Source organism: Cyprinus carpio, chromosome B16, assembly GCF_018340385.1.
Source record: "Cyprinus carpio isolate SPL01 chromosome B16, ASM1834038v1, whole genome shotgun sequence".
Classification (NCBI taxonomy): domain Eukaryota; kingdom Metazoa; phylum Chordata; class Actinopteri; order Cypriniformes; family Cyprinidae; genus Cyprinus; species Cyprinus carpio.
The window spans coordinates 24,986,292-25,129,904 of NC_056612.1; the positions used below are offsets into that span (position 1 = coordinate 24,986,292).

The 143,613-nt window shown below is 34.6% G+C and overlaps 13 protein-coding genes, 4 long non-coding RNA genes and 1 pseudogene across 23 annotated transcripts; 8 read left to right on the top strand and 10 right to left on the bottom strand.

The window, feature by feature from the left end:
* Nucleotides 1-9,499: 9,499 nt before the first annotated feature.
* Nucleotides 9,500-10,651, top strand: LOC109074284 (protein rapunzel-like). The gene has a single exon (XM_042741696.1). The coding sequence runs from the start codon at nt 9,500-9,502 to the stop codon at nt 10,178-10,180; it is 681 nt and encodes a 226-aa protein (XP_042597630.1). The 3' UTR covers nt 10,181-10,651.
* Nucleotides 10,652-12,284: 1,633 nt separating this feature from the next.
* LOC109104758 (protein rapunzel-like) lies at nt 12,285-15,461 on the top strand. 3 transcript variants are annotated; one of them, XM_042741689.1, is made up of 2 exons: nt 12,285-12,429; nt 13,541-15,459. In XM_042741689.1, the coding sequence occupies exon 2, from the start codon at nt 13,543-13,545 to the stop codon at nt 14,722-14,724; it is 1,182 nt and encodes a 393-aa protein (XP_042597623.1). In that variant the 5' UTR covers nt 12,285-12,429; nt 13,541-13,542; the 3' UTR covers nt 14,725-15,459. The 3 variants fall into 3 exon arrangements, with proteins under 3 accessions (XP_042597623.1, XP_042597625.1, XP_042597624.1); XM_042741691.1 differs by having other exon boundaries at nt 12,322-12,398; nt 13,541-15,461; XM_042741690.1 differs by having other exon boundaries at nt 12,415-12,552; nt 13,541-15,461.
* LOC122140040 lies at nt 14,204-30,089 on the bottom strand. The gene is made up of 3 exons (XR_006156765.1): nt 29,593-30,089; nt 14,479-14,678; nt 14,204-14,334 (listed from the first exon to the last, which is right to left on the bottom strand). It is a non-coding gene; the product is annotated as an uncharacterized LOC122140040 (long non-coding RNA).
* LOC109104757 (protein rapunzel-like) lies at nt 24,970-33,932 on the top strand. Of its 5 annotated transcripts, none has more exons than XM_042741688.1 (3): nt 25,030-25,116; nt 31,113-31,173; nt 32,226-33,932. In XM_042741688.1, exon 3 carries the CDS (start codon nt 32,255-32,257, stop codon nt 33,428-33,430), a length of 1,176 nt encoding a protein of 391 aa, XP_042597622.1. In that variant the 5' UTR covers nt 25,030-25,116; nt 31,113-31,173; nt 32,226-32,254; the 3' UTR covers nt 33,431-33,932. The 5 variants fall into 5 exon arrangements, with proteins under 5 accessions (XP_018973577.1, XP_042597622.1, XP_042597621.1 ...); XM_042741687.1 differs by lacking the exons at nt 31,113-31,173; nt 32,226-33,932 and adding exons at nt 25,616-25,722; nt 26,718-28,460 and having other exon boundaries at nt 25,041-25,116; XM_019118033.2 differs by lacking the exon at nt 25,030-25,116 and adding an exon at nt 28,966-29,117.
* A 6,486-nt stretch (nt 33,933-40,418) lies between these two features.
* Nucleotides 40,419-45,240, bottom strand: tmem176l.1 (transmembrane protein 176l.1). The gene is made up of 7 exons (XM_042741701.1): nt 45,083-45,240; nt 44,354-44,571; nt 44,100-44,207; nt 42,697-42,753; nt 42,407-42,607; nt 41,929-42,048; nt 40,419-41,818 (listed from the first exon to the last, which is right to left on the bottom strand). Exons 2-7 carry the CDS (start codon nt 44,525-44,527, stop codon nt 41,753-41,755), a joined length of 726 nt encoding a protein of 241 aa, XP_042597635.1. The 5' UTR covers nt 44,528-44,571; nt 45,083-45,240; the 3' UTR covers nt 40,419-41,752.
* Nucleotides 45,241-46,705: 1,465 nt separating this feature from the next.
* On the bottom strand, nt 46,706-48,099 carry LOC109105455 (annotated as a pseudogene).
* LOC122140042 lies at nt 47,776-51,420 on the top strand. The gene is made up of 3 exons (XR_006156766.1): nt 47,776-47,818; nt 48,988-49,063; nt 51,249-51,420. It is a non-coding gene; the product is annotated as an uncharacterized LOC122140042 (long non-coding RNA).
* On the bottom strand, nt 49,598-54,344 carry LOC122140041. The gene is made up of 11 exons (XM_042741698.1): nt 54,067-54,344; nt 53,574-53,748; nt 53,256-53,345; nt 52,905-52,991; nt 52,721-52,816; nt 52,302-52,343; nt 52,120-52,200; nt 51,910-51,966; nt 51,633-51,830; nt 51,414-51,533; nt 49,598-51,303 (listed from the first exon to the last, which is right to left on the bottom strand). Exons 2-11 carry the CDS (start codon nt 53,745-53,747, stop codon nt 51,241-51,243), a joined length of 1,008 nt encoding a protein of 335 aa, XP_042597632.1. The 5' UTR covers nt 53,748; nt 54,067-54,344; the 3' UTR covers nt 49,598-51,240.
* Nucleotides 54,345-55,515: 1,171 nt separating this feature from the next.
* On the bottom strand, nt 55,516-58,100 carry LOC122139930. The gene is made up of 4 exons (XM_042740290.1): nt 57,927-58,100; nt 56,845-56,901; nt 56,562-56,747; nt 55,516-56,466 (listed from the first exon to the last, which is right to left on the bottom strand). Exons 1-4 carry the CDS (start codon nt 58,098-58,100, stop codon nt 56,044-56,046), a joined length of 840 nt encoding a protein of 279 aa, XP_042596224.1. The 3' UTR covers nt 55,516-56,043.
* Nucleotides 58,101-64,171: 6,071 nt separating this feature from the next.
* Nucleotides 64,172-69,188, bottom strand: LOC109105453 (transmembrane protein 176A-like). The gene is made up of 7 exons (XM_042741699.1): nt 67,398-69,188; nt 66,885-67,115; nt 66,374-66,490; nt 66,193-66,249; nt 65,842-66,069; nt 65,456-65,575; nt 64,172-65,345 (listed from the first exon to the last, which is right to left on the bottom strand). Exons 2-7 carry the CDS (start codon nt 67,056-67,058, stop codon nt 65,280-65,282), a joined length of 762 nt encoding a protein of 253 aa, XP_042597633.1. The 5' UTR covers nt 67,059-67,115; nt 67,398-69,188; the 3' UTR covers nt 64,172-65,279.
* A 3,934-nt stretch (nt 69,189-73,122) lies between these two features.
* Nucleotides 73,123-77,145, bottom strand: LOC109105079 (transmembrane protein 176A-like). The gene is made up of 8 exons (XM_042741700.1): nt 77,127-77,145; nt 76,902-77,026; nt 76,330-76,557; nt 74,820-74,936; nt 74,638-74,694; nt 73,968-74,189; nt 73,585-73,704; nt 73,123-73,474 (listed from the first exon to the last, which is right to left on the bottom strand). The coding sequence occupies exons 3-8, from the start codon at nt 76,501-76,503 to the stop codon at nt 73,412-73,414; spliced, it is 753 nt and encodes a 250-aa protein (XP_042597634.1). The 5' UTR covers nt 76,504-76,557; nt 76,902-77,026; nt 77,127-77,145; the 3' UTR covers nt 73,123-73,411.
* A 1,374-nt stretch (nt 77,146-78,519) lies between these two features.
* Nucleotides 78,520-86,866, top strand: LOC109105076 (ubiquilin-4-like). The gene is made up of 11 exons (XM_042741697.1): nt 78,520-78,698; nt 79,248-79,399; nt 79,525-79,685; nt 80,370-80,632; nt 80,822-80,980; nt 81,158-81,383; nt 83,479-83,618; nt 83,698-83,781; nt 83,877-83,992; nt 84,838-85,042; nt 85,925-86,866. The coding sequence occupies exons 1-11, from the start codon at nt 78,552-78,554 to the stop codon at nt 86,075-86,077; spliced, it is 1,806 nt and encodes a 601-aa protein (XP_042597631.1). The 5' UTR covers nt 78,520-78,551; the 3' UTR covers nt 86,078-86,866.
* A 1,619-nt stretch (nt 86,867-88,485) lies between these two features.
* LOC109105074 (ragulator complex protein LAMTOR2) lies at nt 88,486-90,227 on the top strand. The gene is made up of 4 exons (XM_019118427.2): nt 88,486-88,673; nt 89,282-89,444; nt 89,712-89,801; nt 89,888-90,227. Exons 1-4 carry the CDS (start codon nt 88,606-88,608, stop codon nt 89,942-89,944), a joined length of 378 nt encoding a protein of 125 aa, XP_018973972.1. The 5' UTR covers nt 88,486-88,605; the 3' UTR covers nt 89,945-90,227.
* Nucleotides 90,228-90,725: 498 nt separating this feature from the next.
* LOC109105072 (ras-related protein Rab-25-like) lies at nt 90,726-96,421 on the top strand. The gene is made up of 6 exons (XM_042741702.1): nt 90,726-90,856; nt 90,986-91,148; nt 93,056-93,251; nt 94,011-94,204; nt 95,137-95,217; nt 95,376-96,421. Exons 2-6 carry the CDS (start codon nt 91,112-91,114, stop codon nt 95,501-95,503), a joined length of 636 nt encoding a protein of 211 aa, XP_042597636.1. The 5' UTR covers nt 90,726-90,856; nt 90,986-91,111; the 3' UTR covers nt 95,504-96,421.
* Nucleotides 96,422-97,345: 924 nt separating this feature from the next.
* Nucleotides 97,346-107,101, top strand: rab11al (RAB11a, member RAS oncogene family, like). The gene is made up of 5 exons (XM_042741703.1): nt 97,346-97,754; nt 99,940-100,135; nt 101,435-101,628; nt 103,579-103,659; nt 104,933-107,101. Exons 1-5 carry the CDS (start codon nt 97,715-97,717, stop codon nt 105,073-105,075), a joined length of 654 nt encoding a protein of 217 aa, XP_042597637.1. The 5' UTR covers nt 97,346-97,714; the 3' UTR covers nt 105,076-107,101.
* Nucleotides 107,102-113,446: 6,345 nt separating this feature from the next.
* On the bottom strand, nt 113,447-119,272 carry LOC109105386 (RNA-binding protein MEX3B-like). Its single transcript, XM_019118703.2, has 2 exons — nt 118,802-119,272; nt 113,447-116,024 (listed from the first exon to the last, which is right to left on the bottom strand). Exons 1-2 carry the CDS (start codon nt 119,205-119,207, stop codon nt 114,919-114,921), a joined length of 1,512 nt encoding a protein of 503 aa, XP_018974248.2. The 5' UTR covers nt 119,208-119,272; the 3' UTR covers nt 113,447-114,918.
* Nucleotides 119,273-136,019: 16,747 nt separating this feature from the next.
* LOC109045090 lies at nt 136,020-137,412 on the bottom strand. Its single transcript, XR_002010341.2, has 4 exons — nt 137,294-137,412; nt 136,858-136,956; nt 136,694-136,757; nt 136,020-136,505 (listed from the first exon to the last, which is right to left on the bottom strand). It is a non-coding gene; the product is annotated as an uncharacterized LOC109045090 (long non-coding RNA).
* A 1,634-nt stretch (nt 137,413-139,046) lies between these two features.
* Nucleotides 139,047-141,206, bottom strand: LOC109045091. Its single transcript, XR_002010342.2, has 4 exons — nt 141,170-141,206; nt 140,741-140,827; nt 139,662-139,737; nt 139,047-139,553 (listed from the first exon to the last, which is right to left on the bottom strand). It is a non-coding gene; the product is annotated as an uncharacterized LOC109045091 (long non-coding RNA).
* Nucleotides 141,207-143,613: the final 2,407 nt, after the last annotated feature.

Sequence of the window (143,613 nt, forward strand, 5' to 3'; positions counted from 1 at the left end):
AAAACACCATTCTGAAAAAAATATAAATTAAGGGGTTTTTTTCTTGTTCTGAAGCAAAAACAACCATCTTTCATGCATTATTTATTTATTTGTTTGTTTATGAAGGCGGACAGCATCTTGAATATTTAAAGTTTTTAAAGCAGCTGTTATGCTCCATTTTCAGATTCTGAGTGGAAATGCATGCATGGCTCAGCATGTATTCATTAGCGGTTGAGGCTTCTGTCTTGGTTGGAGCTATATTGATCCATGTAGCTTCCATCTCTGAAAAACGGCTGAACCTTAAACCTGTCTGTTACTAGACCAAAAAAAAACAAAAAAAAAAAACATCTATTATTCCAGTTTGACACAGTGACTTGTTTAGCTGGACTACTTTAAAACTTTTAAATAAAGGCAAATGAAACCACAACCATCTCCAGGAAAGGGCATCAGTCAGTATCAATATTTAATATATAAATGAGTGATTTTATGAATCTCAGCATCACAGTAGTGCCGAGACGGTCGATCAGTCCCATGATACCTCACTCTGGCTGCATCTGCCAATCACAGCCTGAGCTAATGACATTACCTTTTCGTCAGAGTGGACCATCGACCGGCTTCCTGGCCTTAAGTGGACTGATCTGATAAAAAGCATTAAAACATTTGTACTGTGACACACACCAGCTCTCCCTCAGCCTCTGCACTGGATTCATCCTTCTGATGTGTCTGACTGCGCTTATAAAACCTCTGCAAAAAGATCTTACAGTCTTCACAAAATGAGTATATATGATGCTGCAAATAAACTAAACCCCATCTCACATTCAATATTCCTAAAAGCATTTTAGCATAACATCTCAATCTTGATGATCTGAAATAAAATAACATAACATTACTCAAAACTGCAGGCAAACAGAACTGTAAACAAAGCTTTAACCATTATTAATTATCAGCAACACTAATCAGCCAATATCTTGCCAAGGACACCATAATTAAATATTCATAAGATCATGGCCACGCCCCTCAAACACAATGCACAGAAAGGACTTATTTTTTTCTTGTTGAAATTGTGTACATCAGGGTTATTAAAGTTATCTAAAACTATAGAAAAAAATATTAACAGAAATCTAAAAAAAATTTATATTTTATTTAAATGATATTCAATTTTATCGCAGCTAGTTAAAGCTAGCTAGTTTTTTTCTCATTTAACTTGATACACTAATATAACTATAGATAGGTTTAAAACACTAATAAAAATGACAGACTTCATTTACTAAAATGTTAACTTATATTAAAATGAAAACAAAAAATATACAAATAAAAACATTTAAAATATTAATAAAATTGTAATAGTATTTCAATAACACTGATGTATATACATCATTAAAACGGTTTTATCTAATAAATAACTGTTATTTGTTAAGTTAGTAAATTCAAGTTCATTTATTTAAATTAAATTAAAATGAATTATAATTAATTAATTTATGCAGAATTTATTTAAGGCCATATTCTTTTTCATTTTTTCCCCCATTTTCAGTAATGAAAGCAGCAACATGTCAAAAAAAAAAGGCTACATGTATTTTGAGATTATGTACACTATCACACTTCGCTGCGGGAGGAACGAGAGAGAAACGTGGAGTACAAGCAAAGACTTTAATCCAGGAATCACAGGGATGATCCACAATGGGAACACAGAACATCCAACAAGTAGACCCGACAGAGACAAACTGAACAGACTAGGACTTTTATACAGGGGACAACTGGAGAAACAGGTGTAAGGGATGACTAATTAAATCTGGGGGAGGGAAAACACAACACAGTGAGTCCAGGGGCGTGACATACACAAAGCAATTTTTATTATTCTAATTATTAAATAATTATTAAATTTTTTATGATCTCAGGCAAAGTTTAGGTTTAAGTCATATTCGTTGGGGACACATGAAAACTTCATTTCAATAAAGGGAAGTTGATTTAAAGAAAATAAAGTGTCAGTTTCAGTCTTTGGGAGCAGGAGGTAAATGACACTCTAATTATGCTCATGGGTTTATTTCTGTCCGCTCGTTCACCAAACCATTAGCGTATTACGGTTCTAATCAGTATATTGATCTTGTTTTGGCTCCATCTGCACTCGCTCTCATTTCACACAATGTGTGCGAGCCTCGCAGTGTAATGCTGTTCTCTGAGTTTCTCTCCCTTCTGACCTTTCTGAAGGTCAACAGCATGTGTTTGTGCATAAATGTCACCAGCAGTAATATTATGATGACAGCAGTTATGATAGAATCAGCTTTTTCTTTTCTTTTCTTTTTTTCTTTTTTGCTTGTCACACAAAATTCCAAAAAGATTCCATTGTGTGTTTTGCTCGGACAATGTTTCAGATAACTCTCTTAAGCTAAATGTTTTTTCTTACATGCAGACTAAGATCAGATATTATTGACTGTATTGACTGATGATGTCAACAGTTTTCTAAATTTTGACAACTGACTAATTTGTATATTCAAATTAACATCATGATTGTGCTCAAAATATAAGAACAAATATCTATCTATATATTTTAGTAAATTCAAAAACATAATTAAAATTATGCAGAATTTATATAAAGCCAAATTATTTTTTAAATGAAATATGAATGCATTCTTAAAAATGTCATATATATTCTTTATTTGTGTGTGTGTGTGTGTGTGTGTGTGTGTGTGTGTGTGTGTGTGTGTGTGTGTGTGTGTGTGTTTGTTTATTTCTACACTCTCAGAAATAAAGGTCCAAACGATGTCACTGGGGCAGTACCTTTTAGGTACTAATATGTACACTTTCAGTACAAAGGTGTACCATTTGAAAAGGTACCACCCCAGTGACGACTTTTGTACCTTATTTTCTGACTTATTCTGTATAACTGTGTATATAGTATTTGTATATTATTATAGCCTTTTATTAATACTTTTAATTAGCTTTTCATATTTTTAGTTTTCATTTTGATTTGTTTCATTTTTTTGTAATTTTGTAATGCATGTTTGTAATTTTTCTTTTTCTTTAATATTTATATTTAGGTTTAATTTATTTTATTTCAGTTTTTTAGTTTTTAGTTTTTTTTTTTCATAATTTTGTTTATTTATTTTTATTTCCAGTTAGTAATTTTAGTGCTTACGTTTTTTTTTTTTTTTCCGTTTGTTTTTTTTTTTTTTACTTGCTAAGGCAAGATTTCTAATTTTCATTTATTTAAAGTTATTCATCTGATATTTATTTTTATTTCCACTTTATTTCAATTAACAACATTTTTTTAAATAGTTTTAGTTAACGATAACAACCCTGGGCTACAACCAAAGTGGCATGACAAACTGGATAATACATGCTCAATCAAACATAAAGCACAAGCAGCCTCACAGCACAAAGACTGGAGAGCGCCGGTGTTCACTGTTAATCGGAGTCTTGTGGTCTAGGGTTTGGGGATTGAGGTTTCATCTGTAGTTTTTAAGAGCATCACAAAAACACGCTTAGGTGAAATGGACTACAATCCATATAGAGCCTCCAACAAGCCACTGAACATTTGCCTGCTTCCTGTGATCTAGACGTCTATCGATCTCTTGAGTCTAAAGAATGGACTTAATGTGCGAAGCAGCAGGTTGCCTGTAGACTGTTATTAGACAGATCAGGACTGGAAACAATAGTACTATAGCACAAAATCAGCTGACAAACATTTGCGAGTGCTACATATACTTAAGTAAATCAGTATTAGTATTATTACTTTTATTACTAAAGTCAAATTACAAAACATGGCTGCAGGTTGGTCATGTGATCTCAGCCTGAAGGACATTGCAGTGAACTTTATATTTAATATCTGTTCTGGGAAATACAAAACCAACAAGGAATTTGACTTAAGTAATTCAATTCACCTCCTCCTCCAAAAATCTGCCATGTCAATCAAGTGCTTCTACAAATAAAACCCAATCTGCCATGTTATTTGTGAAACAAATTCTTTGTTAACTGAAAGTGTTAAAAGGACAAACCAGGACAACCTGATTTTCACTGACCCCACTGGTCCTCATCACACATATCTGAAAGCATGCTGATCAATGAAAGTATATTTATTTACTATGAACACCACAGCATTAATTATGAGCTGAAGTGACATCTTGTGGCTACAGGCATACATAAACCATGGTGATACACCAGATCATACTAAACTACACTCACAGTTTCTGATCATAGTAATCAAACAAAAGTCATATCCCTCAGCCACTAGTTTATAAAATGAAGGTATTAGTGAAGGGAAATAATAAAACATAAACAAATGTATCACACATACATCATTGATATTATTTTATGCCAGGACCTTTTCTATTAATTTTACAGACATTTTTATTAACGCAACGCAATGTAGTGTAAAAATCAAAATACAGGTAAAACAAAAAAATCAATACAGAAAATTCCTTCATATTAATACAGTACATTATATTTTTAAGGATTTTTTTTAGGGAGTAGTTTTATTTTTTATTTTTTTTATATACATTTCTTGATATTACTTTAATTTTAGTCGCAGTTTTAGTAATATTGTTTTGTGTTTTTATCATTATGTACATTTTTGGTTTTAAAACAATTTATTTTCTATGATAGTATTTATATAGTAATATTTTATATAGTACGTTTTATATATTACTTTTAGTTCATTTAGCTTTAGTTATTTTCAACTTAAATGAAATGAAAATGATAAGTTCTACATTGGCAACCAGCTAAAATAAAATAATTTTAATCTCTTACTTTTTCAGTCCTTGTCTGTGTCTTTACGGTCATCTGATTGCAGGGTCTCCACTTTGGAACAGCCATTTACACTTGATCTGATTCATTTTACGAGTAATCTTATTCAGTATGAAGAGAATCATTTTCTAACAATAGCAGCAGAGAATCAAGAGTCCTACTTGACAGACTGCTCTTATACAATGTTGTCTATCGAAATAATAGGAAAAGGAAGACATCTCTCAATACTCTGACTATGTCATAGTGTCTGTGTCTCAGTCTGTGTCATAGTGCTGCCAACCACTTCCTCATCATGTCTGTGATTTGGTGCACAAGTAAGAGAACAGGAACTATAAGTTTTAGGAACTGGCTATATGCATTTTGCATTAATCCATCTTTAGAGGAACATACATTACCATCAATGCCACTGTAACATTTAAAGCAAGTCTACATCCGTTCACAGTGTGAATGATCACATGACAACTGGAGTCCTGCAGCATCCCGGACAGCACCTACACTTAGGTGGATGGATGGATGGATGGATGGATGGATGGATGGATGGATAGACTGATGTCTGTATAGATAGACAGAATACGCAGACAGACAGACAGACAGACAGACAGACAGACAGACAGACAGACAGATAGATAGATAGATAGATAGATAGATAGATAGATAGATAGATAGATAGATAGATAGATAGATAGATAGATAGATAGATAGATAGATAGATAGATAGATAGATTCCATTGAACAGTATATCCATATTCAGGACATTTCATTAATAAACAAATTGATTGCATCAAGAAAATTTGAAGGTCAATGAATGAGCAAATGTGTTTCAATTACCAGGACCCTGTAAGATAATGGTATAGTCCATCTGTACACCCCTCCACACTGAGCTCAGTTGAAACTGTCCATCCTGCAGTGGCTGCTGGGAAGACGCAAACCGAGGGAGGTTGCAAACTGAAGAGGTAAGAATAGAAATATTCTTCACAGGCAACTAGATAGTGTTAGTCAGGCATATGCCAATGGGCAGATTTTTTTAGGCATTGTTTGTTAGAATTTGAGAATGGTTTTAAGAGGATATGATTCTCAACATAAACAAGGAAATATGAAGCAGCAGCTAGGGGGAGCTATAACAGACAGACAGCATCTGACTGAAGTCATCTACTCTAGATGGGATGAAGACCCTTTCAAATACTCACATTGCTTGAGAAAACACAGGGAGATGTTGTATCGATGTGCTTTTGGCTTGATAAAGTTGTAAATGTTTTGTCTTGATCCCAGAGCTGCAAACAAACATCCAGCACTCTGTAAAATGAGAAGGCTTTGAATAAGAAAAATTGACACGAAATACAGGAAGGATATATATATATATATAGACTTCAGTCCTAAATCTCACAATAAAGTGTCCTAAATTCCTAAATCTAGCATTTAAAGTGATGTAAGATCTTTTTGATATTCAAGTTAAGGTCTGAAGCTGGTCATTTTTGTAAAAAGTTTTCAGTATTTAACATCTACAGGTCCTTCTCAAAAAATTAGCATATTGTGAAAAAGTTCATTATTTTCCATAATGTAATGAAAAAAAATTAAACTTTCATATATTTTAGATTCATTGCACACCAACTGAAATATTTCAGGTCTTTTATTGTTTTAATACTGATGATTTTGGCATACAGCTCATGAAAACCCAAAATTCCTATCTCAAAAAAAATTAGCATATCATGAAAAGGTTCTCTAAACGAGCTATTAACCTAATCATCTGAATCAACTAATTAACTCTAAACACCTGCAAAAGATTCCTGAGGCTTTTAAAAACTCCCAGCCTGGTTCATTACTCAAAACCGCAATCATGGGTAAGACTGCCGACCTGACTGCTGTCCAGAAGGCCATCATTGACACCCTCAAGCGAGAGGGGGTAAGACACCGAAAGAAATTTCTGAACGAATAAGCTGTTCCCAGAGTGCTGTATCAAGGCACCTCAGTGGGAAGTCTGTGGGAAGGGAAAAAGTGTGGCAAAAAACGCTGCACAACGAGAAGAGGTGACCGGACCCTGAGGAAGATTGTGGAGAAGGACCGATTCCAGACCTTGGGGGACCTGCGGAAGCAGTGAACTGAGTCTGGAGTAGAAACATCCAGAGCCACCGTGCACAGGCGTGTGCTTTTGAACCAGAAACAGCGGCAGAAGCGCCTGACCTGGGCTACAGAGAAGCAGCACTGGACTGTTGCTCAGTGGTCCAAAGTACTTTTTTTTCGGATGAAAGCAAATTTTTGCATGTCATTCGGAAATCAAGGTGCCAGAGTCTGGAGGAAGACTGGGGAGAAGGAAATGCCAAAATGCCTGAAGTCCAGTGTCAAGTACCCACAGTCAGTGATGGTCTGGGGTGCCATGTCAGCTGCTGGTGTTGGTCCACTGTGTTTTATCAAGGGCAGGGTCAATGCAGCTAGCTATCAGGAGATTTTGGAGCACTTCATGCTTCCATCTGCTGAAAAGCTTTATGGAGATGAAGATTTCGTTTTTCAGCACGACCTGGCACCTGCTCACAGTGCCAAAACCACTGGTAAATGGTTTACTGACCATGGTATTACTGTGCTCAATTGGCCTGCCAACTCTCCTGACCTGAACCCCATAGAGAATCTGTGGGATATTGTGAAGAGAAAGTTGAGAGACGCAAGACCCAACACTCTGGATGAGCTTAAGGCCGCTATCGAAGCATCCTGGGCCTCCATAACACCTCAGCAGTGCCACAGGCTGATTGCCTCCATGCCACGCCGCATTGAAGCAGTCATTTCTGCAAAAGGATTCCCGACCAAGTATTGAGTGCATAACTGAACATAATTATTTGAAGGTTGACTTTTTTTTGTATTAAAAACACTTTTCTTTTATTGGTCGGATGAAATATGCTAATTTTTTGAGATAGGAATTTTGGGTTTTCAAGAGCTGTATGCCAAAATCATCAGTATTAAAACAATAAAAGACCTGAAATATTTCAGTTGGTGTGCAATGAATCTAAAATATATGAAAGTTTAATTTTTATCATTACATTATGGAAAATAATGAACTTTTTCACAATATGCTAATTTTTTGAGAAGGACCTGTATATGTTTTGAAGATATAAGCATGATTATAACTCATGTGCATTTATACAACACAACAATTAAATACAAAAAAAAAAAAGAGAAAAGAAAGCACAGTTCAAAATTAAACCATTTAAATTTTGATTTTTTTGTTGTTGTTTTTAATGATTGAGGTCAGAATTGTTCAGTTATGATCATGGATAATACAATTCATGATCTATAAAAGAAGAAAAAGAATATTTCAATTCAATTACAATTCAATTAAAATAATAAATAAATAAAACAAAAGATTTGCCATTATTTTCTTACCTTTGTGTCATTCAAATATGCATTATTGTTTCTGCAGCTGGTATTTATTTTTCTGTGGAACACAAAGACCAAGAATTTAAGAATTCTTCAGATCTTTTCACATCCATTCTCAAAAAAAAAAAAAAAAAAAAAAGGTCAAAGTAGTCCACAAGAAGTCCAAAAGTTATACACGTGTGTTCCGGACAAGCTGCCCGTCTTTGCATAAGTGGCGGTAAATTTTCAGTGACTCATTCTGCAAGTTACCTAGACACGTCAGTAGGTGGCGATAAGTGACAAGTGAATCATTTAGTCAACCGATTCATTCAGAACGCGGATTAATTCAAATAGGAAACAAATGACCGTCCTCAACAGTGAATGATTCACTTAAATGATTCATTTAAAAATGCTAATTTAGGAACGAAACGTGTGAATTTGAGCAAATCACTGAAGCATTCCGCCAAAAGATTTATTCAAAAACTAAGATTCACCCTCAAACTAAACATGCGACTGTCTTTATGAGTGAGTCATAGAATCTGAATCCGATTTGTTCAAAACGCTGATTCATTTACGAAGTAAACAACTGAATGATTAATTTAATCGATTTGTTCAAAAATACTTACTTAGCAATGTAACAGGTGTCTGTCTTTATTCAGCTGATTCGTTCAGTCAGGAATGAACCAAACGTGAATTTTTTCAAATCACTGAATCATTCCGCCAAACAATTAGTTAAAAAACGATTATTTGTTCTTAAAGGTGCTGTATGTAAGATTTTGACTCTACTAAAGCATAAAAATACCATAATATGTTTGCAGATATTTAAGAAACACGCCAAGTTAACATACTTGTTTATCTGAAAAACAATGCTAAAGTCAGTTATTCTCCTTTGAAAATATGCGTTCCGGCCCGGAATGTCAGTGTTTGTTTTGGTTTGTGAAACCCGCTCACTGCCAGTTTACCCAATTGTATTTCGGCACCCCAAGTTGCCAGTTGGTGGAAAACCCAGCACATTTCATTTCATTCACCTGTTTATGTCATCAATCTGGCAACCTGCGTGTGTGTCAAGTCTGAGGAGGGGGTGCCGGGTGAAAAAACCCTCTCCAATATTTTGAATTTGGGCTGCAATACCTAGTTCAACCACTCGGTGTCAATCCTACATACAGCACCTTTAACAAGCGACTCTCTTTCTGAGTGAGTCATAGAATCATACATTCAATCGAATTGTTCAAAAACACTTGGCAAGTCAGAATGAAACACCACCTACTGTTTGCTGCACAGAGATGCCAACAGCCTAAAAAAACTTTTACAATTAATGAATAAATAAATATAAATAAATAAATTACCGCATTTTGGGTGATTATTATTTTGTGCCTTTATATCTTCACTTTCTTCTTCAGGTAAATATCAACTGGGAAGGGATCTTCATCCGGACGCAATGGCTGAAAATGAGATCTTAGAAGACCAAGACAAGCTGAAGAGGGGTCTAGTGAAGGTTCTGGAATGCGTGGCCACCATCTCGTCTGCAGCAGCGGTGGTCAATCCCATCTTCGGCATGGCTGGTTCTCTCATCCGTGTGGTTCTACATCATGTGGATGACAAAGACATTCAGAAACTCAAACGTGAATTTGGCAGCGTGAATCGAGCCCTGGACGAAATCTCACAGCAGAACCAGAATGTACTGCTTCAGATCAGGAAGGAGACTGTGGACGGCCTGTACTGTCGTGTAGAAGAAAACATTCGTAATCAGTTCTCCAAATTCATGGACACTGTGGAGGTATCGGCAGCACATGAACAGCGCAAGAAAGAATTTGAAATGAGCTTTGTGATCAATCAGTGTGACCAGAACCTCCACACGCTGTACGGCGGTGTGATGGGTGAATCGAAGCTCTTCTGTCAGCCCATCCTAGAGGTCTACATGAAACATTCACAGGGTGACCAGCGTGTCATGGAAAACCTCTGCACTCGACTCACATACTTGTTCTGCGCCGGTCTCATTGCTCTGATGAGTTACGCTGCCATCGTCGGGGATGATGAGGAAGCTCTGCGCATCGAGTGGGAAGAGAAAATGAAAGATGTGGCCAAAAAGATGTCAGAAGTGTTAAACAGTTATAAGTGATTCTACCTCATGTGACCTTTTCCACAATATATCTTTCTATTGTTCTCTATCTATTTTACCTGTCATTGCCCTAGCAACTGCTGTCCATAGTTGTCTATCTATTCATCTAGTTGTACCATGCACCCACACTGAACAACCTGTTAACCCATACTGTTGTTCTGCAAATACTTGCAATTTTGAAACAAAAGTTATATAGAACTGTAATATACTGATGTTATTTTTTGAAAATGATGTACTTGTCTTTTTGTACAGTGCACTCAAACTGAATATACCCAACATTAAAATAATAATTTATCTTTATTCAAAATAATATTGCAAATAATAATAATATTGCAAATTCTAATGCCATGTAGCCTTGAAATGCTTTTCTCATGAATCTCTATCTCTCTACAATGTCATTGGTATATTTATATTTGGCACTGTATAATGTACTCTGCAGTATTATGAATAAACAAATATATGAGGAATACATATACTGTACTCTTGATTTCATTTTAAGACATGCAGTTTAAGTCAGCCACAGTGAGCAATAGTGTCTAATAGTGTCATCATAGTGTTTTGTCCAATATGTTTATACGGATTGACAGTTTACAGGCAAAATGTTTAACAGGTGATATCAATTAAGTAAATACACTTTATTACTAAACATAATGAAATGCAATACATCTTTTTGTCTTAAAAATATTGTATTTAAATACATAGATGCACAGTATATTACTTTCACTCAAGTAGTATTTGGAATTGAGGAAAAATATGACACTTCCCATAATTTACTGGAGTACAGTAGCTATATTTTGTCACTATTTTTTAATTATTAAATGTATTTATATAATTTAAATTGTAAATCCTGAACCATAACTGGCCAGAGAGAGAATACAGCTGGATACACATGACAAAGAAATAATAGATAGGAATAAATAAATAAATAAATAAAAATTCTTAAAAAAATGTGCCAAGGTGTGGAAACGCAAGTAATGCATTACATTCAACGTCACTGTTCTTCTTCCAAGTACCAGAGACCAGGGAAAGTTGACGTAAAGGCTTTATATAATGACATAAATCATAATATAAGGTAAAAAAAATCAATTGTACACATGCTTTTCTCTAGCAGTGGTTATCTGTTTTCAAACTCTAAGCTCTAAAATTAGGACATTTTATAATCAAAATTAAAATTACAATATCATCATAATGTTTTAATGGATAAACAAGCTGCCAAACATAAAGGCCACGCTGAAATACACTCAGTAATGAAGCTAGGCTGTTCTCAAGGTCAGTTTTCAGGTCGGGGCAAGTTGTCACATTGATAGTCTCTTTATCTCTTGCTCTTGCTTGCCTATATAAATAATTTCTTGCATGTTGCTGCTTTATACAGTATAATTTTATACAACCACTTTTGTTTGACAAAACAATTTCATGAATTGAGTGAAATATGCTTTAAATGATTATTATATAGCCTATTGTTTGTAATTGTAATTCATTATAGAGAGAGAGACAGAGAACAAAATCAAATCAGCATTAAAAAAAAAACAGCAGGATCATATTGTGACAATTTACCCCATAAACTCTGCCAGATGCGCGATGTTTTCCCTGGACAATTATGGTTGAAAAATCAACATTTTTATAAAGTATTTCTATAAAAACATTATTTTTCATAACAGCCGTATATCCTTAAACAAATAGCCCTTAAGCTATCCATTACCACACTTACGCACAATCTATTAGACACAGGAGTATCGTGTTATCTGTCACATATAATAAATGTAATACTGTAGAATAGTATACTATAATATTATACTATATAGTATACAATCTGTGATATAAATTTTCTGTGAAATATACCTTTTGGATATTGAGATGCGAAAACACCAAATCCGCGCACGTTCATATTAATCCAGTGGCGCGTGAGATGTTGCGCACGACGCAAAATAAACTGCAATTAAACAGTCTCGTGTAAAAACTGATCTTTGAGCCGCACACCACACATCCATCTGTTAAGAAACTAAAAAAATATACCGCAGTCAAATATGAAACATTGATCCGACAGTTACCAACAGCTTTCCAAAACCAGCCCAAACCTATCAGTGCGCGCAACTCTCTCTCTCTCTATCACACACACACGCACACGCACGGGCACATCTTTTCCACACTGAGCATACGATCACGACATTTTGCCTTTGAGTCGAACCTGAAACTGTGGGAATAATTTGGAAACTTGGAGGTCATTCCAGCAGCTCTTCATCCTGAGAGGCGTGAGAAAGCTGTTTTACATGTATTTTTGCTAGGAATGATGATGATGTGATGTCAAGGATGCGCATAATTAGGACACATTCATGTGAGGCAGACTGCATTAGAGCTTTAGACAGACTAGCAAGGTGTGTCCTGAACTCTGAACTTACATATAGCCTAAATGATTCATTATGTGTTTTATTGAACATTACATTAAAATCATGTATTTTTATTTCAGCTCCACAGTTATTTATCCTTATTGTGCGTGGTTGATCTTTAAAAGCCACATTAACCATTTAAGGGTGATGTTAGATTCAAACCTTAAACCTTTTCTCATAATTATTTATGACTGTCTATAGTATATATCCTTGAGATTTTAATTTACGATAAAACCTACAATATACCTACAATAGATAGATAGATAGATAGATAGATATGCATTAAAAGGGTTCATTGGGCCTTTTTAAATGTCTTTTGATACTGCAGTCACATCATTTAATTTAAAGAAAAACTGAACAAAATAATTTGTCTGCACGCTTGACTTTTTTTTTCACACTTTTTGAAAAACTCAGTTAAATCACATGACCGTTTGCATTTATGTGAACACAAACCAAAATAAATCAAATCATTTAATGTACCTGATTCAGTGAATTATGAATACAAATTTACAAATGTAGCCTAAATGATTTATCGTTTATTTTATTGAACAACATTATTTTATTTTTGAACAGTTATTTTTAATAATTAATGCAGTAAAGGGTCCAGTTGCCTATTTTAAATGTCTCGGTTCAATCATTTAAGTTAAAGAAGAAAGCTGAACAAAAACCTGACTAACAACCTCATTAAAAAAACGTGACTTTTTGCATTTATGTGAGCACAAAACAACAAGAATCTAATTATTTATATTTGTAATGTACCTAATTCAGTGCATTTTGAAATCATAAAAGAACAAAATTTACATACACAATGCAGATCAGTTATGAAAACTAGTGGGTTGTACTAAGAAATTAAGAGAAAATATATTGTATCACATGCTTATCACTGTTGTGTTTTCTTAAAATATGTTTTATATCAAATATATATATCAAATTACTGTGGCTTTTCTTTGTGTGTGTTGTGGTTTTGCTTTTAAAGAAATGTCCAGTCCACTAGAGCGGGTTGTAGCCCAGAAGAAGGAGGCCATTGAAGCCGTAATGGAGATGTTTGAGAGAGGAGCAGAGGTGCTGGCCAGCGCTGTTGGGGAGCTGTGTCCTCTTTTTGAAGCTTCTGCACCAGTTTTGAGGCTGGTCTTGGACAATGTGGAAAGCAAGGAGATCACATATGTCAAAGATCAGTTTCTAGTTGTGAGGAGCAAATTAGATGTCCTCTCATGTCAGCTACAGGACATTGACTCTGAGATCAGAAGGAGACGTTTGGATTCCCAGTTCTTCTCTGTGGAGGAAAATTTGCGGAACCAGTTTAGAAAATACATAGATATTCTGGAGGCTAAACCTGAGTATAAGGAAGTCAAAAAACGCTTGTTCTTAGAGCATTTTTTCATAACAGGAGGAGAGAAAAACCTCTGTGTGCTTTACGATGCTTTGATGGGGAACAGCACATTTGGGGAACCGATCCTGGATGTTGTGGAACAATACGAGGCCAGAAACAGAAGGGTCCTGGAAGACTTCTGCGTCAGACTGAAGGAGCTGCTCTGCTTGGGAATCATCGCTCTGCTGGGATATTGTTTCCTTACTCAGGGTGAGGAATCAGAGCAGGAGAAGATTCTGGTGTGGAGCACCAAGATCCAAGAAATTGAGACAAAAATGAAGGAAACGATAGAAAGATGTGTGGATTCGTTTCCAGAGCAAGCTGAACTGGACATCAAGAGGCTTGTGAAGGAGAAAGGAAACGGGAACCTTCAGGAAACGACCAAGGAACTGCTGGACTTCCTGGTGAAGAAGTACGACTGGGTGAGCTGGTCCATCAGAGTCATTAGTAACTTGGGCAAAATTAGCAACTTGAGAGCCGGACAAAACTTTCAGTGTGTGGCCAGACAGAATTATTTTGAAGTATCTCAAGGAAATGACACCAACCTGGTGGTCTCGTTCAGCAGCAACCCTCAGCCTGTGCCCAACGAGAGCGTAAAGCAGATGATGGAAGGCCCTGCGAGGAAGGGAGATGCCAAAGCTGTTGTGGAGCTGCTGGAGAAGCAGTTAGCTGGGTTTCTGGTTCACGCTGTCAGTCGTCACAAGGACAGCTTTGCTCTGTCGAGTTTTCCTGAAGAACGTCACTACTGGGAGAAACATAAGAACGTGAATCTCTGTGTGCATTCAGAGTAGATTTAGACATAAACATATAATTACGATTATTATATTGCTAACATTTTGCAACTGCAGCATTTTTACGTTATTCATGATCTATATGCCTTGAAAAACTCATTGTTCACTCAAAGTCATTGTTAAATGTTCATTGTAAGGTTGCTATCACCTGTCCATCTGTACATTCTAAATTATTGTGATGTTTTTTATCAGCTATTCAGACTCTCATTCTGACGGCACCCATTCACTACATTGGCAAATAAGTGTTGTAATGCTTGATTTCTCAAAATATGTTCAGATGAAGAAACAAACTCATCAACATACTGGATGGCCTGCGGGTGAGCACATTTTCAGCAAATTTTCATCTTTGGGTGAACTATTCCTTTAAACATATTAAGCACCGTGTAAATTCAACTGCCATATTTTAAAACAAAATATGTTGACTATTTGTGCTTTATTACTGTGCATGTTTGCATCAAAATGTTATAATATAACAATGTCTTTCTGAAAACATTCGGTAGGCAGCAAATGTGTTAAATGTTATGTGATGTTATGCAAACAAATGCTTTGTAGTAATAAAAACTGAAGCAATGCGACTGGACAGTATGGTGTTTCCCCATATAGCCTGCATGATAATAACGTGAGCTGAGAGTATCTGTTCCTCATCAGCCATAAAAAAGCCCATGGCAAGACGTCTCAGGAAATGAATGCATGTCTTGCACAGCAGAGAGCGAATGATGTACTAAAATACACCCTTTAAAAATTCATGTTGGTTCAGTTTGAACTTACACACTGCCCAGAAACTACAAGGTTCAATTGTTTACTGATTTAGCTTTTTTCCAAGATTATATGCAATAATAAATCTAATCGTATTTTCCTGTTTTGTATGAGATGTTTCACATTAACATGACTTACAAGTGATTGTTGCTATTAACTCTCTGAAGTGGACACATATAGCACTCAAAGCCACATCTAATTAAATTACTGCTTTTGTACATAAGTCAGCAGTTTCTGGCCAGGGGCTGCAGAAATAGAGGGTGAGTAACCTTTCGCTGTTAATATACAGACGACGAGCTCCAGAGTGCTGTGATCAGCTCTCCAGATCCACTCATTAAGATCCCTGAAGTGCGGAAAGAGGGAACAATCCATCATTTAACACTCACGAAGGCCTTAAGTTAGAATGTGATTCTATTTTATGCTGCTGCTACAAAAATTATGTCTTTTAAAGCAGATCAGATGTTAGTGTCTTTACATAAAGACTGATGATTTGTTGTCTGGGACAAAAATAAAATACAAATAAATAATAATAATGATAATTCATTGTGAAAATAGACTTCCAGAAGTATTTTTCACATTCATTTTTGCCATACAGAAAATAAATTGGTTAAAAAGTGCTCAATAAAGTGTCCAAGATCATGATCCAAACAAAGCAGCTGTGAGATGAATGAAAACATTACAAACATTAGAAAACATTTTTTTAAGACACAGTACAAGTTAAATTGTAATTGGAAATTGTTAAATTTATTAAGAACTTTTCATCCCATATAGCACTAAAAATAATGTGAATCAAAAATAATGACACAATGTAAAACTACTGATTTACAAGTGTTTAGTATTAATATAGAATTATATTTTTGTTGATATTTTGAATTGAACTTAATTTAATTCAGTTTAGTTGTTTTTGCCATTATTTTTTATTTTTATTTTTATTTTATTTTTATTTAGTTTTATATAAGGTTTTATTTTTTAGTTTTAGTTTTAGTTATTTTAGTATTAAAATAAGTTTAAGATTTTATTATATTTTATTTTATTTCAAGTAATGGGATTTTCAATGATGAAAACCCTGATTTATTGCAAAATATTCAATATACACAAAAACAAAAGTAGGCCCTACTTAAAGTAGACCTACTTATAGCCTACTTAAAGTTTTGGAACTAGGCGCGTTTACTTCACTTGGATTGGCCTATTATTTTGCAGATTTGAAACCTAAATGTGCGAAGCTTCCGGTGTCATTTGGATCCAGTTATTTTACATATTTAAAACAGTCCATTATGCTGCTTGATACTGTATTTTATTATCATGTTATTTCAATTCATCAACATAAACCACATTGGTTTGTAGTGCAAATAGTTTTATCGTTTACTGCACTTGGCTATTCTTCAAGTTATTTAATGAATCTGAAGTCTCTCTTATTAAAAGAAAACAGCTCACTTTGCTATTTTTACTTACGTAGCAAAAATAAGGTTGATGGAAACCTGTAGGCTATTCATTAGTGGTTGGTGCTTCTGTTCTGGTTGGAGTTATATTGATCCATGTGGCCTCCATCTCTGATCAAGTTTTTCTTTTTTTTTTTTTTTTTTTTTTTAGTTACACCCGTCTGTTACTAAATCAAAACAAACGTATTTTATTTTGGTATGAAATAGTGACAAAACAGTACTTTTTACACTAAATAAAAATAAATATTGTTTGTTGTTATGCACATGCTGCTGGCAGATGGCGCTAAAACACATTGGAACTAATGAATGGATGTCAATGACAACTAAATAGTGAACCACAGAAAAAAAGCTTTTTCAAAATGTTGCTATATAGTTTTTTAAAAAGTTAAATCTATACTTTAACTGGTATTTTACTACAAACTGATCTGACTTTGTTGTTATATATTGAAAATAAAGGCCCTACCTACTCCAGGAAAGTCAATATCAATATTTAATAAACCAATAAGTGATTTTATGAAGGGCAACATCATAGTACTGCCAGGGGTGGTGAATCAATCCCATGATACCTCACTCTGGCTGCATCTGCCAATCACAGCCTGAGCTAATGACATTACCTTTTCATCAGAGTGGACCATCCGCCGGCCTCCTGCCTTTAAGTGGCCTGATCTGATAAAAAGCATTCAAACATTTGTACTGTGACACACACCAGCTCACCCTCAGCCTCTGCACTGGATTCATCCTTCTGATGTGTCTGACTGCGCTTATAAAACCTCTGAATATGTAGTTTTCTTCACAGAATGGTAATGCTAACTGAGGAATTGCATGCATTCTTTCTCCTAAGAACCTGTATATAAATGCTCAGTAATTTCAAGCTCAGTGTTGTACAGCACATCATTCACTGTCTGTCTCTGAGGACACGTCAGCACTCTGGAATCTCTCTCTGTCTCAGTGTTTTCTGTCTGGTGGTGAGATAAGCTCAACTCCCCCGCTCTGTTGACTCTAAACAGTGCTAGTGTCTCCTCAGCACTGCAGTATATCAGACTGCCGATAAACCTCCCTCCCTTCTGCCTGATTCATTCCCACAACACTTTCAACTTTGACAGGAAGCAACTGCTTGCCTTCCATGGCAGGGTGTCACTTTCATGCCAGTAATATTATATATATATATATATATATATATATATATATATATATATATATATATATATATATATATAACACAATGTTTGAGAAAAATTTAACAATTTATTTGAATGAACTGCACTGAAGATATAATCCATTTTTGATCACTTGTTTTTATTGATACTCAGACTTCCACTATTACTGGTAATTTAAAACCAGGTCTGCAGATTGATGCCATCTAGTGGGTCTCTACAGAAAAACACCCAACGACAGCATTACAAAATCAGTCTTCAAAGTTCAGTTAATTTATATGATATAATTAATTATATATTATTATAATATAATTATATGTTATTATAATATTATATATATTCTTTTTTTTCTAAACCAGCTTTCACCCGTTTCAGAGATTGAATAGAACTTTATTTATGCAAATAAATAATTAATTTTATTAATTATTTTACTATTTATTGAATAATAAATAACATTAATATCTATATTCAGAACTTTTTTTTAAGAATGTGATTTGCTGTTACATAAAAGTAAAGGCAGCGGCTATTTACACTAAGTGCAAACAGCACTAGATGCTATTTATTTACACTGAGTGAAAATAGCATATTTTCTTAGCCATAGATGCCAAACACACCAAGATCAAATTTACACTAAGTGAAAATAGCATATTTTCTTAGCGCTAGATGCTATTTACACTAAGTGCAAGCAGTGCTAGATGCTATTTACACTAAGTGCAAGCAGCGCTAGATGCTATTTACACAGTGAAAATAGCATATTTTCTTAGCGATAGATGCTATTTACACTAAGTGCAAACAGCGCTAGATGCTATTTACACTAAGTGCAAGCAGCGCTAGATGCTATTTACACTAAGTGCAAGCAGCGCTAGATGCTATTTACACAGTGAAAATAGCATATTTTCTTAGCGATAGATGCTATTTACACTAAGTGCAAACAGTGCTAGATGCTATTTACACTAAATGCAAACAGCACTAGATGCTATTTACACTAAGTGAAAACAGCGCTAGATGCTATTTACACTAAGTGCAAGCAGCGCTAGATGCTATTTACACAGTGAAAATAGCATATTTTCTTAGCGATATATGCTATTTACACTGAGTGAAAACAACGCTAGATGCTATTTACACTGGGTGAAAACAGCGCTAGATGCTATTTACACTGAGTGAAAACAATACTAGATGCTATTTACACTGAGTGAAAACAATGCTAGATGTTATTTACACTGAGTGCAAACAGCGCTAGATGCTATTTACACTAAGTGCAAGCAGCGCTAGATGCTATTTACACTGAGTGAAAATAGCATATTTTCTTAGTGCTAGATGCTATTTACAATAAATGAAAATAACATATTTTCTTAGTGCTAGATGCTATTTACAATAAGTGCAAACAGTTCGGTTCACTTATTTTTTTCGTGGCCACGAGATCATTTTGTTGAGGTAACGACATCCTTATGTCATGGCCTCTAGATGTTATGATGAGGGAACAACATCCATTCCTTCTTATGTTTCGAGAATTACATATTTTCCTTGTGGTCACAAGTTTTGCATAAACAAACCTGCACGACCATAACAACCAGGGATTATCAGAGATGGATTCATTAATATTTTAATTTGAATTAAGAAATTATTATATTATTTATTATAAAATTATTACATTTTTAAATTATTATATTAACCATAGGCCTTGACTACCGGACTGTTTTACATGTGAAGTTTATCATGAATAAATGTTACATAAAGTCCATAATATAAAATAGGCCATTTTTATCCATACTGTCTTGTAAGTCCATTAACTGATCATATTTTTTCCCGTAATATTTGTATGTTATTATTATTAGTCTATTATTATTGGTTATATTTTTATATTCATTTTTTTCCCTTCATTTCGATCTCTTTACTTAACATTCTGTATACTTTTGTAAATAATAGCCTACTGTAAATGCTCAACATGCCAATAAAGCTTTGATTATGCTGACTGGAATTTTTGCTGGAATGCAGTTTATTTACCTCAGTATTTAACATATATTTCATTTTATTTTGGCTAATTAAAAGACCATAATTATAAATACTACAGCGTTTCATTGAGGAATTAATCATTTACTTAGTTTCATTTGTAAATGAAAACAACATGCTTATTTATCATCACACATGTTCATAAATACAATCATAAAGTCAAAGCTTTATTGCCATAATTGTCAGGCGTTTATTTGCAAAATATATGCTAGCAAATACTAGCATAATTATACAAAACGTTAACTAGGTAAAGTGATACACAAATTGAAAGGGGAAATAAGCATATATAACAATAAATATAAAAATATAGCTCTAATAAGTAAATGCAATAATAATAATAATAATATACAAATATTGAATTTAATGTTAAATGTTAATAAAAATGTTTTGTCCATTTTTGATAATCCTGGGTTGGTCACACAGGATTGTTTACACGTTAAACTCGTGGCCACGAGAAATGGATGTCGTTCCCTCAACATAGCATCTCAAGGTCACGACATAAGGATGTCATTACCTCGACAAAATTATTTTGAGGCCATGACATAATATCACGTTCCCACAAATTATTATGTCTTGGCCACGACAAAACTAAATGAACTGAATATGTCACCTCCCGGTCACCGCATCATACATCTGAAAATTCATCCACAAAAGAAGGCTGGTGTGTTAAAGTAAAACGGTGTGTTGATCTTGCTTTGGTAAACATGAGACAGATGAATGTTTTCTCATGGATTTTCCAACTGTACCACATTTCACAGTACATACAGATGTCTCATACAAAATAGCCCTATGATGCACTTTTATAATATCTGTATTTCAGACTACCACAAACAAACATACTGTATGAGAAATTTGAAACCAACTACCCTTTTGGCTAAAGTACACAGTGAAAACTTGTCTGACAGGAAATGATTAAACAAACAGGGTCATATGGGAAGAGTGGACAGATCTGGTGTGGATTCCTGTGAACTTTATCTCTAGACTGGCAATGGTTTATTAAAGACATTTATCTGTTAAATGATTACCTTGTAATTGATCCTGGACTGTCTTCCAGACGCTCTTTATATTTTTGATAAAGGTTTAATGTTATAGATCAATGATTTATACACTTATATTATTTACATATTAATACAATGTAAACATTTATTTTGTGTACTAAAGTAATATTTTAACAGATAACAGGGTGGGGGAATTTTAGTCCTAACACTTAAATATTAAGTAATATTTAACCAGCTGGCAATGAACAATCTGCTTTTTATAGCTTCTTTCCTGACAAAACCACAAGAGTCATCTGTAACAAACAGCCTTCCTCTAGTTTTTGTCTGTTGCAGTGCTGACAGTCTAACGTTCATGCCGGTACATTTTATCTCTGAGTTCTGGGTGGAGCATCACATGATCACCAAAGTCACCCTGTACTGTGATAAAACCCAAACAATGTGGATGACAATAAACGTCCTTCAGGCAATAACACTGGATTCGCACAACTATGAATCATCTGTGTTTCTGTGTGTGAGGACAACCAGAACAAGATGACATATTAAGGTTAAATGACAAATGATCATAAATTAACTCCAATGGCCTTCACAGGACAAACAGCCGCGCATTAATGAAGAACTGCAAAGCGGTGACCTTCTCTTTTCATCGCTGTCTGGGTTGTAATCACATTTACCATCTGCATAAGGTTGAGGTTTTTAAAGGGCAGAGAGAGAGATGCTTTAAGAAACCTGACTGAAATCAATACAGAGATCGGCCAAAACACTGCTAAACAAACTCGCTATCAACTGGGATGGTCAAAATGGTAACTAAACAAATTGTTTAGTCTGGTTTAATGCATCCTGCTTTATTCAGCTACTTTATCAATACAGCTGACACAAAATAAATAAATAATTTATATTATTATATATATATTTTTATGATTATTACTTTTTAATTAGTTTACTGTATTTAAAAATATGTAACACTTATAAAATATTTTCAGTCCTGTGTATCTATCATGTTTAGTGGTTTTGAAAGGATATTTTAAAAAGATGCATTAGCACAGCTAAACAAATCAATTTTATGTGGAATAAAGTGGCATTTTATGAGATTTTTACTGTAGTTACTGTCATTTCCTCTGAAACTTGTCCATGCCAGAGGAAGCAGAGATTTTCAGGTCTGACATTAAAGCAGTGCTCATCCTTTGCCTTAAGCGAAACAACGTTTTTCCATAATTCACTGAAAGCTCTCTGCTCACGTCCTGCGATCCGGAAGCAGCTGTTCCCTGACACTGCTTGTTAGAGAAGGAAAGGATGGACAAAGAATTAAACTCAAGAGAATTAGTTTGCAAGAAATAAAATTATATATATTATATAATATTTTTTCCCCAAATGGCAGCTGTGAAGAGACCAGTGCTAAAAACTTAAAGTGCTAAAAATAATATGCAACAGCTCATTTGCATTGGATATTTCCTCTTTCGCAGATACAATGAGTCTTGTTTGTCTCACATGACAGACGTTAGCACATTTACAATGAAGCACGCATAGAATGTGTTCCAACAAAACATTCAGAATGCACTTCAATTTGGTAGCCAAGACAAACCACATGATTACGTCTTGATGTTTCTTGGAAGACCTACCTGAATGATCTTTTAGTTTCAGTTAAGAGGCCAAACCTGTCCTTAATAATTTCGACTTAACAGTTAGTCAACATGGCCTGCAGCTAATTCCCACATAAAATTATTCCCACAATTTACCCTTACACTCTCCCAATAGGCATGCTATTACTTGTTTACTTGTAGAAAAAATCTGATTCACTGCCTACTAGTACAGATTTGTACACTGGACATTAAAAAGCTAGACTTCTTATACTATATCATACTGTATTTTGCTTCATGAAAATAAGAAATCTATATGAACCAAAGTGACATCTTGTGGCTGCATATACATAAGCACTTCAATACTCATAGTAAATATGACATTCTGAACATGAGATGCACTAACTACCAATTGCTTAGACTTTACTAATAAATGTTTAAGATGAGGATAAGATCTAAAAAAAAAAAAAAAAACATCATGCAGCAAAAAAAAAGCTTATTCTGGCGATTGCTGAGGCAAGCAACACTATTGCTCATATAGCCTACTTTTCAAAAATCATAAGTGTAAGCAATAAATGTGTTGTGCATAAATCACATCTCAGATTTTCCATTTACTTTAATTCAACACTCATAATAAATATTAGCGATTATAAATTCATGCACTGAACTATGCTGCCTTTTCTTGCACATCTTGCATAACTGTCAATCTGACAGATTTGTTGTTGTTGTTGTTCAGACCAAAGCAAAAACTTAATCCACTTTTTTAGAACTTTACATCATGACTCATGCTAAATTAGAAACAATAATGCATGGGCAGGGATGTCAAATACAGTGAATGACTATTCAGAAGACACACCTTAAAACACTGCAAGATATGGAAGCTGTTTTCAATCATTCATTCATTGCTTTAATATTTCAGATCATCTTTGCCTAATAGTGTGTGGACGACTCATGTGCTTTAGACAAAGAAAACATTAACAAATCAAACAATATGCTTACATTTTCATTCATTCTGGAGTGTTGCTATAGTATTCTGGGTGGTTTCTAAGTCAATGCTAGTTGAAAAGTAATAGCACAATTTGAGGTATCATTCATGCCTGTACACTATGGGAAGAGAAGTTTAATTCTTAAAGTTAGAAAATTATGTGCATTAGTCATTTAATTGCACTTCTAATAGATGTATTTGGAAAGTATGGATTTTAGTCTGCCACATCACACTCCAGGGCCCTTTTTACTGTTTCTCATGCATGTGCACCAGAGATCGCACCCTGCATTACTGTGTATGTCATTGTTTATTAGCAAAACTGATTTGCATAGTGCGAGATCTAACAGTGACATGAAGATTTGAAATGCTAAAGTCAGACCCTCTGCAATCCACGACAGCCCCCCACTGTTCTTCTACAGACGAGTCAATGCTTGCCAGCGTGTCCCAGCGACTGCTTCAGCACAAAGGCTCTGGGTTTGTCCGCCTGCCATGCCGCAAACAGTAGAGTCTTTCTTTGGCATGTAAAGCAGGGTGACGAAAGTGACCTAGAAGCATCAGGCCCGCAAGGGCTGTTTTCACGCAAATTTCAGATTGCCATTTTGCTCACCAAAGTCTCCTAAAAGAAGAACAATGTAAAGATTACAGCTTATTTATTAGCATATAAAAACAATTAATTTAACCCTTTGATGCATGGTGTCCACTTTTGTTTGGGCCATTCAGAGTGTACATATCTTTTGACATACACATAATTCTGGTACATCAGTGTTATATGTCATTAAGATTTTTATGACAGCATAAATTCAACATTCAAATTGCAGTGGACAAATGTGTAATGGGAATAATTATATTCTTGTTTTGATGTAAAAAAAATAATTTTCTCTTAAAAATTTGTCTCTTAAATGATTACTGAATGAGAGGGTTTGTATTATATATAAAATTATATAAATTATATAAAATTATGTAATGTTTAATGTTTTTTGAAGTCTTTATGCTCACCAAGGCTGTATTTATTTGATCAAAAATACAGTAAAATAGTAATATTGTGATATATTCTTACAATTCAAAATAACTGTTTGCGATTTTAGTTTATTTTAAAATGTAATTTGTTTAGGTTTGCCATATCGTCTCACATAGAAGCCACTGTGAGTGTCTGTACCCATGACAACACGTGTAAAAGGGCAGAGCATGCAGGATGTTTCTAATGGAAAGAAGCTTCTAAGCATTTCTGGCACTATACCACTGCATGCTGATTTTTCTCAAAGAAGGCATGTTTACAGGATGTTATCTGTCTGTGTGCCTGTCCCTCGTCTCTTCTAGTGGGCTCAGAGGAATGCTGGCAGGGGATGGAGTTAATCTGAAGGGGGAGTGCCGCCGGAGAGAGTCTATATATACATGTGGACCCTGGGAGGCTGGTTCTTTTAGTTGGACTCTGTTGGAACACTAGAGAACACCTCTGAACATTTCACCAGACTAACAGTGAGTATCCATTTTTTTTTTTTTTTTGTCTTTGTCCATTTCCATTTATCATCTTTTTTGTTATTTTATTGGCACAACTTCAAAAACTTTATAGAGCATTGAATAAAATGTCACAAAATACAAAAATAAAAATAGCTGGCCTGTGATCTATGCTTTTTGTCATGAAGAGTTGGAGAAGACACTTTGTGGTAATCATTGTGATGTAGATGCCAGTCAATATTGACTTAAGTACAACATCCTACCATATTATAAGCATATAACACTGGATGTTGAGCTAAAGTCAATATACTGACTGCCACGAAGCTCTAAGCAGCATTTGGATAGAAATAAGGGATGTGGCTCTGAACTTGAACAGTTCCTCTTTTTTAGAATCAGTTGGTTGGTTCCTTTCCTTTTTTCCACAGAGTAGAACCATCAAAACTGTGTTTTCTGATACAAATCATTAGACTGAATTTCTTATTTTTGAACCTATTTTCCTACATTTTATTTTCTTATGAAGCCATTTTCTTTCTCAAATCGGACACATCCTGGAGTTTTAATTTCAAAGCCATCTTAATTATTCTTACAAAGGAGGACTTGAAACAATCAGGATCATTGTATTGTTCAGTAAGTATTGTTTTGCTCCTAATTCCATTGAGATCAGAATCCTCCTTTAAAAGATGCATTGTTGAGTCGTAAATTCCAAATACAAGTCCTACATCCTTATCATTCATAATAAAAGCTACTGAATTTCCATAATTGTTCACATAATCCACTAAATCATTATGTGAGACATTATTGCAACAGAGCCAAATGTAGTGTTTGATGTTTGAAATATGTTCATCAAATGTCAGGTTTAGTCTTGTATTTTTATTTCTGTTTACTTTGTATGTAAAAATCTGAGTCATATGGTGTAGAATATGGTTTCACCGCAGGACAAGTGTATTGGTTACAGATTTTCTCAGATCTGGGTGTGCCTTTTTTCTTTATATTGAGTCTTGGGAAATTAGATACGAGTGTGATATCATCTCCCTTGTGTAATCAAAGTGCCCAGAAATGTCCTGAAATGTTTAACAGCTAAAGCAGTCAAATATATTCTCCCAGCAACTCCTCCTGAAAACATCTGCTTTGCTATACATCTGGGGTTTAAATGCTGAATTATTCCCCAAAGAAGGGGAGTGAACAGCTCTCCAATTCTGTGTGCTCATAATACTAATAATAAAGTGTGCTTTGAAGCACAAAAAAACTTTTAGCATGTTTGCTTTATTGATTCTTATAGTAGGCACCTGATCTCACTGATCTGCCTTTATTGTTATATAATTTGCCGAGACTTAGCTGGCGGGGTGTAAGGTGGAACAGGACATGCCCGAACAAGACCAGAATTTTTTCTTTTTCTTTTTTTTTCCTTCAAATGGCTCGAGCCCATGGAAAACATGTATAAATGTACAAACACTCTGGTATTTCTGCCCCTGTGGTCTGGCTGTCCAATTCATCTCAGGTTACTGTTAAGGTCCCATCCTGAGCAAACAAATATGACCCTTAGAAATGTCTGCATTGATCTTAGTATTGATTTTTATGTTGTGGCTTCCACTTTATGATATATATGCCTTGATCTGTTACAGACAAGGGTAAGAAGGATAAGGCAGCCTCTCTGCTTTGAACCACAATGAATCGGGTGGAAGAATGGGTTTTGGAGAACAAGGACAAGATCGAGAAAGGAGTGGAAATCATGGGGCAAAGCTGCGAGGTTTTAGCAGCCACTGTGGGACAGTTCCACCCCATCCTGGAGGCCGTGTTTTTGGCCTCGGCCGAACTCCTCGGAAACCCAGAAGGCAAAGAGGCCAAGTTCCTGGCTGAGCAGTTTGAAAAGATCAACCAGAAACTTGAAGGTATTCGAGATGAAATCGACCAAATCGCTTTGGAGTTGCAGCGGACGACCATGAATAAGCAGAACTTTGACTATGAGGCGAAGATAATCAGTCAATACGAGAAGTTTCAAGACTTTGTCAATGCTAAGCCCAAGTTCAAGGAGAAGAAGAAGGAGAAGTTTATAACCCAGTATGAGAACACTGGTCGCGATCTGAATGTTGATTCCTTGTACAATGCTGTAACTGGAGAGAATATCTCTGGAGATGCCATGTTGGACACGGTGGTGACCACAGAGCAAAGGAGCAGGAAGCCAGTGGAGGAGTTCTGTGCCAGATTGAAGAAGATATTTGTCATGGGAATTATAGCAGTCATGGGTCACACCGCCCTGAAAGAGGGAGTGGTAGGCGAGGCCATGGTGAAGAAATGGCAGGATCGCATGGAAGAAGTAGAGACACGCATGAAAGCAGCGGTGGATGACTGCATTGAGAATTTCCCTCTGCAGGCCAAGACGGATGTGGAGCATCAACTTCTGGAGCGTCAAGCCAGCGTTGACCCAGATTTCACTGGATTTATACTGGATATCCTTGCGAAGAAATATTACTGGGTTTCCTGGTCAGTTCGGGTCTTCAACCACAGTGGCATGTTCTTCTGGAATTGGCTCGCTGGCAAAAAGTACCATGGAAGTGGTGGAGGTGGCAACTTTTTTGATCTTCTGACCCCAAACGACATCAGAATCGTGGTGTCTTTCAGTGCAGACCCAAAACCGATTAACAAGGGCCAGATTGTAGATCAGATAGAGACGCAAAAGTTGAAGGGGAACATGCAGTCTGAGGCTCAGACGCTGTGGAAGATGTTTCCCAACACTGTGGTCCATGTCATTAGCTGCTATAAAAAAGTAGAAGAGAAAAACAACTTCCAGCCAGAATGTTTCTACTTTGGGAGTCACAAAAAGGCATACCTGTGCATTCATTCTGAATAGACATGCGAAAAATTGAATTGGCAATCTGCCTTCTACGTATATACTTCTGGTTTAGAAATTTTGATTGTATTAAATAGCTGAAGATTATAAAGCAAACAATGACTGAATTGTAACTGTGCACCTACAATGAGAATGTATATTATTGCTGGTTCACTTTATTTTCGCATGTCAGTGCATAAAAGGACCATAAAGAAATTTTTGTGTATGACCAAACATAAATGCGTACATTTCAGGTAAAAAAATTGTATATTTTGTAGTTTAGAATACATTTGAAAGAGCGGTTGAGTGGAGAAAACTTATACGATCAACAGGTTCATGGGATTTCATTGTTAGTCGTGGTGTTTACAATCAAAAAGAATTTCATTTAAACTTTAGATTGTAGTAAAAGTCTTTACTAGAAAAATTCTATAATAAGCATTCAGTTAACTAGCTATATATACTATGTAACCCAGGAATCATGTCCTTTTCTTGTTTATGATTGTATGTAATCACAAATAAAACAACTATGATCAAGAAATTTGTTTCAAAGTATCAACAGCCATCCAAATGAACCTTATTCAAGACAGATATTATACATTTTTTATTAAACTTACTGTGTGTCAATCCGTCACAGTTTTGTTTTTTCATTTGCAAGGTTAATATTAGGTTCAAATTTTAAAAGTAATGTATAAGAGACTCATAAAAGATGCTGAATGTAGATATTTTAAATGATTTCCCCTTATAAAAAAACTTACTACGGTAGCCATATTGTAAATAATTAAAGGACAACACTTCAATTCTAGAACTGCACTACAGTATTTTTGTGAAAAAATGTGGTTACTATGGTAAATTCTAAGGGGTAAAGGACAATACTTAGCCTATGAAATTCTCTTTAACAGAAGTTGTACTAAAATCATTTGGTGTAAACCGTACATTTTGTACTTTTTATACTTACATCTTTCTTTTAACAACAGACACATAAACCATTAGTCGAATTTTGGTGGGAAAAATGTTACAGTTGAAAATTGAAAATTTTGTAAAGGATAAAGGACCATTCTTGGAATTCCATTTAGAATGTAGAAGGGTGTGCCACGCGCTTTAGAGAAGAAGCAGCGCATGATCAGACGCTAAGCGAGACAGATCAGCCTGAACTTTAGCTTTATTTTATTCAAAGCCATTTGTGATCGATTGGAAGGTGAGTTTGGTTCATAACAGAACGTATTTGTTCTCTAAACGTGAGTAACACGACGATTTCGTGGACCTATGCGCTGTAGTATCAGTTTTTGCTCGTGAAAAGTTGTTGGGCGTTTCTCTTCGCAGTCTGCTCCGTCTGTGACATTTTCTCCAGACATCAATGTGTCTTAAACACGAGTTAGATGCATAACGGATAGATTTTTCACGGAGAAATTAACATCCCTGTAGTTTAATCGCATTTGTTACTGTTCTGAAGAACTCTTGAGGTTTTTTTTGGCTATTATTAGTGGGCTGCAGACTAAACCAGGAAGTGCTTATGTCAACAGGCATTGTATTAACTTTTCCAGCCTGATATCTGAAGTAAATCCTATCTGAAGAGAACATTTATTCGCTTACACTTCTTTTCTGAAGTGTCGGTGGACTCTTTATGAACTAATCTGCATCCTGGGACAAAAAACAAGGGCTGTTTAACCTACCTTTGCGTCGGTGGGGTGCAGGTACGGGGTAACGTACAGTCAGTCGGGGGTTATCGCCAAATAAACCGCGACAGGGATGTTTTTTTTGTTTTTGTTTTTTTATTTTGCTAAAATTACCAACTGCCATCATGACTCTACGCTGTCCCACGTATTATAGGCTACTTCGCCTGACAACAAACAAATATAGAAATTAATAAAAATATATCAAGTATTACATGCAAAATATAATCTAATTGAAATTATTTGCAAAACCCGCTAAGGACACACACGTTTTCTGGACGGATTCATGGTAACGGAAATATTTGCAGGCCCGCCTGTGATTAACCAATCAGAATCAAGTATTCGAGACAGCGTCTTTAATGTAGTTTAATAACAGGCCTTATATCCGTTTTATCAGAAATCTTAAGATATTTTGCTTTATAAATAGACAGATGTACTTGTAACATATTTTCAGCTACATTAACTACAGCTGAACTTCATTTTATCATGTGTTATCATTGAAATTGTGCTATGTTGGATTGTAACCCGTAGGAGATATGATTTTTTTTTTATATATGTGTGTGTGTTATGGAGCTATAAGCTAAATACACTAAGTGTATTAAATTAGTCATTAATTTTGTGTGATCCATGCCAACAGATCTTTACAATGGTCAGCATTTCAAATATGCATACAGGTCTGTTTTGGTTGAGTGGTGAACAGTGTGAAATTAGTGAGATTTCATCTTGTAACACTGCAATTTTGTAGCGACTGCCCAGTGAAAAAGAGCATAATGTGGATGTCTGGAGAGAAGCTGACATGGTGTTTTCCTGGTCTTGTTTCCGTGGTTACTGAGGTGCTTTGGAAAAAAGGTTCCTGCTCAGCTAGTTGAACTAGGCTGCTAATCATTTCCACACCTGTGTTGGCACCAGCCAGAAACGTTAATGGAAAATCTTCAGTTGTTTAGGTGAATTTTGTCATAATCGTATCATTATATGGTAGCTTGTCAACATTTTTTCAGACATCTTATGTAATAGGTTGTATTTATTTAATATTACACTAACAGTAAAAAGTTTGCACACACCTACTCAAAACTTTTTTTTTTTTTTTTTTTAATTTATCACAAGACATTAAGTCAGTCAAGTATGTCCAAACTTTGGACTGGTAGTGCATATGATCTTCTAGAAAGTTTTAAAATGACCTAATACACTACACTCTTCTCTTAACATTGGCCTACTATGTCTTGCATCATTTAACATTTGGAAAAGGGGAAATCCTTTTGAACTGTTTCCAATTGAAATGTGTGTCCTCTGTATGTTTATGCATTGCATACTGTGACTAAGTGTTCAAACATTATTTGACAATTCTTTTAGTGCATGTTTGATTTGAATGAATGCATCTGGCCCGTTTCTTTCATGAATGTGTAGGTGTGGTTGTCGGGGAGAGTGAGCATCTGTTAGCATGTGTACATACACCTGGTGTGTTTTGTTGCTGCTTTTATGGTTTGTATAACACATTTCTTATTTCTTTTATCATTTTACAGCAAGCCCACTCTGACTCACATTGACCACTCAAAGGTTGAGAGGAAACAAGGACTAACACATGTAAGTTTCTTTCCATATACCACTCTCAGAAGACAGAGACCTCACTTACTAAAGCAGACTTAGTTTTTCAATTAAGAAAATAGCATGTTTTGTCTATTTTTGCAAAATAATAATAATAAAAAAATGCATTACATAGCTAACATTTGGTATTATTACATGTAAAAGCCTCCTTTAAAAATGGGTGTGGTTTTGGATATTATGTAGTAAATCACCTGCAATATGGCCTTGAAGCCCTATGCAATTTTTTAGATTGCAGAAGCAAATTAGTAGCCTTAGTAAATCAGAGCCTCTGAGCAATAGTTCACAAAAAGAAAAAAAGTCTGGAAATGTACTTACACTCAGGCCTTTCAAGATGTAAATGAGTTTGTTTCTTCATCAGAGCAGATTTTGAGAAGTGTAGCATTGCATCACTTGCTCACCAATGGATCCTCTGCAGTGAATGGGTGCCGTCAGAATGAGAGTCCAAACAGCTGATAAAAACATCACAATAATCCACAAGTAACCCACACCATTCCAGTCCATCAATTAACATCTTGTGTAGCAAAAAGCTGCGTGTTCGAAAGAAACAAATCTATCATTAATATGTTGCTTCTGGCTGTGTCCTCTAAAGTCATCTCATCTAAGTGAGGCACCATTTACTGGTGAAAACAGTCTAAAACTGCTCTAAACAAATATTTAGGTGGATTTTGATGTGAAAGACAACAGAAGATGGATTTTTTCACCGGAGGAAACGTTATCATGGATTATGGACTTTTCAAGATGTTAATTGATGGACTGGAGTGGTGTGGATTATTGTGATGTTTTTAACAGCTGATTGGACTCTCATTCTGACGGCACCCATTCACTGCAGAGCATCCATTGGTTTAATGCAAAATTTTTCCAAATCTGTTCCGATGAAAAATTTAACTTATCTATCTTGGATGGCGTGAGTGTGAGCACATTTTCAGCAAATTGTCATTTTTGGGTGAACTTTTCCTTTAAACTAAAAACAACTTCCTGAAAATAAAATTATGGTGTTTCAAGTACTTATATAATGATCTTATTTTACACAGAGACATTTTTTGCTTTTGAAACTGAAAGGATGGCCGATCAGCTGCAGAAACTTGTTTCACAGAAGAAGGATGTCGTCGAGACCGTCATGGAAGTGTTTGAGCAGGGTGCGGAAGTGTTGGCTAGCATCGCTGGAGATCTGTTCCCCGTGTTCTCCATCGCAGCTCCGATCGTGAAGATGGCGCTGGATAACGTGGAAAGCAAAGAGGCCGAGTACATGAAGGAGCAGTTCCAGAAAGTGCGAGACCGCCTGGAGGTCGTTTCTGAAGAAGTCCAGCAGATAAACCAGGAGATCAAAAAGAGCGGCATAGATGCAACCTACTTCTCCGTGGAGGAGAACCTGACCAACCAATTCCGTAAATTCATGGACGTCCTGAATGCGAAACCTAAATTCAGAGAGGTCAGAAAGAAAACATTCCTGGAGCACTTCAGCAGGACAGGGGGTGATAAAAACCTGCACACTCTTTATAACGCCGTGACCGGTGATAATTTCTCAGGAGAGTCTGTGCTGGAAATCACTCTGAATTATGAGCAGAAGAGCCGCAGAGTGGTGGAGGAGTTTTGCGCTACACTCAAGAAACTGTTCTGCATCGGTTTGATCGCCTTACTGGGACACTCAGCATTGAAAGGCGATGATGATGAGGAGAAGCTGCTTCAAGATTGGAGCGAGAGGATGAAAGTGGTGCAGGATAAAATGAACGTCGTGATTGAAGACTGCATCAACAGTTTTCCGACGCAGGCTGAGATGGACGCCAAACGCATAGTGAGAGACCAAAGCGACAAAAGCAACCAGCAACTGGCCGACTTGCTGGTAGAGCACCTGAAAAAGAAGTACGACTGGGTTTGCTGGTCAGTCCGCGTCTTTAACTCCCCAACCGGCCTGTTCACTAACAAGAAAGACTTCCACGGTTTGACGGGAAAGAGTCGCTTTCAGGTGTCATCGTCAGATGACAAGCTAAACGTTGTGGTCTCCTACAGCGCCTCGCCTGAACCCCTCGATAAAGCCCGGATACAGAGCCTGATTTCAGAGCAGAAGAAGATCACGATGACGCCATTGGCTGAACTGCTTTTTGAGACAATCCCTGTTAGTGTGGTTCACACAATCAAGACCTCATGCAAAGATCTGGGCTTCTCCAGCAGCTTCTCTGACGAGCTGCACTTCTTTGAGGAGTTCAAGAGCTTCTGTGTCTTTCTTCATTCTGCTTAAACAAGGAGGAGAAATAGAAAGATTAACAGCAGATGTTGTAGGATGATATTTGATTAAACCACTATAATTAGACTACATAGCCTCTCTAAGGTTTTGACTTGTAACCAAAATCAACTATTGTACTCTACAATCTTTCTTTTTCATCTTTTTTCCAGTATTTCCTTAATCTCTGCTTGTTTTAAAGCTGTAAATGAACACTTCAGTATATCAAATTAGTTTTGTACTCTCTTATTAGTGTATTTGGTGGGTGATGGTAGGGTTTTAGAGACTAGGCTGGTAAAATAGGTAGTCTCGTTGGCGCCAATGTAGCCTTGTGGGCAGTGTGCCGTCATACAACACCATTGCACTTTGGGCGTCCCGTGTTCGAATCCTGACTCAAGGACCTTTCCCGAACCTGCCCCACTCTCTCTCTCTCTCTCTCCCACTTTGCTTCATGTCTGATCTGTCCTGTCACAGTAAAGGCAAAAAAAGAAAGAGGTAATCTCAGGCGGCTCGCCAACAAGACCGTCCACGTTCATTGATTGTATACAAAATGTTTGCACAGTTGTGTTTAAAAGTTGTGAGGAAGTGCTAATTGCTAGATACGACAAAGTTTTCCAGGTTTTTAACATCATATAACATCACAATATTGACAGAAAGAACAAACAAATAAATAATATATCCTCAAAACAATTAATCATGATTACCTTAATCCAAAACAATTAATCACGATTAATCGCATACAAAATAAAAAATTTTGTTTACATAATATATGAGTGTGTACTGTGTATATTTATTATGTATATATAAATACAAACACATGCATGTATATACTTAAGAAAAATGTTGTTTATATTTTAACTATATATATATAATATAAAATATAATAATATGGATATATAAATGAATATACATGTAAATATTTTCAAAATATATACCGAATGTGTGTTTATTTATATATACATAATAACGATTAATCGTGATTAACTGTTTGACAGCACTATATTTATATCTAAAATATAATAAAATAAACTATATAAAACGCACTACATCACTAATATATAAAAATATATATATATATATATATAAGTTCTTACCTTAATATATGCATGAAATAAGGAGTAAGAATAAACAAAAAATAAATTAAATTAAAGAACAAAGCATAGAAACAAAGATAAAAATTGTGACAGAGAGAATTTGAGGAAGGAACTTGAGTTTTCTTAGTTTGTCTGGACTTTTAATACTTTTTATATTTTTGGATGGACTTTAATCTGTTTCAGATTTTACTCGCCCCTAAACAGCAAGTCAAAACAACACTTTACCAGACAGTCAGGCCTTTTTCTGTCTAAGTAAGCAGTTCTTGGCTGTAATTTACAAGTGAACCAGAATGTCTGGTGAAGTTACTCCTGAACAAATTTCACTTCCATTAAAGGTTTAGACAAAAACCTGCACAAGTAACCACCATAGATTCTGACTGAGTTCTCTGTTGTTCGTAAACTAAATACATGGATTCACTGAGCTGATTAAAACTGACAGTTAAGACATTTATAATGTTATAAAAGATGTCTATATCAAATAAATATTCATCAAAAAATCAACACTGGTGATGTTTCGTGAGCAGCAAATCAGAATAATAGAATTATTTCTGAAGGATCCTGTGACAGTTGAGTAATACTGAAAATTCAGCTTTGCATTGCAGGAATAAATTACATTTTAAAATATTAAAATAGAAAACAGTTATTTTAAACTGTAATAATATTTCACAATATCACTGTTTTACTGTATTTTTGATCAAATAAATGCAGCTTTGGTAAGCAGAAGAGACTTCTAAAAGTCTATTGGCTTCTGAGCATCCAAGTTGACATGAAATAAAAAATTAAACTAACTATAACACAATAATCCAAAATAAAAAATAAAAAAATAAAAAAATCAAATTTATCAAATAGCAAAAAAAAAAAAAAAAAAAAAAAAAAAAATAAATCTGCATTTTGTTGAGAACAAAGTTATTGCTGAATGAAAAAGTATGCAGCCTACATTTTCTCTTGAAATTGTTTAATAAACAAACCATCCATAAATCAGTCTAATGTTTTTTTTATATATATATATGTTTATGTGTCTGTGTGTTTAACATTATCACTGTTCAAGTTCTCATGGTAGAGATACAGAACAACCACATTATTGGATTTGGACACTTCAAAGATTCTGTTACCGACTGTTTCAGATGAAATCTGATAACTTGAGTTCTAAGTGAAAACATTTTCACACATGATCTCCTCTGCACGTCTTTGGGAGGCAGGACTGTACTGATATTACTCAAACATTCTGCTAAAGGTTTGTTCTAATAAACATCAGCAAAGTGTTTTGTAGATAATATAAGCCTTTAAGTCTTGCATAGAATGTTCAGCAATAAAAATGTGACCAATAGAGTCATCATGACATTTGCATATATGTGCATACTGAATAGTGAATGGTATTGTCTTCCATGCTTACTATTTATAGCCATCCTTACACTGTACACTGACTGTGTTGATTCTTGTGTGCAGCTGACTAATGATATGAAACGATATGGCATTTCATTTACACAGAGCCAAGGCTGAAATGCAAGCTTACTGAAAATGTCAGCACTATTCTTTTTCTGCCTTGTAAGCAGTGATATTTCCTTCATAAAATAACAATCCAATCATTGCATCGGTTGTTATATATGATGCACTTCATAAATGACTTTTTTTTTCTACTGTGGAATTCTACCAAATGCATTTTTAGACAACAAACTAGTCGTTGCTGGACAGCTGTGATTTTGTACGTCCTCCTTCAACTCCATGTTTCACTGGGTGTAGAAATAGATTTACTGTGAAACACCCATCAAACCCTGTAATTATGCACAGGAGCCATAAACAGATCTATTATTATCTCAGGATTTGTCCCACCCTGCAAGAGTGGTCAAACACAAACTTAGAATAGAAAACAAAAATGCCAATGCTTTACATTTAAAACCAAAGACAACAACATTATAACTGAAGTTGAACACTACAGATTCATGAATCACTGGAAATAAAATCATAAAAACAACACAAAGTGTACTGTATAAGAAGGAATTTATTTTTTAAAGGTGTTTTACCTGTATTTTGAATTTTGCATGACGGAAATGTTTGTAAAATTACCAGTACAATTTTTTTTTTTTTTTTTTGCAAGTTGTAAATTAAATCAGGATTACTGAAGTAGGCTTTACAAGAAAATATATTTCAGTCTTTCTACTTAAAAAAGTTTAATATGTGCCATATTTTATATATATATATATATATATATATATATATATATATATATATATATATATATATATATATATATATATATATATATATATATATACAGTAGTCAACAAGTGGATCCAAAAAATTAATTAAAGTTGTCTTAAGACAAGAACGGGTATTGTTTTGGTTTTAGGACAACTTTGATGAAAGGTTTTTATCCACTTCGAATGTTGACTACTGTAATTGTGAAATTTACTAGCAATTTGTGTGTGAAAATTGTTTCTTTCCACATCAGTTTTTTTTTTCAGTGTATATGGGAAAATGTTGTGAAGCACATTATAAATTGTAGAATGATGATTGCCGACAAAACATAAGCTATAAATTAATTTAACACATTTACACCTTAAAATTACTTTAAAAACAGAAAGAGAACTTTAATCAAGGCAATAATTATGATAATCTTCATCTTTGATGTTAGCTATTATGCACATTAAAGTCTCATTCATAGGATGATGACCCTTCAGTATTGCACAACTGCTTCACCGGTCACTGAGGAAGATATCTGTATGTGTGTTTTGGTACTTTCCACAGCCAGCATCTCCTCATCACTGCATCTGGGTAACTTACTGTGCCTTGTGTCAGTAGTATATTACACCCAAAAGCCCAGCAAAACCACATCTGACAGGACAAAAGCTATGAAGACACTTTCAAAATCAATAAATACAATCCATTTCCTTTGCAGCGAACCAACTTACAGTTGGAAAAGTGCAAATAAAACACACCAACAAACCATGATTTGCCACTTAACAATTGCTCGCCAGAAACAAGTCATTAAACCTCTTCACTGACAAATCTGAAACAACTCCCTAGCACTCTGAGTCTGTACTTGAATCACAATCGATTTCAGTGGAGTTTAACATAGCGTGTTGCTAAGTTATCATTAAATACTCCAGTAAGCATAAAAATACATAGCCCACACACAAATATTGGGCAGTTTAATAGGACTGAACTGTTATCTGTCCTTTTTAGTACAGAATGAAATGTAAATACTAAAGAAAAAAATCAACATTACAATTACTCTGTTTGGATTTCACCCCAGCTAGCAGGAATGTACGTTAACAGGCTAACGTTCTGGCAAGGGTTTCTCAAAGTTATGAACAGTGATGTTATTAGAATGTTCATTCAAAGCTATAAACACCATAACAAAAATTACACAAAAATTTAATTTATACATTGTGACATGGAATGTTTTTTCTGAAACATTTTAGTTGGTCTAATGTTTTCTAAATGTTAATAGTTTTGGATGATTCAGAGAACATTCAAAAGTAAAGTTTTCATAATGTTTGCAAAAAAATCATGTTTTCTCTAATGTCCAATAGCAAAGAGGAATTTTTTTTTTTTTTTAAATGAACTTTTTTTGTGCAGTTTGAGAACATTCAGAAATATTATTTCTGGGAATGTTGGGGAAAAAATTATTAGAACATATTTTTATTAGCTGGGGCTGAGTTCACTGCAATGCATTCTGGTGTTTCCATCATTGAAGGATGTGATTCTGGCAAAAATTAGGTACCTTTTGCAGCAGACTACTCTGGCTTAGCCCTAAAATGCTGTAGCCTATATGTAACTTAGAAGGTTTTAGAACAGAGCTAGTTTGTACATCTTTATGTTTATTTAAAAAATGAATGAGTGTGCAGTTACTCAGGGTGAAAAATGTGACATTTAAGATTTTTTGCCTTCAACTTCCTTTCACTTCTCATCTAAAGGGTTTGTGGGATCTCCAAGGGACTTTTGGTTCACTGTTTTATTTCTGTGCAGTCTTGCATCATGATGCAGGCTTAGTAAGCCTGACTTGCTTGTTTTCAGGCTTTAATGCAACTCTGTTGGCGAGGCCACAGGGCCTCAATATGACCTCTAGTGACAGAACGGCAGTGGCCAAAAGTATAAAAAGTTATATTTAAGATTTATTTGACTCAAATAAGTGAGGTAATATGTAACTTGTCAATTTTTAAAATTTTTAAATTTACCTATTAGCAAAATTCTTTCCTCACGAAATGTTCCCAACTAATCACAAAGTGCACTCTGCTCAACCTCGGGAGGAGCATGAACTTCATCTCCTTGTAAATAGCTTAAGAGATTATTTTAATCAGACCAAAATGACTTTTCCATGAATATGATTTGGCCACAGTGCCTCACATTGAGTCCGGCCCCATCAGGTGACCTCAGGAACGCAGAAAAACATCACGTGTGTCCGGACGATTTCGCCTGAGATGCAAAAATACATTGTGCAGCCATTTATTCACTCAATGTTACCTTGGTTCTTCCTTAATGCACTCTCCATTGAAATAATTTCATTTTGGGCCAATTTCAGCCTGAAAAAGATCCAATAAATGTTAATTAGGTGAGTGGCTCCAATAACTCACAAGCTCACCCAACAGGATTGGATGCTGATGTGGAAAATCCTCAGTATCCTGAGGTTCTTTCATGGTCTGACAAGCTGAAAACAAAAAGGATAAATGTCTCCATAACAGAGTAAACTTGGTTTTTCTTGAGAGGAACCCATGCTTCTTAGTCAGAAGATCTGCAAATGACTAACCTCAAGAGGTAATATAGCATATGCATGACAAAAAGCAAACAGACTTAGCATTTGATTTGAAAAAATTAAATACTGACTAATCAATGTCATTAGTTTTGTTCAGTTTAGTCTGAAATATCAAGTTTACTATCAGTAGGCAGTCAATCCACTAAACACACACTTGAAGGGATAGTTCACCCAAAATGAAAATCCTGGCATTATTTACACACACCCTCATTTTGTTTCAAACAGAACATTTTATAGGTTTGTCATGCCATGAGAACATAGAAACACAGTGCGCTGGGAACTAAAACATCCAGGGTTGTGTTTCCCAAAAGCATCATAAGCCTAAGTTGATCGTAGCTCCATTGGTGGCCATCAATGCTTTTGGGAAACGCAGCCCAGATATAAGATAATTTTTTCCTCAAAGGTCATATTTTTCACGAGCACCAATGTGCTGTTTAAAAAAATGCAGTATGCAAACTTTGTACATTTATATTTACTTATTTTTCTGAACATGTTCTTACCTTTGAAACTCATAGTACACACACTATTCTGTGCCCTTTTAACTGTAATGATGTCATTCTGTGTTTAGAATTGCTGTTTCCAAATGCTGACGCTTCTGGCACAAACAACAGAAGCTGATACTGATTAACTGAAAAGAAAATGGGCTACGAAAAAGCAAAGAAAAACCATTTGTTTCTTGATGCAAACCTTCAACAACTTAAACCCCATCTGGACTGTATAAATAAGATCACAGAGCACATAGACTGTGTAAATCTTTACATCATCGCATAGATGTCAAAGTACCAGACAGATGTGAATGAACTGAACATGGAAACTATGTCACAGTAAGGATAAATGCCTTTGTATGCATATGAAAATACTTTTATTTGAAGCTCTGACTCTTGGTGATGGTTTCAGCTGATTTAAATTAGTGAACCTCCTGCAAAGAAAAACTGACACAATGTTTCAGCATCACTATAATCCTACTGAAGCTCAACCGCAGACATACCTGTGGAATAAAAATCTAAAAACAGATGCGTTAATTCCTGGTCAAGACAACTGACCTCCCAGTAACAGTAACTAATGAGTGCGGGAGGAAGCACAGGTAACTCAGATCAGCATTTTCTTGTTTGTTTTGTCTTTACTAAGTCTTGTAATAAGAAGGACAGTAAGACGAAAATTATAGCAAAAGAAATGCCAGTTTATTTTATGGTGTTGTGATTATACAATCAAAATTATTATTATTTTTTTAAATAATAATCTTGTCAGTGTTAGAAGTGACAGAAAACATTGTTAAATGTAAGCCCAGCCATCAAAGAATGCTTACATATACACGTGGCAACTCCACAGAAAACTAGACAGAAAGAGAAAGAATTACCACATATGTAGATAATCAGATCTTATATGTTGCGAAGTAGCTTTTCAATTTCAATATTTAGAGTTTTGAGTTGTAATTGTGGAATTTCTTCCTACTTTTGATTACTCAAAATTCTGTATGGTAGCCTTGGCAGAGTTATGTATCTTCGAGTTTGCATAAAACTCAAGCATCTTAACACCACCTGGTGGTAAAGTCCTGCAAATAGCCACAAAAAGATAATACTAGTGAAGTCAGTGTTGTTCTGAAATGTTTTATATCTTTATGTAAAAGACTTTCAATATCCTTGAAAATGAGAAATCATTGAAATATTTTCACTACATTCAAGCTCAGTACTATAAAGCTAAGTTTTGAATTGTAGAAGTGTGTTCTTAGGATGCACTTTTCTCTAAGGAATAGCTCACCCAAAAATGAAAATTTGCTTTAAATTTAGTCACCCAATGGCTGTTGAAGATGTAGATGAGTTTGTTTCTTCATGGGAGCAGATTAGGTGAAAATGTACTTGCATTTTGGTCAGAAGCAATGGTTTAAAGTTAAAACGGATTTGTTTCCCACAAATGTGCAGCTTTTCACTCCACAATACGTTAAATGATGGACTGGAGTTCTGTGGATTACTTGTGGATTATTGTGATGTTTTTATCAGCTGTTTGGACTCTCATTCTGACGGCACCCATTCACCTCAGAGGATCCATTGATGTAATGCTACATTATTAAAATGCTAAAAAATCTGTTCCCATGAAGGAACCAATTCATCTACATCTTGGATAGCCTGAGGGTGAGTAAATGTTCAGCAAATTTTCATTTCTGGGTGAACTATTGCTTTAAATGTCAGATTGGGGTGAAAACCTGTTCCACCTTAGGTCAGATTTGAACCGAGATAATTAATGTAAACTTGTACGCATTTTAAACTATAATCAGGAGGTGCTATCAAAATATATATATATATATATATATATAAAAAGGGATGGTGCCAAAGTGCTCAAGACATTTATTTCAAAAAGCAGCAGTTCATTTACTAGCAGTAACCAAATGTTTAAGGAAAACGCCTGATAAGAATAAACATATTGGAAATCATCTCACTACTATATTGAGTGGTCTTGTATGTACTGTATATATTTGTTGCTTTATATTTTGCTTCTTTAACATGCAGCACCAGCAGTGGCATCTTCCAGGAGCGGCTTGTGAAGTTCTGGATCCTCCACCGACTGCAAAACCACAAACAATCATGAACACACAGAGCAGCTCTCTGAAACTCTCTCATGATCACAGTGGATTTGACTGATTGATTGTTGTATTAGTGCTGATGATACAGTACCTTTACATCTTCATCCTTCTTGCGCAAAGCTTTCCCAGTCAAAACACAGAAACTGATGGTCACACAGAGCTGAAGGACCGACAGCACTATCATCATGATATCTAGTCCTCCGAGGATCATCTAGAGGTGGGTAAAGATCACAGTGTCATTTGAGGAAAGTAATGGTCGATAAGGCCTATATGAAATACAGTACAAACATCCGCTCTAATTCAATCTGAAATAATATAATTCAAGAACCCTTGCCACTTTTGATCCAAAGTAATACTGCTCTGATTAAATTATTAATTATATAATCCTATTGTTACTTATTTTTATAATATATGACCTCTTAACTTTAAGTACTTTTACAAAAGATTAGATTCATGCAATACCTTTGAATTACAAACAGCTTGTGAAACCACAAACTAAAATAGCTTCCCCAACCTTGGTCATTTGATCCTACACAATCTAATAAATAAAACGAAAAAATAAACATTACCTTATTGAGATACTTGTACTGCATACAGATCTCGGTTCTCCTCATCTGTTCCGGGGAAGGTGTTGCAGCATCGTCATAAGACGAGTAAAAACTGCTTCCACAATGCTGCTGATTTCCAGTTGCCAGGTCCAGTGAATACAGCACAACAGCTGTGATAGCCAGTGCAGCACTGACTATGTTCAGAATCACTGTGATGACCAGCTGTAAAACACAACAATATAAACTGGTGATGCTCAGCATAACTTCCAAAAACACTAATAAGTTTATTATGGCTTTGATAGACAACTTACCAGGACAGGACTGGGAAACTTAGCTGCAAGAACAGTCACAATTCCAATTACAAGGACCTAAAAAAAACATTAAAATCCTCTGTGTGTCCAAACATAGTCATTGAAATGAAAAGTGTAAATAAGGTTTTGTGACCCATCAGATATTCAAGTTATGCTAAACAAAATCATCAAAATGCATTGGATCTATTACAACTGATGACATAAACACTAGCAAATCGAATTCCTTAAAAAAAAAACATAAATAAAAAGTCCTAAACGCTTCCTGCCCAAAAAAATTCGATGCTTTTGTGCCACTTGCTCAGGTAGTGTAAATAAAGAAAAAAACATCTTATCAAATCAATATACTAACAAAACATTATTTTTAAAGGGGTCATATGACGTTGCTAAAAAGAACATTATGTTGTGTATTTGGTGTAATGCAATGTGTTTATACAGTTTAAGGTACAAAAGACACATTATTTTCCACCTAATGTACATTATTGTTGCTCCTCTATGCCCCGCCTTTCTGAAACGCGTCGATTTTTACAAAGATCATCGTTCTGAAAAGCGAGGTGTACGCTGATTGGCCAGCTATCCAGCGCGTTGTGATTGGCTGAATACCTCAAGGGTGTGACGGAAATGTTACGCCCCTTAACATACTATGATGCCGAGTCCGGGCGCGACGAGACAAAACAAATAAAACTCATTACAAACGAAACTAAGCATTTGTTGCATCCAGTGAATCTGTATTGTTAAAAGCGCTATATAAATAAAGGTGACTAGACACTACTAATATGTGTGTGTACATTTTACTCTCTCTTTTTTGTTTGAAAGTAGGGCTGGGCGATATATCTAACGATATGATCATGCGCATCTAGTCAGTAAAGCCGGTTCCCTGATTAGCGCTAAATCGCCATCACCTGCTTTCAAATGGAGCGGCATTTAATAGACAGAGCCGTAGATCACTTACAAGCTACGCAATATCGCGTTCATTATCGAAGGCAATAGATCTGCGATAATGAACCCGATATGCGTAGCTTGTCAGTGATCTACGGCTCTGTCTATTAAATGCCGCTCCATTTGAAAGCAGGTGATGGCGATTTAGCGCTAATCAGGGAACCGGCTTTACTGACTAGATGCGCATGATTATATCGTTAGATATAAAGCCCAGCCCTATTTGAAAGTGATTAAGATGTGTACACTAAAATGTAATATACAATTAAATTATTCAACAATTTAATCAACAAGAATTTAAAAATGACAATTTAAATATATAAACAAAAAAAATTAACTGCATTTTACAGTAAATTTCTACTTTCTCATCCTCTCTAATTTGTTACTGATAAATTTAATATATAGACTCACTCATTACACATGTCATGGTTTGGAAAAATAAAAATTAGCAGAATAAGACAAATTCTTACCACTCCACCAATCCAGAAAACAGAGTCTGTAATGTAAGTCCACATCCCAGTGTTTTTATGCAAAATCCCAAAGACAATATTGATGACTCCAACTATTATCTGCATAGTCTACGGCATAAAAAAAAAAAAAAAAAAAAAAAAAAAAAAAAAAAAAAAGATTTTTGTTCATACACCTCACAAATGAAAAAGCAACTTAAAACAACATAAGTCTTGTAATGAAAGTCATGTATTAAAAAGACAGTTGTATAATTCACCCCAAGAGCAGTGTGGATGTTCGTCAGCTGCTTTTTCATACTCTGAGACACAGAACACACCGGACTGCAGCAGAGAAAACTCAAAACTTGACACAGCACGGGGCATTTGCTCTTCGGGTCCGAGGCGATGGTGATGACCGTCAAACCCTCACCTTGAGACATTGTCAGAGACATGCTGCAGACTTCAGCCTTTCAGCAGGTGATGAAGGCCAAACGTCCTGCGTAAAGACAAGTAAATTATCACAATTGGTATAAATACATCAAGATTTCAAATCAAGCTTTAGAGAAGAAAACAAAAAAGCTGGTTCACCAAAAAAGCCTTGACGCTGCTATTGCCAAGGACAATAAGATACAGATCAATTAACAAACAGCATGTAGCAAGCCTTTAGAGATAAAGTGCCACAATGTTACTTACTGACACTGAAACTATACTCAGTTGCAACATTAAAAGCACACGTGACACCCTGATAGAGACAAGAAGAATTTGGGGAAATATACTTCTGAATTCAAATGTGACAATTTGGCCTGACGCTAATCTTAATAGAAATCTTTCTCAAACATTCTGGAACAATTTTGATAATTGACAGGGTATGGATGGCGGAGGTTTACCTTTCAACCAAAACAGAAGGAAAACTGAAGAAAACTAAACATCTGATGCCTGTGACGCTGAATTTATATTTTTACAGCTTACATATTTCAGAAAGCTCTTAGGAAACAACTCAGACTTACCCTGTGAGTAACAGTCCAGAGGGCAGTGACTAGATTTAAGGAAAATGTCAAAACTATCAGTTCTGATAAACTACAGGCCCAAAACAGCGAGGTGAGTTCGTTCTTTTGATTCGGATATTTTCAAAGAATCTTCTGAAAGAATCATTTATGGAACAGACTGATTCGTTCCGAGCGGTTCTCACAAAAGTGACTCACTGAACCGTAAACAGCCTCCTTCACACAGTCTTCCTAATAACAAATAATTCCTAAATATTACCTTTAATACAAACAAAAACCTTTTCAGCCAAGAGATAAACATTGATTTTAGCACTGTGAATACAAATTACACAATGCTGGATGTCCCGGAGATTGTGTGACGCATTGCGCGATGACGCAAAGGAATCACTGAATCGATTTTGTGAACCAGTTCTTTAACATGAACTGTTTATAAAAAAAAAAAAGAAAAGAAAAGAAACAAAAAGCCTCGTTTCCAGTCATAAGGCGGAGCTGTTTTCCCGACATTGTTAAACAGAAATTCTTCTTTCTTAAACAAAAGCACAAAATAAACAAAAAAAAACCTTATACCTGAAACTTATAATTCAAATAATAATAAAAAAAAAAAAAATAATAATAGCACATAAGGTTTTATATGAATTTCAAACGATATTTAGACATCCCCTTAGTCTGCTATTGAGTACTTTAGCTCAAGCTTTTGTGTGGCAGCATTGGCACTTTCATTTATTAAGCATTTTAATTTATTAAGCATTTATCTGGTGGTTCTGCTTTTAAACTTTCGACAGCAGCGGACTTGTTTGTGATGCACATATATTATATCTATGCTGATACATGCCATCTGGTGGTGAAATCATGCAAACGTTTCAGACATCATTTATAGCCCTTAATTTTTGTATATATTTTTTATTTTTTATAATCTGATTTGATTTGATTTTTTGGACCTTATCTTAATTTAGGTTAAAGGCAAAATAAAACTGAAATAAAAATAAACAAAACCTTAAAAAAAGTAAAAAAACAAAAAAATAAAACAAAAAAAAAATATAAACATAACAATACTTATTAGTAGTATAAAAACACTAAAATAAAACAAAATATTAATATAAGTATAACAGTAAGGCTATAATATTAAGTATAATAGTATATAAATAATAAAAATTAAAAAAGTATATTTTTAGACACAGTGTGCCTAAAGATGCAGATAGTGTAAAAAAAAATTCAGGAAAGCCAGTAATGCCAGTTAAGTCATTTATTTAAAGGAAAAAGCAAGAATAAAAATTTAGCTTGATGATTAGATGGCATAACATCATTAAAAAGCACCTAAAATGAGAGACAAGCAAAAAGAATAACTGTGATATATATATATATATATATATATATATATATATATATATATATTTTTTTTTTTTTTTTTTATACATTTTTTTTTTTTATGTTTATCTTATTGTCTAGCATGCAGGACCAGCAGTGGTGTCTTTTATATCATAAACATGAACAGAGCATTTCTAGAAACTCAGGTCAGTTGCACGTCCCATGCTTGATTTTCAATAACCTAAATTAAACAATATATAAGAAACAAAAGTAGTCAGAAGCTCAGCATATTAATTTGATAATTACAGTCTGAAACATATACTAATTGAATTCAGTAACCTTTTTAATCAAATCCAAGCCTGGAAAGTCCATGGTTATCACCCCAAAACAAGGCTTGGGATTGGTTTTCTTTGATTCATTATCGAGATGTTTATACAGCCAAGGGTTGATTTGCTTTGCCAAGCTTTTGGGGTTTATATCTAGCCTCAATCTAGGCATACCTGTGCCACTTGAATAGTTCAAAACAACATAATCAGCTCTATACCGTTCATATGTGGTCTCAGTCAGATGCTTAATAATTTTTTCTTTCTTTTTTTCAACATTAGTCACTATATACAATAATAACTCCATAATCACATCAATAATCTTACTTCACCAAAAGGCATTTTTCTGAACAAATACAATCTTTCCTCTTACTTGACCAATGTTTGGTATTGTTTCATCAGTCCAGCTGTCAGGGTCATTTTTAGCCATCTGTCCAACTAAAATTGGAACTTTGCTCTTAAAAAAAAGAACAGGCTTAACTCTGACCAACACTGTTTCAGATTTATATTTAGATAAAAATGTCTTAATTGTCTCGAGAGCATCTTTTAAATTTGCATTTTGGTAAACTAGTCCATGCATAATTAGCAATTTTTTCCCAAGTGGAAATACTCTGAAGTCAAAGAAGCGTATCCCAGCCTTAGACCAAGCCTGACATTTTGCTATGAATCCTCCATAAAGGGCCAAGCTGTCATGGGTACCAGGAAGAGTGATGTCAGAAATTAACTTTTCATCATCCAGAGTTTCCATCCAGCCAACTGTATAATTTGCAGGGAGATGGAGCGTTTCCTGATCATTAAAGACTTGTTGCTGATTACTGCTGTGCAGTTTGTGGAACGGAATCACAATATGAGGTCAACAAAAATGTATTGCTTGAATGCACTGTAAGTTGCTTTGGATAAATGTCAAATGAATAAATGCAAAGGGAAATAACTTTATCTAAAAGTAATCAGGCTACTATTAAATGTGCGAAAGTGGAGAAAGCAGACAACAAATCTGACATTAGCCATTCATTGCACATTAAATTTCCTGTGCAATCCTAATACTTTTTACAACATTTCCTCTACGCAGGGAAGTGTGCACATGGAGTGAGCCTCAGCTGTACAGAGGCAGGTAAGGACATCATAACATCATCACCCTGCCCAAAGGAACTCACAAAATATTGAAAGCACAAGGACACAGAGACAAAAATAGCTTTATATTAAATGATTTATTCAGCTCTTAAACAGTATTCAATATAAATATAAACAAAAACATTCTATTTGTTGTATTTTTCTTTCTTAGTGAACCAAACCCCAATAACCTAAACAATTTAGCATATAAAAATAAAATAATTCAGTATTTTATACTGACAGCAGCATCAAGACACAGAGAATTTTTCCAGGAACTCCCATCTTCTTCACTGCCTGAGTTTAGCACAAAATAAAACAATACATTAGTACAAAACTGCATTTAGAAAGAGCTGTAAATACAGTACAGAGGCAACATGGATGTATTTACACAAGAATTGCATGGAGGAAACAATGGTCAAATGTTATTTATTTATTTAATTAGTTAGTTACATTTTACCAGCTAAAATGAAAAGAATACAAATAATTACAAATAATAATAATAATAAAATAAAAATAAAGAATTAGATTGTTCAATCAATTTCAAGACTTTCTATGGCTTTAAATTACTGCAACAACAAAGATACAATACCTCACAATTCTTGATGGACACTCCATTCCATACCATCTCTTGTGCACATCTTATAAATGCTATTTCTCATTTTTAACAAATTGCCAGCGCTTTTGTCCACTGTCTCCCATGTTATCTATTGCTTATATCATGTTGATCGAAATATTATTCTGGTTCTGTGTTAAATAGCCTGTAGTAAATATGAGATTAATACCTAATTTGTATGCCACTAAAAAAGGAAAATAGAAAAGACCTGCATTCATTTATTGTCTGGAATAGAGTTATTTTTTTTTCATTCTTATACTAGTTTTTAGCATTTATTTTTGTATTTTCAGTTGTAATTTTATTTTATTTTTTTAAATATTAATCTCTTAAGTCAATTTTAATATAATTACAAATCAAAAATACTAAACTTTAAATTACATTTTTATTTAATGACAAAGCAAAAGTCTTTATTTTATTTTACTTTTTTATTAAAAGAAATGTTTTTAATAGTTTCAGTTGACGATTATAACTCCTCCGTATATAATTCCCACTGAATCACCATAGGAAACCCATTCGACACCCCCTGGAGATAATTAAGCACACTTAACTACTTATAGAATGGCAGGTGAATCAGCACTGGTTCCCCTTCCTGCTCCTCCTCGAGATGCTTGGGTGCTCTTCTCTCACATTAAAGTAAGCACCCCTTCTTATAGTCTGTGGAGGTGCTGACACACACTTGCTTTCACACATAATATCTATATTCACACATTTTTTCTACCTAATTTCCTGTTTGCATTGATGCAATATTAACACCCTTTCTTTTTTTATTGCAGATTTTATCAAAACATTTAAACTCTTTATTTGGCAGTTTGCGATATGGCTGAGTGTCAGGGTGCTGTCACTTTAGTTTAGTGATAAAGTTAAGTGTTTTGTCTTATCTTTCAGTGAGCCTTTGAGTGGTTCTACACAGATGAAAATATTTATTTGAAATGAAACTAGGTGAATTGTACTGATGAGTAAAATGCATCTTAATTCAACGCAGGGCTGTAACCACCATAGACGTGGATGAACCAGTTCACCAAATCAACTAAGCCATCTGAAACAGTTCACTGCTCGAGTCAGCACAGATCTACAACTTATTCAATCAGAACTCATTTAGCTCTCCAGTTAGTCCAACAGTACTGATCTGAGAACAGTATATAGACATGTCCAACATACTGAGAACTTACTGCAGAGGGTTTCATAAACGTGGTAAAATGTATGTTTCTGATGTATTTGCTGAAGAGCATTAAGTATAACAAATAAAACATAATATAACAGTGATATATGTGTAGACAGCATTACTGGGTGCATTAATAACAGAATTGTGAAATGCAATTTTTGGTACATTAATGAATAAGTGAGAATTTTTTTTATCACAGTTATTACTCATTGACAGCAACATATATCATAGTTTGCACTTATGTTAGCCAGCCACGGCCTATAACCACAAACACTATGGTCACATGGTAACCACAAAAAGTCCATCAAACATAAAAGCATTAAATACTAAGTCTTTCCCTCTAACATCTAACTTCTCACCCAATTCCCCAAATTTCATATTTTCAAATCAAAATGAAGTTTTATACACTCTTAAAAATAAAGGTGCTTCACGATGCAGAAGAACCTTTTTGTCTAAATGGTTCCAAAAAGAACCTTTAACATCTGAAGAAACTTTTTGTTTCACAAAATGGTTCTTCGTGGTGAAAGAAGGTTCTTCAGATTATAAAAAGGTAAGAAAGAGATGGTTCTTTAAAGGACCTTTGACTGAATTTGTCTTTGTGGAACTGAAAATGGTTCTTCTATGGCATCACTGTGAAGAACCTTTTGAAACACCTTTATTTTTAAGTGTACACTGGTGAGATAAATTCAAAACAATACTACAAAAACCGATAATAAGTTATGTTGCTTGGGGTTCTCCCCCTCACAAATATTTTCACACAACAAAAGACAAAAAAATGTATACATTTCAACATGTGTTATAACTTAATGTACTGTACAGTACAATACAACCAAACAACAACAAAAATTGTATTTTGCCCCAGCATCCCATCTTGGGACAGCCCAGAGAATCTTCAACATCACAAGCTATATTTAACCTGGGGTAAAAATCCTCATCCACCTCTGGCACGCAGTGACTGAAATGTTTACACAGGCTTCTTCCCTTGAATTACAGGGGGATTAAAGTCAAGTGTCAATGTAATATTGAAAATAATTTTAGCAAATACATCTTTTACTTTAATTTTCGAGCTTATGGGGTTCCATATAAAGGCAATCAATAGGAAAGTAGAAAAGCAGTGAATCAATCACAAAGCAGTTGTTTCTAGTTCTGATACAACTAAAGAGAAAGGCATTTTATAGTACATTTGGAAAAGCATGCACACATTCAGTATTATGTGAAGGTTTGTTAGACTGGAGACAATGAATCAACCTCAGCTGTGAGATGTAGGTTTGTAGGGCCATTCCGTAGTAAAAAAAATAATAATAATAATAAAAATAATGAATAAATTATAAACTATGTACCCAAGCCATAATTTTGAAGTGATATATGGCGCAGGAATCCATAACAGCCATATTAATTGCTAAATATACACTTTTAAAAATGCTGGGTTCAGCCCGTTGGGTCATTTTACCTGTGCACTGTCATTAGATATTTATTAAGCATTTATCTGCTGGTTCTGGTGGTGAAAAGGCAAGAATGAAGATGTAGCTTGGATATGAATATTGTACTACAGTGACATTATTTCACTATTAAAATGAGAGACAAAATGCCATTTCATTACAAGGAAAAATAATAACTTTGTAAATTTGTGTGTTTCTCTTTATCTGTGTCACACAGCACCAGCAGTGGCGTCTTCCTGCAGCGGCTTGTGAAGTTCTGGATCCTCCACCGACTGCAAAACCACAACCAATCATGAACACACAGCGCAGCTCTCTGAAACTCTCTCATGATCACAGTGGATTTGACTGATTGATTGTTGTATTAGTGCTGATGATACACTACCTTTACATCTTCATCCTTCTTCCACAAAGCTTTCCCAGTCACAACACAGAAACTGATGGTCACACAGAGCTGAAGGACCGACAGCACTATCATCGTGATATCTAGTCCTCCGCGGATCACCTAGAGGTGAAAAAACATCAGTGTACTCTTAAATAATAATAAAATACACACAAATATGTTTTTACAACACTGAAAACGATAAATAAATCAAATCATTACCTGACTGAGATTCTTGTAGTAAAAACAGGGATCAAAGACACTCATTTTATGGGTAAACCAGTCATTATTAGATGAATAATAATCATGTTCTCTGTAACAGCTTGAACTGCTTCCCATTGCTAGGTCCAGTGAATACAGCACAGCAGCTGTGATAGCCAGTGCAGCACTGACTACATTCAGAATCACTGTGATGACCAGCTGCACAACACAAACAATATAAATTGATGTAGCTTAATGAATGAATAAAGGAATGAAAAATCTCTTGATTCACACCTACCAGCTTAGGACGGGAAAACTTCACTGCAAGAACACACATAATACCAACAACAAGGAACTAAAAGGCAAAGCAATCAAATAAATACATTGGTCCATCCAAACATGCTTGTTCAAATTGCAAGTGATAAATGATTCACTTTTTGAATGAACTCAATCATAGTACTGCATGAACTCATTTAGAAACATGATGAGAATGAGTAACAACTCTTACCACACCACCGATACAAAAAGAAAAGATGAAGCCAAAACAACCCATTGTGATATTCATGACGCCAACCATTATCTGTACACTCTATGAAACCAGAGAACAATATTTGTAACAGTTTTCAGATGACAGTACATCTAGTAAAAAACATTTCTTAAAGCTGAGAATATCAAAAAGATCTGACTCACCCCAAGTGCTGTGTGAATGTCTGTCAGCTTATCTTTCATATCCTGAAAAACAAACACAGTCGCATAAAGTACTCAGAATCTGAGACAATAAGCACCATTTGCTCTTTAGGTTTAAAGGAACAGTTCACCCAAAAATGTCTTGATGAATTTGTATCTTACAAGCACACAGCTTTTTGCTTCACAAGATGTTTGATGGACTGGAGTGGTGCGGATTATTGTGATGTTTTCATCATCTCTCATTCTGACGGCACCCATTCACTGCAGAGGATCCATTGCTGAGCAAGTGATGCTTAATATTTCTAAATCTGAATGAAGAAACAAACTCATCTACATCTTGGTTGGCCTGAAGGTGAGTATATATTTAGCCAATTTTAATTTTTGGGTGAACTATTTTTGGGTGATAATAGTTAGTCCCTCACCTGAGACGATGCAAGGGTCATGCTACAGCTGCAACCAAACGGAAGTGAATACTGGCTTATTCCACTTCTAGATACTTTAGTTGTTTTGCCCACTAACTGCAAAACCACAGACAAACATGAACATGAACCATGAATCCTGAAATTATGAAATAATGTTCTGTCTCTTATAAGAACAACACTGTACCTCTGCACTCCCACCCTTCTTGCACAAAGATTTTATGGTCAAAATACAGAAACTGACAACCACACAGAGCTGAAGAACCGACAACACCTAGATAAAAAGATCAGAAGATGATTTTCGAATTGCACATATAAGGAAAGTAAAGGAGAATTTTTATATCAACACACCCATGGTAATTTAATGAAACTAGTGAAATGAATTTAATAATTTAATAATTTAAAATAATTTAATTAAATCATACAGCATATGATTATATGTGTGCGTTTTTGTTGCGGCCTTATGCTATATAATGTTAATTTTACTGCATGATCTGATTGAGAAACATAAACATGAACAGAATGAGGAATGTCTTACCATACTGTTGACCGAAGTGGTAATAATAAAGAAGATGATGCCAAAACAACCCAACACAAGATTCATGACTGCAACTACTATCTGTACAATCTATCAAATAAGAGAACAATATTTGTTGATAGTTGATAGACCTCCAGCTTTTAAACTTGATGTGCAAAATTAAGAGTATATGAAACATACCTAAGCATCTTAATATATATATATATATATATATATATATATATATATATATATATATATATATATATATATATATATATATATATATATTTTAATTAATGATATTAAGATTTTAATCAGTGCAAGTCTCTCACTCACCCCAGTAACTCTCTGGGTGTCTGTCAACTTCTCTTTCATATCCTCAGATGCAAAACATACTGGACCATAGCACAGAGAACTCAGAATCTGGCACATTATGGGCCATTTGCTCTTTGGGTTTGAGGGGATGGTGATGACCATCATTCCCTCTCCTTGAGACACTGTCAGAGGCATTCTGCAAATGGGAGGGATGGACTTCAGCTTTTCCATAAAATAAACAAACAATAGGGCTCATGCATCAGAAAATCACAGTGACCAAATTAAATTATGATAATTATGTAAATTCATAACAGTTTGTTTTCCTTTGCCAATTTCTAAAATATGCCTAATTATTGAAACAACATTGCTGACTGTCAGTTTCTCGTCGACTGCATCTGTTTCTAGGAAGTGAACATTCATGCGCATGTTTGCTATAGCCTATAAAAGCAAATTGTTGCGATTCTAGTCACACTTTTTTACTTTTAATTTTCGTGGCACGTTATAGTCTACTCACCTTAGAGTAATTGTATATAATTTACAGTCCAGACTGTAAGATGACTCTTTCCGGATGTGTTGAAGGTGAAGCTGTTTTGTCCCTGTCTGATTGCTGTCAATGATTAGGTTTCATATTTTTTTTTGTTTCACTTGAAATTTACATAGCCTAACCCAAGTAACCTATAGTCAGTATTTTGCACTGTTGAAACGGTTAACAAATATGAAGCAACATGTAGGCTATGAAACAGAGGCTCATGTGTGGATTACGCAGCGCAGTTTTCAGTGAAGCTCCGCAGTTTTAAAAAAATCACGTGATGGAGGCTTCACTTTCTGTACTGCGCGTCTAAACTTTCCAGTTACGTTGGCAGTGGTTGGTTTTACCGATGGTTGGTTGAACTGTGGAGAGTGTAGGCTACACTGTACTTTTTGGGTAATTCTACGCACTTTTGAGTGGGGTTTTATAGCCCATCTAAGAGGACATGGTAATGGAGAAAAAAAGAGAGCGATCAAATATATTTCAGTGTTTGCGTTGTGCCGCAAAATTGCGTTCTTTTGCAGAAGTATCGGGTTCCCCGAGAAGCTTTGCGTTCGTGCGAAAAAGCATTGAAATGTTTTTACTCCCAAATAGTTTTTCCTACCATCTTTGTATTATTTCCCTTTTATTATTTTCATAAATGACAAAATTTTCAGTTCGGGGTGGAGTATCCTTTTACATTTCCAAGCTTTATGGCTATTGTAAGTCTCATGAGGCAGCAGATGGCGTTGTTGCCGATACTTCGAGGCTTTTAATCTTTTTGCCTTTTCGATCTAAGTGCGATCAGAGCATCACGAGGCGTCATTTCTCCACCCCATACAAAACCAAACCTGGAGTTATTTTAAGAGTAGGCCTGTAAACCCACACAACCACTTTTGCACATTTTTCCATTTTAATAATTTTTTTCATAGAAATGGGCATCCTATTGTAACTTTAACTGGGTTATCATCAGCTGCTATTAGATAATCATACTGATGTTAATGAAATTAAATGTTTTAGGACAAGCGAATATGTTTTGAAGAAATATCCTTATCCTAATTCTTATATATACACAATAAAAAATAGTGATGTTTAAACCAACATGTGGTACACTCACATTATATATTTAACAAAAAAAAAAAAAAAAAAAAAAGACAAAATAATAAAAAATACTCTTTTTATTGTATTATTTGAAATGAAAAAATAGAAAATTTAAAAAAAAAAGGGGGGGGGGGGGGGGGGGGGGGGTTGATGCCGAAGTGTTACACTCATTTTATTTATTTAGTTAGCTAGCAGCTCCAAAGATCTCAACAAAATTGAAAAGACAATAAATGGTAACGCCCACTAATCGGAATCTAGCTTATATATAGAAATAGAAAGGGGTAGAGTGGGGAAAAACGCCCATGTGGTAAAACGCCCCCAAATGTTTTTTCCCAAAATAACCACAAGAGAAAGTCAAGATACATTTTTATTGTAGCCAAAGACTACATTGACAAGAGTGATGCAGAAATATTCACCATGAATCTTACACTGGTGATGTATCTGAAAGAAAACTAATTTCACAGTGAATGATCTAACTTTCAGCAGTAAGAAAAAAAAAGTGTTTTAAAGCTTGTTTTGTAGAACATCACGGTTATATATTAGAACAGTAGGGCCTGTAGATATGGAGCATGTGTTATTTAAGTCTGTGGGTAAAACACCCCTAGCCAGGTGGGGTAAAACGCCCCCAGGGTGGACGGCTATGGGGTAAAATTCCCAACTGGTACAAATTAATTTTTTATTAAAAATCTAATAACAAGAAAACTCTGGACATGTTTCATACTTGGTATATAATTTGTCATTGTCAATAAAACTATGCTTACTTTTCTGAACACATTTAACTTTTGTTTCACAGTAAAAAAAAAAAAAAAAAAAAAAGTAACAAACTCCTAACAGCTTATGCTAAATCTCTCTTTTGGCATTAAAAACTACTGTCAGGATTTATTAAGGGTGTGTAGTGAAAATGAATGATGAAAATGCGTGTACACAATGTATGGGAGGAAAGTATGAGGAAGATCTGTAGTCAGTTGCTGGTTCTTGCGGCATTATCTGCATAATAGATTTTTTTTTTTTTTTTTCATGCAGCACCAGCAGTGGCATCTTCATGCAGCGGCTTGTGAAGTTCTGGATCTTCCACCGACTGCAAAACCACAAACAATCATGAACACACAGAGCAGCTCTCTGAAACTCTCTCATGATCACAGTGGATTTGACTGAGTGATTGTTGTAATAGTGCTGATGATACACTACCTTTACATCTTCATCCTTCTTGCACACTTTTCCAGTCAAAACATAGAAAATGATCGTCATACAGAGCTGAAGGACCAACAGTGCTATCATTATGATATTTAGTCCTTGGCGGATCATCTAGGTGAGAAAAGAGTAAAGATATTTAAATAAAAAATGACATTATATATATTTTTTTAGTTAACTACCAAAATATTTCATGTAGCTTGTCTTACACTATCTAAACACATTTTGGTGTTTTGTTCCTTTGTTGTGAAAGGCAAATCACTGTAACCAGTCTGTGAATAACTGTAGGAGTTGCAGTATAGAGTTGCAATACTATTCAGGTCAATTGAATACAGCACTACAGCTGCGATAGCCAGTGTAGCACTGACTAAATTCAGAATCACTGTGATGACCAGCTGTAAGACACAAACAATATATAAAACAAAACAAAACAGAACCAGAAATATCATAAACACAGATATAATGTAAGATATGGCTTTCATAGACACCTACCAGACAAGTACTAGGAAATTTAGCATGAAGAACACACAAAATTCCAACTATTAGGTACTAAGAGGCAAAAGAAAACAGAAAAAAATGTGTATTTAAAATTTTAGAAAATATTGAATCAAATGTCAAATATGATAAAATCAAAATGAGACCCAAGTCTTACCACACCACCAAGCCAAAAAGGTCCCAGCAATATTGTATATAGACTATAAAACTTAAGCCATGCAAACAAATTCTCCACCGTAATATTGATGACACTAATTATAATTTGCACAATCTATGGAACAAGAGAACAATATTGTTATGCCACAAGCTGTCAGTAATCTAAAAAAAATTCAAGATATAAAATTAAGAATAAGAATGTACACAGCTACTAAGTCCTGAAAGCTTCCAAAATATTTAATTAACACTTTAAATTGCCAAAACAATGAAACATTTCAGTTGTTTGTCATTGCATTGTTTGTATAAATTTAATTTGTATACATTTTAAATTTTAAAATGTTTGGTTGTATTAACATTTGCAACTAAAACCTGGAACTAAAAGTTGTAGTTAGTACTAATCATTTTTGAGGATCCAAATACATAATTACGTCATGTTTTCAGCACACACTCTTAAAAATAAAGGTGCTTTAAAAGGTTCTTCACAGAGATGCCATAGAAGAACCATTTTTGGTTTCACAAAGAATTATTCAGTCAAAGGTTCTTTAAAGAATCATCTCTTTCTTACCTTTTTGTAATCTGAAGAACCTTCTTTCTCTAAAAAAAAAAAAAAAAAAATTGTGAAACAGAAAGGTTCTTCAGATGTTAAAGGTGCTTTATGGGACCATTTAGACGAAAAGGTTCTTCTATGGCATCGTTAAAGCACCTTTATTTTTAAGAGTGCATATGTGTTTTAAAAACATTTTAATACACTGCACTGTACCATAACCTAATTGGGAAAAAATATTTTAAGCATCTTAAATCTTATCTTTTTTATTAAATGTTCAAATCAAATCTATCCAAAGCATTCTAAAATCAGAAGGCCTGAAAATATCATACCTATATAATATAGGTATTTTTGCAATTAATTTAAGTGTCTGACTCACCCCAAGAGCTGTGTGAACATGCATCAACTTCCCTTTCATTTCATAGGATGCAGGAGACACTGGACTACAGCAGAGAAAACCCAGAATCTGACACAGTACGGGCCATTTGCTCTTTGGGTTTGAGGTGACGGTGATGACTGTCAAACTTTCCCCCCGAGACACTGTCAGAGACATGCTGCAGATTAAAGTGTTGGACTTCAACCTTCTGAAAACAAGAGAAACGAGTAAGGCTCATACACCAGAAAATCCCAAAGACCCAAATGATAGTTATGTAAATTCCTAACATTTACAAGTTCTAAACAAGTTCTAGAACATGCATGATTATTAAACAGCATTGCTGACTGCAGTGTTCTCATCAGCTGCAATGTTTCTTTAAGAAGTGAAGATGTGTGTGTTTGCTAAAAAGTTGTTGAGATCACACTGTTATTTTTTACATGGTTCTTACTTTTTTTTAAAGAAAGTTAATTTTTGAAGATCTTAAGAAACACAGTAAACTCAGACTTACCTTATGAGTAACTGACTGTATGTAAGTTAGAGTGCAGACTGAAGAATGACACTGATCTGATCCTGATCTGTTGAAGGTGGAGCTGTTTTGTTCCTGTCTGAATATCATGTTTCCCTTTAGTTCCTCTTGAAATGTAAAGAACCCAAGTCCATAGACAGAATGTAAATGAAGACATGATAAACACTTCATGTTTTACTTTGCATGCAGTAACTTCATATGCAAGTTGGCATTCTGGTTGGTTGAACTGTGAGGAGTGTAGTCTACATGAAATGTTTTCTAATAGGTCTAATATATTTAATGAATTAATTTTTTGTGGTTTAGTGTAAAAAAATTACATCTACAAAAATGTAAAATTCCTACATTTAGGAACATGTTTAGCCAATAAAACAAGCATTCAGTTTTCAGGTTATATTATGGATTATGGTATCGCATTTTAGCTGGAAGCAACGGTTTTATCTTAATTGTGGATTTGTTTTTTTTTTACAAACATGCAGCTTTTCACTTCTCAAGATGTTAATTGATGGACTGGACTGGATTACTTGTGGATTTTTGTGATGTGTTTTTGGGTTGTTTGGACTCTCATTCTTATGGCACCCATTCACTGATCCACTGGTGAGCAAGTGATGTAATTTCTACAAATCTGTTCTGATGAAGAAACAAACTCATCTACATCTTGGATGGTCTGAGGGTGAGTAAATTATCAGAAAATGTTCATTTTTGGGTGGACTATTCCTTTAAATGGCTTTAATTTTACCAGTGAGCAGACGGTGCTGTTGTCAATATTACGCTGTTGTCTCTCTGTCGCTGACTGTATCAATTTCCCAAATCCTTGCTTCAGTAGACAATATGACATGGTCTGTGCTCAACAAGTATTAGGTCTTTAAATGGGTCATTATTATTATTATTATTATGTTCAGAGTTCAGAGTTTGGAGTTCAGAGGACATAAATGGGTGTGTAAAAACACATTGAAAAAAATACACAAAAAGGGCCGATGCCAAAGTGCTCTATAGTCATTTATTTAAGACAAAGGCAGCCACAACAAAGCTTAAATGGTTTATAAAAGGTAACATCCAAGGTCTGTAATATAGAGATCCTTGGTAACACCGCTTTTGTAAATGGAATTAAACATGCAGATGGAGGAGATGCACTTTAAATCATTTCACTACAATATTAAGAGACAACATGTTTTTGTGTTTATCTTGTCTCTTTAACATGCAGCACCAGGAGTATCATCTTCCAGGAGCAGCTTGTGAAGTTCTGGATCCTCCACCGACTGCAAAACCACAAACAATCATTAACACACAGAGCAGCTCTCTGAAACTCTCTCATGATCACAGTGGATTTGACTGATTGATTGTTGTAATAGTGCTGATGATACAGTACCTTTACATCTTCATCCTTCTTGCACAAAGCTTTCCCAGTCACAACACAGAAACTGATGGTCACATAGGTCTGAAGGACCGCCAGTGCTATCATAATGATATCTAGTCCTCTAAAGAAAATCTACTGGTGGTTAAAGATCAGAATGCCAGGTTATTAAAAGGAAAATCAAGTCTGTAAGACATTTACATCAACAAAACACAACAGCTCCCCTTCATGTTTTCCCTATCTCTATTAAGAAGACTTGGAATAAAAGCACATTTGGATAAAAAATAAAAGCTATTCCTATGAGTATGTTTACAATATGTGCAGTATCTAGTCTTACAACATCTAAAGTAAAGAAAGATAATCATTACCTCGATGAGGTTCCTGTAGTACTGACAGATGTCCTGTCCCCTACTGATTTCAGAGGAAGGTGTTCTATAATCATAACCATAATGTGAATAATAATAGGAACTGTGGCTTTCACAGTATTCAGCATGATTATTCGCAAGGTCCATTGAACACAGCACAACAGCTGTGATAGCCAGTGCAGCGCTGACTATGTTCAAAATCATCCCGATCGTCACCTGTAAAACACATACAATGTGTATAAAGCTTGCAAAACTGCATCTGTCAAAAACACAAATGCTTTTGCTAGACACTTACCAGACAAAAACTGGGAAACCTAGCTGCAAGAATACAGATGATTCCAACTACAAGGAGCTATAACAAGCAAAAGCAAACAAACAAAAACATCTGAACAAATCAAAAGAATGATACTTTGTGAGAAGCACTGCACAATAATTGATTGAGAAACATAGAAACGATCAAAAAGAGACCAAGTCTTACCACACTACCGAGCCAAAAGGGCGCCTGGGCTATTCTATCTAAAGTAAACCACGGCCCGAGACATGTAAACACAAACCCAACTGCAATACTGAGGACACCAGTTATCATCTGCACAATCTATGGAACAAGAGAACAATATAATTAAGAATATACTTATAATATACAAGTTGAGACTGCACAGGCAAACGTTTATTTTTTAAGTACATGGAGTTATACATGGAATGTTTTAAGGTTCTATCCGAAGCAATTTTGCAATTAATGTAAATGTCTGACTCACTCCAAGAGCTGTGTGGACGTCCTCCAGTTTCCCTTTTTTAATACCTTGGGATACCAAACACACTGGACTGTAGAGAAAACCCAGAATCTGACAAGGTACGGGCCATTTGCTCTTTGGGTTTGAGATGACCGTCAGTCCTTCACCCCGAGACACTGTCAGAGTCATGCTGCAGCGCTGAGCAGATGTGGTAGGAAACAATGGCCAAATCTTTTGTTAACTGCCTGAAACAAGAAATGATTGCACTGAAGGAGAAACATTTTATCATGGAGAGAAAAAATGAACTCAAATCATAAAAAAAAAAAAAAAATTTGTAGGCTATATGAATTAAATATTCTACACAGTATAAATATCTGATTGCCAAAACAGCACTGCTGACCTAAGTTTTGTACCCTACATAAAAGTCTTATATAGGAGTCTGTGTAAAAATCCACCTGCGTTATTATATTTAACATACTTGTCTTTTTATTTTAAGTTCAATATAATATTGTATATATTTTAAGGAAACACTGTTTACTTAAACTCACCTTGTGTGGCACGTCTTTGAGTCTCAGCACAGATGACGATGGAACGACTCTCTGTGGGGCTTTTTTGTTTTATTTTAAAGGCGGAGTTTTTCATTTTACAGGCAGTGCCTTGACTGTAAAAAGTGTAACAGGAATATTTTTCATGACTTGATTTACCATATAGAAACTGAAGACCAATATGTGGGGGTACTTAGAAAATAAATGATATTGATGACGTCAGAATTACTTCATAAGAAATGGGGCTAAACCGGGGCTATTAAAAATTCTGACTGGGCTATAGACCCCCCAGCCCTGGTGTAGCGCTGTCACTGATTCTACAGAATTGTTGAAAACTGCTAAAAGATTTGAAGTATTCAAATCTTAGATGTTTACTTACTAAGATCCTTCTATTATCTATTGATACCCACAGTAATATTTAAAATGATAATTTAATGGGGACTTTTAACTGGGAGGTGGCTGTCCCCAAACCTAAACCCCTAAAATTTGATGATATTTAAAATGATATTTAAATATTTTTGTAATTTTTTCCATAGTTGATTTTAAAAGTTTCTTTTTTATTCTTTTAAAAGTGAAGATCAAAATGTGTAAAAAACTGTGTCCCGCATTTTCATGTCACTACCGAAACAGTATATGTTTCAGGCCATTGGCTGAGACTGATTTTAACTACACCCCAACATTTATGATCGGGAAATATTCCTGTGTCCCCATGTCTCATAGTTACAAGGTGAGAATAGATAGGTCTCATAAAAGTTTGAAAATCTGTGTGTAACTTTAACGAATGTCACTACCGAACACCTTTTTTTCTGCAATTAAGCACACTTTTTTGGGGAGTTATTCCACAAAATTTAGTTTTTATATGTGTACCACTGTTCAGAACTGTGCTAGCTAACCATGTGCTGATTAGCATCTTTGAGCTAGGTTCAAAAGTATCTAAAATTGTCACTACTTTTGAGTTTCGGTAGTGACATCTTTGTTTGTTTGTTTTATTTGGGGGGGGGGGGGGTATTATCTCATTAAATCGTCACTACCGAAACAGTCACGAGTCACAACTCAAACATGTCAAAATTGTTTTGGTAGAGACAAAGGGGAACACATAATCATCATATTTGGGGGAAATTAACAACATTTTATTACACTTATGGAATTTTTTGTATTTTAGTATGTTTTAGTAGTGTTTTAGTGTGCAAGTTAAAATTCTGTAATGTGATGTGGTCACTACCAAAACATTTCTGTCACTACCGAAAATGTGCAGTCACTACCGAAACATGGGATGTTTTCTCAAAAATAAAGTGTACTAAATTATCAACTAAGATGTTATGATAGTTTTGTTTCAATGTGTATTCAAACTATAATAAATCCTTGACTTTGAAATCAGTATGATCAACTTTTTGCCTTTTACAAAGAAAAACTGCATTCAAAATACAACAAATCTCATGAAATACACTTAAATTAGTTTTTAATTTATTTACCTCTTTAAAATATTTTTTTAATAAAATAGAAAAAAATATATTTACAATGTAGATGTAAGAAAAACTTAATAGGTCAATATAACCCTTCTATTTAAATTATTATTACTGTGTTTTAGTAGTGACAAATTTTGGGGAGAGGAAAACTATTCCTAAACTTTCTGAAAATATGTTTTGAGAATTAGCTGCACAATTTCTAGAAACCTTGGGTATTGTACTTTGGATATTATACAATTTGCATACACACACATTTTTGTTTTTGGAAAAAGACACATTTTTTTCAAGACGTTTCCAACTCTGACTTTGGACCAATTCTGTAGAATGGTACAAACTGCATAAATATACATTTCCACACAGCAAATGATTTTGCTGTGAACACCTTAAGTTTTTTTTTTGTTGTTTTTTTTTTTTTTTTTTTGTTGGTTGAATGCATTTTTTTTTTTTTTTTTATGTAATTAATTGATATCCGTATCAAAACAACATTGTGCAGATCAGCCCTCAAAAATCAACACTGATAAAAACTAGAGATTCATGTAAAAACAGAATACCTCTATTGTGGCTTGTCAGACACACAAAAAAAATAAATGGTAATGCAGTGAAAATTAACGATGAAAATGCGTGTACACAGTTATTTTTGTCCCTTACCTTATTACATATGCATTTGTAGGAGTTTCCCTTTCAGATGCAAAATGTATGGGAGGAGAGTACTATTCAAATGAATCATGCAAGTGATTTGCTAAGGTTTGCTGTAGTTAGTAATGTAGTTAGTAGTCAGTTGTGTTAGTCACCTGTACTTGCACCATTATCTAATGCAACACTCCCCCCCCCAAAAAAAAAAAAAAACATTTTGCGCCTGTGTTGTTGTTATCAGTTCTGCTCATTCATAATTTGCACTGCTCTTAGTAGATTGTGTTGGTCATTATGAACATGCACTGCCTGTGTCTGTGATGCACATTATCAGTATATCAAAACTTTCCACTCCCATCGCCACTTTTATGTGAGGGTGTTGCATTCTTACGCTAATTTGCACTAATCTGGGCCTTGTGTTGCAGATGCATGACATCTGCTTTAAATCATTTTACTACAATATTGAAAGACAAAATGTCATTCCATTAAATTTTTTCATCTTGTCATGCAGCACAGGAAGTTGTTTTTTGGTCAACTGTTCCTCTAATGGCTGTTGTAAATTCTACAAGTGAGCAGATGGCGCTCGCTTGTAAATGGGTAAAACATGGAAAAAATACACAAGAAGGACTGATGCCAAAGTGTTCTAGTCATTTATTTTAAACAAAAGCAGCCATAACAATATTTAATAGGTTAATAAAAGGTAACACCCAGGGTCTGTAATAGGCTATATAGAAATCAATGGTAACACCACTTTTGTAAATGGATATAAGTGTAAATATAGCTGCGAACATCAGTTTCAGGGCTAAGCACTACAGAAGCCAGCAAAAGGCAAAACTAATCAAAAGCTATTAGAATCTTTTTAATTTGGTTATAATTTTTAAACACAAAGTGGCACAGCCTCAAAAGTTTTTGAGTACCTTGAGGACATGGTACCGATGACACTTATCAAGTTTCATGATGATATGCCAATGCATTCATAAAATACAGTATTTTATGACAATGTTCACAATGGCCGACGTGGGAAAGTCGGATATCTTTCAACTTTGTGATATTGTGATTTTTGGTCAAACTGTTAAATTTTTTAAAGCCAAAATAGCCATGTTTTAGGTCTCCTGACCACTAGGTGGCGCTGTGCTGAAAGGTCACTTCAGATCATGGTTGTCATAACAAACACCAAGTTTGATCTGAATATGCTAAAGCATTGCCGAGATATAGCCTCACGTTCACTTTGGCAAGTTCTTTGACAAATTTGTTCATTCATTATTCGATGTGGTCTGAAGATGATATGATTCAATTTCCATGAAAATTGGACAAACGATATAGGAGGAGTTTGAAAAAATAGGTTTTCCGAAAAATTCTAAATGGTGGACAAATTTTTATGGTACATTCACCAAGGAATCGGAGGAAAAAAAATTGTTTCTAGCCATTTAGTTCAAAAGTTATCACAACCGTGAGTGCAAATTTGGAAAAGTGGTGGTGCTACAGGTTTTGAGTTCGAGACTCCAAATTTGCTGTGATTTTAGTTGAAAACGAGGAAGAAGAAGAACATTAACGGATACAATAGGTGCCTATTCGGTGCGTGGCCTCTAATAAGAGCACTAATGGATACAATGCACCTTTGGTGCTTGGCCCCTAATTAAACATGTCTTTCAATTTCTACAGTTTTACAAATGGAGGAGATCTACTTTAAATTATTTCACAACAGTATTAAGACAACATGCTTTTGTGTTACTCTTGTCTCTCTAACATGCAGCACCAGCAGTGGTGTCTTCCAGGAGCGGCTTGTGAAGTTCTGGATCCTCCACCGACTGCAAAACCACAAACAATCATGAACACACAGAGCAGCTCCCTGAAACTCTCTCATAATCACAGTGGAGTTGAGTGATTGATTGTTGTAATAGTGCTGATGATACACTACCTTTACATCTTCATTCTCTTTGCGCAAAGCTTTCCCAGTCACAACACAGAAACTGATGGTCACATAGATCTGAAGGACTGACAGCACTATCATCATGATATCTAGTCCTCTAAAGAAAATCTGGGTGGGTAAAGAGTAGAATGTCAACATTTTAAAAAGGAAAATCATCCATAAAGCCTGTATGGCATTTACAGTAAATCAATAAAACATAACAGATTCCTTTCATGTTTTCCCTATACCAATTCAGAGAACCTGGAAAAAAGCACATCATCTGGACAACTTTTTGCTTTTTGTAAAAGAACTTGAACTGTGAGCATTTTTGGAAGATTTTATATGTTGTAGCTAGTCTTACATCATTTAAAGAAAAGAAAGATAATCATCATTACCTCAATGAGACTCTTGTAGTACAGACACATCTCCTTTCTCCTACTATCTTCAGGGGAAGGCGTTTTATTACCATAATCATAATCATAGCCATCATAACGTGAATAATAATAACTGTGGCTTTCACAGTTTTCAAATGTATGATCATATGAAAGGCCCACTGAATACAGTACACCAGCTGTGATAGCCAATGCAGCACTGACTAAATTCAGAAAGATCCCAGTTGTCAGCTGTGAAACACAAACAAAATATACATACTGACATATACATACACACACGCACACATACAAATATACAGTAAACCAGCAAAACTAGAACTGTCAAAAACACAAATGCCTTTGATAGACACTTACCAGACAAGAAGTGGGAAAATTTGCTGTGAGAATACACATGATTCCAACAACAAGGAACTATAATAGTAATAAAAAAAATAAAAAAAAATTTATTTTGAACATATCAATACTTTTTGGCAGGCACTGCACAATATTAATTGATTTATAAACATAAAAATGATCAAAATGAGACTTGTCATACCACACTACCAATCCAAAAGGGTCCAAGGGCTATTCTATAAAGGATAAACCATGACCCAAGGCATGTATACATAATCCCCACAGCAATATTGAGGACACCAGTTATCATCTGCAAAATCTATGGAACAAGAAAACAATATAGTTAAGAAAATAACAAGTTGGCACAATGACATTGTAAGTCAACCAATTAAATTTTAATTGACTGAGTTTCTCAGTCAAAAACAACAGTTTAGCAAGTGAATGCAAACCAAAACCATCAAAACCATGTCCTTTTAGGGGCTCCATAGGTGTTTTAACAATGTTTTTAATACATTGTACTAACACAATCTAACTCAGGGGTCTCCAATCCTGCTCCTGGAAATTGCAACATTAAGAAACGTAAAAACATTGTAAGCATCTTACATGGAATGTTTATTAAGTTCTGTCCCAAAAAATATCCAAAGTATGCGAAAATCACAAGACCTGAAAATATCAGAAAGGTATTTTGGAATTAATATAAATGTCAAACTCACTCCAAAAGCTGTGTGGACATCTTTCAGCTTCCCTTTCATATCATGGGATAAAGAAGACACTGGACTACAGCAGAGAAAACCCAGAATCTGACACAGTACGGGCCATTTGCTCTTTGGGTTTGAGGTGACTGTGATGACCGTCAAACCTTCACCCCGAGACACTGTCAGAGTCATGCTGCAGTGCTGAACAGATGTGGTACGCAGTAGGTAACAATGGCCAAACCTTCTAGACTGCAAGAAACAAGAAGAACAGCAAACGATTACCATTGCAGGAGAATCAGTTTTTATGTACATATATTCATATTCATATATTGAAGAGAGAAAAAAAGAAATTTAACAGATTAAAGGGATACTCCACGCTAAAATGAAACAGGAAACAGTTAAGGTGAAGAAGGCAGTTTAACCACTGTTTGTTTGTTCATTATCCTTACCATTCTTGTCCTTTTTATTTTTATTTTGTTCATTAAATTATTGTTAATAATCTTAAGAAACACTGTTTTAACTTAAACTCACCTTGTGTGGCACGTCTATGAGTCTCAGTCCAGATGAGTGAAGATGGCACAATGGGTTTTTTGTTGTTGTTGAAGGTGGAGTTTTGAGTTTTCCTGGCAGTGACTTCCTTAAATCTGTAAACAAGTATAACAGGAATGTTGTTCATGATTCAATTAATGTTTAGTAATAATATTAAGCAATAATATTAAATGTTAGGCTACTTACCTTCACTCCACAATGTTGAAAATCATACAAAAGAAAGATTTTTTAAAGGGTTTCAGGGCAAATCTGAAATGTAGCTTCTATAAATTACTGAATATTTTTATCAAGTTATTATTTATTAATCATGATATAGGTATACAGACTAGAACTTAAGCCATGCAAACAAATTCTCCACCGCAATATTGATGACACTAATTATAATTTGCAGAATCTATAGAACAAGAGAACCATATAGTGTTTCCACCAGCTGTCAGTAATCTTAAAAATGTCAAGATATAAAAATAAGAATGTACACAACTACTGCAAAGACAGCTTGAGATAACATTTTTACTTAATACATACTTGATCATGTCAGGCTTCCAATTTTTTGCAATGTATCCAAAATATTTTATTTTAGTCATTTAAAATTAACAAGCCAACTGGCCACAACCATGAACATTTTCAGTGCATTGTTTGTATTAATTTAATTTTCTTGTATTAACGTTTGCAACTTAAAACTGGAACTAAAAGTTACAGCTTAGTTCTAATCATTTTTGAGGATCCAAATACATAAATTGCATGTCGTGTTTTCAGCACATAGGTGTTTCAAAAACATTTAATACATTATGCATCATAATCTAACTGTGAAAAATATTTTAATCATCTTAAATCTTATACCTTTTTTAATGTTCAAATCAAATCTATCCAAAGAAGGCATGAAAATATAAAACATTTTTTGTTGCGATTAAAATCTGACTCACTCCAAGAGCTGTGTGTCAGCTTCTCTTTCTCTTTCATATATTTTCATATTTATTATGGTCAAACCCTCATTATGAGACACTGTTAGAGAAATATTTCCTCTCAGGAAACAGAACAAGATACAAGCTACATGGACAAGGAATTGCAAAGTGATGATACGGCTAAATGGAACACCTGAAGAAGCCAAAGTACTCATAATAAGAGAACTTAAAGAATTGGAACAGTACGGATAAGTGAGGACTGCTTGGAGGAATATCCTAGTAAAATGATAATTGTAAATCGTGGCTACAAGGGTGAACTATGTGGACTGTTCATATGGATCAACAATATAAAATGATGGACCTTGATCAGGATTTCTTGTTTCCATATAGAGATATTGACGATGGGGAGTTTGTTAATATTCATAAAGACTGTGTGTCTGGTCATTTACAAAGTCACTGTAAGTATGAACATTTAAATTTTAAAACTTACAATCACACAGATTACAAAATGTATGAGATTGATAATGACATAGACCCAGAAAACCACTTTTTCAATAATATAAAAAATAATTGTTGTGAGTACTATACTGAAGAACAATTTAATAGAAATGTGGAAATGGAAGGGGCATTATCAATAATACATTTTAATAGTAGAAGTCTCTATAAAAACTTCGTACAAATTAAGGATTTTTTGTGCAAGTTTAATAAATTTGATGTGATTGCTGTGTCAGAGACTTGGCTTGATAATGAGAAAGCACAAGATGTAGAATTGGATGGATATAATTTGTTGACGATTAACAGAGTTAACAAAAAAGAAGGAGGAGTTGCTTTATATGTTGACACAGCGTTAAAATGTAGTTTGATTAAAAGTATGTCATGGACTATAGAAAAAACATTCTGGAATGCTTAACCATAGAAATCGACTTTGAAAGATCTAAAAATATAATAATTAGTTGTGTGTATAGAACAACAGGAACATGTATTGATACATTTATGAATAGATTAGAAGGTGTGTTAAATAAATGGAATGAGAACAAGTTACAATTTATATGTGGAGATTTTAACATTGATTTGTTAAATCCAAATGGACATAAGAGAACATCTGATTTTATTGATACAATGTATAGTAAAGGTATATTTCCGGTGATTACAAAACCAAGTAGAATAACATCAGACACTGCTACACTAATTGATAATATATATACAAATGAAATTGGAGGGGAAATTGTAGGAGGATTATTTATAAATGATATGACTGATCATCTCCCAGTTTTTGCGATCTTTCAAAGATTTTTTACAAAACCAAATGAAAATAGGACAAACAATGTTAAAATGATTCGACATAGAACACCAGAAGCCAGCATTGCTGCCCTTGGGGAGGATTTAAAGAAACTTAATTGGAGTGAGGTTTATGAAAATGAAGATCCTAATAGAGCCTATGATGCTTTTTTAACCATACTGATTGAAAAATATGAAAAACATTATTTTTTCAAGAAGTTTGTAAGGAAGCAAAAAAATGTGGACAAACCATGGATTACAAATGGAATAGAGAAGGCATGTAAAAAGAAGAATGCATTATACAGGAAATTTATTACAACAATGACAAAACAAGCTGAAAATAATTATAAAATTTATAAAAATAAATTAGAAAGTATTATAAGAATTAGTAAAAAGGATTATTATCATACATTATTGAACAAGTATAAGAGTAATACAAAAAAAACATGGGAAGTACTTAATAGTATAATAAAAACAAATAGAGGAAAAGTAGATTACCCTAATTATTTTGTAAATGATGAATCAGGAATTATAAATAAAGTGAATGACATTGTCAATACATTTAATGAGTATTTTGTAAATGTTGGTTATAAGTTAGCACAAGAGATTGTGGAGCAGAGAAATGAGGAAAGGCCAGATGAAGTAGATATCCCTAATAATATCCATTCAATATTTATTAGGGGAACTCATGAAATGGAAATACTTGATATTGTTAATAATTGTAAGAATAAACAATCAACTGATTGTAATGATATTGACATGTCATTATTAAAAAATATCATAGAATATATAGTAAAACCATTTACATATATTTGTAATCAATCATTTTTAACAGGTATATTTCCAAATAATATGAAAATAGCTAAAATTATTCCTATCTTTAAAAGCGGTGATAGACATCTTTTTTCCAATTACAGACCAATTTCTCTGCTTTCCCAGTTCTCGAAAATTTTGGAAAAACTATTTGTGTGTAGGCTAGACAACTTCATAGACAAACATAAACTATTGAGTGAACATCAGTATGGTTTTAGAGCAAATAGGTCAACTTCAATGGCAGTGATGGAAATGGTAGAAGAGATTTCCACTTCAATGGATAATAATGAATATACTTTGGGGGTATTCCTGGATTTAAAAAAAGCTTTTGACACTATTGATCATGAAAAATTAATGAGGAAACTGGAAAGATATGGTATAAGAGGCAAAGCCTATTTTTGGTTAAAAAGTTACCTTGATGACAGATATCAATTTGTCCAAATAAATGATGTTAGATCAGATTTAATGAAAGTAACTTGTGGTGTTCCACAGGGCTCGGTGTTAGGCCCCATAATGGTTTGTACTGTATATAAATGATATTTGTGAAGTGTCAAAAATATTAAAAATGGTTTTGTTTGCTGTTGACACTAATTTATATTGTTCAGGGAAAAATTTGGAACAGCTTCTGAATACAGTGGAAATTGAATTGATGATCTTAAAAAAAATGGTTTGATGATAATAGATTGTCATTGAATTTAAGTAAAACAAAGTTCATAATATTTGGTAATCGAAAGAGTATTAATAAAGTTAAAATTAGGATTAACAATGAGGAAATAGATAGAGTATATGAAAATAAATTTCTAGGTGTTATAATAGATCATAAATTAAGTTGGAAACCACATATTAATCATGTAAAAAGAAAAATGTCACAATCCATTGCAATATTACATAAAACTAAACATATTCTGAATGAAAATTCATTATATATTTTGTATTGTGCGCTCATAGTTCCATACATGATCTATTGTGTGGAGGTTTGGGGACATGCATATAAAACCAATATAAATCCAATATATATGTTACAAAAAAGAGCAATAAGGATTATAAAACATGTTGACTATCACGAGCCAACTAATCAATTGTTTAGTAACTTAAATGCTTTAAAATTATTTTTATATTTTTGATTTAGTAAATTTCTACACTGTACAGACAATGTATAAAGTCTACAGTAATTTGCTTCCAAACTGTATCCAGAGGCTGTTTGAAATAAGAGAAAGTCAGTATGGAATAAGAGGAATGCATATGTTTAAAAAAAATAAGGGTAAGAACTAATACAAAAATAGATGCATATCTGTCAAAGGGGTTAATCTATGGAATAATTTGCATACGGAATTAAAATTGTGTAATTCACTTTGTAAATTCAAGAAAATGTTTAAAAACAAGGTGGTTAATGATTATTTAATTTAACGGGTATTATAATTTATTTTATTTATTTTTTTCTTTATATACTTTGTATATGTGTGCCCTTGTATTAATCGCTACTAGTGAAAAGTGCCACTCATTTGATTGATAATTATGTACAAAGGGTAGGCTTAATAAGCAGAGGCTTCAGTCTTTTCGGGTAATATGTACAACTTTATTTATTTTTGTATGATTGATTGTCTGTGAGGACCGAAATTAAATAAACATTAAACATAAACATAAACATGTAAATTCCTAACATTTTGTTCCCCTTCACAAACAATTTGCGTGATTATTAAACAGCATTGATCTGTAGTTTTCTCATTGACTGCATCAACATTTCTGTAAGAAGTGAAGGCTGATGTGTGCTTGCTAAAAAGTAGTCGTTGATATTCAAGTCACACCTTTTACATTGTTCTTACTTTTTAATGGCATGTGAATTTTACAGATCTTATGAAACACAGTAAACTCAGACTTACCTTATGAGTAACTGACTGTATGTAAGTTTCCTTTTTGTTCTTCTTGAAATTTAAAGAACCTGAGTCTAAAGTCAAGTTGAAACTGAATACATAATAAACACTACAGATATTAACAAATATTAAACAATACAGCATAAAAAGGTCTTACATTTACAACTAACTAATGTATTCTTGTATTCAATTCTTTAAGTTTTATGGATCTTTTTATGATTCATATATATATATATATATATATATATATATATATATATATATATATATATATATATATATTCTTTTCTAAATTAATTTTTCTGTAAAGCACTATGTATAATATTTATATAAATAAACATGGCTTGTCTACAAATGCAACAAACGCAAAACGTAAATTGGCACAGCTGGCTAAATTATGAGTATTAGTGTAGTTTTCTAAGCAATAATAGAGTAGTGGCCAAAATTATTAGAACACTAGTATTTTCACCAGCTAAAAAATGGTTTACGTCAGTTATTTCTATCTTTTGCTGTAGTGTGTCATTAGGAAATATGTTTACATTTCCAAACATTAATTTTGCCATTAATTGTAATAATCCAGTGAGTTTTAGTCTGACAACAGCCAGTGCTCCACACAGAGATCTGATCTATTCATTATCAGTCTGTCTGGAATGGCATGAAGAAACAGAACAAACTGAGAAACTATCAAAACAGAAGAACTATGCCAAAATATACAAAACTCCAAAATACAACAACCCTAAAACTGTTCTAATAATTTTGGCCACCACTATATGTATATGTATGGAAATATAGTTGTTGTACAAAGGAAGACTTAGTAGGGAAGCTGTAAAAAAAATGAAAGGGTTGATGCCAAAGTGCTGAAGTCATTTATTTTTAAACAAGCAGTCCCAAAGATCACAACTAAATTTAAAAAGATAATTAAAGGTGACACCCACTAATCTACACGATGAGAAAGATAAACGATGACATTTTTGTAAAAGGAAAAAAACAAGTGTAAATCAACATGCAATTTAATGGTGTTGCGGATGTAGAGAGATTTGCTTAAAATCATTTCACTACAATACTGAGACACAAAATGCCACTAGATTACAAGCACAAAGAGTCTGTTTGATTATTATGTGTGTTTATCTTGTCACACAGCACCAGCAGTAACATCTTCCAGGAGCGGCTTGTGAAGTTCTGGATCCTCCACCGACTGCAAAACCACAAACAATCATGAACACACAGAGCAGCTCTCTGAAACTCTCTCATGATCACAGTGGATTTGACTGATTGATTGTTGTATTAGTGCTGATGATACAGTACCTTTACATCTTCATCCTCTTTGCGCAAAGCTTTCCCAGTCACAACACAGAAACTGATGGTCACACAGATCTGAAGGACCGACAGCACTATCATCATGATATCTAGTCCTCCGAGGATCATCTGGGTGGGTAAAGAATAGAGTGTTAACTTACTAAAAAGGACAACCATCCATAAAGCCTGTAATACATTTACAGTAAACCAATAAAACACAACAGCTCCCTTTCATGTTTTTCCTTTTCCTATTCAGAAAACCTGAAAAAAAGCACATCATCTGGACAACTTTTAGCTTTTTGTAAAATAACTTGAACTGTGAGCATGTTTGGAAGATTTGATATGCAATAGCTAGTCTTACACCTTTTAAAGAAAAGAAAGATAATCATTACCTCATTGAGATTCTTGTAGTACAGACACATCTCTTTTCTCCTAGTATCTTCAGGGGAAGGCGTGTCGTAATGATAACCATATCCCTTATAGCGTGAATATTGATAACTGCTGGTTTCACAGTTTTCATATATATGATCATTCGCAAGGTCCACTGAATACAGCACAACAGCTGTGATAGCCAATGCAGCACCGACTACATTTAAAATGATCCCGATTATCAGCTGTGAAACACAAAGAATATATATATATATATATATATATATACACATGCATACAGACATATATACACACACACAAACATTCAAATGCTTTTGATAACTTTTTATAGGCGTATAAAACTCTATAGGCGGAGCTTGACACAACTACCTGTCTTTTTAGGCAAGTACCAGATAAAAGGTGACATGCCATGAAATGTTTTTAATATGTGATCAAAATTTTATAAAAACATTGTAAGTTAGGCCTATTAATTGTAATGATTTCATTTCCATGGTTATTCAAACAATGAATACATTATATAGAGCAAGCGAGCAAAGAACACTGTATCAACGGAGCTTTCTGAAACTCCGAATCAGTTAAACCATTGCATCTCGCAAAATGATTCACTGATTCAAAGCGCTCCAATCAGATTGCGTATTTTGGGAATCATTTGATTCAGATCAAGACACTTACCAGACAAGAAGAGGGAAACTTCGCTGTAAGAATGCACACAATTCCAACTACAAGGAACTATAATAAAAAAAAAGTGCTTTTGATTTTGAACATATCAAAAGAATGATACTCTTTGACAGGCACAACACAACATTAACTGATTTATAAACATAAAAATGATCAAAATGAGACCTGAGTCTTACCATACTTCCGAGCCAAAAGGGTCCCTGGGCTATTCTTCCCATGGTAAACCATGACCCGAGGCATTGAAGCACAATCCCAGCCACAATATTGAGGACACCAATTATCATCTGCACAATCTATTGAACGAGACAACAATATAGTTAAGAATATACCAAGTTGGCACAATGACATTGTAAGTCAACCAATCAAATTTTTGCTGTCAGTCTGGACAAACAAACATTTTTTATTGGTATAAATAAGTATTTGAACAAAGTTCCCAAAATGCTTCATATTGTTTTAATAAATTACATTTAGCTGCACAGGCTAAAAAAATTGCAGCTAAAATGTACATTTTCCAAAACTATTACTTTTAACTAATCCAAAAACTGCACATAATGTTTTTGTACAGAGCCCCTAAGGGGACATAGCTATTGTGGGGAAAAAATTATATAGGGAGGAAAAATTATATTTCAATAACTTTGCGTTCTCTCACGAAAGTGTTGCTTTCCCACAAGATACATTGTGCTTGCTTACAAATCCACTGAAATACAGTTTTTCCTCTCACTTAATGTTCTTTCCATCACAAAAGTATGGTAGCTTGTTTCTGCCATTGAATAAAAAAAGAAACAAAAAAGTAATTTTAAAAAGTAACTTTTTCTCTTCAACATTTATATCTCACAATTTGGATTTTTTTTCTCACATTTCTGAGGACAAATGTCTGAATTGCAAGATATAAACTCTTATAATTACAAGGTTCTGAGTCAATTCTGAATTCTGTTTATGCTACAACATAAATAATTACAATAATACAATTCTTACAAGACTTTTTTCCTCACAATTCTGAGGTAGTTCTGACTTTTCTTCTAAGAATTGTGGGGGTCATATCTTGCATTAGGGTTTTTAACATAAAAATAAAAAAGGTTACTGTGAATTTGATCTCATAGTCCAGAATTTTTTTCTAAGAAAAAAATTAATTGCAAGATATAAACTCTCAGATATAAAGTAAAGAGTCTAAACTATATGATATACATTTAGAATCGAGAGAAAAAAACCTAAATTGTGAGATAAAAAGTCACTTTTGTATCTTGTTTTTAACTTATTTATTTTTTTTATCCTGTGGTGGAAACGATGCAAAGTTTCTTGGGTGAACACAAAAGTTTGGCGAGTAACTGCAGAGTTTCTCAGTGACAAACACAGTTTTTAGTGAAACTACACAGTTTAGCACGTGAATGCAAAAGTGTTGAAATATAATTTTTCCCAATTTACCAAAACCATGTCCCTTTAGTGGCTCCATAGGTGTTTTAAAAATGTTTTTAATACATTGAACTAACACAATACTAACACACTAACTCAGGGGTCTCCAATCCTGCTCCTGGAAATCGCAACATTAAGAAACGTAAAAACGTTGTAAGCATCTTACATGGAATGTTTATTAAGTTCTGTCCAAAAACATATCCAAAGTATGCGAAAATCACAAGACCTGAAAATATCAGAAAGGTATTTTGGAATTAATATAAATGTCAAACTCACTCCAAGAGCTGTGTGGACATCTTTCAGCTTCCCTTTCATTCCTTGAGACACGAAACACACTGGACTGTAGCAGAGAAAACCCAGAATCTGACACAGTACGGGCCATTTGCTCTTTGGGTTTGAGGTGACGGTGATGACCGTCAGTCCTTCACCCTGAGACACTGTCAGAGTCATGCTGCTGATGGAAGTGATGGACTTCAATCTTTCAGTAGGAAACAATGGCCAAACCTGTTTGTTAACAGCATGAACAAAGAACAGCAAATGATTATTATTGCTGGAGAATCAGTTTTCAAGTACATATCACAATATCAGGAGGAAAAAAAGACCTTTAACACTTTAAACAAGACTTAAAAAGAGGTTTTTATGATAGTACACAAATGTAATATTCTATGTTTGATTATCAAAACACCATTGCTACATAAAAGAACAATGCAAAAATCCCCCTGTGCTGTTTCATATAAGGAAGTTGTGGTGCAGGCTTTTTAACCACAGATTGTTCATTATCTTTAACGTTCTGGTCTATGAAAAGTATATGAAATTATTGTTATTAAACTTAAGAAATACCATGTTACCTTAAACTCTCCTTGTGTGGCACGTGTGAGGCTCAGTAAAGATGATTGAAAATGTCTCTCTGTGGGCTTTTTTTTTTTGAAGGAGGAGGAGTTTTTATTTTTCCTGGCAGTGACTTCCTCATAGACTGTAAACAAGTATAACAGGAATTTTGTTCATGAATTGATTTACCGTTTGGTAGGCCTAACTGAAGATGTAAGTTGTTAATAATTACAAATGCTACTCACCTTCACTCCACAACGTTGACAATCATATGAAAGAAAGATTTTAAAGCGTCTGTAAATGATTGATTACTGCAGACATGTAAACAGCGCCATCTGTCTTTTCTATATTGGTATTACAGTTGTAGAGCGAGACTGGGTTCATGTAGGCCCAGTTCCATATACAGGGCTTAGGTTCAGCAAGGGTTAGGCAATAGTTCATTTAGAACATTTAAGTAGTTTTTGTAAACATGCTTTAGATAAAAACATTACCGGTGTACATCTTGAGACAAAACAATGGCACTGACATTTTAAGATCAGTCAGTGCAAGTTACAAAACAACACAGACATGCATTTTAGACTTAGGTCTTGTCTATGAAGCCAGGGGATAATGTTTTTAAAAGATCGAAATAGCCTTAATATGCAGTACTACACAGCGAGATGTCCGGCAATGACAGTGTTAAGAAGCTATCATCATGTATTTTGGACTCAAATGCATCCTGCTGTTATATATAAGAAACTATTAGGCTACTCTGTTCACACAAGATATAGCCTGCTATATGTGCGTATTATTTTATGTAGGACTATCTGCACCTTGTCTTTCCGTCATGCAGATCAGCCTTAGCTCATAGTTTAACTTAACAAAAAATGAAAGAAATAAAATAAGTCACAATAAGATGTAAATACAAGTATAAATAGTATCTAACATAATTTGTACTAGTGTAAGCGCATTAATTGCTATTTGTATTTCCTCTGCCTTTTTTTGTTATGTCTGGTTCACAAACCCTTGTAAGGATAACATTTTTCTTGTGTAGTTCAGAAGCTACAATAAAGGTTTTCTGTTGTTGGTTTTTTTTTTTTTTTTTTTTTTTTAAATGTTGATTTTTTGTGCAAATTGCATGAAAACCAGTGGGGGTCAATGGGGGAGTCAGTTTTACCTACAGATTTTCCAAAATGTTTCAAAACTTTGCATAAATAACCCTAAATGAGAAATATTCACAAAACTTCAAGAAGAAATAAATAGTTTAACGAGTATTTGGAGCAGTTTGAAAATCGAGTGTGATTCATTAGGCCTAAATGTTTTTTTTTTTTTTTTTTTCTTTTTGTTTGGATTTCTTTGCCTTCAGCGTCTTCAGTGGTTCTTGTCCTGGTATATGCCCACTTTTCTTGAGCAGCCTGTGGAACCAAAATGTAAGAAATAAATTGGAAACGAGTATTACATTGTATACATTGGAAACACTGGAGATGTTCCTCGATCGTTTATACAGTTTGTCACACTTAAAGTTCTAATAACAGCGTACTTTTGAGTCATTGTATACAGTGAAAGCAGTAAGGTAAGTCGATGACACTCCACGCTGCCAGAGGGCGCTGTGTAACAATCTGCGTTTGCAGCGCTTTTCCCCGCTGCTTGTTGGTGCGATGATGTAATGAAGAAGTAAAAGCAGAGTAAAGATGGCGGAGAATAGCGGCACGGATCCTGCCGTGGAGACGAACATTGAAGAAAATGCCGTCGCTAGCGCGACTATCATTAAGGTCACCGTCAAAACACCGAAGGATAAAGAAGAAATAGCCATCGCCGAGGATTCATCCGTCGCACAGGTGATTTTTTTCGCGGTTTCTTGTTGTTTGTATCACCCGGGTGTTCGTTACACCAGCGGCTAACAGCTTTAGCCGGAGAGCTAACGATTGACGACGAACAGTCAAACGCTGAAAATCGTCGCAGGGGATATTTAGATTAACTTCTGTTCTTGATATTATTTAGATGAGGTTATTTTGAGCGTTGTATTTATTCTTTCTTGTCTTTTAAAACGCTTGTAAGGTGAGGTTTTCTAACTCGCTGTTCTCGTTAAAGAAACGGCCTTCTCAGGTGGAAGGTTCTAGTCTGTCATCTTTGGTCGCGCTCTTTCTGGTTTACTTTGTATTGTTGACTTCAGGAACATGTGGATAAATTAAATAACTTGTTAGATAGCATTTCCTGTTAAGGTGGTGCTAGCAGTTTTGTTAGTTCATTTAACCAGTTGCTGATTCATGTTGATGCTTACGAGATCACGTTTAATAAACGGGACTGTGATGTTGCATAAAAATGAGGCTGTGTTGATCTAATTTCACGTGTAATATTATAACCCGCGTGTTTTGTCCTCTTAATAGTTTAAAGAGGAAATTTCCAAAAGATTTAAGGCGCAGCAGGACCAGTTGGTTCTGATATTTGCCGGTAAGATCCTGAAGGACGGAGACACGCTCGGTCAGCATGGCATTAAAGACGGGCTCACGGTTCACCTGGTCATCAAAACCGCACAAAAGTAAGAGGACCTGCTTTTTAGGGTCAAAACATAACTGGTATTTCCATATGCAAAGCCATAATGTGTTGTAGGATAATGCCTGTGCGTTATGGATGGCTCGCGTTTAGAGGGTTTTGTGTTTGTAGGACTTCAGGTGCTGGTAGTTCGCAGACTTCTGCCTCTTCTGGCCCCGGGCCATCGCAGGGCACCACTGCTGGAAGCGCTGACACCAGCCCGGCTGGCAACCTGGGCACACCCCTGGGCACTGGGCCGTCCCCAACCCCGACACAGCCACCCAATATACTAGGTGAGTAATGTTTTTGAGTTTGTTTATATGTGACGTCAGCCCGTTGTTCCCGTTTTAACTGTAATTCCATAATATTGTAAGTGTTTCGGGTTGCAACCAGTATTGTTATGGTTAACTACAACTATCGATATTGTTTTTTTTAATTGAAATTAAATATAAGTATTAGATGAAAAACTTAAAAAACCTAAATGAAAATAAATTTTGCCTTGGCAGCTAACTGAAAGAAGTATTGAAGTATTAAAATTACTGAAACAAATATTTAAAACCAAATAAATAATATTAAAATACAAATATTAATAAAAATGCTGAAAACAAATAATACGTAAAATTAAACAAAACAATGTAAATTATACACATACTGTTTTCTTAATTCTAAAAATACATACATTGTTTAAAAATGTTTATTGATGATATATACTGTATAGAGTTTGAGTTTGTTTATATAGTGGATTGCTGCTTATTTCTCAATGTGATTTTACAATATCTTATGTTGCGATGTAGCACTTTTCCAGTTTACTGACTGATTTTTATATTTTTTAAAAATCTAAATTGGTTCCTTTTCTACAAATAGTTGTTTAAAAAACAAATGTTGAGAAACCTAATATAGTATTATGTTCTTTTTAAGAAAGTTCTGTTATTTTATTTTGCTTTCGTTTTACGCTGGTTCTCGTTGTTTGTTTTCAGCTGGGTTTGGTGACCTGTCGGGCCTGGCTAACCTCGGTATGGGATCTGCCAACTTCATGGAGCTTCAGCAGCAGATGCAGCGACAGCTCATGTCCAACCCTGAGATGCTGTCTCAGATCATGGAGAACCCGCTTGTGCAGAGCATGATGTCCAACCCTGACCTGATGAGGCAGATGATAGTGGCCAACCCACAGATGCAGCACCTGATGGAGCGCAACCCAGAGATTTCACACATGCTTAACAACCCAGAGCTTATGAGACAGGTTTGTTATTGGACATTTACTAGAATAAATTTTTTTGCAATAATAAAATGCTCAAGGTTGTACGCAGTTATATTTTGCTTTCAGAAAGTTCTTTATTTTGAGTTGCATATCTAAAAGGTGTGCATTTGCTTCATTGCATTATTTCAGGAACTGATTTGTTTTTATTAACTTTCTTTTTTTGCTTTTCAAACAATGGAGTTGGCAAGAAACCCAGCCATGATGCAAGAGATGATGCGTAACCAGGACCGGGCACTTAGCAACCTCGAGAGTATTCCCGGGGGTTACAATGCTCTTCGGAGGATGTACACAGATATTCAAGAGCCCATGTTTAGTGCTGCACGTGAACAGGTCAGATAAATTTATTAATATAAAAAATATATTAATTTTAACTTAAATTTTTTTTTTTTAATTTTAATAATAAAAATAAATCATCTAAAATATTATTGAAATTGTCAAATTCACTGTCAAGTCTTAACACTCATATGAAATGGCAACATTAAATGCTATATTGCATCCTCTGAACAGTTTGGAAATAACCCCTTCTCGGCATTGGGTGGAAATACTGATAACTCTGGAGCACAGCCCTCCAGGACAGAAAACCGAGAGCCTCTGCCAAATCCCTGGGGTACCACTGACACCACTGCCACCACCACCACCTCTGGGACGGCTACCACCACCAGCTCCACCACAAGCTCAACGACACCCAGTGTGTCCAACCCTCTGGGCATAAGCTCCTCTAGCCTTGGAAACGGTAATGGTCTTTTATGTAAACATTTGGCTTTAATTTTAAAACCAGGTCCATGAATTTTATTGAGGATATGTTGTAGTAGAATTTTCAAACAGATAATATGAGTGCACAGTTATAGCAGATCATGTATTTATTTTGTTAATAATATATACAGGTGCTTCTCAATAAATAAGAAGAAAGTTCATTTATTTCAGTAATTCAACTCAAATTGTGAAACTCGTGTATTAAATAAATTCAGTGCACACAGGCTGAAGTAGTTTAAGTCTTTGGTTCTTTTAATTGTGAAGATTTTGGCTCACAATTAACAAAAACCTCAACAAATTAGAATATGGTGACATGCCAATCAGCTAATCAACTAATTGGCATGTCCTGAGCCTTCAAAATGGTCTTTCAGTTTGGTTCACTAGGCTACACAATCATGGGGAAGACTGCTGATCTGACAGTTGTCCAGAAGACAATCATTGACACCCTTCACAAGGAGGGTAAGCCACAAACATTCATTGCCAAAGAAGCTGGCTGTTCACAGAGTGCTGTATCCAAGCATGTTAACAGAAAGTTGTGATGAATGAAAAAGTGTGGAAGAAAAAGATGCACAACCAACCGAGAGAACAACAGCCTTATGAGGGTTGTCAAGCAAAATCGATTCAAGAATTTGAGTGAACTTCACAAGGAATGGATGGTCTGAGGCTGGGGTCAAGTCATCAAGAGCCACCACACACAGACGTGTCAAGGAATTTGGCTACAGTTGTCGTATTCCTCTTGTTAAGCCACTCCTGAAACACAGATAACGTCAGAGGCGTCTTACCTGGGCTAAGGAGAATAAGAACCGGACTGTTGCCAAGTGTTCCATAGTTCTCTTTTCAGATGAGAGCAAGTTTTGTGTATTTCATTTGGAAACCAAGGTCCTAGAGTCTGGAGGAAGGGTGGAGAAGCTCATAGCCCAAGTTGCTTGAAGTCCAGTGTTAAGTTTCCACAGTCTGTGATGATTTGGGGTGCAATGTCATCTGCTGGTGTTGGTCCATTGTGTTTTTTGAAAACCAAAGTCACTGCACCCGTTTACCAAGACATGTTGGAGCACTTTATGCTTCCTTCTGCTGACCAGCTTTTTGAAGATGCTGATTTCATTTTCCAGCAGGATTTGGCACCTGCCCACACTGCCAAAAGCACCAAAAGTTGGTTTAAATGACCGTGGTGTTGGTGTGCTTGACTGTAGGGCTGGGCGATATACGCGCATTTCGTCAGTAAAGAATCGCCTTCGATAATGAACGCGATATTGCGTAGCTTGTCAGTGATCTACGGCTCTGTCTATTAAATGCCGCTCCATTTGAAAGCAGGTGATGGCGATTTAGCGGTAATCAGGGAACCGGCTTTACTGACGACATGCGCGTGACAATCACATGCGATATATCGCCCAGCCCTACTTGACTGGCCAGCAAACTCACCAGACCTGAACCCCAGAGAGAATCTATGAGGTATTGTCAAGAGGAAAATGAGAAACAAGAGACAAAAAATGCAGATGAGCTGAAGGCCACTGAGAAAAAGAAACCTGGGCTTCCATACCACCTCAGCAGTGCCACAAACTGATCACCTCCATGCCACGCCGAATTGAGGCAGTAATTAAAGCAAAAGGAGCCCCTACCAAGTATCGAGTACATGTACAGTAAATGAACATACTTTCCAGAAGGCCAACAATTCACTAAAAAGGTTTTTTTTTATTGGTCTTATGAAGTATTCTAATTTGTTGAGATAGTGAATTGGTGGGTTTTTGTTAAATGTGAGCCAAAATCATCACAATTAAAAGAACCAAAGACTTCAGACTACTTCAGTCTGTGTGCACTGAATTTATTTAATACACGAGTTTCACAATTTAAGTTGAATTACTGAAATAAATGAACTTTTCCATGACATTCTAATTTATTGAGAAGCACCTGTGTGTGTATATATAAATTCAGGTCAAATACTGCATAAAAGGGTTTACATCTCAAATACATTGATTTTGTCTCTATCTATCTATCTATCTATCTATCTATCTATCTATCTATCTATCTATCTATCTATCTATCTATCTATCTATCTAATTATTGTGGTTTGCTTTTAGGTATGTTCAACAGTCCTGGCATGCAGAGCTTAATGCAACAGATCTCTGAGAACCCTCAGCTTATGCAGAACATGCTTTCTGCTCCTTATATGCGCACCATGATGCAGTCTCTGGCCCAGAATCCTGATATTGCCTCACAGGTAGCAAGACCATCATTCATAGAAGTTTTAATTTGCTATAATGATCTGTTAATAATACGTAACCCTAACCCTTTTTCAGGTTTTGATGAACAACCCTCTCTTTGCCGGAAATCCACAGCTGCAGGAGCAAATGAGACAGCAGTTACCTGTATTTCTACAGCAGGTGTGTCCAGTTTGCGTTGTTGTAGATTGTCTATGGGGTATAGGTTTCATTTACTTTTATTTGCTAACTGACTTGTTTTTCTGACTCACTTGCAGATGCAGAACCCAGAATCCCTTTCTGTCATGACAAATCCTCGAGCCATGCGAGCCCTAATGCAGATCCAGGAGGGACTGCAAACCCTTCAAACCGAAGCCCCTGGTCTCATGCCCAGGTGCAGTTCCAGTTCCACTTTTCTTTTTTTTTTTTTTTTTTTTTTTTTAAGTAGTCACAGTTATGCTAATCATTGCTCCATGTATTTAATCTATATTACAGTATAAACTGTACATAGTGTGAAATATTATTATTATTATTATTATTTTTATAAATGTATGTAAAATGTATTTTGTTCATGTGATGCAAAGATGAATTTTCAGCAACCATTACTCTAAACTTCAATGATTCTTCAGAAATCATTCTTAACATTTCTTATTACAATCAGTGGAATGTTTTTGTGGCAACTGTGATACTTTTTTTGGTTTTGTTTTGTTTCTTTAGTGAATAGAAAGTTCTAAAGAATAGCATTTTTGAAATCTTTTTTGTAACATGAATGCATTTATGGTCACTTGAGTTTAATGCATCTTTAGTTAAAATATCTTTTTTTTCTTATTATATTCTTCACACTTTTGAATGATGTATCATGTTTTTCACAAAAATATTAAGTAGCATTGAATAAGAATTTGAAGTTGATGTATTGAAATGGATAGTTTGAAGTATTTTTAGTATTAGAAGTTTGGAGTTTTTTTTTTGTTTTTTTTTTTGTGAATTTTATATTGCTTAGCTACTTCATTCTCTACAAAGTAAAAAAACCCTCAGGAACACATCCTCTTTCTACTAGTTATTTTCCTCTTGGTTTTGTTGTCAAGTAGATGCAGCTTCCTCTATATTAGAGCCAATGTGCTTATTAAATGGGTTTGTTTTATTCCAGTTATTTAAATTAGTTGACTGATCCCATAATCTAAACAAACAGTGTGGCAATATCTGCACTTTACCAATTAAATGTGACCTGTCTCTTTCTAGTCTGATACCTGGTGGAATGGCTGCTGGTATCCCTGGTGCCCCACTGCCTACAGGGGTGAATGTGACTCCTGAGAACCCTCCGCCCTCAGGCCAAGCCCCAGCCCCCAGCCCCACCCCCACCCCCACCCCCGCTGCTGGAACAAACACTGCCCAGCAGCAGCTCATGCAACAGATGCTACAGATGTTTGCTGGAGGGACTGCATCGGTACTTATGTTTTTTTGGTTGCTGTTAATAACATTATCAGTATTTCCCATGAATAACCTGTATTCTGGTGGCCTGCTACAGTCTAATCTGTCCTGGCACAGTTTCATAATGAAACAAATATTTTTACGTTCTCATGATAACTTAACATTTCTTTGACGATGTGTTTTGTGCCATTTCATTGGCAGAGCATCTGTCAAGTGAACAAAAATCAAACGCACAATATGTCATAGTGCCCTAATTGCAAAAAGCTGTGATTTAATTAAGTGTATAGTCTGTTGTGCTAAGTGTTTCAAAGCAAGGTGCACAGTTTGCTCACGATCAGCTTGCGATCCACATCTTTAACATTTTTGTAGACAGATTATTACAATATTTCAGCAGATTTGTAATGAGAACCTGTTTTCACAGAAATGCCAGGTTTCCTCAAATAACAGCTTCATGTTTGCACTCTTGCAATTGAAGAAATTAAAACGAAACTATTGTAATTTTCCCAGTTGTGAAGTAAAATATGCTTATTACAAAATATTCAATTTTCACTTCTGTTTATTTTACAGTGCAGTTGTAATACAATAATTTATTACTGACTTAGGAATAATGCTCAGATTTCTAATATTGCTAATAAAACTATCAGACTGTAATAATTATAATTATTCTAATTCTTTGGCAATCTCTAAAATCAGTGTGTTTGAACTGAAAAGAGGTTTCAAGTCCAGATACAAATCAGTGCAGAGACTTGTTGCTCCATTCAGGTTAGACACTGTAAATGGGATGGAGTAGACTTTTAATGTCCAACATTTTGAAAGCTGTATCACCAAATCCTGTGGGAAACACTGAGTATGCTGTGTATATTTGATTGTACTCACTACTCTTCATCTGGCTTTGCAGACTCAGACTCCGGAAGTGCGTTTCCAGCAACAGCTGGAGCAGCTGAGTTCCATGGGCTTCATCAACAGGGAAGCCAACATTCAGGCCCTCATCGCCACCGGGGGTGACATCAACGCTGCCATCGAAAGACTGCTCGGCTCTCAGCCTTCCTAATTCCATCAACTGAGAGCATGCGAAGGGAGACAAGAAGCAAACATAGTCCTCATCACACAAAATCTGACACGCCCCACATAGACAGAATTCCAATTGCTCCAATCGTGTTTTTTTGTTTTTTGGCTTTGATCAGTCAATCTCTGAATCAAAAAGAATGAGGGTTTCAAATTTGTTTCCTTGAACAAAAACAAACAAACCAGAATCGCTGTGGAATGACATCACACTAACCCCTCATCACTAGTAAGATGGGACAAAGCTTACATTTGCTTGAACCAAGTTTGAGTTACCATTCCTTACAATTAGAACACACTCACCTGAGGCACTACTCGGTGGTTAGGGGAATAAAATCCATATGCTTGAATTCTGAGGCCCAGAGGGATTCTTGTCTTCTGTGAAAATGCTTGGTTTCCTTAATTTCTCTCTGTTTCTCTTAATTCATGCTTGATCAAACCAGTATTTATTGCAGAAACGTAGAGCTTACCCTTTCCGCCCTCCTCAGTTGACATTGATTTGAGCGTTCCTTGACATTTTGATGTGTTAATCAAAATCTAATAGACATGAACATGTTGGAGCACTGTAACACCTTGACTCTGATCGCTTACACTTCAGCTATTTTAGAAAGGAATGAGTTTTGGAGATGAGATTTGGAAAAGATTTTCAGTCATCTCTTTAATCGTTTGCCTTTGTAAGGAGTGTACATGGATTTACCTTGAAGGCTTGTCATTTGGGTAAGGTTGTAACAAAGCGTCAATAAAATATTTCTCTGCTTAACATGCAGTGGCGAATGCAGACACCATTTGTTTCAACCATATCTTTATGCTTTGACATAGAAGTATTCTAGTGCCTGGAACACACTTGTATTGTGTACTGGATACATCATCCTCAAGTTGATCTGGCAAAAAAAAAAAAAGAAAAAAAAAAGGGGTTGCAGCATGATAGTGATGCGTGCTTCTCTCAGTGCTAACCAACAGCTGTCTAATGGAACTAACAGTTTTATTGTGAATTTAAAATGTTAAACACTTTTTTTTTTTTTTTTTCTTCTGCTGTACGTCCATAATCCACTCTTTATTCTACTTGAATTACATTACAGAAACCAACATTCATTGGGGTTTGTAGTTCCTTCTAGCATCTGGTTTTTGTCTTAAATCCAATGTTTTTTAAATTTATATAATTTTTTTATTTGCAATGTTGGACTGCATGACACCTTACAATTTTACTTTTTAAGTTTAAAAATTATTGCGTGATCATTCGCTTCTTATAACCGCAATATTTTTAATTATTGTCTTTTTTTATTAAGTCATTTTTTCTTGTTGATGCATTGTTTCACAATCACAAAGCTTTAGTCATTATGATTGCTTTAGGTAGACATCTTAACTTTTTAAAAATCTATTTTTTTGTTAATTTAATTAACACAATATGAGAACTGAAATTTTTAAAATTGTGATTTCCAGGATTGGAAACATGGTGAATATTTTAGTGAGTTTTGATTTTCTTATGCTTAGCTGTAAAATTTGCTTTTTTGTGGGTGCATTTACTATAAACAATTATTTAAAAAAATTATGTAACTTCATTTAAAGTCTGGAAATCATAGACTTAAAAATCAAGGTTCAAAAACGGTGAAGTCAGATAAAAGAACCGTTTTGGGTTCCTCAAAGAACCTTTCAGGTAATTTTTTTTTTTTTTTTTTTTTTTTTTTTGGTGTTAAGAACATTTCAATAATTTAAAGAACCCTTTATTCATAAATAACCATTAGTGCATCTGAAAGGTTCTGTTAATGTTAAAGGTTCTTCGTGGAACCAAGGAAGCCGCTAAAGGCCATTTATATTTAAGAGTGCATATGTAGCCTACAGTATATTGTAAACAGGTTGTGACTTAATGAGGGTGAACCAGTTGAAGATTGTAGTTAAGATATTCAGTAGTCAGTAATAATACCCGTACAATTTTAACCTAAGGGGTTGTTGCCCTCAACTCCCAAAAGAAGGTCAAAACAAAAGGTTGCGAAATCTCAAAAGTATATATATATATATATATATATATATATATATATATATATATATAATATTAGATGCAATTATGGCAATTTAACAGTTGAAAAATGAATAAATTACCAGTTAAAGCGGACGCTATCTACACGATACGAGCTGTTTTTACGGTTGAATCCGTGTCAGACCGACAAAATAATAGTACTGCAATTACTTTCTATATTATAACGCATTTATATATCTCCGGTATATAAGAAAAAAAAACTTTAGGTGGTTTCGTCGTTCTTTTGTTTTATTAATGAACGGAAAAACAAACAAATAAATAAATCATCCGGGTTGCATTCAGTTTTGATCTAGGCCAAAGTCCTTTTTGTCTAAGCCACGTTTTTGTAGTTCGAAAGCACTGTCATGAGACTACATTTCCCATGAATCATCAGCGCGGAAGTTCGAAGTCAGCTGATGTTCTTGTTGGGTTGCTGGAAATCCATGCTATAATCTCGCGTAAATTTTAAACGGATTAGTATTGTTGCCGCTTTCCTTTAAATTATGTTGCGTCCTAAAGCATTGACACAAGTACTCAGTCAAGCAAACACCAGTGGCGTACAAAGCACGCTGTGAGTATATCAAATTCATTCTTTGATCTTATCAGTTGGTTTAGCCGGCAGATAAATTGGTAAACAATAATATTTTGTACATTTATGTTATTAACATGCTCTCTTGAGTTAAAAGTAAGGTATTTTGTTGCGTTTGGGCTTTGCTTAATGCATGTTAAACTATTAAAAATGACATATTTATATAGTAGCTTCAAACGTGATTGATTGATTTAAGACATATTTAGAAATATCGGATTATTTCTGTCATTAGATTAAATATCAAGTCAAATCCCATTATTTTAAATAAATATAGCACACACACCACTTTAAAGCACAAATTTTACACAAAAATAAATTTGTTGTTTAATGTTTATCAGTGTGAACTCAAGGAGAAAACACAAAACATCTGTTCAGTTTTATGAACTAGTGTATATTGTGCAAAAAATCATGAAGAAAAATTAAATTAGTTCAGAGAAATTTAGTTTTCAGATCCCCTGTGATACTGGTTTTAGTTTTTTGGCCACTTTACAGGTCAAAGTATGAGTTGTTTATGAATTTATGTTCAATTAATGTATATATTGTAAAAATTATTATTATTTGTGTGTGTGTGTGTGTGTGTTTTATTTTAGGTTATTGAATAACGAAGGCTCTCTATTGGCGTATTCTGGATATGGAGACACTGATGCAAGAGTCACTGCAGCCATTGCCAGCAACATCTGGGCGGCTTATGACAAAAACGGACACCAGGCCTTTAATGAGGACAAACTCAAATTCATCCTGATGGATTGTATGGTAGGAATGTCATTGTACAGTTGGGTTATAGTAAATGATTGTGAATGCTGATCTATGATATATGCAATAACATATGCATTATACAAGATATGCACAAATTCAGCACAGCAGATGCTATAGGGCAGGCCGTGTCTGGATTCACCAAACATATGTGCTTTTTTAAAATTAAACCGTGCCGGAAATAATACTAACATGAAGAACTACTGTATTGTTCTACAACAATTTTAAAATCCTTTATAATGTGCTGCATTTTCTCTGGCATTACAGGAGGGCAGGGTGGCCATTACACGTGTTGCAAACTTGTTGCTTTGCATGTATGCCAAGGAGACAGTAGGCTTTGGGATGCTTAAAGCCAAGGTGAGATTTGGTGTATATAAAATAGCTCTTATTTAATTATGTATTTTCATGAACAATCATAGTAACTGTGTTTGTTCTGTTCACAGGCTGAAGCTTTAGTGCAGTACCTCGAGGAACCACTAACACAAGTGGCAGCGTCGTAGGATGTACTTATGTGTATTTCTGTACACTGAAACAGAAACTTCTGAAGATCTTGGCCTTTATAATATATTATCTGTGGCTTTATTTATTTTGCATACTCAGTATGATTGCTATATCAAATTGTGTGGCTATTAGATGCAAAATAATGATTTGCATAAACATTAATAATTACTTTTGAACTGCATTTTCCCTTTTTATTATCTTTTCTTTACATCTCAGGATTTTTGCAGTCAGTGATCAGGCTGTCTAGTGTCAACAATATGAAATAAATTTCTCTTTTTGTTACATGTTGTTGTTGTTGTTTTACCTTTAAAACACAAGAAATTTATGCTTTTTATTAATTACCTTCATTGATCCAAAAATACATAGTATAAAAGAATGTATCTGAAGATAAAATATCACTTTGTTAATCGGGATTTCTGCATTTATTTATTTATTTTTTTAAATAGGTCTAAAGGCACACTATATATATATATATATATATATATATATATATATATATATATATATATATATATCTTTTGTATTTTTTTCTGTTTTCCAGTACCAATATCTAAACATAATTAAATCAAGGTACATTTACTTAAGATGCAAAAAGATATGAAGTCTTGTTTTCTGAAAAAAAAAAAAAAACTTAATTAAATGAGTTTATGTCTTAAAACAAGAACAAATATCTGTCAATGGGTCTGTGTAATCCAAAATATGCAGCATGGGAGGGGCTCTTCCATAGCAAATGCCTTCCTGATCTTGGGAGAAAAAAAAAAAAGCGATTGGTTGCATATGGTGTGTATGTCGTCGTATCATTGGCTGAACAGGTGCACTGTTGCACTCAGTTTCATGTGACTGCACCTGCTCTCGCCCTACCTGTTTGACCAGACTTGAGTGCACCAAAAGTCACGCCCACCTTCCTCCAGGTACAGCACATTTGATAGCGGAACTGCCAGGCTAAATAACAGGGCTAGTTCCTTGTACAAACAACTGAACGGGCCACCATAAACGGTGGGGTTTCATTGGTACTTCTTACTGTTTCTCTGCTATTTCAGGTCAGCCGCTGTAGCATAGAGAGGAGGAACTTTCACTCTCGGGTTTCCTTGGAATTGGTTGGGATTTTGACTCATGCAGCTCTAATCTAAATTAGTGAAGGCAGATCTGCTTACAGGAGTGACAGTATGGGGTCTGATGAGGCCTACAACTTTGTTTTCAAAGGTAAGATCTAACACTTTTTTGATTGAGTTGTCATGCACATTAAACAATCTCTGATGGAGCTTTAAACTCTTTTAGACGATGTTTAGTTAGTTTTATAATCTGCAAGCATTCATTTCACTGTTTGCAGTAGATGTAGAGTAACGGTTGGTATATATAGTCATTGAAAGGGTATAGAGAAATATATAAAGCAGCTGGGTTTAGAGTACTTGTGCAATTCAGTTCCTCCTTTTGTAAAGCTCTCAGTTTACCAAGAAAGAAATTGAGTCCCATAGGTTGGTTGAAATCTGATTTCCATGACAACAAGGTTTTGTTTACACAAGATTACTCCATTAAGTTACTCAGTATGGGAGGGGAAATAGTTGTATCTGTTAAAGCCGGTTGTGAAACTCTGATCCGCTAGAGCAGTCCTCAAACAACACCAAACCACAACGACTGCTTCAAATGACCTGCACTATGTGTTGGTTTCATAACAGTTGAACTGAAGCAATAAGAACAGGAAGTCTTTTATCATCAGTGCTGATGGTTTAATATGAAATTACACACAGATATTTGTACATAAGTTAAATAAAGGAATAGTTTGCCAAAGAAAAAATGCATTTTTACATTTTATATTTATGTAGAAATATATTTTTCACTTGTTCACCAATGGATCCTCTGCAGTGAATGGGTGCCGTCAGAATGATAGTCCAAAGAGCTGAAAAAAACATCACAATAATCCACAAGTGATCCATAGAACTCCAGTCCATCATTTAATATCTCGTGAAGTGAAAAGATGCGTGTTTGTAAGAAACTTAATAAGACTCATCATATTTTAGACATATTCTATTATTTTAGAAAGTTCTAGACATACATGTGGGTGGATTTTGATGTGAAAGGACAAAAGAAGAAGGATCTTTTCACTAGACGAAGGGGTATTATGGATTATGGATTCTTATTTTAGCCAGAAGCAAAGGTTTAATTTTAAAACGCCTTGATGGGTTTGTCTCTTACAAACACGCTGCTTTTCACTTCACAAGATGACAGCTGATGGAGTGGTGTGGATTATTGTGATGTTTTTAGCAGCTGTTTGGACTCTCATTCTGACGGCACCCATTCACTGCAGAGGATCCATTGGTGAGCAAGTGATGTTCTCCAAATTTGGTGCGATGAGGAAACAAACTCATCTACTTCTTGTATTGTCTGAGTACCTTATTTGGAAATTTTCATTTTTGGGTGAACTGTTCCTTTAATATTTCTTTTAGGCTTCTGCTTAAACCTTGTATGTTTTTTGTTTTCTAATACTGTTCTTCCTTTTTATGTCTATAATTGCCATTTCTCCTTATATAATATGATAAATGAACTCCTGCATGGGTGGAGTGTTGATTTTTCTCCTGACATGTTTGAGTCATTTTTGTTTACACCTGCAATTAGCTGGGTTTTCATAAGGGAGTGCTGTACTGGGACGCACTGTTCATCCAGTGTTGGTTTGTTTTGACACACGAATATGTGGATCAGACCTGTTTCTGTCTCAACTCTGAATGAACAAATTTTGCAATAAGGATGCAGGTTTGTGATTGTGTAGTACATGTTTTGCCTCTTAATGTTGCATCTGTTGTTGAAGAGTTACTTGCCACAAAAGTCCAAGACAACAAACATGACATTTTAACAAATTACATCATGAGTTTGTGAGTGGCTGGTATTTTAATCCATAACTAATCATTGATTTTACACAAGTTAGTGTTTCTTAATACACCAAGCAATGGTGTTGCCAAAAGAATTCATAATGGGATCTGTCACAAATGCCTTTGGGCCCCCTTCATCACAGGGCTGGGACATTTATGGTTGATATTTCCAGATGATTGGCATGTCTCAAGTCTGGGTTGGTATTTTTTCCAGACTCATATGCATTCATATGAATTTCGTTGCAGTGGTTCTTATTGGAGAATCTGGCGTTGGTAAGAGCAACTTGCTGTCACGGTTCACCAAGAATGAGTTTAATCATGACAGCCGGACGACCATCGGAGTGGAGTTCAGCACAAGAACTGTGCAGCTAAACGGCCTCACCATCAAAGCTCAGATCTGGGACACAGCCGGACTGGAGCGGTACCGGGCCATCACTTCTGCGTGAGTTTAACATGATATAACATTGAAGTACCTGAAAAATGGTGGTGCAAAACAAGCAAATATGCCCCTAGTTCCCCAAAAATTACTATTATGTCAATTACTCAGTATCATGTTGTGTTTTTCTTGTTTTTGTGGAACATGAAACACTTTTTCATAAATGGGAATGGTGACCACAGGTGTGAGCTCAAATAAAAATAAATAAATGTTTTATTTGATTTATTTTACTGTACATACAATTTTTACAGTATTCTTTACTGAATAGAATGTTCAAAAATACATTTAGAAATGTTTTGTAACAATGGGAAAGTCTTTCCAATCACTTTCGATCAATCTGATGCAAAAATATAAATGCATTAAAAACTAGAAACAAAATCGACTTAAACTGCATGGACCAGACCAGTCTGGTGAGATGATGATGACATTTATTTTAACTGAACCGAGGTTCACAGAATAACAGAATTTTAGGTGAACTGTCCCTTTAAGTAGTTCGCTCATACTCCGAATATGTTTGTATGCAAATACATTTTTGACTGTATGTAAATTGTCATTCATCTATTCTTTAACAAATTGAGAAAAATGTAACACATCATGTTTCACTACCCATTGCTATACAATTCATTTCTCACCTGTTGTCCTAAACCATCTTCATTATGTAATCTTGCTTATGACATAATGTTTTATGATAGTGTTCTGTTCATTTAAAAAAAGGAAGTAAATCGATTCATCTGATTTGATTTGATCTGTTTTCCTGTATCTCAGATATTATCGAGGAGCGGTTGGAGCTCTACTAGTCTATGACATTTCAAAGCACTTGACGTATGAAAGTGCTGAGCGCTGGCTGAAGGAGCTGTATGATCACGCAGATCCACATATGGTAGTGATGCTTGTGGGCAACAAAACGGATCTGGCAGCAGTACGATCTGTTCCAACAGAGGACGCAAAGGACTTTGCAGGTCATTAATGAAGACAGCTTATTATATTATACAGGTTTACACAAATTTCACTGAGAAACTCAAAAGCCTTCACAACAACCCTTCAAAATAAAAGTTCAGCCTAACTTGAAGAAATTATAACAGACATATATTACAATTGCACATATTGGAGAAAATCTATAATTATATACACAATACTAGTGCACAGTAGGAATATTTTAAGGAATATTAATATGCTTAATCCATGTTTTAATAAAAACAATATTATTTTATTTATTAAAATTAAAAGAATTATAAAATTTTTGTTTGACTACATTTTAAAAGATTAACTAAACTGTTTTATAATTTGATTTGATTAATACCATTGATAGTATTAGTACTGATAGTACATTTGTATTTGGCATTACAGTGTTATTTATATTCTATGTAGTCTTGACAGTAAAAATAAGCCACTATAAACCCATATAAATGTCAAGTCATGAAAAGAAAAAAAAATACATTTACTCTAAGGAAAATCAGTAAAAATGTACTGTAAGTCAGGTACAATGTACTGAATTAATCCGAAGAACTTAATTAAGAAATTAATCTGTTTTTTTAATTTTGCAGTGCATTGTGTTTTAGAGTTAACAGAGATGTAAATGAATGTACATTATACATTTACAGTCTATTTTTTTTAAACAATGAAACCGCACTGTAAGAAAACAAATCAGTAGAAAATGAATAACATCCTTGCGTAAAATTACATTTTCTGTTAAATTTACAGACATTTCCTTAAACCTTTAAACACTACACAATGCAAAGCATAATTCAAATGATGGGCTAAACACCTGTAAATAAAAAAAATCAGCACAGAATGTTCCTTCATAGTACATTGGGCATTATTTTTTACCAACTTCTCTTAGCGTGTATGTATTATATAATTTATTTATATTGTATTATATTGTTTTTTGTAGAAAAGAATAGTCTTCTGTTCATGGAAACCTCTGCTTTGGAGTCAGTAAACGTCGAGGCAGCATTCAACACTGTGCTTACAGGTAGCTATACTGTTTATTCTGAACACATCATACCGTATTTACATGTACTTTGCATGTGTTCCTTGCCCTCTGGGTTTCTCCTCTTCAGTCAGGCTTGAAATAGTGTAAGCACTTCATTATCATAATCACGCTGTCATTTTTTGATCTCTTCCTTTCAGAAATCCATAAAAAGGTGAGCAGCAAAGAAGTGACCCGAGGCTCTATCAATGCTGTGACATTATCCCAGCCTAAAGCTGCAGCAGATGACGCACAGGAGGAAAAGAAGGCCTGCTGTAAGAACCTGTGAAAGAACATTCCGGGTAGAAGGACTTCACCAGGGGCCTAAAGGAGTTGTGAATCCAGCTTGTACAGTAGAGCTATCACTATGAAAGAACGAGTATGATAAAAAACTAAAGGAAATCCATTTCATTGACTGACATAGGCATATGTGTATTGTTAAATATTATGTAACAAGTAAAAGGCATTTTAATGTTTGTCAGGTTTGACAAGGATTAATGTCAAATTTAATTAATTTTAATGTGTTTTCCCTAAATGTTACCTCTCAGTAGAAGATTTTTGTTTGTGTTATTTATGAAATGTCATGCCAAACTTTTTTTTTTAAACTTACATTTATTAATTTAACAAACTTTTTTAATCAAAAGAAACTTACAAATGAAGAATACAAGAAGCTTTCCATCTTACTCAAGTTATAAGATCAACAGATGCTGGAGGAATAACTTTATCACTTTAATTATCGTAAGATGGCGGAAAGAACATACTTTTCAATTTGCATGTTCATCCTCACTGTTTAGTATTTAATTTTATTTATTCAACACACCTAATGAAGACAACTGACAAAAACCCACACACATATGATTAAGAAAATTATTTTTACTATTTTAAGACCAATCAGCACTAATTAAATATTTTCTGTAATTAAAATCTATATATAAACATTTATAAGCAAAGTGTTGATTTGAATGTTCATAGATTGCTGATGCTTCAGGTATTATCAGTTGTTGCTGTTAACACAACATAAAGAAAATATATACGGCATGTCATTTTCCAATTAGAAGTAAAGCAGAAATATGTATGAAAATGTCTGAATTGTTTGTTTTTCACAATGAGGCTCAAGTGCAGTTTGCAAAATGTCTAACAACAACACAACATTTATGGACATTTATGAATCATCATTATACATTATAAACAGAATAATAAATATGAATTTAAGGATAAGCTTTCAATTTATTACTTGTAAAATTAATTGATTTGACCAGTTTGAATTGGAACTGGCTCTTTGCAAACATAAATGTAGGATCAATTATGATTATTTATAGTAATTGTGAAATGCACCACTAAATATAAAAAATCTTAATTGGAACTTTAAAGAATTTTAGTCTCATGCTCACCAAGGCTGCATTTATTTGATTAAAATTACCACAAAAATAGTAATATTGTGAAATATTATTTCTATTACTATTTTTAGCAATAGAGCATAAGAGACTCCTTCTATGTACTACTAATCAAAAGTTCTTATTTTTTACGATTTTTTTATGTTTTTGAAAGAATATATATTAAATTGAATTTATATCGAAGTGATCTTTTATTTTCAAACACTGATTACTACTCATCTAATATGGGTTATTCACACCCATCAAAAATAAAATGATACATCTATGCAATTTCATTTTAAATCCAGTAATTAAAATGGAATTTAAATGGCATGTTCAGTCACTGAATGGTGCACAGCCCTGCCTCCTCATTGCCTCCTACGTGGCATTTTCAGGCCCCATCATCCTCTGTAAAGCATGAGTGAAGTCACGCTGTGGAATGTGGAAGAGCTCACCTGCACACCTGTGACCCCGTGCTTTCTTTTACAATAGCTATTTTTCAAAAAGTATTGACCAGCTACCTCGTGTTTTATTATAACTTATATTTTTAATCTAAGACGTATATTGATTGTATCATTACACTCTGTGTTTATTTATATATATAGCCTGACAACTACAAAAGACACACCTGTGACTACACACCTGTACGGAAGCCCCGTCAAGCATTTCATTGGGTCCCAGAGGTTCACGCGTGTGATAGACAGGATAGTTGGCCAATAAGATCATCGGAAAGGCGGGGCTACATCTCAGTACAATGACGTAAGTGCTTGCCTTAAGTTGAGACAGCAGGGCAAAACTTGGTTTGACGTAGCCCAGCAACATCGTATCAAAGTTGATTAGCTGTAATTTTGGCTAACTCGGGACCTATTTTTCTTAACGATTGCTTTATATATAACCGTCGACAGAAGGAAGTATATTGCGTATTTCTATTTTTGCTTTCTGTTAGTCTTTAACGCATGAAGCGCGCGTAGTAATGAAGCGCTCGTGATCAACTGATGCGTCTCATAAACAAAGTTTCTTTGACGTCGTAGTACATATAATAGCACCTTGTTGTTCTCCAGAAGAGCATAACGTCTTTATTTCTGAAAACACGGACTTGTTAATAAGCCGGTAAGAAGATTAAAGCCATGTCGGGTAGAGAGGACGAGTACGACTATCTGTTTAAAGGTGAGTGAGCACCACGTTACTTTCTGCATTTCCACACTTTTCGATGTCGTCTTCGTGTGTTGCATGTCTTCCTTGTAATAGGATATGTTCCTTTTCTATCCTAAAACTCATATTAGCATATCCAAGATGTTATTTGCAGCTGTTTCAAGCAGGTCCATGTTGGTCAGTCGCTGCTAGACCACCTTGGACCAGCAAAAAAACAGCTGGTCACACTGCCTTTGGCTGGTCAAGCTGGTTTTGGGGTCATGGTGGCAGGTCAACCAGCTATTGATCATCTTAGGTCAGGCATGTGCAAGTCATTTTCCAAAACACAGCTGACACCGTCTTGATATGGATTTTCCAACAGGGCAAAAGATATAGAAATTGTACATTTTAATCATTTCTAAGTGCCATTTGTTTTATTGATTTTATAATGCACAACACGACTGGCTTCTCCTAATGTGTCTTGTTTTATTTTATAATTCTCAGATATATACACCATGAGTTAAAATGTATAATATATATATTATACATTTTAACTTATGGTGTGGAAACAAACAATTTGGACATTTTTTGCACTTGTCACACTGAAAATGAAAAAAGAAGAAAAAAAGTATTTTGTGTGGTAATTGATTTCAAGTTTTTCTTCTATAGTGTCGGCAATATAAGCGCAGTTAAACCGGTAAGACCTGTATAAATCAGGTCTTTCTCAGGATGGGTTTGCGTTTAGGCAGTTTTAAAAACTCTCCTTTAATCTAATTAATCAAATCCCATTTGATTCAGAAGATCACTCAGATCATTCATTTGGTCTAATTTAACATATAACCAATTATTCGAGACTGAAGGAGATCAAATGTTTGAGAATTTCCTTTAGTAATTGACTGTTAAAGTGAATACTAATGATATTATTTTTACTATTCTGACCTCTATGATGTCCGCGGTGGTTATGTCCATGAATTTGACACTGCCATTAGTCAAAGTTCTGCTCTTGACCTCTGTGTGTTTAAGCTGTCCATGGACCTTTCGCTGCTCTTTAAACATGTCTGTCCACCAGCTTTAAAACAAGCAGACGTCTTTGTCAAAGTGCATTCCTGTGTGCCTAACTCAGGTATTATTAGCTGAGGCATCTGATATAGATTTCATTTTCATGTTGACGAGTTGGCAACATAAACCCAATTTATTTCAGTTTTAGGTTGAATACAATTTTTAATTGTAATTGTTTAATCACCTTCATGTCTTGTTCCAAGTGTTCTTCTGAAGTCACACAACATCTTTGTGTGATGGATAGACTGGAATTTTAAGTCATTAACTAATAATCTTTCTGTCCTCGAAAGCTTTGAAATCTAATTCACTTTCACATTGAAAAAATCAAAATAAATGAGGTTTAATGTTCTTGAAGCATCTTTTATTATTTTACATGAAAGTGTTCCTCTTATCTCTTACAGTATGCCCACCGAGACTGTACTGATTTAATAAAAACAATTCACACACTACTGTGTGAAAAATAAACTACTTTTATTTTTAAGTCTTTTCTGCTCACCAAGACTGCATTTATTTATCAAAAGTACAGTAAAATCAGTAATACTGTGAATATTATTAAAATTTTAAAATAACTTTTTCTGATTTGCTGTTTAATATATTTTTTTTTTGGAGAAACTGTGATACATTTTCAGGAACCTTTTATGAATAGTTCAAAAGAACACCATTTATTTGAAATATAAATCTTTTGTAATATTTTAAATGTCTTTACTGTCGCTTTTGATCAATTTCATGCATCCTTGCTGAATAAGTATTCAGTTCTTTAAAAAAAATATTTTTTACAATCCTAAACTACCTGAAAAGTAGTGTAACTGTAAATGTAATATCTGTTCCATTTTTGCCTCTGTCAGCGGGAGACACAGACGTTCCCAGTGTTTCGTAAGTCTACCTGTGTGGGTGAAAAAGGGAGTTGCCCTTCAGTTGTGCCCTTTTCATTCATTGTCAAAAGCTTTGTGGAAACACACCCTTTGTGTGTGAAATATTCAAATCTAATTGCTTTTGTGCGGTGAAGGGAGGCCGGTTCCTGCAAGCGCACAAATGGAATCTGCTTGAAAGTGCTCTCACAGTGTCATGTGTGTCTCCAGGGACAATAGCAAATACAATAGTGTTTAAATGCATCAAAGTAGAGCCAGCTGATCTCTCGCACTCGTGTCCTCTTCATCCACAGTGGTTCTGATCGGCGACTCGGGTGTGGGCAAGAGTAACCTTCTCTCTCGCTTCACCCGCAATGAGTTCAACCTGGAGAGCAAGAGCACCATCGGGGTGGAGTTTGCCACACGCAGCATCCATGTGGAGGGCAAGACCGTCAAGGCCCAGATCTGGGACACGGCTGGACAGGAGAGATACAGAGCCATCACATCAGCGCAAGTGTCTTCAAAGACTTTAATAAGACATCAACTAGTTTAAGAAGTCCAATTGTTTTCTGCACCAATTAAAAAAAAATGTAATGATAAGATAAAAAAATAATTAAATTAAATTAATAAAATAAATATATAAACTACAGTGCATGCATAATTATTATAGGCAAATCATTTCCAAGCATGTTTTAGCAATTTCAAATCAATCAGTCAATCTTAATAACTACTGTTAATATTTGTACATAGTCATTTATAACTGGAAGTAAAAAAAAAAAAAAGTATTGTATTCAGATATGCATAATTATTAAGCAGGTTTTCTTTTATAGGTACAGTTATTAAGATTGATGTGGTTTGGAATTTTTTTTAAATATGCTTGGAAAAAAATATATTAAGAATCCTTTTAATTAATTTTCACTTTAAACTAAATTTAGTTTGTAGGCCTGTCGGTTAAAAACATAGATATATTAGGCATGTAATAAATACACTTTTGCCATGACTTGATAGACGAACTTACAATACAATACTTTAAACTAAGCCAAAATAGAGTTAAAATAGTAAGGTTTTTAAAATAATTTCTTCTAAGACACATGCTAATCAATTAACAAAAAGTACTGTTCATTAACCAGAATAGAAATGTTCATTCTTCTTCGCTAAAAATACAGATTATGTTAGATTCACAGGCTTGCACTCTGTCCCTGACTAGATATGTGCAAAAAGGTTTAAATATTGTATTTTATTAAAATAATAATATATAAATAAATACATGCGTGTAAACAAATGTGTGAAGTAACTAGAAGAATAACAAAGTGCAGTACTTTTTGAAACCATTTGCTTTTATGATTATGATAATAAATTCAAATATAGATTCTTTTTTTTTTTTTTTTTTTTTTTTTTTGCGTAGTTAAAATGACTGAAAGTGACTGACACCAGAAACCTCGCACATTGAAGTTAAAAATGGCTGTTCCCCCTTTTATGTTAAAAATGTAAGGTGGATAATTGTGCCAGATTTCTGATCATTTGAGCTTGCCTTTTTACTGTATAGTACAATGAGAGGATGTAGACTCCCGTCAAGTGGGAAGTATTTGAATAAAAAAAAAACAACACCGTTTGGCCCCTAATGATGTACACTCAAATAAGATAACAACTTTAATAACAGTAGTTTTATTTCACATTACCAGCCAAATACTCCTTGGTAATCACACTATTTTTGGGCACCTTAGATTGTGGAATAAATGTGTTTTTTGTGTGTCTTTTAGTTTCTGATTAATGAATGCATCTTTCAAATGTTTGTGTGTGTGTTCACAGGTATTACAGAGGTGCTGTAGGAGCCCTGCTGGTGTATGACATTGCCAAGCATCTGACCTATGAGAACGCCGAGCGCTGGCTGAAAGAGCTGCAGGATCATGCTGACAGCAATATTGTCATCATGTTAGTAGGGAACAAAAGTGACCTGCGTCATCTGAGGGCCGTTCCTATGGATGAAGCCAAAGCATTTGCAGGTTAGTGTTGTGACTTTATTAGCTAGTGTCAACTGTAATTACTCAAGAGTTTCTATAAGTGATGTTTTTCTCGCAAATCAGATGTATAGAATGGCACCTAAAAACACTAGACTTGTTCATATAATTTACCCAGATTCAAAGAAAGACTGCTTGTAAAGTTGAGTTACAAAACTAAATAATTGTTAAACTGTTAAAGGTCATTTGGAATACCTTTAAATGTCACAGAGGTGCTGATAGTGTTTGAGGCCTGTTGGCTGAGGTGTTTACATTACAGGTCTCGTTGCTGATTGGTCAGTTTTATTGTATCAGATTATTATTTTTGTTTTCGATTGCTAACAAGCATTGTTCAATACTGAAGCCACATTTTCAAAACTCTCCATACAGTCTGCATTACCAACATGAATCTTGGCCAAACAGTTGCTCTGACCTCCAAAACAAAACCCCTCATATATGTCTCAAAATAAGCTTCTTTCACCATAACACTGGCAACAGTTCTCATTCAGAAAACATACATTTCATTCATAACACACTGATCTAAAACAAACTAACAACAGGGAGCATTACATAAACTATGAACTTTTATCTTTGAAGTCTGAATGATTTGTCACATAAGTATTTCATTATAGCATAAGAATAACATATTTTTATTTTACTGACTGTATTACAGCACAAAGAATGAATGAGAAAAGCAGCATTTCCCCCTATTTCTTTACATACAAAAAACAAAAACCCCTTCAACATTTACAAAATTTACTTGTGAAGAAAATAAAATAATAAAAAAATTAATTCCTGAAGCAATAATTACATACATATATATATATATATATATATATATATATATATATATATATAAGAACGCATCAGCATGTCTAGTATAATGAGGTACTCTATGTGCAGTATTGGAGTCCCAGCTGCTCCAGGAGTCTTTCTGTGTGGAGTTCTGTGTTTCTCTCATAGTCCAAAGACACAGGACAGGAGAACTGGAGAGTGTGAATATGAATGTGTGCATGTTTGTCATCCCTGTGATGGACTGGCCAAAAACAGGACATCTGGCCTGGCTTTCAGCTGAAATGTGTGTTTGGAATAATTATTATTCAATTTCACACTAAATATTCTGCTAAGATTTTATATTTCAGTATAATTCCTGCAGAAATAAACAGTTTGCCATCTTTCTGATTTGAATGTGCTTTTATCAGCTTTGAAAGCATTGGAAAAATGTGCTGGAAATGTATAGTGTTTCATAGGTTGTGGAGTATAAATGACAAAAGTGTTAATGGATTTTGAAAAATGTGGTCATTTAATGCATGTTGTCTGAAAGCAATGAAAAATGATTTACAGTTTGTTTAGCATAGACTTCCGTATGGCTTCAGTATTGAACAAAACTAATGTTTGTATGTTCATTTCTCTGGGCTCTGAGAAGTTGAACGCTACATTGTAACATTTTTAAGCAGTACTGTTAATAAAATGATGTGGCATCATGTAAACTAATTTTAGCAAATGTTGATTTAGCATTACTCATTTATGTATAATGCATTCCATTTTTAAATAGTCACAATGCTGTCTGCATATTTTGCTATCGCCATTGTTGTGTTGTAGCTTCATACCACGATGCTGTTGTATTTACATTTGGCAAATATTTTAATCCAAAGTGAATTACAGTGCATTCAAGATGCACGTTGCCTTTGATGCACCTTGACTTTGTTGTTTCTGGTGCTGTGCCCTGTGGTTTGTGATACCTGCTGTTAACCTTTTTCTTAGTTATCTTGAGTTCTGAATGAAGTAAGGATTTTAGTTTATAGTGCATGCTACTTGTTTAACTCAGAAATAGTGTTTGCTAGCTGGTCTATGTTCTAGCTATATGTTTATACAAATTTTGTTTATGATCAATAATGTGTTTGGGAAGCTATATTTATTTAAAACGTATTTTATATTTTTGTGTGTTTTGTATAGAGAAGCATGGACTCTCATTCCTGGAGACCTCAGCGCTGGACTCTTCTAATGTTGAACTTGCCTTTCAGACCATTCTTACAGGTCAGTCCTGAGCAAATCATTTAGAAGGGTGAATCTCAGAAAGCTTTTGGAGGTGAATCTCATGAAAACTGTGAAGAACATGTACCAGTCATTTTTTATTAAGAACATTCTCATTCTCATTACTGTAATGACAAGAATAGTATTTCAATAGCAAAGTATTTATGCATAATTTAGTATATTAATTTAGTATATAAAAACATTTTCAAACGTTGTGCATTTTTAATTTTAGAGAGAAGTGTGATCTAGTTGTTTATTGATTAACTGGACGTTTCTGACATTAAATTCTGCTGAACTTATGCATTCTAAATATCTGTACAATATATGCATCATATGTGGGGCAACATTTCCCACTGTTACAAAGATGAATTGCACCATTTGTGGTATAAGTGATTGAAATTTGATGCTTTCCAAAAACGAAACAAAATTATTATTGTTGTTGCATATTATTAATTTATGATTTATTACAGAACAGATTTGAATGGGTAAAGAACAGAATATAGTTTTTCCCGTTGAAATTACTAATAAAAAAATTGAAGGTAACCAGAATCATAAAGAAAGTTCATCCAGAAATCAAAATTGTCATATAATTTACTCAAGTCATGCAAATTATGACCCTTTTTGTTTTTAGCTATTCTTTTAAATATTTGAAAAAACTAACGTGAAAAAAACAAATCTCTCATGTAATTCAGTAAAAAAAAAAAAAAAAAAAAAAAAAAAAAAAATATAAAGCATAAATACAGTTAATTTCAAAAATAATTTAAATAATATAATTATTTTGTCAGATTATAGTAATGAGAGTTTTTGGGGTTGGGAGAATCTTCTTAATATAAAGTGACCTCTTCTCTTCTCTTCTCTTCTCTTCTCTTCTCTTCTCTTGAAAAAATATATCTCTTTTACATAAGACATTTCTTGACCGTTTTGTGAGATTCCTGGGTTATTAAGTATAACCTCTAGATGGCGTCAAACTCCACACCACAGATATCCTCTGCTTTTCCTATAAATGAATGAAACTGTGTTTTGAGGTCAAGCTTCGAAAGTTTGCCACGCAGAAATAGTGGTTTGGTTTTTTGCAGTCTTTTTTTTTTTTTTTTTTTGGCCTGGGAACTACCTCTCTTCAGCCACTCCGTGTTACACAGTTACACTGTTCATTTCTATGCATCATAATGAACCGTAGCTGAAGTTGTTGCACTGTCACTAACACACCTGAAAGATCACGTTTATCAGGCAAGCCTCCATCATTCCGATGTATGAATCCTGCCTCTCTCTCACACAGAAATCTACCGTATCGTGTCCCAGAGGCAGATGTCAGGGCGTGCCGATGACAGCTTCTCCCCCAGTGGTTCCAGAGTGGTTCCCATTACCGTGCAGCCCACACAGAGTTCGGGCAAGCAGGGCGCCTGCTGTCAGAATAACTGAGCTGCCGCTACACCACCATGGGATCCGGGAAAATCGGCAACTTTGTTGGGCTGGGCTGCAAGGTTGACCATGACCGTTGTATTCCCTGTGCGTGATGTGCTTAACATATGTAGTGGACTTGTTTAGTTATGCCCAGAATAAGTGAATAATAATCTTCAAAATTGGAGAGCAAGAGATGTTGAAATTGATTGGATCAAGGATTTTCTCAGAACTGAGAGGCCATGCTTCTTGTTTCAGACTAATTAGAAATGAGCAGTTAGCTGGGATGCTCAGACGTGGCTGCTCTTTTTATTTTATTCCTGTACTTTTTGCCACAGACATTCTGCTTACAAACAATGGGCTGAAGAACAAGAAAAAGTGCTTAGAATGCATAATGCTTCATTTGAGTATCTCTTGAATGGTTTCTGATCACAATGGGGATTCACTTTGTTTTTTTTTTTTTGAATCATATTTTTTTTTTCCTTTAGTGGGCCAGCGCAGAAGTAGTCTGACATCTTTTCCATGCATCTCAACACCTGAGAAATTCAAACTGTGGTCATCATAGACGCCTGTTTGCTCAATTCTTAGATTGTAACGGCATCTCTTGTATTTATTGAATGCAAATATGATCTTGTTATTCTGTGGGTTTTTTTTTTTTTTTTTTTTTTTTTTGCTTTCTTTTTTGTCATGCTTTTATCCATCACTAGATTATTGATCGGAATTTCTCAAGGGTTTCTCCTTCCAGTCATGGCACTCATTTGTACAAGCGCTGGGAGTGTTTTCTGTGGATCAGAGTAATGTTAATAGGTTAAGTTAATGGCTGGATGCGCTGTAAGAGTATAGTATATTCCGATTTAAGGTTGGGAATCGTTGACTAGTTCTTAAATTCTCTGATTATTTCTATGACACTTGATTCGGTTAACTGTTCTTGAACATATGCATTCTAAGTCTCTGCTATTTTATGCATGATAATTGTTGTCATGATGAGGCAACTTATTTATTCTCAGCTGTGCATTAAAATCAGCATTGAACTTTCAGGCATATTATTTTTTTTTAGTTTCCAAACATTTAAAAGTATACACACCATTTGTGGTATACTTGTCACTCGTGTGGTGCTTTTTCTCCCCTAAAAATTATGTGAGAATGTATTATTATTATTATTATTATTATAATATTAATTTATTAATTGTTCCATGTTTCAGACATTCTCCATTTAATTTTTACTTTAAATTACTAAAAATGAAGTAGTTCATCCAATCATAAAAATAAAGAAGTAGTTCATCCAATCATATTGTCATAATTTACTCAAATTGGGACAATTTTTGATTTTGTGTGAACTATTTCTTTAAATCCCTACGATTCCCATCCCTACGTGGAGCACAGATGCAGGTCAAATGTTTTTTTTGTTTTGGTCTGCTTTATGACTTTATTATGATGGAAATTTGCATGATTAGTTTTGCTTTAGTTGGGTTCTGGGTGTTGTCTTTGGCTAATAGCTTTTTTCTGCTTGGAAAATGAGCGGCAGGTGGGATGCAGTTCACTAAGAGGAGCTTCTATGATTGGGTACATTGACCATATTATATTGCAAGGCAGGGGAACTGATGGCTTGTGATGTACCGCTGAGGCTTTCTTACTGGAAGTGAATTCCTCGCTGGCCACCCTTGTTATCTGCTACATGTAACCCGAAGAGCAGCAGGTCTCTTGAGATCTCACTCTCTGTCCTGGCTTTTCTGTCTTCTACGGCTTTTGGTGTGGTTTTATCTTTGCACATGTGTTCTACGGCGTTTAGATCATCCTTGCCTCAGGATGGGACAGCTGGGGTCGTGTTTTCGGCTTTATTTCTTGTCATTTGTTTAAAGACATGAGGTGCTTCCCTAAATGCCTTGCCTGTAAGATTTATGCTAATGCCATCAATCTGTTATGATGAATATCAGCCGTTTAGCTGGAGTCATTGATAATTACTGCTTTGGGAAGATTCTGTCATCGTGCCTGTTCTTTTCCCAGTGGGACTCCTGAATAAAGGCTGTGAATACTGCAAATAGGCTTATACCTTTTCAGTGATCATGAATGTTTATCAGCTGTTGGGTTTTTTAAACTTGGGTGAATAGACACTTGGAAACTTGTGTATTTTACAGGGTTCCCACGTCTTTAGACCAGTGACTTCCATATGACCTTTCCAGTCGTTCTTGAATTGAAAAAAATCATCGTATAGAGATTGCACCCACATAGAGCAATTTCTAGTTGATGAAATATTTATGAGCTTTTTGAAATAATATTAATTTCTATGACTTTTCCAGGGAATTTTAAAATTCCCTGATACTTCCGTGGGAACCTTTCAAACTTTTTGGTGATTTTTATCCTTTTTTATCCCCTTTTTTTTTTTTTTTTTTGTTAACTTGTGGAAATTACAGTTGTTGTTGTTTTTTTTTAAAAATAACATAAATAAAATCAGTTTTGTTTCAAATCATCAGGTGTGCGAGCAACAGAATTCAGGGTAGCTGTGACAGATTATTCAGTTTGTTTTATTAGAAACATTTACAATACAATTTCTCGAAAATAACCAAAAGATCAAAACTAGTATGGCATAGATACATTGATCAAATATCAAAAATGAAAGTCACAGAGAACATGTTCTAAGGAAAAAACCTGCAGTTTGCGTGCCCCGTGTAGACACGATACTGAATTATGAAATCAAAACGACTCATGGAGTATCGGCTAGCCTCGTCTATGATATGGCAAACCCCTCGTTTATCAACAATAAATTGAACACTAGTACCAGGAAATGCTTGACCAAACTAATGCACTAAGACCACTATGAGAGCTGTATGAAACACTTCTACTGTCCTGAAGCTACCAAATACAGACTGTCGGACTGGAGTAACTCATCCCAAGCGAGGTCACGTCAGTGACCGTCCTAAACCCCCCCACCCCATGTTCCTGTCTGACTGAAATTGAAACCACTACACAACTATCATTGCCACCACAGAGCCAAAAACAAAGTCGAGATGCATGTTCACCATGAAGTACTGAGACTATGCTTCTGCGTGTAATCTTGTTAATAATAGTTCACTGCTTTGACATGTTTGAGACACTCTCGGTAATAATGAAACGCAGTCATCAGCCCTTGAGTGTAGTTTGTACGTAAGCCTCATTTTGTATGTGACAAAACAGGTTGATAGAAGTTACATGCAAATAACGGTGTGCTCGAAATCTGCATTCTGTTCACATATCTGCAAACAAATATGATAACGGAACATCTGATTTGCAGAAAAAAGTTTTTTTTTTTTTTTTTTTTTTTCATGCATATTTTTAAACGATTGGAAATCAGAACGACGTTATATGTAGTTGATTTTTGCTTGAATTATTACTACTGTATGCGTGTACTATGCACAATCATTTTTCTGTTTCACCCTGTTATACTTCAGCCTGTTATCGCTTCATAACAATTGCATTTAAAACCAAAGCAATTTAATATATAAAAAAAGGAAGGGACCCTTTATTCACTCAGCTATGAGGTGTTAAAGGATGAGTACACTACACTTCTGAGCGCTTCTAGTATGCAAAAACGCGGTATTGAGGCACAAAGTTGAAGTGACTAAAATACCCCCGAATGCTATAAAATATTTCTGCTGTTATCCCATTGTTAATGCACACGTTACGTATCTGACGTTTTAAAATATAAGCCTTTGAAACCCCACCCCACTCGTTTTTATGCTGTCAGAAGTGTGGATTTTTCTAACTTTCATAAATAAAAATTCTATAGTTTTAATCATTTTAGTAGAAATCAACTTCATGCGTTTTAGAAATATATTAACTTTTTAATTTATTAATTAAAAAACAAAATGTCTTGAAGTTACTTATAAATATGTTTGCTTCATTAAAGATATTCATAAATAACATCCAGATACTGACCTCTTCCTCTATGAAATAATAATGCATGTTAGCAAAATAGAATCTTACGAAACAGCTATAAGACATTTTAAGTTCCCTTTTAAGTTGCTTTGTATAAATGCTGTGAGGAAGAACCTAGACAGATATGGTGGTATTTCTCTAGCCATGAAATTCAACTTAAAGCTCACTTTTGATAAAGAAACAAAAGGCAAAATTAGACCTTGGTTGGGTGGCCATTTTTACATTCAAATACATTATTTGCCCTTTGTACTATACTGAAAGGCATTATAATTGCTTAAGTGCATCACGTATATGTTCTCTGGTGATTCTATGGAATGGATGCTGCAGCGGTTCTAGATAAATACATGCAGCTTGGCTATCTGCTATGTCAGAACATATAAGGGTATATACTGTTCACCTAACCGGGCGCATAAAAAACTTGAAAATATCAACAAGACTAAAAATGCAAATATATCCGTTATGTGAATGCAAGGTACAGTTCAGCTCAAAAGTTTGCAAACCCCTCGAAGAAGTTATAAAATTGCATTTTATTTTATTTTTAGTACATCCCTCTCCAGTTTTTTTTTTTTTTCAAATGAGGCGAGACACTTCAGTTTTGAGAGTAATGCGTAGATTCAGTTTAATGGAAAGAAAACGTGCAAAGTACACATTTAAGTATTTATTGTATTGCACTTTATCTTTTTGCATCTGTAGATTTCAGTCATAATATCTTTAAAGGCTGTTTTCTCAAAATGAGTTTTTTCTCCTGTACGTTACGGTTTTATTCCTATCTATATTCTGAGCTGTTTTACAGATGGGTTTGCTGAAATATCATTCACACTTTTTCCTAAAAACCTGGTGAAAATTAAGTTGTTTTTCTGACTTATGGATTGAAAAGAAGAAAAAAAAAACCACACCTCTCTGTAAAGTCTTTTAACTGTAATATAAAATAAGAATTTTTAATCTGGCTCTATCCAGTGTTTAGATTTATGTTCTGGAAATGTATGCTAATTTGTGTATATTTAATAGGATAATGCCTCATTTGCATATTTCAACACAGCATTTCAAAAAACTTCTTATCGACTGGATAAATATATTAGTTAATCTATTAAATCTATTAGTTAAATGTTTACCCTATTCACCTGGAATGTCTCGCCTTAATATTCCACAAGACAAAATTGTTCACATGCCCTTGTTTAAATTCATGTTTTCTCCTGGAGTGTCAATGACTGTTGGTATCTTATGTGATAGTTTTGAGTCTCTAGTTTGTCCTCTGAGTTGAAGCAGCCCACTGTTCTTGACAAACATCCTCTAAGTTCTTTGGTTTCCCAGCATGCTCTGCACATTTGAGTTCTTCCCCACAGTGGCTATACAATGTTGATCTCCAGCTCTGACACTCGGGACAATCGAGGGACTCAAGCAGCTTTCACAAAAGGCTGCAAACAGTCATTGACACTTGAGGAGAAATCACAGTGTTACGAACTAAAGGTATGCAAACTTCTGAACGGAATAAATTATTTGTGTAAATTATTTCATATATGGCATCTTCAGGGCAGTACTAAAAATAAAAATACTTTTTTTTTTTTTTTTTTTTTAAATGCTAAGCACCTTCTAAACAGACTCTGCTTGGGGTGTGTAAACATATGAGCATTTATCTGGTATTTGTGCATTAGATACTTTATGTTGGGTAAGAGAAATATGTTTGGAAAAATAAACTAGTGTCATTGTACAGCATTACATTAAACACCAGCTGTAGTCCTCACTAAAAATCTCTGTAGTACAAGTGGCTCTGTTATATTTTATCTACACAGGCTGTTCAAAGGTTAATAATGCTCTGTAAAATAATTTCCCAGCATGCACAACCAAAAAGAAGCAAGAGAAGCTGTTGAACTGCAACTATTTAACACCACCACATAATTACTGGAAAAAAAGAAGCAGAAACGGAAACGATTCACAGTGGTTCTTAATATTAAGCTTTACGTTAGACAACACATTCTTGTTAAACCTGTCAGACTCCACACCGGACCACTTTTCATTGTGAGTCTGGAGTCTAGGTTGTGACCACTCCCCCTTCTCGATCAGAATGGCTTTTTGCACGGGCGGTTATTATTTTGGATTAGGCATAATAATATTGCCCTCATCATTCTGAAATTATAAAGGAACTTGCCAGTTGAAATGATGATTAGACTGTTCTGATATGCATTTGTAAATATATTTTTATTTCTTATGAGCTGCTCTTACATGCAGTAAATCCTGTCAATAGGGTGTGTAGATATTTTTTTCTATCATCATAACTGTATGCATCAGTATAGGCAAAGCAAATGCTGTACAAACTAAACTATATGAATTCCTTCCCCTATTGATTGTGATAACCCTAATTTTTGGTTATGTACTTTCTGAAGAGCTTTCAGATTTTGGGGCATCAATAACATCACACTTTATTTAATTTCTATTGGGATGACGCCTTACGCAATATTACAAACTAGCAAGTAGGCTATTAGAGACTATTACAATGCTTTCAGAATTGCTTATATTGTGAAATATATCTAATGATATGCCTATCATAGTCAGTCTTTATTATACATCTCCCTAAATGTCAATAAATATAGTCTTATTCCTATCAAATAAATAATACTCAAAAAAGGTTTTGCTGTGATTGGCTGTATAAAGTCTTTAACAGTTAAAATGTCTCCCTTTCAAAGTCTGCATTGAATAATATCTCGCTCTGAATAGTTACACAGCACCTTCTCCATTGATCCAGGCTACATTCTTTGTAGTATATCATCACTCTATTAGAAGTTGCGGGGTTTGGTTAAGAAACAAAACTTTTGAAGTTCTGCATTTTCTAATTGGGAAAGTCGTTACTGCTTTTGTTTTGTTCTCAAAAAGGGCTTTAATTGGGTAAATACAATGTGCATGGCTTTAAACAATTCTTAGGGTTATCAACCGTTTAAAAGCATTTTTCTAACAGTGCATTTTTGGATAAGCATTAACTTGTTTTGTTAAGTGTCAAGAAAGTTATTGCTGTTTCCTGCTTATGCTGACCTAATGACCTTAAAAGAGGCAGGAGAACAAAATACGGCATATAGACAGACAACTGTTGTTCTGAATCAGATTCTAAAATTCGAGCTATTAAGGTTTGCATAATTAATCCTATTTTTAAAATGGTTTTGGTTTTTATATAGAAATGACCGAAATGCACAAACGTACATTCCTTTAATGGACAAGCATCTGTCCCTGATCAGTGCTGGGGATTTAAAGAACTAGAAAATACCATCGCATTGTTGTCCCTTCATTTTAAAGTAAATTAAGATGCTATTTCTAAAGACTGCAATGTGTGCTATCCGTGCAAATACTAACCCAAAATATAACCCAAGTGCAATAATAACAGGAATATTTGCAATTTGAGTTCGCTGTCGAGAAATGCACATGCATTACGATTGCAAATGCTGTTTGCTTACTTAAAAATAAGGTGCTTTTAAGAGCTTTAATTTGTTAAGCCTTTTCAGGTTTTTTTTTTTTTTTTTTTTTTTTTTTTTTTTTTTATCGCAAATCTGAGTTACTTAAAGGGACTGGAAATATATTTAAGTTAAACAAAGTACCTTATACCACTAACGCTTATAGAAACAAAAGCAAAACAAGGCGCTACTGCGGCCGTAATACATGAATTCAGATGAGGCAAACAACTAAGTATATCTGCTGTAACAGTCAAAAGTTTTTCAGAACTAATATTTAAGATGCTAATGGCTCAAAGGTAAATCGTTATAGTAAGTTAAATACAATCACAAGCTTACCCTAGCATATCTTCTAACACCGCGCACGTGGCAATGGCGCAGAGAGGCTCGATGGGGGAAAAACTGACCCATTTCAAACTGAGTACATTTTCAGTGGCTCCATTCTTTTGTAGTGGCCTTCTAGCGAAAGGGGGAAAAAAGACCCTAACCTCCGAACACTCCAATCCCCTATCCCGAAATCCCCCAGCCTGCAATGAGACAGGCAGTGGGTGTGTGATGTGATTCAGAATGAGCGGCCACCAAATTGGGCGCTCCCCCCACCCCCCCTTCCTTTCTTGTCAATTACAATTGTCTGATTTCATTGTGGAGTTCAAGGTTGTTCTCCGATTGGCTGTTCGTGACCGTGCGCTGGCAGGCCTGTCTCGAGGGGGTCACGGCAGGATGTCCCGCTCATGAAGGAAGACTCCATGGAAACTTCGACGGCCTGCCTCTTGTGCACATTAAACGGGAAATCTCAGAAGAAAAATGCTTTGGGTCTATCTAGTCACACTCTCTACCCAGAATGGCCAGCTTTTCTCTTTGAAATAAAATCTGCTCTTGGATTTTTTTTCACCCCACGGCAGGACAAAAGAGGCCCCTTTTCTCCCCAATGGGAATACCAGAACGAGAGCGGGCAAGTGATCAACAGGAGGGGCCCCAGCTGCACCAACTATACCACCCCCCGCGCCCTCCCCATCCACACTCACTCAACCCAATGCAACCCGCCCCTCCTTCCTACAGCAGTTGCTTTGCACCTGGACTCTGATGTATGGCTAATTATCAGCTCCTCCTAGGGCAGGCCATGTCGGGGCGCTCCGGGGATTGTACCACCACTGCGACAAAACAATATACTCACAGGGAGGAGCTCTGTAGTCATTACAGCGAATGAGCGGTTCGTAGAATTAGAGCACAGCCCCCCCCCCCCAACAAGCCCGACCCTCAGAAAATAAAAAAACTTAATCTAAAGTACGATATGCAACACCTGCCTCAGTACAGACGGACAGTCAGAGGACGCTTTGCACCTCGGGAATGGGTGATTTACATTGTACTGTAGCTCGGAGTCTTACTTGCTTTTGTCTATTTGGTCTATTCAGGATCAGATTACAGACCCCCTCCCCTCAATCGCCCCCTCTGCCTTTTTTTTTTTTTTTTGTACTTCATCTTATGCCTTATGCTCAGCGTTTTACTAAATAATGTGGAAAAGAAAAAATCCTAACATACTGACTGAGTGCAGAAAAGAGAATAAAAACGTTACTGAAAAAACCCGGGAAATCCTCTTGAAAACAGAACGCTGGACGAGTTCCAAGGTTTTTTGAGCTGACCAATCAGTTTGCTCAAATAGTTTTTTCTTTTTTTTTTTCAGCATTGTACTTAATAAGACCGTTGTAGATACATCACATAATAGGCTCACTGGTGCAGAAACAAAACAAAAAAAGAAACTCCCTGTTTTACACGTCAATTACCCGTTCGAATATTGATTTGCAAAGCAGATACTACATCGGTAATTGTGTCATTTAGAACATGATCCGAATTTAAAGCCATCAGGTCATATATATCAGTCCCTATTTCTATACCATCTATTTCACATAGACATGTAGAAATGTAATTTTCTTTTCGACAATCACTTTACATCAGTTTTAAGGTGCAAAGATTTAAGATTCTAGTTTGCCTTAAAAAAAGAATACTCGCTCATTTCCAGATGCTGGGATGTAAAACTATACTCCAATCTTAGGAAATAAACTCGTAATTATATTTTTTTTCATATAATAATATACCTCCCCAGCAAAGGAAAAGTGTAAAATGTTCACATTTTTTCTTCTGTTACTGTCCACACACAGCATGTGGAAAAAAAACAGCACCAGTAAAAAATAAAATAAAATAAAGCAAAACAAACCAACATGCTAAGAACTACGTTCTTTCCATTTTTAAAAAAAAAACTTTTATAAAATATATATGTATATATGTGTACATATAAAAGAAAAATCTGAAAATACTTCTTCCTCTTTTTTTTTTTTTTTTTTTAGTAAACCAAGCAGTGTGTTCTAAAATATCTGCTTGTTTTGGTTTTGTTTTTTCTGATAAATAAAAAAAGTGAATACTGACCAAAAAAAAATAAAAAAAGGTTAAAAGTGAACTGATTCTGCAGAGTAAAAACGAACCACAAAAAAAAAAAAGTGCAAAAAAAAAAAAAGTTGACTTTTTAAGAGAATATCCGGATGGCCTGTGTGACCAGGGTGTGGCAGACAGGACACTCCGGATGGTTTAGCTCACAAATTCGGATGGCGCACTCCATGCAGAAGAGGTTATGACCACAAGGGACCAGAGCAGCGGTCACTTTGCTCTCAAAACAGGTCATGCACTCTCGAGCCACGGCAGGCGGAGAATCCGGCACGGGGAGACGTCCGGTGAATGCGGTGGTGACGGCGGTGGGCTCGCTGTGGGCGCGGCGTGCCTGGGCGTGAGGAGACCCCACGGCGTTTGAGTTTCCAGTGCCACACGGTTCAGGCAGTCCAGGCGACAGTCTGGTCAGAGGAAGAGGCAGGCCTCCAAAGCTTTTGGAACGCTGCTGGGTGTAGTAAGCCACCTGTTTGGGATAGTCAGGATCACCCCAGCTTTGAGTGCCGTCAGATCCGAAGTAGGAGCATGGCTTGTCCCCACTGCCATGGTTGGTAAAGTCACCTTTACTGTACATCCCACCTCCTCCTCCTCCACTGCTTCCGACCATGGCGTCTGAGAAATTCTGGCGGTAGCTGCTGGCAAGTGGCTTGCGCGGGGCCCCCTGTAGCCCCCACACCTGCTGCAGGCGGCTCTCCAGACCCCCGTTGCCGCTGTCAGGTCCCAAGCAGTCATTCTCATTGTTGTGGTCATGCAGGCCACCCGTGCGGAAGGCGATGTGCGCCTCGATTTCTTCCTTTGCTCGTTCAGCGTTCCCGGGGGAGCCGGTGATCTCAAAGACGGGATCACGATCGCGGCTCGGAGTCACGATGTAAGTGCACGTTTGCTGCTGAATGCGTTTTATAGTTGAGCCTTTCGGTCCGACCACCAAACCCACGACACGGTAGGGCACCCGCACCTGTATGGTGGTCTGGCCAGGTAGCGGCGCAGGAGGTGAGCCGCTGAAAGAGACTCCCAGCTTGTTCCTGGAGGCCCGCAGCATGGAGAAGTGCTCCGCAGCTGAGATGATTTCACGTCTGGCCAGGGCCACGTCTTCTTTGCGGCCAGTGATGAGGAAGACTGGTTCTTCGCCTCGGACGGGGGTCTTGATGTAGGTGTTTGTCTTTGCACGCAAAGCTTTGATTTTGCAACCTGTTGAGTGGAGAAGGAGTATTATAGTAGTAGGAGTACTAAAATTTGTCAGATAATACTTATTTTGCTTGTTTGTTTCCAGGTCAAAAGGTCACCCATGCACAGAATCTGCAGCGGAACTCAATCACAAAGTTCTTCATGTGTTGAGTGTAATTTAAACATTTTGAATAATTTAAATTGTGATTTCAGTTTTCAGTAAAAGTACGGTACTGTTTATTCTTTTTAACACAATTTAATGTTTAAATTGACCATGTTTCATCACTTTACCATGCTTAAATATACAAAATTCTGAAGATTCATTCCAAAAGTCATCAGATCCATGCCTTTTTCTATTGTAACCTATACACAAAATATACCAAAATACAATTTTTGATGATTAAAAATGAGCACTGTATTGCATTTTTTTGCACAAAATATACTAAATATAATTTTTTGGTTATAAAAATGGGCATTATTTTGCTGTTTTTGTAGATGTAAAGATGTTAAATTATACTTTTTTTTTGTTTGTCTGACCAGTTTTTTTGTACAAAAGTTGTATTATAATACAACTTTTGATTAAAATGAGCATCGTGTTGCAATTTTGTGCAAAATATATGAAAATATTTTTGAAGATAAAAATTAGAATTACTTGGCAATTTGTTGTATTTGATTACATCCACTGAACCTTATTCATAAACAGAATAAATATCGGTGTTAATCTTTCTTTCTTTCTTTGTCATTTTGTTCATAAAACTATTGATTGAACAATGCACACTGAAATTTCTTCTGCTCGTGTTTGAGGCCCAAAGTGAATTTGGAAATAACCGTTCACTCCTCTCTGTTTTGCTAAATGTATAAAATCCATTAAAACAATATATTTTTCTACATTACACTGTCTGCGTTACACTATTATTTTGCCCTTTCATTCATTATATAGAAAAAATGTGTCTCCTTTTAATTATCTTAAGTATTTACATAATAAATCCCATTAAAATTTTCCGCTCTGTGTTGACGTATCCTATTATGATGCAAAAAAAAACAAAAACCTGTAAATACAATAGCGCTTAAAAATCACTGTTGTCTGAATGACGCCTCCTCTGCAACAGTACCATGTGCTAACTGTCAGTTACAGGTACTATGATATTCAACACGGAAACCCAAATTGAAATGTGCTTCAGATGTAATTTCCCAGCTATTCTGCAGGAGTTGACTCGAGGACAAAGCAAGCATGCAGAATCCCTCATAAAGTTATTGTTGAGATATGAATTCATGACAAGGTGTGGTGCTACTCAGCATCTGCCTCGTGTTCAGCACCAGAGTATTTATTAGTACCTCAGTGGTGTCTTATCAAGAGTGGCTTTCTCCGCCCAGGGGGCTGTTCAGTGGATAGATCTCTGCACACTGGTTTCATGCTCATTGTGTACGGCAGACGCTAAAAAAATAACCTGGATGGACTGTCTAGCACTGACAGCAGGGAGCACAGATTCCCTCCCGCCGCTGAATTGTCCCTCTCACTGCATGGCAGCCACTGCAGGTGAACAAAGCACTGGAACCTTATACAGCTCAAAATTCCAACTAATGGCGATAACAAGGATACCCAAGTGTGCTGCTTTTTTCACCATCACTTTGACTTGTTATTATGAGGCCAAATGCATTCATCTATTCATAGAAGATGCAATTAAATTAACCTAATAAAGGCCAAACGAATGTCACAGGATGTGGCTGTACTATCAGTGACTAAGGAGGTAAAGACCCCATTTCAAATCCTCTTAATCAGCAATTTCCAAGCCACATGCTCACTGCATCCCATTCCCAACTTAGCCCCATTTGGATTCTGAAAGCACGCAGGCCACTTTTCAACTCAACAAAGTCGTCATATGCAGGGAACCCGCTTGCTGGGACGTTTATTAGTGCATATTTCATCTGGGTGAGATATTATGCTCTAAATGAATGGACAGCAGAGGCTTCCTGACCCCCTGCTTTGAGTGCAGGGCTGTTGTACTGGTAGACGGGGCGTGACTCTACAGTCTTTATAGTCTGTTTCTCCAGGACCAAATGCAACACGGCTTTCCAGGATGCTGGAAACGTATTACCAAGTGACTTATTGAGACAACAGGGTCACCAAAGTAATCCAACAACAAGCAGTTACCTCGTCAACTTATTCCAAATATCATCACACACAAAAAACACAACTTTTCCGCCGTCACGTTTATATAGCTCTGCCCTCAAAGCACACGAGGACTTTTACTTCTTTGTCTGACCGCGCTGTCAGAATTTCAGCACTTTTAGACGCTCACGAGACATCAGCGGTTGACTAAAGTTACCCGACAAGTGCTCTTTGTCTGAGGTAGCTTGACAAAAACAACGTGGTGCTGCATATGAAAGCCCCCAGGAACTACAGAGGAGCGCGAAGGAGCGAGTGACACAATGTATCCAGTCAACAAAGACCGTTGACTGTTACATTGTATCCAGCGAGCGCACACGCGTTCCATTTTATGTTTCAAAAAGCAGAATTACGCGCGCTCAGACGACAAAGGGAAAGCAGCGTGCTGACATTGAAGGCGTGGATGTGGAATAACGCCTTTGTTCTCGTACCCACTGATAAGTTTGCTTAAAGCTAAGAGGAAATGCCCATGTACGCGCTGAAACAGAGTGCTGAATTGTGGCTAAAACAGAAATGTTAAAAGCATCACCACTCCCTTTTTCTTTGTCAAGACAGCTCCACACTTAGTTTGAGCTGCGCACCCTGGAGAACAACGAGTTGGAAAGCATGTGAAAGTGCGCATCGTTGTATTTACCTTGCCTCCCCACTATTTCGGCCACATGTTCGGAGCTTGGCACGGGGACGCACTCCGTTATGTTGCAGCCCCGTCCTTTGGTTTCGGTGGGCGAGCTCTCGTACAGGGCGCACAACTTGTTCTTCCCTTGTAACATCCCTGAATCGGCTGGGATGTGATTGTGGTGGTTATCGTTACTCCTGTCTGGAACTCCACCACCACCTCCACCCGCAGGAGCCCGGTCCTCGCCCTCTCCAAGACCCAGCAGCGACAGTTGGCCCAGCGCAACTCTAAGGGCACGGGAATCGTCCTCCTCTTCCTCGGTTGGCACCAGGAGACCTTCGCTGCCGAAGCCGGAGCCGGCCAAATCCCCGCCGTAGCCCCCATTTTTCTCCATTATCCCTGCTAGAACCAGCAAGCTAGGCATGGCTAACAAAAGAGTGTGGACAAAGACACTGGTAAGAGACTGGAGGAACAGCACCCTAGCCGCCACCCCGCCCCCTCCTGGTCCTAGTCCCCCCTTTGCGCTAGTCCCTCCCACAGACCAGCCCCCTCTCCGGTTCCGATACGCACAAGACGAACGGGACACAAGGATGTCTGCGCCGAGAGGGGCCAGGCGAAGCGATTGCTCCACCCCGTCTGGTTCGCTCAGTCCCCGCCTATGGCAAGCTGCTGCTGCATGTATTCACCAGAATCAGTCTATTTTTATGTCATTGGTACTGTGACTGAGCAGCATGTTTGTTTGTATTTTTCTTACTAAAGATACTGCTTTATTTAAAAAAAAATAATAAAAAAAAATATAACAATAACCAAAATTTAAATCAAATGAATACATTTTTATATTAGTATTATTATTACTTTTTCAATTTCGTATTTGTATAAATTAAAAAAAAAAAAATATATATATATATATATATATATATATATATATATATATATATATATATATATGTGTGTGTGTATGTGTGTGTGTGTGTGTGTGTGTGTGTGTGTGTAAAATAATCATATTTTGTATACAAAAATTAAATAAAACCGATTCGTTTCTATTTTAAGTAACAATAAACAAAATTATTACTAATATTTCAACAAATAAATCGAATAAAAATACAACATAATATGCACAAAGCATATTTCAATATTATGTTATTTTGTTTGTTTTGTCAGTAATGTGTATCCAGTTAATCTAAATAAATGTTATAATTCTTATTATATAAATTATAAAAAAGTAATACTGGTTCAAAATGACTGTAATGATAAAGTAACTATAAACAAAAAACACTGTTTTAATTCTACCTTGTAATAAAAATAAAATTTCATTTTCAAAAAATATAAACAACATATTTAGATATTTTAGTATCATTGTTTTATTATTTTAATGCATTTTTGTAGTAATACTTATACAGTTACATTTATGGGACATTTAACAACATGTTGTTTTATATTGATTGGTTGGTTGATTGCATGTTGTAATTTGATTATCACCTGCGAGTAATCATTATTCATAAAAATATTAATATGAACACCAGTAAAGAATAGCAGCATTACACAAAAAAAGATGACGTTTGTATTAAGAAAATTGTATATTAGTAAAATGTATTACCTACTTCTTTTATCCTTTAAGCTTGAGAAATATACTGGTCTCTATTAATAACTTATATAATAACACTAAAAATAATCGCTATTTTTAGTGTTGTTGTTAGGTAATCTATTTATTTATTTCTAAAATGGATAAGCTACTAATGTAAAATAATAAATGTTCAAACAGCTTGCCATGCCCTGCCTCGCTGAGACAGTCACCGTCCATCCATCTATCCATCCACCCATCCATCCATCCCGTTGCATTTCAGACTCCTTTGTCAAACAACAACTCAATTCTAATAAATTATCCAAAACATAATTTTATGCCGTAAATATAAGGCTACAAAATCATAGTTTATTGTGTTGTGTTGTGGGGAGAGGCGTGCCAGAATGATCACACATGTGCGCCCGCAAACAACACCATGCAGCTGCTGCTCTGCATCTCAACAACAGCACTTCTGTTGTGATGTTTGATCAGCGGAGTGTCATAACATGACCGAAAATACGCGGCGAGTGTCGAGGAACTGAAATATCTGGCCCCAATATTTCCCCAAACTGAAAGAGTTAAACTGACATAATCTGGGGGTCCGCCCACCCTGTTTGCCGTTGGTTGCAGCGGGTCACTGAGTTGTTGTTTGGACTACCGTTGCGCATGGAGTGCTGTTACACTGAGAGGCGCTGAGAAGAAGAGACGCGGGGAGTTATCAGACAGACGTTGCAGGATCTGCACTGCACATTTATGGTAGCGAGAGAGAGAGAGAGAGAGAGAGAGAGGAGAGCGAGCACGTGTCTAGCAGCATCGCAGGGAAACCTTGAACAAAGAGCATTCGTGTTTTTCTACCTCAGACGATACTGTCCTCATGATGCCACGCCTGGCGGCAAAGATGAAATCTGGAAGAAAAACAAGAGCCACAGCAGCAGCAGCAGCAGCAGCAATAATACTAATACGAATATTAATACAGATATATTGTAGTTTGCATTGAAGATACCAGATGTTGATATTTAAAATAGTATTAAAAGCATTAAATATTATTTTAAAAATATCATTTATATTAAGCAAACTGATAATACTAGTAGTTACACTTATTAATACCAATCCATATTTTCAACATTATTATTTTTTTTAATATCATTTATATATATATTCAAAATATGCTGACCTTAAATTGGGGCATGTTGTCACACTATGTGGGGTAAGTTGTCAAAATGGAACCTATTCAATAGCATTTTATTGGCTAGTTTATATTGATTAAAACAGTTTAAACATGAATAAAAGCACACAATTGTTTTTGTAAAGAGATATTATAATAACATACAACATATTGTAGTTAATACAACAACAACAACATAATAATAATCATCAACCAACTATATTTTAGTTTGAATTGATGAACCAATACCAGCTGTTGATATTTTAAATCTATTTAATAATATTAAACAAATGAATTTCTTATTGTCTTATTGTATATTAAAATGGTAATTAATATTTTATTTTTGAAAATCAGATTCTGTACTGACACATAGGCTAAATCTATACAAAATCTACTAACATAAAAAAAAAAAAATACATGTACATATCTAAAAAAAAATATTAAATTTGATCATACAATGACCTTAAAGTGGTGCTGTAACATGCATGCATGGTGTTGTCACAATATATGGGGTAAGTTGTCACAATGGAACATATTATTTATAATTTAGTTAGGGTTAGATAAAACAGTTTAAACACTAATAATTCAAAAATACAATGTGTGTGTGTGTTGAAATAAATATTATAAATAATATCCATAAATATATGATTTGGATGAAATGCAGGCATATACTTACAAATGCATGCAATGCATCAGCTTTGAAAAAAAAAATAGTGGTTATGGTGACAACATGAGAGTGTAGTGTAGTAACTGGTTTCATTTACATATTGACTACACAGAATGTCATATTTATTTACCATCAAAAGCAAGCATACTTAACTGCTTTCCTAGGAAATGCTTATGAAATTCTTCTCATGGAAATTTAGAGGATATTGCTTACACTCAGTCTCTTCTCATTTGCATCTGCAGTTTTTCCGGTGTTTTCATTGGTCAGTCAGACAGCTGGACACTTAAAGTTGCATCAGCATGAGTCGATCAGATAGCAGCACTAATATGAGCTGTACATGATGGGCCTTTCTCACATATTCTGGATCAGTGCCAGCACCTTAGTGACAGTCAGTATGTCCAAAAGGTCATTTGCCTCCATTAATGGTCTCCACTGGGAGCCCAAGGCCCAAATCAATATCAGCTATGGATAACAGATCATGTTTCCCTGCTTGCTCCGTCTGTCTGTGGGCCTGGGTCTTTTGTTTATCAAGTCCCCCTTTTGTCTTTCCGCTCATTCACTTTGCTTGTTTCAGTCGAATCTGCGTCTAGTCATTGGAAGCGTCTCTTAAAGTCTGTGCTGAAGATTCTCTTTCCTGGAAGAGCCAATATGTTTGCATATACTCATATACTCATATAGTGCTCACTACACACACATTCTCTAAATAATGACCTAATATGACATCATCCAGCAGAGCATTTGTCAGTACACATGCATGCTGTAATGTGGTGTCACATAACAATGACATGAATAAGTCAGCCTTAATACCTTAAGCTTAATTAATACACAACAGAATTATAATACAATAAAATAATAAATCATAATTCATTTACACATAATATCTAAATATGTTACATGCGAACAAATTATGATTTATATAATTTTAGTATTAGTTAATCACACTTAATATGGATTACTTGATTGTCATATTAAGTGTGATTAATTAAGACTTAATTAATACAGAATTATAATATAAGTCATATATAATATAATAATATATGGATTAAATGATTTGTAAAATTCGTAAATAACAGTGATAGCGACAACAACAATAACACTATTAATAAAAATAGCATGGCAAAAACAAACAAATATTAAAAAAGACCCACTTCCCTATTTTCATCTAATATTTGTCAATGCATTGCTATGTTTTTCTAAAGCACCATCTGGATTTTAAGCACAAATAATTATTTACATAATATGGCTTGTGAAAATTACGAAATCCATATTAACTGTGTTTAATTAATAGTTAAGTAATGCATAATATAATACAATATATACTATACAACAATACACAATGCTATATAATATATAAATTCTAAATTAATTAATCACACTTAATATGGAATACATGATTGGTGTTTATTTATTTGTAAATAACAACAACATTAATAATAATATAATATAATATACCTCTATAATAAGTGCTTATATTTTCTTGCTTTATCATTTATGTTTGAAGGGATATTATTATTAATGGCCATCACTCAGGTCTTCCTGCTGTTGAGCTCTATGACAGTACTGACCCTTCCCCCTCCTCTCTCTCTCTCTCTCTCTCTCTCTCTCTCTCTCACACACACACACACACACACACGTAAACACTTGGGGTTTACATTGAGTGTAAATGGCTCTCTGAGCTGGGAATATGAGTCAGGTGAGCATGACTTCATCTCTTTTTCCTGTGCTATGAGGTAATGTATATCTCTCTAGCTCTCTTTCTCCTCTGTGAGCCAATCATTAGAGGTGCTTCACCGATGACACACCCCACTGATGATTCAGATTCTCACTGTCACATGATGATCACACCCTCAGGTGATCTCACTGTACAGATGGGTCATTGACAACAAAACCACTGCACCTAAATATTGAAGTTCTTTCTTAAAAAAAAAAAAAAAAAAAAAAAAAAAAAAAAAAAAAAAAATCAGTTAAGGTTTGATTTAAATGTATTCGTTTTCATTTGGTATAAAGGAATGAATGAATCAATTAAAAAGTTATATTTTCAATTGAACTTTTTAGAAAACTTCACATCAGTTGAAATGACACACATATCATTTCAGACCAGATTTATTTAAATAAAATGTGGATATATAGGATACCATCTCGATGTAATGCAGAATTATTTGTTTATTATATGATTAGAAATTTCAGTTTAGGGGTCTATATTTGTCTGTTTCTGTTTCATGCATATGAGCACAAGGCTTTAAATCAAACGTTTATAAAATTCAAGTATGTCCAAACATTTGACTTGCATTTCTTTTGTTAAATGTGATCACCTTTATCGATTTTGATATATATGTGAAATTATCATCTACTGTTCACACATAAATGCAATGATAATAAGCACACTTTCTTTCACAGGAATGCACTTTAAACTGAAAGTAGTTTCACTGATTTTTACAAACGTTCGCAAACACCCTCTGCTGGTTGGAAAGACGAACTGCATATAATCAAATGGTACAGTACAGAATGGAATTTACTGTAAAATTGTTAGTGCTGTCCTAATTTATTGTAACATTTAAGCTATATCTAATCATACTGTACATTATTTATGCTTGTAGAAAACCGATAGCATTCAATAAACCATCACACTACTAATTAAGTCAATAACACATTATATATTTTACATATAACACAAGACTAAGAAACCACAGTGAAGTAAATTGGGCCTGTTTCTGTCAAAATGAATGTCACTGAATTCACCCTGTATGTATGCTATAGAACTAATAGATTAATATAAAGTGCAAATATAAATTAATTCAGTGTTAATGTAAATGCAAAGTTAAAATTGTCTTGCTTTCACTGAAGTTGAAGATTTGCTTAGGATAAGGTAAAGAAAAGTCCTTGATTGATTCATTAAGAGAGAAAGCTTTTATTATTATTATTATTATTATTATTATTATTATTATTATTATTATTATTATTATTATTATTTCTAATAGTGTACCCTAATATTATTTTGTTCCATTTTGTTCCATTTGTTCCAATTAAGCAGTAAGTCTTCCTATGTACTAGAAACATGTTTTAGGCCCCTTTGACTCCTGGGAAATGTTATCAGACAGGTTGAGAAAAACAAGAAACATGCAGGAATGTAGCAAAGAATGTATTTTTGTAAATGGACATATTTCTTTAACATGGCAAGAGAATGACACATTCTGAAAATGCCTTAGAAAAACATAGAAACTCAATCATTAAAATCAAACCCTTTCATACTGTGTGTGTGTGTGTGTGTGTGTGTGTGTGTGTGTGTGTGTGTGTGTGTGTGTGTGTGTGTGTGTGTGTGTGTGTGTGTGTTAGGCTATTCACAAGACTATCTTCATTTAAACCAACTTGGCTGTATAACTTTTTTGGTGATTGAACACACCCTCTAGTGGTGAAACTACAAACTGCAAATAATTGCACTTTCCACATTTCCACATTCTTTTAAGAGAAACATCTGAAACTAAGTTGATAATTAAACACCTTACATTTTAATCAAATCAGTAAAAATCAACTTATTAATCATCAACCAATATATTAAAATGAACAACACCAATAATTTATTTAACTTATTCCACTGATCTGACACTGATCATAATCAACAAATATATTACATGTACTGGAAAAAAATATGTCCTGTATAATTTATAATTGATGTTTTATAAATCTCAAGAAAAATTACAGTAAAATGATATAATCTGAAAAAAAAATACAGTAAAACAATTGTGCTACCTCATATTTTTGTAGAAACTGTGATACATTTTATTTTTTCAGGATTCTTTGATGAATATGAAGTTCAAAAGAACAGCATTTTTTGAAAATATAAATCATTTGTAACATTGCATCATAAATGAGTTTACTGATCAATTTAATGCATCCTTGATATGAATGGAAGTTTTAATTTATTTTTTCTTACTTCCCCTAGACTGTTGTTTTTGTCTAATCCGCTCTGGAGATGCATTCATATTTTATCAAAGCATGAAGATTGTACTATATTACATATGGAATGTTATGAATAACAGTAAAATCTGTTACAGTTTGGTATGTTTACTTAAAATTATTTAAAAATGTTCAACTTTATTAATCTTTTTTTTTTCACACACATCAGAAATTATGTCTCACAGCTAGAAAAACCTTCATTAACTCACTATGATGTTGTCAGGCTTGAGGTCCTGGTGAACGATATTCTTGCCGTGCATATAAGTGAGGCCTTCACACATGCCACAGATAATGATGATCATCACAGTCTTTGTTAGCTGAGAAAGAAAATAACAAAATCTAGCAGCACTACCTGCATTATTAAAAATCAAACTATAGTATATCATTAAAGATTGTGGGTTGAGCTGTAAATTACATTTTGTGCACAGAGATAAATGTTATGTATGTTTATATATTTTTTGTCATTTTAAATTGTGTAGCTTTCTGAATAATTAGGGGTTAGAAGTGATACACTAAATATTTTTATCTACTTGACAGATTGACTACTGGCTATTAGTTCGTGGAGCACATTTCTACACAAATGTCTAAGTTTTTCTTTATTTTAATTTAAACATTCTTGAATTTCAACTAGTGTTTGACTAAGGTTAGAATAGATTAGATTTTTTTAAAAAAAGTAAATAAAAATAGATAAATTAAAATGTAATTTTTAACAGTACCTCCATGTATGACTGTGGGCCGAACATAAGCAGAGTTTTCACAGAAATCAATTCCAGTGGGATATTCCACATGCCCTGGGAGTCCAGCCAGGGTTCACAGGGTTCAGAATGATTCAGTGACCTGCAATAAGATCACATGTGATGTGCCAAATATGAAATATCACAAACAGCAGGTTAAAATGTCTAATATCTTTTTTTAAATTATTTTTTTAAATCAGTAATAAGCAAAAATCATCTTCTTATTGTTATTATTATGTTTTAAGCATATATACAAATGCTCATCAGTATATATTTTTCTCTTTCTGAATTTCTTGTTTAGATACAGCAGAGCAAGGAATTTCTTAAGAGCTGCATGGGTATTTTCACAGGTTACTTTATACACCTTTCCAAAGTTTCCTTTAGCATAAGTAGCAGCCGAAAAAAGCCATCTGGAAAAACAATAAAAAATTCAAATGAATTCATTGTTGAATTATTTGATTGTAATTAATTTCACATTAATTTATTTCTTCTCCTCTGTGTTCCAACTAAGTTATATATGTATATATTTTTGTTTGCATAACAAAATGGTTGTCAGCAGGGACATCATAATTATATTGCACTTATAATTATAATAATTATATTGAAACTCTATATATTCTTATACATCAGTTGTGTTTCAAAGTGTTGTGTCATATTGTGTTTAGTGTTTAACCCATCTGATTACAGCATTCTAACATCTAAATTAAACTCCAAGCACTAAAACTGAACTAAAACTAAACAACAACAACAACAACAAAAAAAAATGTTGCCCCTCATGTTCCTGAATTCCTGAAAGCATAGAAGATACCTTAAAACTCAGTTCATGTGGGACATACTCACAAATGTGATTTTCGCTTTCATTATCCACTTTGACAGTGTTTTCCCCACAGATTTTTAAATTATAGAAATATATAGAAATCAAGAGCATGTACGCATTAAATGTTAAACCAATAACTGAACCTCAAAAATTGATGAGCAATTAATTCCACCTGATTCTACCATAACACATATACAATTTATGCATCAAGATACATTTATATATATCTATGTAAATGTAATGCAATATAAAAAGTACAACTGATGTTCCAAGCTATTCAAATAAAAAATACAATGCTTACTATTAAACATAATAAGACTCGGTCTGTGGTGTATGTGAATTGTAATTTATTGTCCTTACCACTGTAGTTCTCCAAGCTTTGAAATGAACAGTCAGACAAACAGAAAACCCCACACTTGATCACCAGAGGGTCGCCAACATTATCAGTCACCAGTAAATGTCTCTTAAAGGTCAACAGAAATGGAAAAGAATGCTTTTATGGGAAAAACGTACAGTACAGAGATGCTTAGTAATGCAGAGAGGCAAGTCTGTCTCATGGCTTCATTCAAATCCACATTAAATTGGTTTCTATTCATTAAAACATTAATTTAAAATGTATTAACATTCATTGTCTAAAGATATTTGTAAGCCATGTTGTTTCTTCTCTCCATGATACAAGGCTAATCTGACAATTCATTTACCAGAAGCCCAGTATGTTTATAGTTCAGATAGATTTAAAGAAAAATAGTTGTTGAATGTTAACAAACTTGATAAATAAACCCTGTCCTAACATTATTATAATAACATTTATGATGTCACCATAGACTAATTTTAATGGAACCAACATTTCTGTGCATTTACAGCTAAATGTCTTGTGAGAGGTTTAATTCTCTAGTCCCAGGCTACATTCAGGTCTTCCACACTTTTAACCAATAAAGTTGTTTCCAGTTGTTAGTGATTACAAGATAAAGCTCTTAGGAAATAGTTCAACAAAAATTGGTGGGTGGTACCAAATTTCTAAATTTAATATGTGTAAACAAAAAAGATTTTGCCGATTTCCTTGACTTTCTCAAGGCTGGAAATCATGATTTAGTTATATGTTTATTTATTTACAAGTAATCCATGTCTGTTGCAATTCAGGTCTTTATATTTCATGTTTCTGTTTCGTAATTCAAAGATGCACTCTCAGATCAACCACCAGAGGTCCCTGTCATCCCATTTGTTCCCTCATTCTCCACACGCCTTCCTAATTCCTTGTAATGTGTATCTTTGTGTGTCTTTGCAAAATAGTTCTAAGTTTTTAAGGATTTCTCTTCAGTCTTGAGATCAGTTTCTTTCCACTGATTATTAGGCAACTTAACTGCTTTTCAGCTGTTTTGCATTTAATGTATATGGTTCATTATGTCTCTGTTTAATTATCACTTTTCCAAACAAGGAAATCACAATTAATTTTTTTCCAGTTCCACTCTCATTAATACTCAGTTTCACCAGAGGTCCCTGTCATCCAATTTGTTCCTATAATTCCTCACTTACACACATTGGGTTTCCATGTTTTATGGGCACATTCCACAGGAATAAAAGGTTTTTCTACTGTACAAATGGTATTTTTAATCACCTAACCCTACACATAAATCTACCCCTGACAGAAAACCTTCTGCATTTTTAGATTTTCAAAAAACACTTCATTCTGTATGATTTATAAGCTTGTTTTCTCATGAGGACCAATACATTTCAAAATGTACTGGTGTAACTATCCTTGTGGTGACACGAAGACCACCCCTCCCACGGGTTGTTGTAACCTAACAATCATAATAGCATGTCTTGATAGGTGTTAAAATAACTGCTGTTTGTTTCAAGTTAGGAGTCACTCATAATAAGATGATCACCATATTTTCATGCAATGAAATACCATGTCTAATAAGTGAAGTGCATTCATAACTTTCCATATGTGATTCAGTACAATCTTTATACTTTGGTACAATCTTGATATGAAACATCTGATATAGCTGATTTAAATTATATGTTCCAAATGTTCAGAAATGATACTGGTTACTGGATGCATACATTTTTACTCCTTTTTGACATATGTGAAGCATGAACTAACCCCTGAGACATCTTATATGCTGACGGGAATTCAAGAACAAGAGGGGCAACATTTTTACACAAGAACCTTTCCTGTAACTACTGTTTGAAGTTTATTTTAGACCACAAGATGCTCTGATAACATGAGGGGTTGAAAGCTAAACACAATATAACATGCCACTTTAAAATGTTAGGAATGTATATAAAGAACGAAAGTAATTTTTGTTAAAGTGAGATATAATGATTATGACGTCCCTGCTGACAGACAGAAGAGTGATAGACAAGACTACATCTTTAAACACAACAATTACATGCTGTAAATATCATTGAGGCACAAATAAAAAGAAAAAAATAATCAATAGTGTTGTAGTTTGAACATTTCCGAATGTTAAATTATAAGTAAATCAATAAAAAGAGTGCAAACATTAAAATAACATAAATTAACCAGTAAATGTTTTTTTAAAAAACTTTTAATGAACAATTCAGTTAAATTCCAGTGGTTTGCATATATTTGATTTTGCACAGACACTTACTGTACGCAATTATATGCTATAGGACACCAAATTACTTCAATGAAAAACTGTAGTAGGTGTTACAGTCTTCTTAATGCAGGGACACTCAAGTAATTAATTTGTTGTTTACATCTAAAGATGGTTTGTGTTAAAGACATGAGAACACTTGGAATGTCCCGATGTAGTTTCAGCTTTGTATGTAAATCTTTTTTTTTTCATGTCATTCAGATGAATTAACACACTGATCTAAATACTGACTTTTTACAGCAATTTACAGAAGATACTTTTAGGAAAATACAGTGACCTCCATAAGTATTGGAACAGTAAAGACAAAATTGTTCTGTTTGCTGTGGAGTCAAGAAATCTGTAAATATGATTAAAAGATGAATATGAGACAGAATGTCACATTACTACAGAATGTCACATTTTATTATTCGGTGATTAAACACAAAGATGTTTTACCAGCGAAGAAGATCAGCACTTTTAGAGTTTCATCTCCCTATCGGATGTGAGCATACCTGTAAGTATTGGAACAGTTGCCTCACAGATCTTTCTAAGTGTTCAGCTGTGTGCTGTTGCATTAATTCTTTAGATATTAAAAGCAGGGAATGTGTTTTATCAGTTATATCCATTGCTTCTGCATTCTAAGTCTTGCATTCGATGATGACACACACAAACCAGGATGAAGATGAGGAAGATGACTCTGAAAGAAAAGCAAGCAATTTGGATGCTAAAAGAAAAGAGGAGGTCAGTTAGAACTATAGGAAAAACAAAGGGCATGTAGAAATCAAGAGTTGATCGGCTGAGAAAAACAACAGTAGTTGATGACAGACAAATCATAAAAGCTGTGAAAATGAACCCCAAAATACATGTCTGTAAAATCACCAACAACCTCCAGAAAGCTGGGGTGATGCTTTGTCAATCTACAGTCCGCAGGAGAATTTGACACAGAATTACAGAAGATACACAGCAAGATGCAAACCTCTGATCAGCACGAAAATAGAAAGGCAAGATTCTTCACAAATGTGAGCCAGTAGAGTTTTGGAGTTGATGGACCGATGAGACAAAGATTAACCTTTATCTAAGTGACTGGAAAGCAAAAGTGTGGAGAAAAAAAGTGAACTACGAATGATCCTAAGCATACAACCTCATCTGTAAAGCTTGGTGGAGGTGGTGTCATGGCATGGACATGCATGGCTGCCTCTAGAACAGGACCTCTTTATTTTAATGATGACTTAATGTATGATGGCAGTAGCAGAATGAATCTGGAAGGGTACAAAATCATCTTGGATACCAATATTCAAGAAAATGCCACCAAACTCATTAGAAAGCACTTTATATTGGATCAGGACAATGACCAAAACACCCTGCCAGTTCAGTCAAGGACTTTATCAGGGCAAAGAAATGTAAAGTCATAGATTGCCCAAATCAATCTCCAGATTTAAATCCGATTGAACATTAATTTCACCAGCTGAAGAGGAGACTAAAGACAGAAACTCCCCAAAACAAGCAACAGTTGGAACTGGCTGCATTAAAGGCTGGGGGAAAGCATTTCAAAGCATAAGACCAAGAGTCTGGTGCTGTCTATGGGTTGCAGACTCACTGCTCTGATTGCATGCAAGGGATCTGCAACTAAATATTAGCTTTTAATCTTTTACATCTGCCTTAAATTCAACTGTTCCAATACTTATGTTCATGTCAAATAGTGGGATAAACTTGTAAAGTGCTGTCCTTTTTATTTGGTTAAACGTGTATGTGTCGAAAGACCTAATAATAAAATGTGACATTCTGTAGTTTTGTCGCATATTCATCTTTTAATCATATTTGCAAATGTCTTGACTCCACAGCAGAGAAAGCAATTTTGTCTTTACTGTTCCAATACTTATGGAGGTCACTGTATATGTTGGTTGTTTTCTCAATCACTACAGTTTACTTAACAGAAGCCCATTATGTATTTAACTTGTGTGTATGGATGTATTTAACTTGGATGGTTTGGGTTTGGGTGAAAAATTAAAAGTAAAGTAAAGTAAAGTAGCATTTGATTTAACAGATGTTAAAATTGATTGAAAAGATAAATAAATGGGTAAAAATTTAAATGAATTAACAAATTGTTTGTAACTTTACACTTACAAGTGTAAATAGCTGATGATTTTTTTTAAAGCAAAGCAGAAATAATATCTATAATCATTAATAAGTTAAAGAAAAGTCACTGATTGATTTGACTGACTTCTGGGAAATGTTATGAAACAGGTTGGGAGAAACAAGAAACCTACAAGAATGTACCTAACAATGTTGTTTAAGTTTCTTTAATATGACAAGAGAATCACACATTCAGAAGATGCCTTAGAAAAACACAGCAACACAGTTTGACAAATATTGTAGCTAAAATAGTTAATTATAGTTATAATAATTTAGAATTGCAAATATTCCACTTTCCACATTTCCACTTTCGTTTAAGAGACAACAAAGTTTAAAATTAAATGAAACACACATGAGATCTCCGTTTATGTTTCTGAGGCATGAAGAAGGAACTTCTGCGCAGTAACATCTCAAAATTTCTGAGCGTGAAACATGTCAAACAATGCGTATCAACGACGAAGAATGAAACAGACCTGTAACTCATTACATTGCATTATTTCAGTAAAAGTATTAATCAACCAATATATTAAAATGAACAACACTTAACTGTTTGGCACATTGTTTTCTGTTTTTTAAATGAGCACTGTTTTTATTGCATTAAACCGACACTGATCATAGTGAACCGATAGGCTATATAACCAAATACAATAAACCTAAAATGATATCTTCATCATATGTCATCATCAGACATCACATGTCTGGTCTTGTTGTTCCCTCTAGAACTGCCTGATCACTCACTTTGGCATACTTACCTGTCCTCATCTCGTCTTTTATCACTTCATCCAGCTCATTCTGTGAACCTGTTTACTCACCTGCTTGCATCACTTGTTCTGTCATTCCTGCTAATACAGACCTGCTTATACATGACCTCTGTGTCATCTTCTGTTATTGTGACACATGCATGTTTTGTGTTAATTGTGGTCATTTATTATAACTTTTTACAGTTTATAGTGAGTTTAAAACTGCCACACAAACACAACAAATGTATTACTGAACATTATCAGTAATATACTCATTCTTAAATCTAGGATTCCTGAGATTCTTTTAACCCTTATGCGGTCTTCAGGGTCTTTTTGACCTCCAAATGACGTTTGATAAAATAAAAAAAAAAAGTTATCTTTGTCCAAATTGCATTAGACTTTGTAATTTCTAGATCTCTCTCACTCTCTCTCTCTCTCTCTCTATATATATATATATATAAAATGGAATGATATCTTGTTTATATATTAGTGTGAAAAAGTCACACTCACAGAAAGAGAAAGAGAGATGAAAGAATAGATTCTGATGTTTATGTAGTATAATATAATATATAACTGTTCATTTCTGTTAATTTTTGTTCTCTAAAATTAGTAACTGAAGTGTACAGTACATTAAATTTGTAGAATTATATGAAAAATAGATGATTGAAATAAATGATAAACTCTAAAGACTCTAACTTTTCTCTTTATAATATCTTGTTCAGGCTTGATTCTATAATCATACTGTAACTATTGAAAAAAAAAAAAAAACCTAAACCTTGACAAATCTCTAGAGACCCCAAAGACCATGAGTGTATACCCCAAACAAAGACCACATAAGGGTTAAATAGCTAGAAAATTCCAAGGAAAATACAGAGACCAGTACTCTGATGTGGGCGATAGTGGCGGAGTAACACATCTCTGAGCCAGTTATGACGGCCCATATGTGTGAATGAGACATACTGTAATGGTTGTTATCTGATAATTATAATAGCATGTATTGATAATAGGGGATCAAATATTTCCTATTTGTTCTAAGTTATGAGTCACTCTCAATGAGGAGATTGCCATATTCTTATGCTGCCAGTTTGCATTGAAAAACCATTTCAAATTCATTCAAAACTTCAATCGTTATATAATAACAAATCGTTATGCTTTGGATAAGAATATATCTCCCAATTGCCTTATTAAATTAAATTATCATTAATTAAACCCTAATTACTGGAAAAGTACAAAAGTGGTGTCCTTCTTGTCTCTTTGATATGACAATAATTCTTTTGGCATGTGGGATGTCAGCATACATCATCTCACTGATGACTGACACTTTCCTTTCACTATCAACTTTTATATTTCATATTTTATTTTTATTTTTTTTAAGAACTATATATAGTTTTATCTGGTTTTGAAATCAACTTGGCTATTAAAGTTTTATAAGTCTCCAGAAATAAAATCACTGATTAGATGTAAATATATTTATTTTGAAATGTGATTTTGAATCAGTGAACTGCTTTCATTTTTACAACTTGTTTGCAGATACCACAAAAATAAAATGAAATAGAAATAAGAACTAATTTTCTGTGATTTGTCTTATAAAACAACACTTATTTTCTTGTAATTTTCAAATATGGTAATTAAATTAAAATATTTAATGGTAAACATGTTGAAGATCAACACACAAACTGACAATTCATAAAGCTATCATATTCTTACACTCTAAAAAAACAAACTCAAAGAAAACAATTACAAAATATTTCTTAGGCCATTAAATATGTGTGTGTGTGTGTGTGTGTGGGGGGGGGTTGCTTTTTACTCTTTGTTTTTTTTTTTTTTTTTTGGCTAATGTTGGAGGCTCCTTCTTAGAGGACAATATTTATATCCCAAAATCTACTAAATTGTCTAATGATTTGATAAAGTACCCACAACGGTTGATTCTGCACCTATTTGGCAGGTCAGTTGGTGTTATTTTCAAACTAATGATGCTGGAATTATGTGCTGTTCTGGATTAAAAGCCTGAAAATGACAAGAAAAAGAGCAGTTGTGCCAGAGTTTGGTTTTCTGAACATATCTTAGAATGTTAAACTGTCAGTTCAGTCAAGAGAGTGAATGCATAAAAAGGACATGTATGAACCAGTAAATAAACTACATAAAATAATTTCTAATGATCTGCATGAATTTGAATCTAATCACAGACACTGGCCATTTTTAACATGCCATAGAAAAGTTTTACTTGCCTAGTCATTTTATTTTTATTTAATCATAAGCATTGATATATCACAGATTTGTTAATCATAAACTAAACCATTGTGTAACTGAGACAGTATTGACTGTCTTTAGCAGAGCATCTGCAACTGTTCAGTTTTCTTTAATCTTGAAAACTTGAATCAGATGTGAATATGATTGATGTGAGCTAATCACCAAGCACTATCAGTAAAACAGAAAGGAAAAGCAACAAAATAGATTACAGAGAAACATGACTGATATTAGATTACTGTCAGACAGTATTGTTCTTTGACAATAGCATTCATTTGACACAACAACACAGGCAGAAAGATGTTATAATAACACCACAAGAACACTTGGAATGTCCGAAGTTGTTATCTATAGATGTCCTGTGGTTTCAGAATCTAATTTGTGTTAGAAGTATTGTTATTTTCTTTTCTTTTCTTTTCTTTTCTTTTATTTTCTTTTATTTTATTTTATTATCCAAATTTCTCTCAGGGGTCTTTTATACACAAGAATGTAATTACTGAATCATATTTGTAGTTCTCTCTATGATACAGGAAGAGTTCATCATGCATGTAACAGAAGCTTATGACTGTAATGTCTCTGTATTAGTTGGATTTATTTAAAATGGAACATAGAAGTGAGTCTTGATGTTAAAATGGCTCTGTTATACCAATAATATAACATTATTTATTATGCCACCATGGACACATTTCACACATATTAACAGGTCAGTTTACATGTCACAGCATTTGTCAAGAGGATGTTTGGCAATACATACAAACACGCTACTGTGTTTAAAGACCATTTATTGATTTTCACCTCTGATTAATGACAAAAAAATCTAAATCACTGAGGGCAAACAGAAACCCAAAAAGAAAAAGAAAGCAGACTGAAAGAATCAACATTTATTAAGCAATAATTCAGGCATGATTGCTGAATGATTGAAAAATCTTTATGAGATGATTAACATTTGACTTCTTCAGCATACAAAACATTGCCATTCTTATAGACAACTGTTTGTTTGCGAGCACCATTTCCTGTATCAGGCAATTAGCGAGTAAACTTGACTTTAGTTTCATAGGAATGCATGCTGTCTTGGAATGGGGTTGGTGGGACCATCATATTCATCTGAAAGAACAAAACAAGGAGGTTAGTTATAATCATCTACTTGTTTCAGCATACTGATTATTCATATGGCATTACTGGGTTGTGGTCATATATAAAGTAGAAGTGACATCTCTCAGTTACAGAATATTAACACAAGGGCTATTATTCTTCATAAAGAAAATATTTCAGAGTGTTTCAGACAACATTACCTGTGGATAAGGCATCCCAGCGTAAGGCATATTACCGTTACAGAAAAATGGCTGTGGTCCGTACCTTTAATTGATAAATGAGTCATGTTAAACATGTGTTTTAATGAAGCTCAGTATATGTAAATTGAATTGTAATGATTTTTAACTAATAAATATATACTAACCCAGAAGGCACCATGTGACCCATAGGATTCATCATCCCCCAAGGGCCAAAGTTCATTGTTGGATATGTTTTGTAGTGGTTTGGTAAGCAGACTTGGCAGCTGAGAAACAGTCGAAGTGATTTCAAATAACTGAACACTTTTCCTGCACTTTATCTACGTTTTAGTTCATTTTTAGGCAGAAATAACAGAATGCAATGTAATGTTGTTTCAATGTATCTTGAGAACACTTAACAAAGTTTAGTACATAAATTCTGCAATAATAAAAGGATTGTTTAGATTGTTTGTTGATTTTAGGATTAAACATAAAATAAATAAAAGACTTAAAAATATATTTATTTTATAGATTATTAAATACAGTGTTTTTATATGACATAAATATATACCAAAATCATGCATTTTATATAAGACCTTTAAACGTAAATTGATATTTCCTTACCAAAGCCTTTGTGCAGTGTTCAAGCAGCTCTTCCAAGCAATGAAAGTGATTCTACTTGAGCACCAGACATCTATAAGCCCAAGGACACAACAACTCCACCCATAAATAGGAACAAATAACAGGTATAGTCCTGAGGCAACCAAGAAAGAAACTGAAAGCAGCTATTATATTTGTTCTCTTTTCTACATTTCTAAGAGCATCAATGAAAATCTGCCTCCTTTGTCAGACAAGATATTTGTTTAAAAACTAAGCACATGGTTTTATGTAATTTTATGCCTTTATTGATAGGACCTTAGAAAGAAGAATTGGACAGTTTAAGGACTACCAAGCAATAGATCTATTTTGGTTAATATTTTATTCAAAATCATATTAATTATGAAAGATCACTATAAGAATGAAACAGTATGCCATGATGTTAAAACCTGTGTAATGAGGCTGAAATGTCTACCAGATTTCAAAGACACAATAAAAATTCTCCATGACAAACTGCAGCTTTTCCAGGGTAGTTCATTCATTTAATGAGCAATGCTGCTTTCTCAAGTTTTGCTTTCTGCAAAAATTGCAGTTAATAAGCTAATTGCAACAGTTTATTGACAAAAGAAACAGAATGACTGAAAATACACGACATATCAAAATAGAGAGGGCTGTTGGTCTTTTGTCAAATTCCTTCAAAATTGTTCAAATTCTTTGCTAGTTTTCATGCTAGTTTACGTGAGACATCTTAGCAACAATTCACTTCACACGTACTCTTGTGTTCATAACATTTCAAGGTTCTTGACAACTTTTGTACCTCTCTTTTGTGTGTGTGTGTGTGTGTGTGTGTGTGTGTGTGTGTGTGTGCATGTATGAAAAATTATATGATCAGCATGTCATGGCAACTTATGTTTTTTAACTTTTGTGTAAATTAAGTTGAAATAACTTGTATAGCCACGTTGCTTATACTTAAACATTTAAGGTAGCAATAAAGTTTCTAGTTGATTTTCAGGTTGATTTTTTTTATTTATTTTTTTTAAGTGAATTTGTTTGATTCCCTCCATAACCTTGCTGTGTGTTTATACACCTTAATAAAATACATATATAAATAAGTAATCAAAGACTCCAACATTCATCCTCTTTCAATATATTGTAACTATAGTATATATATATATATGTGTATATATAGTATATATAGATTCATACATCATATGAAAGCTGAATAAATAAGCTTTCAATTGATGTACAGTTTGTTAGGATAGGGCAATATTTAGCCGAGATACAACTATTTGAAAATCTGGAATCTGAGGGAGCAAAAAAATCTAAATATTGAGAAAATCACCTTTTAATTTGTCCAAATGAAGTCCTTAGCAATGCATATTACTAAACAAAAATTAAGTTTTCATATATTTACGGTAGATAATTTACAAAATATCTTCATGGAACATGCTCTTTACTTAATATCCTAATGATTTTTGGTGTATTTTTGGCTATTGCTACAAATATACCCGTGCTACTTATGACTGATTTTGTGGTCCATGGTCACATATAGTCTACAGGTATGTGTATCCAAGTTAACTGTTGTTATTCTCCTGCATATTCTAGATTATGAGCTATCTGACATGTGTCTGTGTGTGTGAGACAGAGAGATTTCATATAAGCTAAATGGATGTTCAACAATATCAATTAAGGCTAGACGCATGGCTTTTAAATTGGTTTCCTGAAAAGCATGCATCAAGGGAAAGGAATGGAATAAACATTAACCATATGCTGATGAACATTTATTTTTATTGATTAAATCTTTGAGGACAAAAAGCAACCCAACAAGTACTTGATTAATTTCAGTTAATGACTTAACTGAAACTGAAACTGCACAAATGTGAATCTTATACATAATTATAGATTTTAATTTCATACTTTCAACTGATGATTCTGTAGAGATGGGCGAAAGTACAGATCTTTAAATGCGATTATGGTAACTATGCTAGTAATTGGTTAATTTAAAGCCAATAGCAAGTAGAGTAAAAAAAAACAACATTTTGAATAAGCATAGAGATTAAGCAATAATTCATTTATATTTCTGAATGAATTGGTGTTGTGCATTAAAGCTTGAAGAGCCGTATTTTGTTTCTTCAGCAAAGACAATTTGGCCATTCTTTAGGACAATTTTTTGCCTGCGAGGACCGTTTCCTGAATTAGGATAATAGCGAGTCACTTCACCATTTCTTGGAAGAGAAGGTGCACCACCCTTGAAGAAGTTTGATGGAAGGCTCATATCTGTTCACATCTGGGAAAAACAAACAACAAAAAAAAAAACATGGGGAGAACATGTTCAATAGAATTACTAAACATTTTACATGCTCAGTTTATAAAGAAAATATTCAAACAACATTACCTGTGCAAGAGTCATTGCATTTGAAGGTTCATCATCATCATCATCCGAATCATCATTATAGATAGGTCTTCCAAACCTTTTATTTAAATAATAATAAAAATTAATTAAAAATGATAGATGAGTACATCTGATAGACAAATTGATCACTGACATTATTCTATCAAGATTTTGACACATTTACAGTTTTTTTTTTTACAATATTTTTTGCACTAATAACAGAACCTTCATATCATTTTTCAAAACACAAATGCTTGGATAAAATACCACATTAACCAAAGATCTTTTGTTCATTGAATTAAAATCACCAATTAAAAATGACACAACTTAACTATTTCAAAATGCAACTCACGCATTACATATGAATTGAGTGTCTATTCATTTCATTACAATGATCTAACTATCAACTGATACAACTGCTCAAAATGTTACAAAACGGTTGCATTACTCTTGAAGAATAGTTTTTATGGAAAATGATGAACAATATTAAATGTTTAGATTATGAAAGTAAAGAAACTGAGGACTGAGTATGTTCAGATCAGTTTCAAGATGCCGGTTGTTGAGAGAAAAAAAAAAATTCAAAAAGATACTATATCATTGTTATCGGTATTTGTTTTTCCTACAGTAAATTCCTTTTTAGAGGGTGATAGAGCTGGAAGCTGATGAAAACCATTCATATTTTTGGATGAGACAGGCTTTACCCTGGCCATGACATGGAGAAGAAGTTGAGAGCGGCCCAGAATGATGTTCGCTGGGGGGTCCGACCACCCACCACTGAATGTGATTTTGAGGGGACCCCATAGCAAAATCAGTACAATGGGCCCAATGCTTCTGCAAATGCAAGGCCACTTTAAAGATAGGAACGCAATATGCAAAGTTTTGAACATTGGACAGCCTGTGTTACAAATAATGACTGTTTTGAGTTTTGTGTCTGGAGTTTTGAAAAATGACATCAAGGTTCTGAAATTCGGTGACAAAATTAATGCTTGCCCCTTTCAAGTGATTAAAATACTTTTTCATAAAATGGTATGCAATATACCTTTCCAAGTGGTTAACATTTACAGTGGTAGAAATATACCTACCCAAAAGGTACCATTTGGTTATTCGGAGTCATACCCCAGTTATAGTTCATTGTTGGAGATGTTTACTGTGGTAAGCAGATGCTACAACTGTGAGAAACAAGGAAATCATTTCCAAACTGTCTTTGAACACTTTTCCTACACACATCTACTTTGAGTTAACTTTATAATTAGGCAGAACAATAGAATGCAATGTAAATGTTGCTGCTGTGCTTATTATGTTGTGCAAATGTGTCTAGACAAAGTCAATATTAATGCAATATAAGTTTTTTAGTACATATATTACTAAGCAGAGCCATTAAATGCAGAATAATAATTATAAAAATATATTTATTTTTGTAGACACTAATTAGTGTTTTTACAATAGCATAAATATGCACAAAAATATATACTTTATGTAAGATTCATTAAATTAATATGATATTTGCTTACCAAAGTCTTTGTCCAGTTTTCAAGCAGCTCTTCAAAGCAGTGAATAAGATGAATTATCAGAGATCTATTTAAGCCCTTTTATACATCTCCACCCACATATCTACTGACAGGAGCAGTGGGGTAGCTAAGAAAGAAACTGAAAGAAAGAATTAGCTTTGTTCTCTTCTACTGTATATTTTTGAAACATTTCTTCTGTATGGTATTTATACACCAATCTTGTTTGTAAAAAAGTTAGGTCATGTTTTATTTCTGAAGACCAAAGGACGCAAGTTACTGTATGAAAAACAAAAAACAAAACAAAAAAAACGTATTAATATTAATCAAAACCAGTAGTTATTTGCCAAACAATGCAAGAGTTTGTGGTATTAAATTCATTAATTTAATATTGCATTTCAGTACATTTTTTTTTCAATAGACCTCAGTCTAGTCTTAGTTATTGCCACTTATGTAAGGTTATTGCCATGTAAGGTTATTTAGTCAGGTTATTGCCATTTTCATTTTTCACAGGAATGTAAAATGTGGATGTGCGCTCTGTGGATTTTACTGTTGTTTAACAACATACCAATCATTCACCTGAAGACAAAAAAAAAAAAGAAAAAACCTTTTCTAAACACCTGTGGTAGTCAAAATGACGTCTAACTTGACTTGCTCATTTCTTTTAAAAGATGCTCTTGATTACATACTTCGTTGTTCCAGAAGTGTTAATTCCTTTAACAACATCACATTTGGTAACCTGCTCATCCAGTTTTTATTGTGCAGTCACTCAGTCACAACTATGAGAAATAAAAAAACAACAACTTTAAACCCAACACCCCCCCCCCCCCCCCCCCCAAAAAAAAAAAAACCTTTATTGTTGGAAACTAGTTTCAGTAAATCATAAAGTTTACCTAACAGCACTTACTTTATATATAACAAGTACACTGTATAAAAAATTCAGACCTCTCCAACTCAAATTTTTCTATTGACTGATTACATCTAAATTTTTCATTTGGCCTAACTGAATTTGTGTAAATTAGTGATCACATCTAAATGTTTCAATTCAATTAGTGTGAATTTAATTTTATAAATTCAATTAGGCCATTTGAAAAATTTTGATGTAACCAGTCACTAGAAAATTTTGAGTTGGAGAGGTTTTTATTTTTTACAGTGTAACGTGACATCTGTCACATTCTGTTACAAAAAAAAAAAAAAATGGTTGAATCAACCGTCATCATGAAAAAACTATGATAATCAAAACAGAGACGCAGAATGGGGTTTGCAGTATATGCAGAGCAGTTACAGAGATTGGTAGTCTTAACCTATCAACTGTTTTTTTTTTTTTTTTTTTCACTGTAAACCATTAAGTCAATCAACATCTATGTTGTTGCTTTAGAGGGCAAAGTGATTAAACATAATATCATTTCATTATCTCTGTCCTTCAGAAAATAATAGTTACGGTGTTTACTATCTAGAGAAACTGAAGAGATTGTTAACAGAGATGCAAACTTGTTCTGAAAATCAATGTTTTTGTCTTCAAGGGCATGTTTGGAAGTTCAGGGGCCGATTTTGAGTTTAAGAATATATTTTACTCACATTTTCGGTGTAATAATATATACTTCAGCATCAGATTTGTTACATGAATTACCTTTTTGTAGACACCGTTAAGTGGTACCATTTCTAATTGATGACCAATAAACACAAATGATGACCTCATGAGAATACAATGGCATTCATTAATACACATTTTATAAACAGAACTGGATTTATCATTGTTTCTCCTCCTGTTAAGTTTCAGATAGGTGGATCCATAATGGTGTTTTGGTGTGGACTGACCGGAGCAGAGTGGGTGTTTTCATACTACATCTTTCCTATGGAAGTTAAGCTTAGCACTCACGTATTGGATTGTGGGATTAACAAGCCGACCAAAGAAAGTGTGCTGACTCAACTCAGCTGCTCAAAAAACTTATCCAGTTTGTTCTAATGACTCAGTCATACTTATCTTTATGAAAACAAAAAGTACAAAAAAAGCAGTAGGGTGGATTTTATATAAATAGCTAAGGATGGGAAATTTTACTCCGATCATTTGATTCGTGCTGGTTTTGTGGTCCATTAAAGAAGGGAAGATTTAAACACATTGCAGATGTCTAAATGTCAAGACATTAAAGATGTCATATTCTACAATTTCATTACATAGGCAGGTAAGTCATTACATATCTAAGTTGATGTGATGACTTACTGTAACAATTGGGGTGTGTGTGTGTGGGGGTTGATGTAATCTTCACTTCAATAGGGATGACACACAGAACATTTATTACATTAAAAACATCATTAGACTTAGACTTAAAAATCCTGAATTCTTCAGTTGCAACAGCTTGGCCATTTTTCATACACGCTAAAATGTTTGAACACCTCTTCAGCCACCACCAATGTGCAGCATCCACTTGTATGATGCGATGGCAGCCACA

Coding starts and splice junctions, on each gene's coding strand:
- LOC109074284 (XM_042741696.1), top strand. CDS start 9,500: ATGGCTGAAAATGAGATCTTAGAAGACCAAGACAAGCTGAAGAGGGGT.
- LOC109104758 (XM_042741689.1), top strand. CDS start 13,543: ATGTCCAGTCCACTAGAGCGGGTTGTAGCCCAGAAGAAGGAGGCCATT.
- LOC109104757 (XM_019118032.2), top strand. CDS start 26,762: ATGAATCGGGTGGAAGAATGGGTTTTGGAGAACAAGGACAAGATCGAG.
- tmem176l.1 (XM_042741701.1), bottom strand. CDS start 44,527: ATGTCTCTGACAATGTCTCAAGGTGAGGGTTTGACGGTCATCACCATC. Junction 42,608..42,696: donor AGTTTCCCAGTCCTGTCCTG/GTAAGTTGTCTA, acceptor TGTGTTTTACAG/CTGGTCATCACAGTGATTCT. Junction 41,819..41,928: donor AGAAGGATGAAGATGTAAAG/GTACTGTATCAT, acceptor GTGGTTTTGCAG/TCGGTGGAGGATCCAGAACT.
- LOC122140041 (XM_042741698.1), bottom strand. CDS start 53,747: ATGCCTCTGACAGTGTCTCAAGGAGAGGGAATGATGGTCATCACCATC. Junction 52,817..52,904: donor AGAAGGGTGGGAGTGCAGAG/GTACAGTGTTGT, acceptor GTGGTTTTGCAG/TTAGTGGGCAAAACAACTAA. Junction 51,831..51,909: donor AGTTTTCCCGTCCTAAGCTG/GTAGGTGTGAAT, acceptor TGTGTTGTGCAG/CTGGTCATCACAGTGATTCT.
- LOC122139930 (XM_042740290.1), bottom strand. CDS start 58,100: ATGTCTCTGACAGTGTCTCGGGGGGAAAGTTTGACAGTCATCACCGTC. Junction 56,748..56,844: donor AATTTCCTAGTACTTGTCTG/GTAGGTGTCTAT, acceptor TGTGTCTTACAG/CTGGTCATCACAGTGATTCT. Junction 56,467..56,561: donor CCAAAATGTGTTTAGATAGT/GTAAGACAAGCT, acceptor TTTCTCACCTAG/ATGATCCGCCAAGGACTAAA.
- LOC109105453 (XM_042741699.1), bottom strand. CDS start 67,058: ATGACTCTGACAGTGTCTCGGGGTGAAGGTTTGACGGTCATCACAGTC. Junction 66,070..66,192: donor ATTTTCCCACTTCTTGTCTG/GTAAGTGTCTAT, acceptor TGTGTTTCACAG/CTGACAACTGGGATCTTTCT. Junction 65,576..65,841: donor ACTACAAGAGTCTCATTGAG/GTAATGATGATT, acceptor TTACCCACCCAG/ATTTTCTTTAGAGGACTAGA.
- LOC109105079 (XM_042741700.1), bottom strand. CDS start 76,503: ATGACTCTGACAGTGTCTCAGGGTGAAGGACTGACGGTCATCACCGTC. Junction 74,937..76,329: donor ATGTCCACACAGCTCTTGGA/GTGAGTTTGACA, acceptor CTCGTTCAATAG/ATTGTGCAGATGATAATTGG. Junction 73,705..73,967: donor ACTACAAGAATCTCAATGAG/GTAATGATTATC, acceptor TTACCCACCCAG/ATGATCCTCGGAGGACTAGA.
- LOC109105076 (XM_042741697.1), top strand. CDS start 78,552: ATGGCGGAGAATAGCGGCACGGATCCTGCCGTGGAGACGAACATTGAA. Junction 81,384..83,478: donor CTCCTCTAGCCTTGGAAACG/GTAATGGTCTTT, acceptor GTTTGCTTTTAG/GTATGTTCAACAGTCCTGGC. Junction 83,782..83,876: donor TACCTGTATTTCTACAGCAG/GTGTGTCCAGTT, acceptor ACTCACTTGCAG/ATGCAGAACCCAGAATCCCT.
- LOC109105074 (XM_019118427.2), top strand. CDS start 88,606: ATGTTGCGTCCTAAAGCATTGACACAAGTACTCAGTCAAGCAAACACC. Junction 88,674..89,281: donor AGTGGCGTACAAAGCACGCT/GTGAGTATATCA, acceptor GTTTTATTTTAG/GTTATTGAATAACGAAGGCT. Junction 89,445..89,711: donor TCATCCTGATGGATTGTATG/GTAGGAATGTCA, acceptor CTGGCATTACAG/GAGGGCAGGGTGGCCATTAC.
- LOC109105072 (XM_042741702.1), top strand. CDS start 91,112: ATGGGGTCTGATGAGGCCTACAACTTTGTTTTCAAAG. Junction 91,149..93,055: donor CTACAACTTTGTTTTCAAAG/GTAAGATCTAAC, acceptor ATTTCGTTGCAG/TGGTTCTTATTGGAGAATCT. Junction 93,252..94,010: donor TACCGGGCCATCACTTCTGC/GTGAGTTTAACA, acceptor CCTGTATCTCAG/ATATTATCGAGGAGCGGTTG.
- rab11al (XM_042741703.1), top strand. CDS start 97,715: ATGTCGGGTAGAGAGGACGAGTACGACTATCTGTTTAAAG. Junction 97,755..99,939: donor GTACGACTATCTGTTTAAAG/GTGAGTGAGCAC, acceptor CTTCATCCACAG/TGGTTCTGATCGGCGACTCG. Junction 103,660..104,932: donor CTTTCAGACCATTCTTACAG/GTCAGTCCTGAG, acceptor TCTCTCACACAG/AAATCTACCGTATCGTGTCC.
- LOC109105386 (XM_019118703.2), bottom strand. CDS start 119,207: ATGCCTAGCTTGCTGGTTCTAGCAGGGATAATGGAGAAAAATGGGGGC. Junction 116,025..118,801: donor CGAAATAGTGGGGAGGCAAG/GTAAATACAACG, acceptor TCCACTCAACAG/GTTGCAAAATCAAAGCTTTG.